General features: G+C 30.8%; 4 protein-coding genes and 1 long non-coding RNA gene across 6 annotated transcripts; 4 read left to right on the top strand and 1 right to left on the bottom strand.

The window, feature by feature from the left end:
- The first annotated feature begins 36,954 nt into the window (after nucleotides 1-36,954).
- On the top strand, nucleotides 36,955-99,138 carry LOC121116740 (high affinity cAMP-specific and IBMX-insensitive 3',5'-cyclic phosphodiesterase 8A). 2 transcript variants are annotated; one of them, XM_071887766.1, is made up of 12 exons: nucleotides 36,955-37,554; nucleotides 37,642-37,797; nucleotides 80,927-81,090; nucleotides 88,648-88,922; nucleotides 91,202-91,260; nucleotides 93,217-93,620; nucleotides 93,677-93,813; nucleotides 95,656-95,954; nucleotides 96,015-96,262; nucleotides 97,548-98,023; nucleotides 98,084-98,661; nucleotides 98,798-99,138. In XM_071887766.1, exons 2-12 carry the CDS (start codon nucleotides 37,773-37,775, stop codon nucleotides 98,983-98,985), a joined length of 2,853 nt encoding a protein of 950 aa, XP_071743867.1. In that variant the 5' UTR covers nucleotides 36,955-37,554; nucleotides 37,642-37,772; the 3' UTR covers nucleotides 98,986-99,138. The 2 variants fall into 2 exon arrangements, with proteins under 2 accessions (XP_071743867.1, XP_071743866.1); XM_071887765.1 differs by having other exon boundaries at nucleotides 37,498-37,797.
- A 10,442-nt stretch (nucleotides 99,139-109,580) lies between these two features.
- On the bottom strand, nucleotides 109,581-109,826 carry LOC121116745 (uncharacterized). Its single transcript, XR_005863933.2, has 2 exons — nucleotides 109,686-109,826; nucleotides 109,581-109,618 (listed from the first exon to the last, which is right to left on the bottom strand). It is a non-coding gene; the product is annotated as an uncharacterized lncRNA (long non-coding RNA).
- Nucleotides 109,827-110,529: 703 nt separating this feature from the next.
- LOC121116742 (kinesin-like protein KIF3B) lies at nucleotides 110,530-113,898 on the top strand. Its single transcript, XM_040711034.2, has 3 exons — nucleotides 110,530-111,138; nucleotides 111,210-112,847; nucleotides 113,108-113,898. The coding sequence occupies exons 1-3, from the start codon at nucleotides 110,784-110,786 to the stop codon at nucleotides 113,368-113,370; spliced, it is 2,256 nt and encodes a 751-aa protein (XP_040566968.1). The 5' UTR covers nucleotides 110,530-110,783; the 3' UTR covers nucleotides 113,371-113,898.
- Atg13 (Autophagy-related 13) lies at nucleotides 113,122-115,585 on the top strand. The gene has a single exon (XM_071887764.1). It carries the CDS (start codon nucleotides 113,912-113,914, stop codon nucleotides 115,232-115,234), a length of 1,323 nt encoding a protein of 440 aa, XP_071743865.1. The 5' UTR covers nucleotides 113,122-113,911; the 3' UTR covers nucleotides 115,235-115,585.
- A 2,231-nt stretch (nucleotides 115,586-117,816) lies between these two features.
- Rab5 (RAS oncogene family member Rab5) lies at nucleotides 117,817-121,039 on the top strand. Its single transcript, XM_040711036.2, has 3 exons — nucleotides 117,817-118,797; nucleotides 120,125-120,249; nucleotides 120,480-121,039. Exons 1-3 carry the CDS (start codon nucleotides 118,648-118,650, stop codon nucleotides 120,853-120,855), a joined length of 651 nt encoding a protein of 216 aa, XP_040566970.1. The 5' UTR covers nucleotides 117,817-118,647; the 3' UTR covers nucleotides 120,856-121,039.
- The last annotated feature ends 23,140 nt before the right edge of the window (nucleotides 121,040-144,179 follow it).

Genomic DNA, 144,179 nt, shown 5'->3' with positions numbered 1-144,179 from the left:
TGGCAATCTGAGCAGATTTTTTTATTTCCAAAATTATTTTCATTATTACTTCATAATTCAGAAATTAATATATTATTGTAATTATAAAATAACTATAAGTACATGTGCTCATGAATGCCGGAGCGATTTCTGTATATTATTGATATATACCTTCTACATAAATATATATAAATGCATATTTTATTCTGTAAAATCAAGAAATATAAAAATATATCAGCCCATAATTTTATGGAACAGTCGGTAGTTCTTAAAATCATATATAAGTATTGTGAGACCTTATATACAAGAATAACTCCTATTTGAAAGAACATTCAAGGAGGACATCTAATAAGGAGACCATTTTAACCAAATTCTGGTGATCTAGATAAGCACGATATACATTTTTGATAAACAAACAAAATAGGAAAGGAGGAGATTTTATCATTAATGGATGAATCATCCCCGAAGATTAAAGCCGCAATTAATAAAAAATATACTCATAAAAGTTGAGTATGAAGTGTATCAATATTTGAAATCTAACTTACCCAATACTAAGGTCAGTCCAATTGAGACTACAAAATATATAGGCTCATCAAAAATTCATATCCTACCATCCAATCATATCGAAGAATAGGTAAATTACTTAGCTTTCCTTTAATGATTAGAAACAAGGAATAGTTATGTAAAATTAACTCATTTGATGAAAAAATATCAATTTAATGAACATGTGGATCATCTGAATTCCTCATCAAAGTTCGATACACAAATACGAATAAGACTTTAAACGAAATAATAGAAAACCTAAAAGAAAAAAGACAAATTACAGCGACTTGATACAATTTTTTTTTGAAGAAAACATGGGTTTAAGGAAAAAATCCATGAATTTTACTATTGCTTCAAAATTTTAGCACAAGATCCAGAAATTTTCAAAATGAAGCCAAAATATTAGTTTGCTGATATTTAACATATGCAGAATCAATGACAACGAAGTACGACAAAATTTGTTGAAGAAGACTTCACACCTGAATTTGAAAGGTACTCTCAAAGCAAAAACGGAAGGAATAATCAAAATTTTCTAAATAATCTAGTATTAAAGGGGATGCATGCAAATACAAAGTCAAGCGGAGTCAATAAATGGTAAACTATTAATCATTTTCTAAGGCCAGTAGAAAAATTAGAACCTATACTGGTTTGCTTAGATTTAAAATTTTGGTTTATTATGAGGGATGCCTGGGTATCATACAGTTTGTTAGCTATCTCAAGGAAGTCAGCCTTTTGATCCTCAGGGATATTGCATGACTCATTGGCATATTCGAATATTTTGATGTCATCTCCATCACTTCCTTGCTGGATGGGGAGCTTCACTGGCTCCTCTTTAGTAAGCTCTTTATTTGATTCATCTTCTGACGCTACACTTGTACCTAACTCTATTTTTTTCTAAATTCTAAACAATTTTCTTAATAGACTTTATGTGTAAACTTCATATAAATATGTATAAAACAAAACAACAATCTCATGGGCTTCTTTATTACGTTATCTGAATTAACTAGTTAATGCCAAACTAGATACATAACTATGTCTTGTTGATGCATGTCATGTAGCGGTTCTATACATACATATGTACTTACAATTACACTTCTAGTAAGACTACATTTCTGTATATCGTATGTGTGTTTGACCTATTTGTACCCCAAAAGCCTTCCGGATTACGAATAAAGGAATTTCCGTTGTACGGAATTAAAACTGATATTAAAAATAAGTCAAATAATTCAATGCATGATAGTCTCTTCTGGGAAACGGAATTTCCGTTTGGGAGAATTCCGTAGTTGAGAATATTTACTGTATATTACTATAAATGAAAGGAAATAGCAGTCAATTTATGAATTTATTCAAAAATAATAACAATATATTGTACAATACAATTTGACAAACGAAATTTTATACAAGTTGAAGAGCATTATCAATATTCCTAATGAAATAAATTATCATTTTAATCCCTACCACTCAATTTTTTAATTTTTTTTACTCTTTAGTTTTCATTTTGATACAAGTTCTTTCATATTTTAAAAAAATATCATTATTTACTTCAGAAAATAGTTGGTATGTCTTACACCGAATATTTGACCAAAAAATAAAACGATCAAAAGGATTTTCTTTATCCCTTTCAAGGATAAAAATTGCCAGAAACTGTAGCTCTTCAACTACTAGTTTAAAAATGTTATAATAAGTGAAATTATTATTTTTGATATTTTTTTTTATGATATAGTTTTGTTAATATAGCCCTTCTGTACATAGTTTACAAATATATTGAATAACAAAACCTACTTTGTCTGTGGCTTCCTTTTACTCAGATTATAACTACTTATCTTCCTAAATTAAGAAAGTATGCTTATTGGATTTTGAATCTTTGTTTTTTAAACAGTAGATAAAAATGATCTTCTCACGAATAGAACCCTTACTCTAGTTATTTCATTTAAAAAGTTTTTATCCCTATATTATTATAGATATTTTGTATTAGCTAATTATTAAGTAATAATAATAAATTAAATCATTTAATATTAAAATATAGTAGGGATATAGTTGTTTCAAAATTTTACTTCTGGAAAGAGAAAGAAAAAGTCCAAGAATTAGTTAGTAGTTAACCAATTCTTCCCAAAAACATTTTTGTGGATTGTTCACAGCATAAAAAGAGATAATAATAATTAAACCAGTTAATATTTAGAGCAATGTCTAGGAGAAAACAGACGGAATATTTACAGCTTAAAACAAAATATACTATCTAATTTTTTATTGGAGAGATAACACTGTGATAACAATCTTTAGCTAAATGATGTTATTATAGAGATCAACGAGTGATGTCATAATCATCAATCAATCTTGACTATAAAGAATCCAATGTTTATTAAATTTATGAATACTTTCATTTATTAACCCTTAATTAAGAAAATTAGAAAAAAAAATTTGGATATAAAAGGCATTAAAAGTTCTATTAAAGTTGTTTAATGAGAGCATGAGCGTAGTTTACTTACATTAGTTTGTAAATAATGCGGCAGAGAGTTACGAGGTCTTGCTGCAAAATAGTACAAGTTTTTAAATGGTAATATTATTTTATATTAAATATTGGTATTTGACTCATATACAGGGCACTGTAAAAAATTAATGCAACCTACAGACTGTCACACCGCACTGCAGATAATATATATTTGCTCATGATATTGGTTAGTTCATATCATTTACTATAATATTAGGGAGAATGCTAGGTAGAAGCAAGTTTAATATAAATCCAAGGTTAGACCATCATGTAATCGGGCTTGCTAGAATTTTAAATCTGATGTATTGTACCAACTGCTGGATAAGACGTCACTATTGCTGGAATTTTCAATTTAATGTATCGTACCGACTGCCGGGTAGGAAAAACAGATTTGACAAAACACACAACCACTCATCTACTATGACGTCAATATTAATAGCGTGGTGGAAGTCAAACATCAGTCATATCCGTGTTATGGTATAACCTATTAAGCTTGGGTACGATGTGCTTTAATATTTGGGTATTTTCATGGACCAATAAAAGATTTGGGACCGATTTTAAGTCCCATTATATCCGAAATTCATTTAGGGATGCTTTTTTTATTTCATTTTGCTTATATTTCGTACATGAATTATATATAATTTAAATATAATGTTGGCTTAAATTTCGAAAAAATTGTACGATAAATTTGAAATTTACATATGATATGTTTCTTAAAGGCAGTACCAAGAAAATAAGATACAATAATTTAGAAATTTATAATGTGTATTTTTTTTTTTTTTTCATTATATAAATAGAAAATAAAGCTATTTTGTAAGAAAAATTACAAAACATTTAATACAAACGCCAACATTGCAGTGTTGAGATTTTTATTGTACTACCGATTTACATTCTGTATTTGGGCCTCTTAGCTTTTTTTGAACATTTATAAGGATAACCAAATAAGGCGTTAAATCAAAACGCATTGGATTTAAAATACTTTCCAGAGATAAATATCTTCCTGGAATTATTTTTTTTCACACTAAAGGTAATAATGAATGTACGATTGGCGAGGGATTTGTAAATGGAGATGTATCTATGTGATCTTAAACAGTCGAGAAGAATATTGCTGAATATTTTTGTAATCATAGACTGCACAGGGCTTGATTGAAGAATCTACAGGAAAGAGTGGGATAATGATTAAATTAATGGATCTCATGAAACCTAAGAAGCCTGCTTCAAACGAGGTTACATCACTTACTAGATTCGGATCCATATCTAAGAGATCTAGCTTAAAGACGGGGTTGCTTCCTTATAGTAGAGAAACTCCTTAACTAAACTAGAATATCTATTTCATACCAGCCTATTACATAGTCTAGGGATTTTTACGTGATGGGCTGTGACATTTTATAGAAAGTGTCCAATGTACACAGGAGAAGCGTCGCATATAGGTATATATATATGGAGGGTAAAAGTTTGCATGTCTGTACAAGCTAATAAGCTAAGCTGTATAAGCAAATTGTACAAATTTCAATTCTTTAGTCTTAAAATTGTTAAATTAAATACAAAATAGTCAATTTTATTATCAATTATCTATTTATACAGTTATTATGCAGTTATATGTAATATAATTGTGGGTATTTGAACTTTACAATGTGGCGGAGAATAATAATATTTTAGAATTTTTATTAAAATAGTTAAAAATGACAATTATTGGAATATCCTTATCCCAAGTACTGTAAATCCTTCTTTTTTTAAATTATTTATCTTATTTTTTGGTTGCAACTTGTACAAATTGTTTATACTATTTGTTACTTCTACACAACATAAATAATAAAATATTTCATACGAGTAATTGTATTCTGGTGTTAATAATTTTTTGGGGTAAGCTTCCAAAATAATTAAAGCTTACAATGCACCTGGAGTAAATTAATTGATAATTGTAAACACAAAATCAGATCACACAATTTTTTAACATATATTAATTTTATTTTAGCACCGTAAATATAATAATAACTATATTTACAATTTATAAAGATAAGGAACGCAGAGCGTGAACATTGTTCATTTTTCATTTTAATCTCCCGACCTGAATTATGTTAATTTTGGCAGTTACTTAAACAAGTAATAACAGAAACTTTACAAATTTTAGCTCCCAAATATCTGGTACACTCTGCAATCATAATTGCAGGAGTATTCCAACTTTTTAACAACAAAAACATTTTTAAAGCGTCAAAATTAAGGACCGATTGAAATGAACTTGTTCCAGAGGTTTACAAGGATTTAAATTTAGCTATTAACAATTCAAAAGATCCTTTAATTCAATATTTAGGATTGTAATTTGAGAAGTACGGAATACAAGTTTGTTTTATCTGGAGCGAGTACCTAATTAATGTTCAAATCGATCGCACTATCATTCCTTGGAATTTTCATTAAAAATGTTGAGAGTTTATAATGCCAAAAAAAAATATATGAGATATTAATTTTGAGCACTTCACAATTCTAGAAAAAATATTCATGTTTTCATTATAATGCAATATGATAAAAACATAAATATTTCTACTTTGTTATATAATTTACTAGCGGTAATAACTTGCATTTCTCAGACTTATTAGTTGTCGAAGAAAAATACAGAATTTGCTTTACTCATATAGAAAACTAGTAAAGGGTTACCCGGCCTTGCTCGAACAAAGAGGGAGCAGGAGATCACACACGTTTATCGTATCATGGAACTTTTCTTCCAAAAGAGAAACAGAAAAAAGGTCTAATATCATCTGGTAGTTAGCCAAATAAATAAATAATACCAACCGCTATTTATATTTTGTATACCTATGATATATATTCTTTCTTTACCATTTTTAAAATAAATTACATCTTATTAAAATCTACATAATATTTTATTCGATACTGCTTAATATTATGGCTTAGTAATATGTTTTTAAAAGAGCTGTTATTCTATTATTTCTATGAAGAAATAGCCAAAATGTATTCATAAAAATAATAAAATGGCCAATATATGAGAGTAGAATAACTTATTACTTTGTGTATTTACTAACACTGATAAATTATAAAATCGGTATAACGTAACAAGAGTAAAGAGGGAATTGACAGCTGACAAAAAATACATTGGGTATTTCTGTGTTAGTGGGGTATCGATAATTGTAAAAATAATTGAAAAATTGTTCAGAAAATAATACTATATACAAAGTTATTCTATTTTACTTATAATTAAAGTATAAATGTTTCGTTGTTGTCGAGAAAGATCCTGATAATTCCAATTTCAATTATCTTGCTATGATAATAATGATGGAGTAGGAAATCACCTTTATTTTATACAAAATAAACTAATCCATGAATTACTATGGATTGGAATGAGTTGAAATTTTAAAAGTAAAGGAAACATCAGAAGCTCTTTCGTAGGCCTACATTAATACTATGAACTATAGTTGTGCTTGAATTATTAAACAGTGAATGAGCTACAAGTCATACATTAGAATATTTTTGATTTAAAAATTAAATTAAATATTTTTTAAGAATATGTATATATCGGTCTGATTATAAATATCCTATAAATCTTTTAAATTCATTTATACTCAAAGGTATTTGGTATTAAAAAATATAAATGCATACATGCATAGTTCCATTTTATAACATTGGAAAAATGGCCAAAAAAGATGTTAAAAAGGATAAAGAAGATTCTTTTTATCGATTTTGAGTAAAAATCAAGAGCTTTTAGAAAAATAGAAATCTATTGTTTATCGATATTAGATACTTATTAATTGTATTTTGATACCTCTCTTAATTTTGTAAAAAATAGAATTACACTCAAATATAGAATCAAATTGTCCTTAAAAAGCTAAATCTACTTGGAATAAATAACATTAAAAATTCAAGAACATCAATATTTTCTTGTGCCGAAGTACAAAGGATAAAAACCATAACGAAACTTGATCAAGTGTCTGTGATTTTTTTTTGCACGATGATAATGTTTCATATTTATTTGAATTGAAGGGAAAGCTATATTTAAATTACGTTCCGAAAGGAATTCAAGTTATTTAGCTTGAAAAAGAAGCTCTATTTTTATTAATAACTAAGAAGTATGCTGGTCAATTAAAGTTTAATTTATAAAGTGTTTGATTAAATAATATTAAAAATTCAATTATAAAAAGAATAGCAATAGCAATCTAACAAAACCAACAATAAATTTCAACTATATATTTCAGCTTTTAAATTATGTATTACAACTGCATAAAAAATACTGATAATTATATTAAAAAACTAATTTGGTTAGGTTTTGCAATTTAATATCAAATAATTAGTAACTATTTAGATTTTGATTATCTACCTAAATAGTACGACCAAAATGTAATAGATGACATTTTTTAAGATGTAGAGACTGCCGAAGATTTCTGAAAATATAATAATCAGCATTCCAATAACAGAGGAGCAAAAGAAATAGTAGATGAGACAATGAGAAAGCCACAGTCCCCAATATAATTCATAGATCACAATCCAACCTATGACGGAGGAAAACAGACAAAATTTGATTCTGTTAGTATCGAACCCCCTTCTACTTCTGTGGATACTAAAAAACTTTCTCCTTACAGTATGTTTAAAAAAACCAAGGATACCAGTACCTTTCAAACGTGCTACCAAAACATGCACACCATTCCTGGATAATATTCTCAAAGCAATGCTTGTAAAGAAGTCAAAGTTCTTAGTATAAATTTTGTGTTTATTTATTTTTCAAAAAGAATATTATATATTATAAAAGCATAATATTCATCTTATATAATAAAAATATCGGTATACCAAAATAAATGCGATATTTTAAATATACTTATATAATTTGGTATGATTTATTATGTTACCAAACTATTTTAATTAAAACAAATATAATGAGCTCATTATTGAGCTCTTTAAATTTGTTATTTGTTAAGGATTATTGATTTGTACCATAGCTCTACCAAATATAAAAAAGACTCAAATACCTGTTTCATTTCCAAAATTATGTTTAAAAAAAACTCTGAGATTTCCTTATCACCTCTATTAATAAAATAAAAATTATTGAATTTATTAACAAAATTATAATTAACATTTTAAAGTTACTTGAAAATAAATAAAACTATAATTAATATCTTTAGAAATATATTTTAGGAATTTAAATTTTGAAGGCAATATATTAATCTTGTTAGTTTCCATTTAATACTAGTAAAACTTTGCCTGAATCATCACTCAATGTATTTCTAGATTGAGTTATAATTCCCCTGCGAAAAAAAAAAATCTTTCAGAAATAACAAACGATCCAGGAATCAAGGAGTATTTTTTAAAAACTTCGTAGAGCTTAGGAAGAGAGTGTTGGCTTTTAGTCATCCACCAAAACTCTTGATTAAAGCTTTCTAATATAACCTGGAGAATATATAATTTACCACTGTGGTCTTCTTTACTGAGAGACTATGACAATCTGTTATATATTCCTGGACTATGGAACACTACCGGACATACATGAGCTTTTATACGTTTTCAAAGGAAACATCGAGGGACTACGTTTGGCGTCAAAGATTATATCCAAGCTCTGGACTCTTATCTCTGCGGCACATTTCAGAGGCGTCTGCCCTTCACCAAAAATAGGGAAGTAACTCTAGGGGAGTTTGAATTGACACTAATAAAGTCGGATTTTTAATTATTTTTAGTGCAACCGGATTGGTGTGGCCGAGATTGTTGGTTTTATCTTGTATATTACTTTTTTAACACTATATAGTGATGTGTTTGTAATTATCTTCACTGCGAATAAATAGCTATCCTTTTTTTTTCTTTTCAATCCACCTTACCCACTTGTAGTTAGTTAGTTAACCACTACATACGTACGTACACGCACGCTTATACTCTTAGTTGTAATAAGCGAGTAGGAATGAGGGTCTGGATTTTATTGCTTAATTATTGTTATGTTTTTACATTAATGTTACTGATTGCCTTGGGGGTGGAGGAGAGGATCGGGGAGAGAAATGGGGATGTTACATTATTACGAGTCACTCATTAGTCATAATCAACTATGAATCATAGCTTGTTCTTTTAAATTATTTATATTTGAGTTTTATATCATCCCTAAAAATTTGTGAAGATTGATTTGGTATGGGAAAAAAAGAAGAAGAATATTAACTTATATTTTTATACTTACGGATATATAATTGTGTTTATTTAGAAAATTTAGTATTAAATCAATCAAGTGTAAAGGAGTATTTATAAATAAGGTTGTGTTGATCCAAAAAAAAATAATATTTAGTTTTTGTTTTCAGCTTCCAGTTTTGTTGGAGATTGTGCTCGAGAGACATGAATCATCGTCTTCTTCCTTTTATGAATTAGCTGTTTCACCACTTTTCATTCCTCTTTAATTTTTGGTGGCGTATTCGAAATTAATTCTGAAGAATTAAAGCAATATTTCTTAAAACTTGAATCCAATAATGGTGATACATGGAAAAATAAATATTTGCCACTGCAAATATTGAAAATCGTCCTTAAATTAAAATATGGGAAATATAACTATATTATTACTCGCTTGAATTTGTAATTAACTCATTTTTATAGCCCCTAATTTTCTTCACCTAAAGAAATAAAATTTTGTACTATTTTGTTCAAAGAGGCAGTAATCATTTGGTAGAGCAGCATATTCAAGCTAGAAGTAGAATATTTGGATATTTTTGTTACTCCATAATATGGCAATAAAAATTTGTTTAGTTCTTCCACCATTTGTCATTCGCTAGACGTCATTAACTCTATCCTGTCGTCAAAACAAAAATAACAATTTTTTGTGTCGGCTACGGTAGAGATCTGAGTATCTATTGAAATGCCATATACAGCTTGTTGTAGATAGGTCTTTACACAAAAGAATTCCAACACTCTTCTTTTCAACAAAGATAATTGGGTGAACTCATTCTGTGGATTTTGTAACATTCACAATAATTTTGCTCCTTTCAAGTGAATGCAACTCCTTTTTAATATCATCTCTCAAAGCGTATGCTATTGGCCTAGCTGATCAAATACAGTATGGTTCTATATTGTCGTTTACAACTATCTTTACATGGTCATTCTTCATTGGTTTCAGTTGTTTGACTTGTTGACTTCAAACACACCCGCAAACTCTTAATAATTATAATCAGGCATTGGATCACTCTTATAAAGACGTCTTATTTATTTGCTATGCGCAAATAATATACTAGTGACACAAATATATAGTCTTGGAAACATCAACCATTAAACCCAAACTTTGTATCTTATTTTCTAACACACATTATATAATTGTTATTTGCTCCGATTATCGAGTTTGATTAATCTTCCTCCTAATGATATTCCAATCCTAAGTTTTTAACAACATCTTCTCTATAGATAAATACTTCCCATTCAGTATCTAGGATTAGTTTAAATTCCTTGTCTTAGTCCCATCTTCAAGCTGAACATCGATCTGTAGCATAACATGAGAAGCTCTGTGTTTTGTGAAATCTACGATCTTTGACATTACATTACAACTGTTAGCCTTCCCTAGTCCTGACTTCGGTAATTTTTCTCGACTTACTACTACATGTCTGTTAAAAGTGACCTAGTCTCGCTTACAACGCTTAGTATCGCTTACATTTTTGAATAAGGTACTTGTCCTGTCATACCCTCGAAGAAGAACGGTTTGAGTTATGTCTAAATGATAAATTATTCTTTCTCACTATTGTCACCGATCTCTTTATCTTAATTACCTTTCGTTGAATGGCCTGAATTATCTTCTTCCACAGTACTGAGAGAGATATCATTAAGACTTATCCTTTTCTTTTTGAATATATTCCGCCAGGCATCTTTATTTCTCAATCCACCTACAAGCCTGAAAACCATTCTTTCACTAAAAAAAACTCTTGCATAATTCAGCCCATTCAGATAAATATTCAAATGTGGTTAAAAAATCCCGATCTAACCCCTCAGGCCTGAGAAGTTTTATTAAGTTTTCCTGAGTTGTATTTATCCGAGCAGATTCCTTTTTATTAAGTTATTTCTTTGAAGACTTCATTTCTCCTACCTTACTACGTAATTCATCTATCTTCAGCAACCATCTCAATCTTAGTATAATAAGTTGAATTTTAAATGAAAATAACCAATAACAATTATGTCCTTATACATTAAAGAGTATACTATATCCATGCTTTCATAAAAAACAAAAAGATGCAAAAAAAAAATCTACGTTCAACTTCGTCGAGGGACTTACTTATTGTGTCTGAAAAATACTATAAGTTATATTGAACGAATTGAATAGACATAGTAAATAAAAGGTGCCTCTGACTAATAATTAAGATAAGTGAAAGGGCTTGGACTTTTAAGCATGTAAAGATATAATCTATTTGTACAAGCGAATTATCAGTAAATTGTACAATTGTATCCTTGCATGCTCAAAATATTTCACATTTTCCCTTCTCTACAAATAATCAAGAAATTTGTAAAGGGAAAACAAATGTAATGAGTCGTAATCATGTAATTTTATTGTTGCAAATAGTAAAGTTGGCAAGAGCAAACCCAAAGTGGCAAATAGGCATTCAAAAAGTACTACTACATTACCAAGATCTATGAAAATTATTCATCCTCTCTGGATTATCAACTTCAACCCCTTATTAAGTTCTCAACTATTGATGAATTTGTTCTGATTAGAAATTAGATAACCTCAAAAACAAAAACAAGAAAATGTCCTGAATGTTTTAGAAATGTGAAATTATAAGTCGGCAAGAAAGGTGTTAGTATACATATTTACATAGCCTTCAAACCTAAATTGTTTAACATGCCTATATTGAAGTACTTGTACGTACGTCCGTTCACCATTTCAAATCTTTCAATAAAAGCTTTTTTTCCCTTCTCAAAAGTGTATTTGAATTAAAATGAAGAAGACAATGTAGATATGTATACTAACACCTTTCTCGCCGACTTATAATTTCACTTTTCTAAATCATTCAGGACATTTTCTTGGATACAGTATACCCATTTTTTATTCCTGAATTATCCTTTGACCTTAATAGCACCCACTTATAAGCGGCTGAAGGTACTGCACACTAAGAAAACGTACTAACTGATTATGGCCCAAAATTGACGGTTGACTGCCTACTTTATGACAAAAATATTCTTGTGATGTAGTTTGTCGGCTTTAGAGAAGATTTGCTACAAAAAAGTATAATTCAGTCGGTCCATGTCTGAAATATAGGGAGGTCACATTGTTTTTGGTCAAAAAGGTACATTATCATCAATCCAATATTAAAAAGAGTTATATATTTGTACGGAGCTTGTATTGTTTCAGGTCGTAGTTTCTATTTGGGATAATCTGCTTATATTAAGTTAAGAATTTTAATTGTGTCCCTAAATGAAGCTGAACGGAGTTTTTTTTTTTCTTTTTTATGCAATTTGTTTGTTTGTTACCTGGATAAAAGAAAAAGTTACTGACCTATTTTGGTAAAACTTTTTAGGGAGATTTTATATGGTAACAATAAAAAGCCATTAAATTTTGAAATGTCTAGATAAAGGTCACACAAAATGTTAAAAACATAAAATTTACCATAACTCAAAAAACAACATATTAATATAAGCATCTGAAAATAAATTTTGAGAAATAAAGGTAACAAAAATAATAAAAATGTAAAAGTGACCAGAGTTAGGGAAAATGATTTTTAGGGTGAGTTTGATCTCAACCAAGTACTCATTCTTGTTGGTGTTGTGTCGATATGAACAATAATTATCGACTAAATTTCAGTCTCTAATTTTGAGACTCCAATTGTGTATGATTTTCAAACTCGAAAATCAAGATATCTACTTCATATTTAATTAAGTTGGCTTTATACTTATCGCTAAACCTTATGTAATGTTTGTGTTTTGTCTGAATGTCATTAAGGTATTTTTTAGGTCATTTCAATTTCTAATGGGATGATTCTGTGGAGACATACTGAATATACATTACAGTTTTATAAAAAACTGCAAGATCTTACATATACTATAAAATATAAGATAATTAGTGGTAAAAAGCAAAAGAGAAATTCGCCGCAATAGTACCACATGAAAAGTAGGAATCAATAAACAAAGTACATGGAGGTCCAAATAAATGGCTTATTTGATAAAAATCCCTACAGTTCTGAATAGCCACATGTGTTGTTAGTAATAAAAAACTGAAAAAAATCAGTCGACAATTAGAGATGGAGCAGACCAGAAAAACTATTATATACGAATTGCGTCACACGGAATTCACTCCGTATGTGATTATCAAGCGTCTCAAATACTCCAAAAGTACATTTTACCAGATTTGTAATGAATTTGACACAAAGGGGAAGACTCACAGGAAACAACATAATGGGAAAGCTCACAAAAAAAAAATCCCCCAGGTTCCTGGCGGGGATCAATAAGTCCACCGATTTAAATCCAAATGCTTGCAAAGATTAGGAACGTGAGAGAGACGAGCATCAACAGAGCCATCAGTGCTGACTTGGATATCTCTCTAGGATCAGGGCTGTCAAACATGTCCTCACTGAGGGGAGCTAGACCACTAGGGCGATCAGAGACAACAAAATCATCAACTCAATGAAGTCAATTTTAGGATTCTTGAGATTTTTTCACACGATAAAATTTTCACGGTTGACCACTCATCCAACCACAAGAACGACAGATGGATCTGTTCAGATCCTTCTAAGGTATGTGCTGTCATGAACATGAGAAAGCCAACCGTAACCTGTGTATCATCTCCAGTGAGGGAGCCATCATGCTTCTACCCACACTTCTTCAAGAATAGTGAAGGTGGACATGTACCTGAGGTGCATCAGGAGAGGTGTTCATTCCCTTGATAAATGGAGTAGCCAAATGAATAAATAAGACTTTTAAAAAGACAGTGCACCGGCCTACAAGGCTGGAAAAGTGCAAAATGTCTCGGCCACAAAATGACCTCACATTTGAAGATCGGACGTTTGGCCAGAATACAGCTTTGACCTGAGCCCATGCGGTTTCTATCTCTGGGGAGGGTCGAGCATGAGGCCTGTGCCAAGCATCATCAGTATGTGGAGGCTCTGAAAAAGTACATTGCCTGAACAATAGCAAAGCTGAATATGCACTGTTTTTGGTAACCCGGGCCTGCTAAGCTTCCAGCCCCGTGTGGCCGAGATTATCAAGAAAGAAGGATTTCATTATAAAGAATTGAATTCCATTCAATGTAGCCTTAAAATAATAAACAAATTATGATTCTGCCTCGTCTAGTTTGTTTGTTATAAGCCTTTAATTTACCAATTTATCTGGACCACCCTGTAAATACTGAAAGTATTTTCCTTAATGAATGGACTCTACTCAAGTTACTCAAATCGAAACCAGATGAACGATAATACTTTGGCATAATTCTGAATTAATGTTTTATTAATGTATTTACCATTCTAATAAGTAATGAATCTTAATAAATATAAGATAGCGAATTTAGATTGATGATCATGTCATTTAACAAAGATTGTTTCGTGGTTTTTCTTTTGTGTACAATTTGAACTAAGAAAATTGAGCTCAAATACCCTTTCTCAACACAGTTACATGAAACCATAAGCTTAAATAAAAGTACAAAAATTTTTTTCAACAATTAATACTTAAACATCCTTCTTGAACCGTGATTTTCAAATGTTGTAGCTGTTTTTCACTGTTTCTTCATTGTAGTAATTTAAAAAAATAATACAAATCTCTGACGCAACATCAATTAGTTGTTCTTCAATACTGTTTTTTACTATAAAATATACAAGACTGAAACATGCAAATACAAATAAGACTGTCAATGTAACACTGATTTATTGAAATAAATATATCTCTCTAAATACACAAACATTAGTAATTAACTGTAATTGTAGGGGAACTATTCAATTACCACCATCAATGAACTTAAATTTGGTTGTATTGTATATATGTATAAAAAACTTAAAAGGGTCTATTTAGAAAGGGTTATGGTTTTTTAAAAGTAGTACGTTGTGTTTCAGTATTTTTAACTGACAGCTAAAACCCACCACGTTTATTATTGTTATTTAAAGCGATCAACTGCGATAGGGCTGTCTTTTAGTACCTTATTATTTAATCCCGTAATTTAAGTATAATTTCGATTTAGGGTCATATTTCAATGTGAAATAACTATATAAATGAAAGTTATTTGATAAAAACAATCCAGTATTACAGTATTAAATTATTTTCAAATAAATCAATTTTTTTAATTATTTTTTTTAACTTGACTTAATTCGATAAATAAGCAATGTAGGCTTCTATGAAAAAAATGTAACTAAATTAAATATAATTTAATCGATTATTTGACTAAATGTAATAAGTAATTAATATTTTATTATATTTTAAAGGGAAAGAGATTCACTTTAACTGAAATATGTTACATATTACATGTATTTGATTAGTAGAATTTAGTCATTTTATCAAATCTTAATTTTGGATCATTTTTTAACCGCAACCTTAGATTGATTATTCAATGAATATTCTATCAGTGAATAAAAGGTTAGACTAAAAACGCTCATTACAATCGAACTTTTTTTAGAGCAAATCTTTTGAATTGGTAATATAAGGTTTGCTATTTAGTTTGAGCAATAATAAAAAAAATAGAAAAAAATATTAGCTTCCAAATATGATCCTTCAATTTACTTGAAAAAGGGTCTCTTTATCATTCTTTTTTACTCCCATGCCAATATAAGTGAAAAATTGGCATGTTACGAATAAATACGTGTAGTATGTTTAATAAAAAAAATGAGAGAATTCCCTAGTATGTAATTCATAGTCACTCTTCATAACATGCCTCTCTTCATGATGATGATTTCTTAAATTTGTCGATTTAAATTTAGTTGATTTTCACGGCCTAAACATCTGTTTCCACTATTGACCACATTTTTTTATCACCCCAAATAACTCAAATGGTCCAAAAAATAGATAATGTCCTGTCTCTTTATTGAACTCACTCTGGATCATCATAGCCGAGATCTCTGCTTTTCCTTAATCTATGGAGTAAACAAAAAGGAGTTCAGCACTTTCCACAGTTTCAATGTTTGTTAATACAAGGCCTAGTCCTTTTGTATATATATATCCCTAGTAATATTTCCCTTCATTTCTGAATACGCTCGTATATCACGTTGGAAAAAGGAATATATCACAAAATGTTGATAACTTTATCCGGTTTTTAACTTCATTAACTTATAAAACCAATATTAATGCAAATTTATTTGTCAATGTTTAATTGCATCAATTTATTTATTTATTGAATAAATGTATAAATATGTATTCACATTTAATTACTTCAGAAACGGATAAAAAAAACATTCGACACTCATATAATTGTCCAATTTTGTTTATACTATGTATGATTAAGGCTCTATGGGAAAGTTAGGCATTAGTGAACTTTTTGTCTATGTTATATAGACCTTTCAATTATTGAGAAATACAATAAAAGCTGAATAAGTTTAAACATATCTTATCTTTTATAGATTTACAGAACTTATTTTAGAGTGTCTAAGATTTCCCCATTTTCTTTCGTCACTATGGAGTTGTAATCATTAATACTTACAAGGGAGAAATAATGAAGCTCTGTTTTGTAGGGTTCCATCAAAAGGACTCTTCAAAATAAAAGAACCAAACTTGTTCCATCTGTGCCGTCTTCCCTTCTGGAGCTATGCGTTTTCTATGATTATGGTCAATTTGCTTATTCCCAATTACTTTTTTTTTGGTACACGTTCTAGCCTTAAATATATATTTAAGGAAAACACCTAGATATTGGATGGGAATTTTGCAATGAGTGTCCCAGGTTTCTTAAAAGTTTAATTTATCAGAGTGCCTCCTGTAGATAGACCAGTTTCCACAGAATTTTCCCAAATACACAATAACGCTGAAAACAGTTTCGAGGAACTTTGTAATGAAGTTATCAGACTGGTGGCTTTTGACACCAACTACTTTAATTTTAAAAAAGATAATACTTATATTTTTCAAATCAGGCTGTTTACTTTGGATATGTTCTTGAAATTTAGCTGGTTTCATTGACTCATGAGCAAAAAATTCCAAACATAATACTTGCTGTGTTCTTTCAACACCTGCAATAACAATGTCAGTAAATCCCACTTCAACAAATCGTCATTGTTATTTCTCTTTCTACAACTCCTTTTTAAAAAGTTAAAATTACTCAAACAAGTTTCACTACAGAGTCAAGAATCAAAAACTTCTCTCGTGACTCTATAATTACGTTTCTAAGTTATTCAATCATCCACTCCCTCTTAAACCGATGGAAAATCTGCAATGTAGAAAATAATTACAAGCATTTTTTAGTAGGAACACATCGAGATTCTCTCTGTTTGGCTTGTTCACTCACACAGTGATCTGATTTGCTTATTCATGCAGGATCCACTGGGTTTGTTATTTTTCTCCTTGAAGTTGCTATCAAATTTACTTTAAATGGAAGTGATGGAAATGAAGAATGATAAGGAAAATATAATAAACAATTATTTGAGTTACATTATTAATAAAAAAATGACAGAATCAATTGAATTGAGTTAATAAAAAACTAGTAACTAAAAAAAACAACTAACTAACTACAAGTCACTGCAAGCACGAGTGCAACTATAAGTAAGTGGGTGACAATGTTCAAAATTGACTAATTTGACAACACTGGAAGGAGGAGTGACAATGGTGGCACAACCGAAACAAATAAGAAACTAAATTAATTTTATTGAATGACTTAGGGTACTGTTACATTTAGTTTCAATGTATGAATTTGTATAACTGTCTTTATTTTTATTTTTTGTTGTATTTAATCTTCCTCTTGGCTCGCATCAAATACGAAGTCAAACGATTTCGTCTTTATGTCTAAATATTTACCGATCATTATCATGCGTCTCTTAATTAGTAATTGATTTCTGATTCGAACTAAAAAGTAGCATTACCCAATAAGTGATCCTAACAACCATAACATTCATTTATTACTTTGCTTCTCTATCATTTAGTAGTTATACTTCTAAATAATAATGATAAAAAAGGATAGGAGTAAATGGCTCAGGGTCTAAAATTCGGGGAGGAGCTCTCTCAGTGGTAAAAGAAATGGGGGTTGAACTCTAAGGGGGACAATGGGTGTAGTGTTCCCTTTTCTCTGTACCTTTTCTTCTACATCCATGTTTATTAACAGCTGAAATTAAGATCAAGATGTTTCCTAACTTGTCAAAAAAAAATTCTCCAAAAAGTAAAACATACAATGTAAATACATATATTCTTTTATGTATACTCAATTGTCTCAAAAAAGATTACTTAAGTTAATATTTCTTCACTTTTCATCCAACTTGTCATAGAGAGTTTTAATGTAAATCGTTTTCTTGTTTATTTTTTCCTTATAATAAAATATATTTTCATACAATAAAAATAAATCCATAACAGAATGAGTAAATATCTTCCATGTCAAAAATACTTAACATAATTTAAAAAAGATAGTAATATAAAGTTTTTTTGTTTATTTTATACCTTTGATTAAATTTAAGAGTAGTATAGTTTTAGTGAGCCTATGTATATATATATGTGTGTATTTATTTATGAAAAACTTTACTATATGGATGATCACTACCTAGAAAACGTCTAAAACTCACTTTTTTCATTTAGTTAATCAAATGTTATTATTTATTACTATTGCGATGCTTTGGACTTCTAATAATCCCATTGATTACATGTTTATGATTGAAGAATAAAGAAGAATTTATGTCCAGATTGAAGCTTATTCAACACGAAAGAGGTGATATTTTCAACAAAATAAAAATATAAAAAATTAATAAGCGAATTCTCAATATTGATAGAAAATATGACAAATATGATGATAAAATTTTATACATAAAAGATTTCTCCTATAATTTGCATTTATTTTAGGTCTTTAAACATTATTCTAAGAAATTTATTGTATAGTTTTTTTGTGGGAATTTATGAAATATACATATTTGTTGAAACAAAATTATAATTATGAAAATTTTATTTCATTTACCATTTACTCACAGAATTCAGTTAGATACTCTAACCTTTCCAAAAAGAAAAACAAAAAAGTAATTTAAAATTGAGTGTAATCAATTAAACTATTTTTTGGCATTACAGGGGTTCTTTGGATGGATATACTGCTTCGGCAGTGGTGTTTAAGGATCCAGAGGTACCCTCAAGTACCCCGCACAACACAAGAGCTTGAAACTATTAATGATATTAGAGGGGATCCTTGGATGTATATGATGCTTAGGCGGTGGTTTTCAACAATCCCACACTACCCCCGGGACATTGGCCGATCTGAAGGCGGCCCGGAGAGTATTCAACCATATTTTAATAGCCTCTAAGCTATTAACCCCCCCCCCTTTACCAATCATCTGGCAATTTTCTCCATGGCAATCTTCCACTGGCAATTTTTCCCAGGACGGTTTTCCACGCACGGTGGTGGAGGAATTTGAGCACCTTTGACCTCAATCATACGTTCCGTACGACCCGGAACGCTTGACAACGCAATGCTTCCCATTCATCCAATCCTGTACGATTTTTGCCGTAAGTGCAAGAAAGCGTCGTGTTGAAAGCAGTATTTAGCTTTCTTTGATTTTTTTGTGATCTTACCAACCTAGGGAAGCACTTTTGAATGCAAAATCATCAAATAATCTTTGCTAGTCAATCTGTATCCAACAGGGAACCAAATTGGCTTAATTTTGTTACCTTTAGATGAAACAATGCCGAGTAGCATTACTGAGGCCGGGTGTTTGGTGGTGGAGACTTCACGGAGGTTGCAGTTGGCTTCTCCATAGCATACAACCCAATCATTTTGCCTAATATACACGGGATCCACTGTATATGTCTTCTCGTCCAAGAAGAACAAAATTCGGGTTTTATGATACCTCAGGTCACTGTAAATCTTTTTGCATCGACCAAATCTTAACTGTTGTTGTTGTTGAGTGAGCAATGCTCTTTCAATATGTTGGATATACTTGTGACAGCTTTTTCTCAAAAAGCTTCTTATTTTTTGTCGTTTCAGGCTTTAATTTGACCGGCTTTTCACTTCACCGTTCTTGACAAATCTCTGAACCTCCAAACGGAAGTTCTGTAGAGATTAAGAGTTTTTGCAATATCGGAACTGTTAAATCTGACGCGGGCTATGCAAGCCACTTCTTGCCTTTTTGCTTCATTTTTATTAATAATCTTTTTTTTTTGTTAACGGAACTTTTGAATAAAATTAAAGAAACCTCTCAAAATGCAATTTAAGTGATGTTCCAAAATCTTTTTGACACCCTGGTAAATGGAACAAATAACAATGTAATTGAGGGGAAGTAAGTGACCTCACATTACGTCCCTTGCGTTGGTCTTAAAATTGTATCGGTATCATTTTCAAAAGGGAATAAAAGGAGAGGGGGAAAAAAGGAGAGAAACAAAAAGACAGATGCATGCATGGACAGAAAGGTTGACTGTGAAAGTAAAGATCACATGATAGGAATTCTAATAAGACATCGCGATGATAACTTTTGATAATGCCTTAGCCTTACATTGATTACTATCCATTGTCTACTGACTCAAGTGTGTGTGAAAAGAACATCATATTTCGTTCATTGCTCGATTGTTTTTGTATAAAACCAGGATCATCTTGCAATCTTCCAATTCTGTTTGGAATATATATTTTAACACGACCTAACACATTCTATTCAAGAAAATGTCCGAATCAAATCAAAGCCGATTTCAGTCAAAACGACAAAAGATGCAGGGCACCAAAAAAGAGATCATTTTTGACAGTGATCAAGAAAAAAGAGGTATGGAAAACATCATCCTCAACTTGTCAAAGAAGTCAAAACACCTAATGCTGTGCTGGTCAAATCAAGGAAACGGAAGGATGACTAATGAAGAGATAGACTTCACAATTTCAATGAAAGAGTATTTGATGGAGGATAAGACCTCTTTCTATTCCTCACTTGGGCTTTCAGTCGATTATTCTAACTTTTTTAGGGAACTCATTAGTTCTTAAAGAAGTATACGATTATTCCATACAAGATATGGAGGAATTTATGTATTTTTTAGTATAGTGGCAAAGATTCACAAAGTAAAAATCACAATTATATACCTTGATGGGGAAGGGGCATCTGCACAATAAACAAACATTCCATTAAAGGAGATGAGATCCACTGAGTGAGGCACATAGAGACGAGATCCCTTGAAAAGAACATTTATAGAAGATCAAGGTGTCTGGCAAGGATATTCAAACAGAAAAATATGAACTCCATGAAAAATAGATAGATGCAGATACTAATAATTGTAATTGAGGCGAGGAGAACCTATTTAAGGCATTTGACTAATAACATTAATTATATTCAATATTGCTCTAAGGGAAGTACCAAACTATGAATTCTTTATTAATGGGACATGTTATCACTACAATGATAAAAAAATGATGAATAAAAATTGGAAGGAAGAAAGATTACATGCAACAACATTTGTTTTTCTTCTAATCGCAAAACAGTAATTTTTCGAAACTTACAGGCTTCTCAGTCATCAGTCATCTCAACATACATTTATTTTTTCTCAAAATCTTATTGTTATTCTTTCATTCTTGAAGAAAAAATACGTCATATGAATTGATTTAAGTATTATTGTATTAATTAGTTAAGTGTAATTGTGCTTCGAGAAAGGAAAGTAGCACTGAGGACTTTTTGTGGAGTTATATTCAATATTATGAAAAAAATTCTATTTAAGGCAATGTTGGGCACTACTGCTAGTGATAAAAAAAAATATATCTCTATATTAATTAACCAAGGTTTATCTGTATGTCTCAAAAAAACATCACAGGTTGCAGTTTATTTAGTTCCCTTTAGTGCTCTTGATGTATATAATGTACATATTTTTTAACTAATAAATAAGCATGTAGTCCATTTAATGAAATATTGCAGGCGTGTGCATGTAACATCAAATATGTAGCACTGTTCCTGATTGTTTTTGTAATTTTTCGTTTATATATAATCCATACGCATTTATAGTATATGTTAAGATTTAAGCAAAATATAAAGGCTTGTATGTAAAAATGAATTAACCCTTGCCAGTGTTTGTATTTAGCATAAGAGGAGCACTAGTTAAGTTATGTAAGTTGTTTAGAATGAAACTATGTATCAATGTTGACGGGTTTTTTTTACAAAATTAGAAAGTAATTGTATGTAAGTGAAGCTAAACAAGAATTACAATTTTCCATTATAACTCAGTTATAACTTAATATAGGTATACATGGATAATGATCTACAATGTTGTTCTTTTTACATTCACATGGTTGTTTTACAAAAACAAGCTTACATAGAAAGAATTATAACTCCTAATTTACGTCATAATGATTAAAACAATGAACAAAAAAATGCAGTAAAATACAATAAAGTATTTGTTTACAAATAAGCCATTAACTACAGCTACATAAATATAAATATTTCACTCATAGCCCTGGTCTACATTATCTTGCTATAAATAAATTTGCTGTTATGGTTAAGAATTGAACATAACGTTGATATTTTCCTTTTAGAATATGTTTCTATTTAATTTTAATTTCTACATAAATTTTTTATATTTTTAGATTCGGCCATTGCTGGACTACTTGAATGTTTAATCATGAAAGAGGCGGTAAAGTAAGTAATAGTAAGTAAGTCGAGATTTACAGTTGCCCAAAACTACTAAACAACATTATTTTAAAGACACTAAAGACAATCTGTTTACTGGTGCTACTATTAGCTACAACAAGGGTTCGATGAAAAATACAGTACTTTCGGATCTGATAGAAGAAGAGCTTCGTTATTATTTGCTGGGTGAGTCAAAACAGTTCATGGTCTAACTAAATCTTATCTTAAATATCTGGGTTTTTTTCAACGATATGGAATTGGTGTACAAACATCACAAGTTTGAAGTCTGGAATTTAGATGAAACAGCTATTTTCACAGCTCATCGATCATATAATGTTGTAGCTAACAAGTCCACCAAACAGTTAGGACAAATTACTTTAGAACTCTGACAATCTCTAACATGGAGGAGCTGACTGCAACTTCTTTTCCACTATCATTCACACCTAAGAACATGATTTTAGGATTATCTGTACAATGAATCTTCCTGCTCAACAAACATACAAGTATTTACAGATGAAGAATAGGCATGCAGCTCAGTGAGTAATCGTCTGAACTCCCAAATGTCATCCATATCTTCAACTATAACTACCAGTCGGACAATCTTTCCAAGCTAATTACCCCAGATAATATTTTTCCGTCAAGAAAGAAAGACAGGCAAGTGGGAGCAAAGGCGAACGACTATTCATCCACGCACTCCAAAGAAACCTTCTCCAGAAAAATGATCAAGTCTAGTCACAACTTCATCAGTGACAAGAAAGAGAAAACGGAAGGAACTGGCATATGAATTTTTTGCAATGATTTGTCAAACTTTCCACCATAGGAGGTTAAGTATTTTATAAATAATATTATACTGTTTATGCATTATCATATAATTAGTAGTCAAATAAAAACAATTATATCAATTTAGTTTCAGTCATACTAATTCAAATTTTTGTGGTGTGGTAATATCCAGAGCATGATGTATTATAGACTTTTTGCAGATGTTTAAAAATGGGTTCTAACTTCAAATATGTTTGTGTGTTATAAATAGGTATTAAACCTGTTCAATGAAAAACATAAAGGTATATCTATTATGAAAGTTTAAGCTACATGTCGGTAATATATGTAAAAGTATAGGTGATTTTGAAAAAGTAGCTCATTTTATCCCAGTTACCCCTACGATAAAAATTGTTGATATTTAACTTATACTATAAATGAATTATTTAATTTGAACTAGGTAAACTAAATGGAATTTAAGTTTTTCTATTTTATGATATAACTTTTTGATATTCATGGAGTCAAGAAAAATGAGCAAAATTTTACTTAATGTATGTCATAGTGATACCCATTTTTTAAATATATTTAGACTAATTTAGATACACAATGGTGTGATGTATAAATACACTCTTAAATAAGCACATTAACATGTGCCTTTTATCAATTTTGTATGGATCAGGTTATGAATAAGGGCAAAAAGGAGTACACTTTGAATAATTTTCTTACTATTATTTGACTACTTATTAATTATAATCTACCTTTGTTCCTTCTACATTTATAAATAACTTTTTTTTGTTTTTGCAATATAAATGCTGGAATGAGCTTATTCTACAATATTAAAATACAGCACGTATTAGTATTTGCTTATGCATTTGTTGTGTTCCAGTTAATCATAAATAGAGAAATTAATAGTTTGACGACAACAAATAAAGGATTTCTAAATAATATGTGAAAAGAGTATAATAAGACATTTAAAATCTTATTCTAATAAATCTTAATTTACCTAGGGAACCAATTCTAGTATTGTAAATTCTTTATTTTAAATTATTAATCTAATATTTTGTTTGAATATATAAAAAATTAACAAAAGTTATGCTTTCTTCCTCCAAAATCGAATAAAAAAACAACGACATTGGCTTACACTTGAGAAAAAAATATTAATTAACCTAATTATGTTTTTGTTTCTGTTGGATTGTGTGAATGTTTATAAACAAGATTATGGACAAAGCGACAGATCGATTTGGTTAAAACTTTGTAGAAAGGCTGTATATTAGATCTTTCAAATCTTACTTTTTTCATTTAACATGTGCAAACTAATGTTATTCCTATTCTCCAATTTCTAAACACACTAACTATAAAAATAACTCTGATTTTGGCTGCAATACCTATACTGTTGAAGTTGTTTTTTTTAAATACTGAGACTTTTTGAAATATGCTGCCTTCATTTTTATTGTTGTTAAACATGTTATTTTATGGAAAGTGGTACCAAAAAAAGCTAAAAAAGTTTTATTAAATATGAAAAAGTAAACAAACCAGTATATGTGAAAATTTAAAGTATTTTTAATGCACTAACATACAAATAATAGAATTTAAAAATCGACTAATCAGACAGTGTGTCAGAATATATGTATAGTCACTTGTAAATGTGGCTTTCTTGAAACTTTCAAATTTATTCCAGTTCAATTTTATAAAGCAAATTCTCTGCTCTGGCTCAGTTGTGATTGAAGTTGCAAAGTAACTCATCAGTTTCACACCACTCTCATCCACATCATTGGTCACTTTGATTTACCTTGCGAACTTCTGTTCTTTTTTGTTGCTGTAATTACCATAGGTTTGCAGAGGTAAAAAGTGGGTCACATATCCCTCCAAGAGCGTCAAACAGAAAGTTAGACTCCTAACTTATCAGGTATATGAGAAACTTAGTTGTGTTGATGACAGAAAACACTGGCTTGCCTTTTTTATAACTATCAGGTCTCTCTATTTCTGATAGCTAGACTTAGATCTTCTCCCTTCTTGCATACTTACCAATGTTTCATGCGAACTGAACAAGTTCAATGGAACCATTTTCTTGGTTGGATACCAGCGGTGGTTTTTCATTTTCTTAAGAACAGAAGTTAACAGTTCATAGTTATGCTACCTGTATTTAAAAATGTTATTTTTGAACTGGAGATGGGATGTGTGCATCAGCTTCAAATATAGTGGTCACTAAGTGACCGGTGTAATATAAGGCCCAAAACTTGTTCATCCTCTCCAGTATCCCTGTTGTACTCGATTCCATGGAAAACATGATCGTTTTAATTCAGTAAATGTTCCTGGCCATCCGAGGGTCTTGTTGAATAATACTTGGATTATTCCAAGGAACATCTTGAAGATTTTCGTCACCAAGCCAAGCAGAATCATGAACAGCTCTGTCACCTGTCTGTAATATTCACATAGACTTGTTTTTTCAAGGAATTTTTTTTTAATTACAATGGTGCTTGTCATCTTCTAGTTCAAGTCTTTTTCAACTTGGTTGTTACATTTTCACCAGTATTTATCCTATTTTTCTTACATTTGATTCAAATAGTTGAGTTTTTGATTTTCAAGACTTTTAAATTTGCCCAAAACAGCCTGCCATGCAGCTCCAGAGACAAATCCCACAAGACTTTACATTTGTTATATTTCACCAAGAAAATCCTATATAAGTTTTCCATCTAGAGCAGTGCTAATTAATCTGGCAAATTTTATTTAAAATCATTCGTGCAACATCGGTACAAGTTATGACGAATATGTATTGTTTTTTAGTGGAGGCTAATATAACAAATTCCAACTTCTCCTAATCCATCACTTATCTTTAATGACATTATACCTTATCTTGGGTCTCGGAAGCTTTTCTCAGACTAGAGTTATTCTCAATAACTTAGTCATGACTCAAGACTTATGTGTCATGCGAGTGGTCATCTATTTTTGTAGGAAATTTGTATAATAATTTATATATTCATTGATGTTTTATCATTATTCATGTGTATTAAAAGCAACATTTTTGAGATAGAATTTCATATCATATGTCACTCTTTCCATGAATAAAAATATTGATGTTTATCGATTAAAGATAGTTTAAATTATCACATATGTTGGTTTGTATATTTTCATATTCAAGAAAACGTTATAAGATTTCATTTGTAGCTCTTTCAACACAAAAGCACCAACTTTTGGTTAGCTACAATGAAAACGAAGGCAATTTTGCAACATTTAAAAAAAAGGCATAATAAAGCATTGAATAGTTGTCTAGGACAGGTATATCCAACATCAATATCATTTTTATAGTTAGTTAATTTAGACCATAGAGAATGAAAAAATATCAGTTCGCATATGTTTAATGAAAAAAGTCAAAGTAGAAGAGGTCTACTCTAAATATTAGCTAGCAGTAAGAGTCCATTTAATCTTGAGAGGTTTAGGTCAGCCAAAATGTATTTATTTTTTTCTAAAGCCAATTAACAGATAAATTTATAAATTGATTTTGGTGAAGCCTTGTAGGAAGAATATTTATTTTAACAGTAGTAGGTCATAAATTTTTGAGATATTAAATTTCAAGGTTACACAAAATATTAAAACGCTAAATTAACCATAACTTTAAACAAATGCAGATGCATAGCTCAAATTTAATTTTGAGAGGTCAAAGTCACATAAAGCGTTAAAAATGCACAATCATCCATAACTTTTGAGAAACATAAATCAAATGAATGTTAATTTTTGGGGGAAAAGATTTAAGGCAGGGGTTTCCGCAGTACCTAATGCCTATTCAAGCTATATATTTGTTGTAATCATGGTTTTTAGATGATTAATTTTAAAAGAAAAAAGAAAACCTTGAACTGAATTTCATACAATGTTCATCTAAGTCATATCAGCACATTTCAATTAAACTCTATGTTACTTTAATCAGGATATTCATATGCATGAAGGTATATATGTATGTGCCAAAAGTAAACTTAATCAATCAAACAATATGAAGAATTTACTTCACAAATTTTCCACAGAATAAAAACACAAAAAAATATTTAAATATATATTTAAAATCTTTTAAACGTATTCTAAATATATAACATATATATAATTTGGATTTTATTACCTAATTTTTTCATTTCTTTTAGATTATGATGTTTTATTATTATGTGATGTTTAAAATAAAGTATTTACGATAAAATTGAATTATTCCCCAAGTTTGAATACCAATCCTAAAATTGATCTAAATACCGGAAGTAATCAGTTGAAAAATTACCTTTTTTTTGGCAATTTGATGTGTAATTATGCTATTATAATATTATACCATTCCGTTTACAAAAGCTAAGATCGAATTTAGCTCCTTTTTACACGATATTATTTTTTCATAATGATTGTTTATGTAACATTAGATTTTATTAATTTGTTTCTGCTTATTTCTTCTAACTCAAATTGGGATATTTTGGGCACAAAAGCCTACCCCTTTCTCGCAAACTAGTAAAATATATTCAATTATTTTGTAAATTTAATTGTAGTTCTTCAAGCTTGATTAGATTTTGAATACTTTTAACTTAATATTTCTTCTACGAGTTCAGCCAATTTTTCTAAGCCACGGAACATTTTTTTATCACAAAACCTTTTTGAAAAAATACATTTATTTTTTATTCAACTTATAGAACTAATGCAATGAGAAGAACTCATTAGGCTAATGCTTGTTCGTCAATCTATGATGCTTGTCCAATATGAATAATCTATCATGTCTATTGATAATCTTAAAAGTGATTAGTACATCTTCCATTCAAAACGATGATGTGTTTGTTTATTTTTTTGTCGTAATACATATTACATTGGTGATTTATCATTATAAATGCATCTTTTCTCAACTTTTCTTTTTTTTATTTCGAAAATAGTTATTCCTGTTCTCTAGGGCCATTGGAGCCATTAGGAAAAAAACTTATTGTTTTGATTATGAATGTGTTTCTTTTCGGCAAGATCAATGCCTAGAAATGTTTGAATTTTTAACAACTGCTTTAATTCTACTTAAAGCGTTAAAAGAAAGTAGCGCATCGAGGCAGCTAGCCTGTAAAAATTCAACGTACCCGGGTTGCCATTTTTTCTTACAAGATGTCGCTTTTGAATCAACATTCTTGCAATTCCATACATCATGTATAGAATTGTGACGTAAGAGTAACATGACTTATTAATTATGATGCATGTTATTAATCTCATTAAAATATAATTTAAATTATCATCTATTCAAATCTACTTAGTTCATTCTTTAATAATTACGAGCATTTAATTTTATAAGAGTTTCATTACTTATAAGGAAGTACTTCAGTTAAGAGGGAACAAATTGACTAAGTACAATTTTACAAAATTCTGTCAATTGATTTTAAAAATTATATATAGTTATTATTAGGGGCATATTTACTTTAATTATTTTGAACTAATTTTTGATATATTTTAAAAATCCATTTAGATTGTCATCTTTTTCTCTTTATAGATTTTTTAGTTGTTGTTCAGCTTACATTCATTTTTTTCATCATGGGTGGATGCTCAGTGCTCGGATGTATGATCCAAACTTTATTAAAATACAAAAAAAAATCATAGAAACATACAGTTCTTTAGATTTCCTTTTCCAAAAAAATGTAAGAAAACTAACTGGAAGAAGACAATGGTTATCTAACCTTAAATATTCCCCTAATTGTAAAGCAGCAAAAAAAATTAAGATGGGATGTAACTCCAACGATAAACGTTCTCCTCCCACCGGATAGTAAGAATCCTCAATCCAGCAAAGTAGAATTAAACTTGTCAGCCTTTAATTTTGAAGACCATGTCCCATGTGTTCCATTGGAAATGTTCACCCCTCTAACAATATCATCAACTTTACATTCAATTCTATTTAATTTTAATAGCAAGAAGTTGAAGTTAAAAGCATATGCCATCACTGGCATCTATATACATTTAAATTATGGAAAAAAAATTGAAATTATGAGTAAAAAAATTAATTGTCTTGAAGACGAAAGTATTTCAAAACTTAATTTTTCCAATTCTGATTTGGTAAATAATTTGAAATTTAAAAATTCAATAAACACAATGACTTGTTCTTTAATGCTGGGATTGACGAAGTAACACGAACTTTTTATAGGTTAAATTCACCAAGGAGTGACAGTCAATACAAATTAATAATAACAATACATTTGGATTGAACTATAGAATTGATAACGACAAGGCTAAAGAGTTACCATAGAATAATCCTTCAAGTTCATTTACTAAATGGGTTTGAGTGAAATCAGACAGTTTTCTTCGTAGATTGTATAGACAGACTTTGAGGAGGGGGACTCAGGACTCCTAATTCTTTGAAATAAAAGAGAATTTTTTTTCTTGGTGACAGTCTTTCATTTTTTAATAAATGTTTAGGATGATTTCATTCAAGATACAATATCTATTTATATGTAATATGAGAATATAATATGCTTTACAGTCAAAACTATAGAGAATAAAGAAGCACATTATCTTTAAGATTCTAAAATGATTTTCCAGTTGTTTTTGAGTGAGAAAAGAGTCCAGCTTCTATAATTGAATATGTAGACCGTACATCACGGACTCAACCTAATAAATGGAATTAATATAAATATGAATAAGACAAGTTATTTCTGCGTGATCTATATCAAGGACACTGAATGACTCTGAAGATTGAAATAGGTTTCTTGGAGATGAAGCAATGTTGTAGGAATGGACGCACGGGTTTCAATGAAGGAGTGGAGGATGGAGGGAAATCATGAGTAAATCTCTGTTGCTGAGTCACACACAGTCTTTAATTAAGTTGGAGTGTTTTTTTTTTATAGCTTCCTGTTTCTTGTGAAGTCAATGATAATCCCGTAGGAGATCTGTAGGAAATTATGTATTCTTGAAGAAAAAGACAATGAGTCAATAGGTGAGAAGTGACACAGATGGCAGATGTTGATGTAAAGGTATCTGTCCTCTCAAGGATCCTTCTCTACATGGAGATAGTCCTTGGCCAAAAGTGTTCATGTTGTCCTTGATTCACTCCTGAGCTTTCTTGGAAGCGTGGGCGGGTGCTCCATCTTGTTGAAAACCCCAAGGAGAGTTGCCGACTATGGATTTGATCCACGGAAGGACCTTGGACGCCAGAATCTTCACATAATCCTCCGCTGTTAATCTGAGCCAGTGGGAAACCATACCGGCTTCATGGCCTTCCCTGTTGGATCTCCAAAGCTCACAACACGGTCATTTTGCCTGTTGAAAACATGATCGACTGTAAAAGTTTTATCATCTGAAAAAATGATGATGCGACCAGATGAGCTCTTGATATCATTCAAGATTTTCTTGGCACGCTCAAGTCTGACTTCTCGCTGACGTTCATTTAGCAGAGGGCGTTCATTACGCCTCAGTGACTTTCCTCCAGTCCTTTTCAATGCCCTTGAAACAGTTGATGTCGACGTCCCAACTTTCTGGGCATGTCGGCAATGGACCTGTGGGGAGTCCTCTTGAACACTGCCTTTACTTGCCTTGTTGAGACAGTGGGCTTCCTGCCAGCCCCAGGGGAATGCCTGAGATCACCCCCAACCTCCAAGCGCTTGGAAACATTGTAAATTTTCTTCAACGTGGCTCCAACCTGTTCCTTAATGTTGTTATGAGGCACTCCCGCTCGGAGGAGGGCTGCAATTTCGATCTTCTTTGTTTCCTGATTGGACATGGTCTCACGAGTGGAAGTTGTTTCGCTCTCACAGGAAGGATTTTTGTTTATTTTAACAGTAAAAATACGAAACAATCAGATTGGTTGCCACAAAACCTCTTAAAAACTATATTTACATCATCGGTAAATAATTTTGCACGGCCCGGTAAATGCGATATTTTATTTTAATGGTGCCCCTTTGTCCTATTCGTTATAATTCGATATTTATCCCAAATTAACTTAATGTAAGAAAATTTCTAAAGAAACTACGAACAAAAAATAAGAAAAGTAAACCAAGAAATAAAAGTGTCATAACCAAAAACATGGAGCAACACATAGCAGCAATTCTGGGCAATCAACACGGGAGTCAGAAAGTTTGTAGTGTATGAACACAATCTTTTTCCCCCTCGTCTTATCCTTCTTATAATTATTTAATTATATGTTAAGTACGGTTTTATTCTTATGGGATAAAAGGCTTGACTTCCCTTATGCATATAGAGTAGTTTATATTATGTACTAAGATAATATACGTTATGTATTACTATTAAATCTATCATAGTATTATTCCTTCACGCTTTCTCCTTGTTTCTCTCGGTCGTTCCTGGATTCCCTGTTATTCAGGGTTTGTGTTTTATCAACCTCGTCAAGACACAACAAAGTTTGCCTGCAAAAAAATTGTCTGAGATTTGCCTGGGATTACTCGCCCTTGGAAAAATTCATCTAGGATATTGCTCGCAAGGCGGAAGACTCGCCTTCCTTTATTGAATGTAAACCATAATATCCCTTATGTAACAACTAATGAGTTCAATCTAGAGGCAAAATAATAATACAAAAATAAATATAAGATAAAAGCAGAAAAATGGAACATGAGAAGTGACCGAATCCGCACTTCCCGCTTCCTTGAAGGCCTCTGGAAGTCCATCAAGGCTTCACCGGGGACTTCCTTGTCCATGTTGGCCAAGAACCGTGGAGTGAGCAAGCAGCTGGTATCCAAGGCTGTGAATGAGGACCTCAGGTAATACCGAATGGCCAAACAACACATCCTCACGGCATCCATGAAGGCCACCAGGCTCACCAAAGTGTAAGCGTCTCCTCTATGACCTGAAAAGCCATGGAGGAAGAATCATCTTCTTCTCCGACGAGAAGAACTGGACTGTCGATAGAAGCTACAACGACCAGAATGACAGGTGGCTTGCCAAGGAGAGAGAAGATGTCCCTGCAGTCTTCACCACAAAGTTCCCGGGCTTCATTACGAGGGACTGGAATATTGTTGATTCTGCGGAAGTCATCAGGGCATGCAAATCCTTTAGGGGCAGGATGGAGAAGATTGTGGCTGCTGAGGGAGGACATGTTGAATAAATTTATTGTTTAATATCATGTCTAACTTTTTCATATTAACAAACACACTCCAAATTCCATTTTTATCAAGCAGGTTGAATTTTAAGATAGTTCCAATTTATCTTGGACACCCTGTATACTAATCTATAAATAATTTGGGTTGAGCTACAGTCTATTATTTTCTCCAACATCTATTTTAGATTATGGCCTTACAAGTATATTGTTCACTAATGCATATATGAATGTAGCACCACATTGAGCAACTACAAAGAGAAAATAAATATTGATATTTTTAAATTGTCAATTTGTGTTAGGGTGGCTATATAACCAAAGAAGTGATAAAGGGGCAAATGCTCCATAGATCGTAATATTACTTTCCAAATTGTCATTTTTCAGGATAAATTTCTTGGATTATAAAATGTTTTAAAAATCGTGTGTTTTTATGGTGCTTAAATTACCAATTGGTTCAATATATACCTTAAAAAAGTTATTATTGTTTCATTAAAGGTTTATGGTGTTGGAAGCATTGATTTTCTGGCTAATAGAAGCCAAAAACTAATATAATATATTTATTATGTTATAAATAAAAATTTCCTAAAATACTTTGCTTTTCATAATATATGTACTTTCCTGGGTGTCTCTCAGCCCTTTAACGATCAGACTTTGCCTTAAATTGTATCCAATTTTCGCATACTTTATTCTCTGTATTTTTTTATAAAAACTTACAAGTACTCAGACTTTCTGTTTTTTTATGTTCAATATGCATTTATCAAAGAGCGACGCTAAAAATTTTATCATATGATTTCTAATTTATTGTAAGATATTTTGAATAATATAAAATATAAACCTAATATTTCAATCTCATACTAATTCATATTTTAGAAACACTATTATATGTTAGGGTCCAAATGTGACATTTAGGCATAGCATTTAAATGTAACAAATATTCTACGTCTAAAAAATATTTAAATATTTGAGTAAAATACTTTTTTTTTTTTTTTGGCTATCTATATCTATACAAAATATATATATATATTAATATCTTTATTATATCTACCTTTCTCGTTAAAGAGTTAAAGGCTTTGATTTCCATCTAATGTCAGAACATTCAAATTTGGATAAGAGCAACCCCACGATTTAAAAAAAATATTGATCCTATTTAAAATCCATCTAAAAGTCGATTTACCAAAAAATGTTTACATTAAGGAATAATTTCGTTCACTTACTTTATGATTTTAAATAGTGACGTGCCACAAGCTGAATTTGCTGCTCTAGCTTTTATCTTTTTTTTTAGTCGCTTGAACTAATAACTCTCTTTTACACTTTTTCACGCTAGCAATCTCATCTTTGAAGAAATAATATTTTGAATTTTAATATGGAACAACGTAGCTCCATGGACAACATATTCTCTTGAACTCTATCTGTGAAAGTTTGATACTTGGTCGTTTCTAGAAAAGGAAGTATATTTAGTGTATATGGACTTAAATACCAATCTTAGGTCAGTCTGAGTGGTTTTTTTTTTTTTGTTTCCTTCATACTTGAGTACCAATTGAGAAGTTTTGATCGTGGTACATCACTAATTTTAAGTATATTTATTATCTCAAATAAGTAATTTTTCTAAAGTGACTACATTAACTATTATGATGCAATTCCGAATTTGCTGTACGGTTAGCAATCACGAAATTCCATTTATGGGCATTATGGGCACACTGTGTACATAAAACCTTCTTCATCTTTCCTTGCAGACCGTTGGTGTTAGATGACATGATATTAGAAGAGTCATAAGCTTGGCCCCTAATATCCTCTTTTTTTCAGACACAGTGCATTTAGAATCTGATATATCTTATCCTGCAAATGCTAAGAGGCTGTTCTCTCCAATTATAAGAAATTCAGGAACTTTTGATCAAATTTTATTCCATCCTCTTCCTCGTACAAGTACCCGACAAAAAATCACAATATTTGTTGATTTGGATGAGGATCTGTCACAAATTATTCCAAAGAATCGTGACAGCTTCCCAATGTTAAGTAAATCTCTTGAACTAACTCTCCCATGACTTGAATCAACTCATTCTGGATCCTCCAACAAGATTAACAATTATTGATAAACTGCTTCAGGTTCTTGCCCGTTTTTGCTCACAATTCAATCCAGCCATTGGAATTTTCTTCATTCTTGTTTTCAGTAAACTCTCTGTATGATTTTTTTAAAGCAATTCTTTTCCTACCACAAAAATGGATGCTTCTCAACTGTCTATGTTTCTTTGGAGCTTATTTTCTGTGGCCTCTTGTGCTAATAGGTTCTGGTATGTTGGGCAAAAGTGTAAAAGTAGCATTCTTGTGATACTTTTCATTTTCTTGACGTTCAAGTAATCCAGTGCCTGTGTTTCCGAATGCCTTCTTGAAATTCACAAAAGGTCTCTCCACCAGATTTTCTAACTCAAAATTTTTTCTGACTCAGAAATATGTTTTCGGAGGGGAACAAGATGCATAGTAAGTAGGATCTGTCATTCAGTGAAGCTGAATTCACGAGGCAAGGGAATGGTTGTCGCCACTGGTGACTAAATCTCCGATCCAGTGTACTTATTTTGATGATGTCGGACATAAATGTAACGAAAAGTTCCCGTGTGACTGAAGGTCACGTCAAAGATAATCTGATAATGAAATGGAACAAAGAAATGAAGCTTTGGAAATTATAACGATGCTTAAATGATCTCATAAATCATACAAGTATTATTATTATTATTTACTTAGTTCTTAATAATTTACATTTTTAGGTAGCAAAAGTTATTTATTTGAGCTAGAAATATTGTACAAATGAAAAGTGTTACTAAAGTCGTAATCTTAGATTGCAAGAAGTAATTGCACAATATAATCACAATGAAAAATTTAAATTTCCGAAAGCAATATCTTATAATTTACATTATTCTTAAATATTTGTTATTATTTTACAGGTATATATCTATGTAACTAATTAATTATTAAATAAAACAAAATGTTAGTACGAATAATTTGTCTCAAATCTAAAATTAAATGTGTTGGTCAATTACATGTATTAATTGATTATTTATAAATGCATGTGACATTATACCCAAATAGTTAGAAAATAGTTATTTGAATATTATCAAAATTTATGGGAACTGTTACTAGTATCGTAGGCATAGAATTAGGACAATTAAAAATATATTAACATTAAGTGAAATATAATGTGTCTGATATGGTGAAGGGACTGGAACATTCCCAACCATACTGACCATAATTAACCATATTAGATAATTACATGAAGTGTCAAAAAAAAAAAATTAAGAGCCGTTTCAAATAGCTTGATGATGTAGCTCTTTGTCATTCTCTTTCCTTGAGTATTCACTGAAGCTTTGGGGTCTGTTATACTGCTGTGGCGACCTCAGCAGGACATGCTCTAAAAGATAGGTTCGGAGTTTTCCATCCTCATTAGTGAGCTTGATTTGTCATCCACAACAAGGATTATTATTAATACATATCCATTTACTAGCACTTACAAACACAGTAGAAAGTGTGATGATCAATTTGAGGGCTTCAAAAATATGTATGTTAGATATCTGGCACGGATCAAAATTGATTTCTCCTACATTTTGGCTTCCATCACGGGGAAAAAGCAAAAACAAGCTATCATCTATATAGTTTTATATATAATCTTAAAACTAAATATCTATACAATCTATTGATGCCTAGACAGATATTAATTGTGTTTACTATACCTCATAAAAATAATTTGAACTGTGACGCAAGTATTTTCGGCGGACAATTAAAAGGGATAAAAAAAATTATTATTCAACTTTTTTTTTTCAAAATTCATTATATTCTAGATTTATGTTTTATTAGCCCCTCACTAATCACACGTATGGTAGTACCTTTAAAAATAAACCATCCTTAATGATAAGAATTTCAAATGTGGTCACAATTCTTTAACATGAAACAAGAAGTCTACAGCCGCTCACTTTTGGAAACGGTTTCAGTTGAACAAAATTTAAATTATGCTTATATATACACAAACATAGGGGCACCACCCTAATGTCCCCTTAAATATGACTCTAATTGTGTTCTTGTAAATTTATCAAAGCAGTAGTAATTTCAATTTCCATTAATCATTGTACCAAAAAAGTCTATAACTCCCCATGAAGGAGTAACACCCTGAATATACCTTACCAGTTATATATATGTAAAAAGAATGAATACTATTTTCATATCAGACATTATTATTTCTAATATAAAAACAATAGTCATTCAATAAATGAATGAAAATGATACAAAACAATTAGATTAGTATCTGTAATTAAACGATGTTGTATTAGAAACTTCTTTCTCAAAATGAAAAAAACTTTTACTAATGAGAATGGGGGACCCGCATGACTTAGTGGCTACTATTATTAGTAATTAGTACAACATATTATGTAGAAGGAATTATGTGATATCCATTAAAACTTTCAGTGTTAATAATAATCATTAAATAATTAAAGCAATTAATTTAATAGATGGTGTTGCACTCCTATAGCATTCAGTCCCCCAGCGGATGTATGATTAGTTCTATTCCTCTTTATCAACACGTCGTATTGTATTCTGTGAGTTACAAGTTTCAGTATTACGTCTTCACTATCCTAGTAAAGTATTTTGGGTCTCACCTAAAAGATCACTATATTAATATATTATTACTTAGTTCTACAAACATTGTAAATAAATAAAAAATATTACACACAACATAGGACTTGCGGACCCTCTATATATTTCTTAAAGACGACAACAAAGGCCTTAAAACGTTAAATAGATGCACGAATCTTATTTTATTTTTCTTATTTACTCATAGGCAGTAATATGTACTTGTACTCCTAGTTCTGTAGAGCGTAGGAGACGAAGAAAAGAGACAGAGAGAGAGAGAGAGAAAAGAAGAGCAGGAGAAGGAGAGAAGAAGAAAGAAAGAGAAAACCGGATGATTTGCCTTGAATCGGCCATCTTATATTATGTCCCTCATATACGTAGTATGCAATACATGTTACTCCTAAAGAACGACTCTCGGTTTATATATATGTATATATATTAAAAAAGCTAGTAAATTTATTTTAGTTTTTAGTGGAAGATAGTTTTCCGGGTGTGCTGCTACGTTCTTGTGCCGTTCTTGAATATATGTAAATAGATTTTTCGAACTTACATATTATTATATACATTTAAATTACTAAATATCATTATATTAAAAGTACTTAATTAATATTTAGTACTCATTGTGCCACTCATTTTTGGAACGATGTAGGGTTTGAGAGGGGGGAACAACATGAATTATTCCTGGAAATTTCATTCATCCCAATTGATATAACGAAAAGCGTTATCCCCCTTCAGTGCAAGAGAAATGGGCAATCTCGTGCCTTGTGGAGGTAAGAATTATTTATTTAAATAATGGGCCACAACATTATTGTGATTATAGTTATCATATGTTTTAAAGGGATTTAAGTAGTAGCATTCTGCATAATTATCTTCGTACTCTGAGCAAATTATCGTTTGAATATGAGTTAAACTCTTTATAAATGTACAGAGATGTTCATCAATATATAATTATTTATACCTAAATAATAAATAAAAATGTAATATATCCCTCTCATAATCTCTGTAAATAGTGTTAATATATAACGACATATATGTTTTGATTTTGTAAATGAGATTTAACTTGTACTTTCTTATACTTAAATAAACCATTGGATTTTAATATCCTATAATTTGGGTTTGTTGCATAATTAGTAAAGAAACCCCCCCTTTAAGACACTTGTGTGCTTATGAATAGGATTAGTATATACATTCTAAATAATGTCTTTTAAATGAATAAACACAAACTATTAGTTTTTTTTTACTATTGGAAAAAGTTATGTCGTTCAAAAGAAAAAAAATATATAGTTATTATATCTTTAAAAAGATATTAGTATTCTCTTAAAAGTTACTTATATATATATATATGTTAAGATGTATCAAAGGGATCTATATAAATTTTCCCTTTTCAAAAGGGATTATTGTTTTTTTAAGGACTAGCTGAAGTTCAAATATAATTTAGTTACCATATGTTGTAACATCCACTATCAAAGTAAATATTTTTATGATATTTACTCTATATTGAATGGGGGGATGAATCTGAGTTTTACTCACTGTGACCTGGTTTCTGAGTTATCTGAGTACTGCATAGTCATTCGTAATTAACATCTCGAGTCATTTTTTATTCGAAGACAATATGAAAATTATAAATACAATTAAATGTATTTATTGATTTCAAAAATATTTTTTTACTATTTGCTCTTAACTTAATTTGTACTTACTTTATAGTAAAGTCAAGATAAATGACATACGTGAATCTCCTAGGAGTATCTGGAAGAATAAATATGTTAAATATTAGCTTGCTTATAAGTGTTTTATTTTATAATGAAAATATCTTCAAATTCCTTATATATTTGAACCAAATTCAAATTTGTCTTTTTTTTATTTATAAAGATCAAGTTGTATTAATCCCAAAATACGTTATTTTAAAATATATCCAATTCATTAAAGAAGTAATTTTTTTTCTGAAGGGGGAGAGGGAAGATACAAATCTCATCAATTACATTTATTTTTCATCTTATATCTTTAAGCCCATCATCAATTTATATTGTATCAATGTGTAAGTATGGGCCAAATACACATTATTTAAATGAATTAATATAATCAAATAATTATTAAAAGTGATTGATGAACAAAATCATTTTACATCATTACTTATTCAAAGCTCCTTTTTTCTAATTTAAAAAATAGTTTTTTGAATATTTTAATCCTCATTTAACAAATCAAAGCTTTTGTGATCGTTTTTAAGAAAGAAAACTATAAGTTTCTATACAAAATGAAATTTTGTAGCCTCTAGAAACGTTTTGTCAAAATTTAATATTTTGCAATAACAATTTTTGCACCAAAAATTTTATATTTTATCCTTTCTTTGAGAGGAAAGATTGTGTAGTATTATCTCACTTTGAGCGAAAGCATCATCACACGATCATAGATGTAAAATAGAATAATTAATATAATCAAATATAATTACTTTGCGAGCCTAGAGTTGTAATATTGTGTGTACCTATATAAAGTATCCTTAAAATGATGTCCTTAGGGCGTAAAAAGTAATGTTTGTTCGTTTCCACACGAAATTGTTTTTTTGCCTAAACGAATGACCTATTTATTTATGTATATATATTGTGTTCTTCTAAGTTTTGTGTGTACGATGTAGATTGTAGAAGTTGTTGCATGTGTCATTCATGCCTTTGGACATAAATCTATTCATTTTGATTGATGAATTGCTAAAAATCATAGATGAAAAGAAATTCGCTTATCTAATCGTACTTTGAGTAAAGAGTGTCGTTTCTATTTAAATTATATTTACTACTACTTTATACATACTAATTGATAATTAATTATGTAAATAATTAATATCATTGCTGTGTATAGATATACTTTTTATATATTATGAACAAGTTGCAACTTGTATAAGGGGCATTCCAAGCCAAATCAATCCCTCAAAAACAGTACCATCTTCAATTTTTTTTTTCAAATTTGGTTCACATTTTAATATTATTTAACAACTAAAAAATCCAAAATTTTACCCAACTTAATTACTACATGCTAAAAATCAAGCACATCTATTTTTCAAAGTGCGAGTCTAATATTTAATATATATAAGGAGGACAAAAAATGCTAAAATTTTGAGCTTTAACTAATATTAAAATATGTGCCAAAAGAAAAATGTCATTTTTTTGATTGATTTCACCTAAGCAAATTGTACAAATTTGCAACCAAAAAATGAGATGTCTAATTTTAAATGAAGAATTTACAGTACTTGGGATGTGTATAATGCAATAATTGAATGTTTTATGAATGATCAATATATTAATAATATAATTTTTGACAATTTTAAAAAAAGATAATCAAATTTAAGTATTCTGGGGCACATTATAAAGTTCAAATGCCTATATTACTAATAAATACATAACCATGTAATTTTAATATATCAAAATGAAATGTTAGTATTAATGTATAGTTGGATCTTAGAATGATAAATTTTGTAGTTAAATAATGCATTTTACGATGAAGAAAGCGCAATTTGTACATAACATATACATACATGTGATGAGTTAACTCAAAAATACATATGCACATATTTGGGACAATTATAGGTTTTGTTCTTAAATTTCTGGCAAAAGAATATTAATTTTAGTAAAATTCAAATTTTTGGAAAAAAAATTCATATTTTAAATATGAAATTTTTAAAGCAGTTCAAAAATCCACAGATATTGACAAAATTAAATATTTTGTAAATGAATTCCAAAAATCCACGGCTGTTCGCAAAAAATTCAAATATTAAAATTTTTGGAAATAAATTTTAAAAATCCATAGTTATACCCAAATAATTTCAAAAATTCAATGTTTTTCGTAAAATATTAAATATTTGGAATAAATTACAAAAATTAGTTTTTAAGTATTTAATTTTTTGGAACAAAATTTCAAAAATTAAATTTTAATGAAAAAAAATTGAAATTTTAAATTTTTGGGTGAAAAATTTCAAAAATCCATTGATATTCACAGAAAATTAAATTTTTTGGACAAAAATTGGAAAATTTAATTTTTGTAAACAAAATTTGAAAAGTTGAAATAAACTACAATATATAATTTTCTAGTAAATGGAAAAATTCCTTAATTTGGGAAGTAGACTACAGCCCGTTAAGCCTACTTCTTGCGGGCGCCCCTGCTCATATAGGTAATCCAGAATTAACTTTGAGTAAAATCAGTCTAGCTTGCTTGTTTTTGTGCTAAATGGGGCAACAATGCGAAAACAATTATATTTACGTCATACATAGGTATTACTTCTATTAAGTATTAGAGTATATAAGGCTTATTATTGACTAAATAACATAAATCTCAAATGTCAACGAAGCAATAAATTCACTCAAAAAAGAGAATCATTTCATAATCTATATATTTTATACCTATACGTACACCTTGAAACCTAATACTAATTCATTGAAAAGACATTTATTTTGCTTATTCCTCCTATTTTATATGTAAATATATTATAAAAAATTCAATATGTTTTGAGGCAAAGCATTATTTTAGGCAACTTTAGGCGTATACATTTAAATAGTTCAAATCTTCATTTTCTTTCATTTTAGCAGTTTTAATTGAAATGAAATACATATTTTGTAGGTTGCTAAATAATATCCTACCTATTTGCATTCAACTTATCATCTCTCCATTAAAAAAAACTTCGAATGAGTTTTTACTTTTCTTTGTAGAGGTACATCCAAGATTCATTCTTGTGTGTAAATGAAGGAGAAAAAGAGTATACTGCAAATACACACAAATTGCAAAATAAGGCTTAATTTAATAACTTTTATAAAAGTAATTATTTAAATCATCAATTGTTTAATTCTTTTATATCATTTAAACGTTATATAAAGTTATTTACTTAAAAGTTTTTGTATGTTGTAATGTTAAAGTAAATGATTACCTATGAGCAATCTATCAATAGAGGATCTTTGAAGATGTGCGACCTAAGCTTCCTTAGGTCGCACATCTTTATCAAAATTTGAAAAAGTCAAAATCCCTATATTTTTTCAAAATGATTAAAATAAAGCATTATGAATTGTTTTTTCTTATGTCATACTATGGAGCAACGAGAAGGAATAAATAAGGAAATTTTGATGATCCGCGTACTGCGCGCATCTTATATTTTTTGAAAGGAAGGATCAAAATATATTTTCAAACTTTCTTCACGCTATTCTTTCTTTTTGTTCCATAGGGTGACTTTAGAAAAAAAAAACCTTATGAATATTTTTATATGTGCATACCACATGATAACTTTTCCGCACTAGCTGTAATAAAAATGCCGTCCTAATTGACAAATTAATAGTCTTTCAAACAAACCAAATATACTACATACAAATGTATTGTTATTTTCATTTCATAACGTTGCCCTGGAGCAACACTCAAAAAAATAGTCTCTATTATCAAAAAACATGAAAAATAGGATGACTTGCAAGGGTTATTGTGTTGATATGTGTTTAAGGATAAATATTATTAGATTTCAGTATCGTAAATACCGGAGTTTACCTGTTTTACGATCTTTTCAGTTTCAATGACCTTTATATAATTTTGTCAAGGAAATTGTTAGTAAATTATTTATTACTTGAATAATAATAAAAATTGGGTTTTATGAAACGAAATTAAACAGAATAATGACTATTATAGAATGTTAAAATAAATAATTATATTTTTGTTACAATTACATTTTGTAATTTTTTTTTTCCAATGCTATGTTTTTACAGTCAAAACATTGCAAAAAAGAAATAGATTTTTTTATAAATTCACCAATTTTTAATTCATGAGAGAAAGGGTTAATAATCTGTTTAGTGAGAAGATTTATCCTGACAAAGGGTATATAGTTGTTGCTTTCATTTTTCTTGCTATTTTATATATAAAGCATTTCCTGATATTTATGATATTTGTTGTTTACAAGTTTTAATTAGTATAAGTAGATTTTACAAGTTGCAATTTCTTCATCTCAATCTCATCCCTGCTTTAGTTACAACAACAAATTTAAACGGAGGTTATGTTTTTGCCCCTATTTGGTTTGTTTGTAGTCACTAGGATTACGGCAAATGTTACAGATAGATTTTGATCCAACTTAGTACAAAGATTATATATGGTCACAGTTAGAGACCATTACATACATTTTAAGAGGTTAAGGTCAAGGTAGCACAAAACGTTTAAAATACATAATCCACAATAACTTTGGAACATACTGAGGTACATTGCTCAAATTGGTGTCTGTCATTATGTAAGGTTAATAAAGTTGCTTCATATAGCAAAGAATTCAAGGTCAAAATCACATAAAAGATGAAAAACGCATAATTGAACATCAATTTAGAATTTGTACATTTTTTACTTTAACATAGAGAAAAAAAGATGGTTTATTTAGGGGAAATGAGCATAGGCGGAGGTTGGCGCTCTATTGAGTGCCCATTCTAGTTAATATTATCAATTTCTTTTGATTTGTTAAAGTTGTTTATTTATATATTCAAGAGTCCTGGAACTGTAGACCATTGTATTGTATAATATGGCACATAATGCTTATTTGTACTTACATAGTAAATTTCTTTTTATAAAAGTAAAAAATACTACCATTATGAGGAGTATTAGTATTGCATTCTACTCATCACAATTGTACAGTCACCTTACAGAAGGTACAACTTGTACATCCATGACATATATAAAACATAATGAGAATAAATTATTTTGTACAATTTACAATTTTGAATTTCTACTCTGTGGCACATTATTAAGTTCAAGTGTTCACATGTTATAATATATTACTCATAAATACATAATAACTTAGTAATTTTAAATTAATGTCAATGTTAATAGTTGGTAATAAAAAATGACGGATGTTGTCATTAAATTAAGCATAGTGAGACTTAGAAACTGTAATCTCTACAATCTGTTTCTACAAGTTACAACTTGTACAAAACTATAAACCTATATAGGAGATTTTATTATTAGTTACTTTCAGATTATCGTAATTGGAATTAATTGTAACCTTCTCCTCTCCTTCAAGGATATTGAATCCTCATTTTCTCTTTAAAAACATAATTTGTATTTTGACCAAAGAGTATTAATCATGTAATCCTTAGTAATCTTACTTCATCCAAGTAGATGTAACTTACCCGAATCAATTTGATTTTTTCATTCTATGTGTCTCATCACAATTTGAAATTATATAACTATTATTTTCTTCCAAACAAAGTATCTTTTTTAGATCTCCTATTCCCTTATATAAATATCATACTGCACATACATACATAGGTTTATGAAAGTATACGGGGTGTAGAAAAAGTAATGAGACCTTATAAAAAGGCAGTTAATTAAATCTTAAAGTTCCGAATATTTTTGAATAGCCTGGATTACATTTTGTAAACAAAAAATTATGTAGATGTGGCGATGAAGGCAAAAAGAGCCATCATAGGCAATTTAATCCACGCAGGGACGACCACCTCGGACATTATGAAGACCTTAAACGTCAGCAAGAAATCGTTTGGCTGATGGGTATAACCTTAAGGACAAATCCAAGAGTGGAAGACTCACCAAAATGAAGCCTGAAGACATCATGGAGGCCTTTAAGGTCAACCCAACGATAAATATATCAGAGCACGCTAAGAAGAAGGTGCATCTGTCTACTGTGGGCAAGGCCATCCGAAAGGCTGGAGGAAGGTCGCTTAGAAGGTCACTCTTATCCCCATGTCAATAAGAACTCCTTTCTTCAGCGATATAAACGGCAACCGTCTAATTTTTTTCTCATATGGAAATACCTTTACCGCTGACCCCGTCTACAACAGCATCAGGACAATCATCAAGACAAAACATCCGGCCTCTGTGATGATGTTGGGGGTTGTGGTATCAACTGGAGAAAAAAAGTCTCCAATTTTGTTTCCTGTTGGATACCGGTTACCCGCGGCCGACTAGTTGATAATGTTGAAAGTAAATGTGGTCCCATAGATTACCAAGACCACGAAGAAGTCCATGAATGCTACCTACGTATTTCAGCAGGACGGGGCGCCGGCATATATAGCTAATATTGTACAAGAGTGGTTGGATAGCACCATGAATGTCTGGTCCAAGCATCTTTGGGACCCTCAAAGCCCAAATCTGAATCCACTGGATTACTCCAAATTGAGAAGAAGACCTGCGATGTCCGCCACCAGGGTATTGATGCTCTGAAGACCTCTGTTAACCAGCAGTAGAGGATCCTAAAAAAGAACTACGTTGCCAATTTGTGCCAATGTGTTGAAGTTTTTCTCTCTCTCAACTTTCCCGCATGACCTCCGTCATTCTCGATCTTAATACTTACATAATACAGCAACAACAAAACAAAAAATCTGTATACAAATAACATTCATATTGTGTTACTTATGTTGCCACACACACACAAACACACTTGGACCGTTATTTTGATTTTGTGTGTCAACCCACATATGACATGTTCATATCTTCATATTGTTGTCGTTAGTATATACAATATATGTACATATGTATGTTTCACGCATTATTTTGTTGAGTGTATCTCTGGCAGCTAGGATCCTGTTTTGTACTATGTTTTGTTTATATTATAGCATAATAAACTTGATTCAACAGAATTTAGTTTTTGTCTTTCATGTATTGCTTATATATGTATATGAGCAATATATGTGGCTACACATACTACAACCAAGTTGTCTCCAAAAAGGACTTCCGTCTTCTCTTTTGATAGGATATTAATTGATATTCATTTTTGTATCCTTGCATAATACATAGAAAGTGTGGTACTTAATCTTTTCCCCCGTGTATTACAATTAGTGATTTAAGATAGGACGCGTCCATTTTTTCTCGGATCTGGGTCGGTCCGGATCTTTAGAACTAAATATTCGGGTAAATTTATGTTACCCGAACTTTCGGATCCAGGTCTGAAACTAAAATTAGATGGATACTTGTCTCGAATTTTATAAGTACCTATTTCATGTCAAAGTTCAGACTTAAATAAAATAGGATCAGAATTAAGGTTGCATTTTTAGTGATTACTGATCCCGATAATTAATTGAATTTTATTACTATTAGAACTCACTTATTAGTTATTAGTCAAACTATTTTTATAATACTGTTGTATCTTGCAACCTCTCCTCCAAAAATAAACAGAAAGTCACTTGGTAGTTAACCAATTCCTCTAACTATGGAACTATTACTCAATAACAGTTGATAACTTTTCACAGCTTATTGATAACTAATTACCGTACAACTAATCAATGTTAAGAACACTGATTGGTGGGAAAGAAGAAGGCATTTCAATAGCTAACAACCAAATACAGTGTACATTTTATTGTTTGTGTGCATGGAGTTACCTCGCTAAGACAAACATATTTATTGTATTTAATGGTCAGCTATCGATGCATTTGTTTCTTTTCTTGTAATCAGAGTTCTGAGCATGGATAGGTTGAATCATATTTATCTTCTTTTAAACTGTGAACAATTTTGAACAATCAATGCCTCTGTAGTTGAGTAAAATCGGCCAACTACCAACTGATTTTTCCGTTTCTTTTCGTAGAAAAAGTTATGTGATACAATCAAGGTAAGGACGTGTAAGATAACGCCGCATTGAATAACCATGTGATGCAATGGTTTATGTGGATGTTGCTCCATCCATCACTAATCAAGATAAAAAGAGTCTATGTTCGATATAGACAAAATCTTTTTTATAACTAGGATTAAGTAGTAAGCTTTTTAAGATCTGGAAAAAAACCCTGGGATCTTTTTTATGATCCGTAAAAGTTTGGATACCCAAAGTCGATTGGGTATCAAAACTTTTCGTATATTACAAGATTACTAATAGTGTACCCGGTTACTTCGGATTCGGTTACAAGAGCCATCCTATCTCTAGTAGTGATGCATATCATCATTAATCACATATGCCTATGGGTGCTGGAAACGGAGGGTAAGAGCATATGAGGAGTTTGAAAGTTATTATACGAGGGGACTGATTACTTTTATTTTCTAACAAGGAATATCAACATATATCTTTATACAATAACACTTCAGGATTAGGAGGGACAAACTACGTTCTTTCTGGTAACGTCATTGATAAATGACCGAACATGGACCGAATAAGTTTGGTCTTACATAAATTATAAGTGGCTCATGCCAGTCTAGGATTATTATCAGAACGAAACTAAATTTTAGTTATAAGTAAAATACATTTCAATAACTTGATAGTCTCGTTTCGAAAATTGTACTTTTTTCTTTTCTTCTGCCTTGTTTATACATTAGAATGTGACTCAGTTGAATTCATTTAGATTAATGATATTTTACTATAGGGGTATACTTAATTTGGTAATCTATAATTTCCTATAACTGGGGTTCTTGAATTTTGTATGCTTTGGAGTCCTTGCGATAATAATTGATATGTGGAGTACAAAGTAAAAAACGATACCTTTTTTAGTGAAAAACACTTGAATAGTAATTATTTGTAGTACACTAACATTAAATAAATAATTGCATAATGTTTTTTTATTGCTGTCATTATTAACCTAAAATTTTGTATGAATACTACTGATTATCAATCATTTTGGGAAAAAAAGTGAACGTGGCGCCCCTTTGCAGAAGCCACAGCCTCAAGTCTGTTAGGCAATACATCACTTTAGACACACACGGATCCTGTTCTCCAAAATGAACCAAATTCTAAAATCCATTGTATTCAAATTCGGACTAGATAGAGGGTAAAATTTGTTGCTCAAAGGAAATGAGTCTCATACGTGAGAGAGTGGGTACAGTCCTCTTGAAAGATATAAATCTATTGCTTGAAGGGGGAATTGGCACATGATTGGAGATTTTTCTCCAAGAGAGTACCCACGTACTCAATGCTCTCACTTTTTTCTCCCTAGGGCACAAAGATAAGGTACACCACCTTACCAGAGGGAGGATTGTCACCATACTATCTCTGACTCTTGTTTTTGCACCCAATAGATAGATCCTCTTGGGGGAATCATACTTTTTATCGAAAATCAGATCATTTTGTGAGGTTGAATAGAACCTATGTAGATATAAAAATTACCATTAGTATCAATATACCAATCTAAGGAGGCGTGTTAGACTTAATCAAACTAAGGAATTTCTTGTATCTCTTTACTTTTTTTCTCTCAAATTTGAAAAATGACCCACAAACGTTTTAAGCAAACTTTGTTCACAATTAATCAATAATTTTTTGAGAATGAGATCTTTTAATTTCTATTAAATTAATTATAGGTTTAATTTTTTTTACAGTATTTAGGATCCACCCTGTTCATAAAATAAGCACAATTCCAAAAAAAAAAAACAACGCCTTAATTAAACAACATCAAGTAGCTTCTCTAAAAAAAATAATAATAATAACACCTGTAATGAATACGACTTAATGACGACAGGCTCCTCATGGAGCAATTTGAGAACCTTGGTCCTATGATATAGGATTTTAACTGTTTGTAAATTATACATAATAGCAGAATACTCGTTGCATAAAGTCATGAATAAAATGTGCTTAAACTATTATTATCAAGAACACAAAAACAACTACATTTAGAATGGGCACTCGGTAGATCGCAAAATCTCTCCCTAAAATCAAATTGAGTATCTCAATTTGTTCCAAAGATTATGCATTTTGTACATTTTGTGAAAAAACTAAGTATAGCTATTAGAAAAGAAAAAACGGTTGATTTTTGTGCTCTTTCTTCTTTTTTGTTCATTATTAAGTAAGTCGTGGCTGTGTTAATATCTCCCTCTAAAAGAAGAATTCTTGTCTATCTTTGGGGTAAATGGATTTAAAAACGTATAATTCATATATATGAATACTCACATGGAAAATCACAAAACTATAGCTGATATTACTAAGGGTCTTAATTCAGTAATATCATATGTCCCTGTCCCGTCTTCTCCTCGCACTCTGACATAAATCTCATCTCTGGACTCATGATGTATAATAAAAAAAACAATGTCATTGAATTTTAGTAGGCTCTGCGTCATGTAGTCAAATTATTGTTTTGCCCTTTTTTTTAGATAAATATTTGTCTACTAGAAGTTAAATGGTTTCAATTTTGATGTAGGATTGAGTAGGAGTAGAAAAATTAATAGATATGATGGATTTTTGTTCCTGAATTTGTATTATTACGGGTACGTACGACTTTAAAAAAAGAAGGAATTTATAGACTTTAAAGAGTTGCGAGTCATAGGAAGTAGCACTTGTGTGTGAACATGCATAGATACATTTAACATGTTGATGAAGGAGAATTCTCTCACTTTTCTTTCCTTTTTCATTCCTCTCTCCTCCATTTGGAATGTTTTGTAAGTCTTCTTCATATTTACACGTGTTTTCAAGTATATGAACGCACATATTGTATAATACATTATGGAAAAAATCAATATTTTTGTCAACTTTTTAGTGAGATATTGGATGGATAAAAACTAATTTTGATGAATAAAAGTTTTTTGTTTTTTTTTGCCAGGAACAATGTTTTTTCTAATAATGCAAAATGTTTTTTGTTTTTTTTATGTAACGTATATCATTTGAATTATTGATTTTTTTGGTATCAATTCATATCATTTTGAAATGCAAAATCAATTAAGCAGAAAAAAAAAGATCAATATCTGTTGGGGTTTTGTATAGAAATCACAGATCCTTTTAAGATCTTCATAATTTTTGTACTCATTTGATGGAAGTCGGTCTAGTTCTTAAACTTTGGGCTTGATCGGCCCGACAAAACAAATTATGTAATCAAAAGAGGGGGAATTTGCTTTCTGTTATCTTTTTTCAGTATACGATTTAAATTTCAGTCTACGGTTTGAGATTGCAGTATGGACCAAAATGTCGATCCAGATAAGTCTACAAAAAAATCAGTTAAGTCCCAAAGGAAAAAAATCACCCTTGGACCTAGTTTTAACACAAATACAGACTATATAAAGCGACAAAGTTTTTCTTGAGGAGGTTTTTGTCAAATTAAGTTGACGTACGCTGTTGTTGGTGGACTTATGCTATTTTTATATATTTTACAGTGGGATCACAATTGCTGATGTGAACTTCCTCAACATTAGCGTAATATAGCCGAAATTAAGAAGTCGTACCTAATTATCCCCCATTATCTACTGATTTTTTGACTTATAAAAACATTTCTAGCGTTTCATTATATAGGACTTGACAATTGTAAGAATGTATCTGTTTCATGAAGAAGTTGCGACAAAATAATATTTATCTTAATTTATTTTTACGAATATCAGAAAGTAAGCCACGTGGTAAACATGACTGTGTGGCTCTTGGAGGATTTGGCTCAAACATTCATCCATCTCCAAGACTGACTGGTTCGTGATCTTATCCTCTTCTAATAAAAACTTCAACAAAATCTAAGGTTAATAGAAATACAAGGTTATACCATAACGCGTTTGACTTCCAGCAGGCTTTTAATATTGACGTCATTGACTATGAGTGGTTACGTGCTTTGTCAAAATCTGCCTGTCTTGCACAGTAGTCGGTACAATATATCAGATTAAAAATTCTAGGAATCCCGATTACATGATGGTCTAACCTTGTATTTCTATTAACCTTAAATAAAATCGAACTTATCATTTGAAAAGTCCTACTTGTCCTCAGTACTCCGCACGTTAAAATAAGACCATGATTCCTAGAGGCCTCGATAAATTGGTCGGAAAATAACTTTATCTTTGGGGGGAAAAGGGAAGCTTGGTTTTGTCTACGGAGAGACTCAATGATGAGCCTACTGCATTTTCCTCCTTTCTGCTTAATTATCATGAACAAGGGAATTAACTATAAATAAGTGTATCGCTTAGGAATACCAAACTACAACCTTGGATGTATAATATACATGAATGTAACTTGATTTACGAGTTTAAATTGTTCCTATAGGGAGCTTGTAAGGCAAAGAAGTTTATCTCATACTAAATTAATCGCATTCCAAACAGCTCTCACGTTGAAATGCCAGCTTCAAACGTTCGGATTGTTCACAGTAGAGGGAAGAATTGAGCGTTAGACCATGGGGGTAGCAGCTCATAGTAGATTAGTCCCATCCAATCCCACCAAACACACAGCATCGTCTTCTTTGCAATTAATCCTGACTTGGACACTGTCTATGCCGCTTATTTTGCTTTTGACCAGGATCTCTGTTGCTTGAAATTAACGTAAGTGATCCATTTGTTATCGTCAGTCACAATATGTTTCAGGAATTGATCGATTTTTTTGTGATTCATCAGCGATTCGCAGATTGAAATTCTGTCCATAAGATTTTTGAAATAGGGGGAATTTCTTCTTTTGAGACTTCCATATATGATAATTCACGATTGAACCGATCAAGCGTAGTACTGTCCAAAAATTGCTTATAGCAAACCTTTATCAAGCCGTATTGGATGATCCGATCTAATCAATAAAAAATAAGATATATATAGTTAAAAAAAAAGGGCGGGAAATATGAAATTACATTTCCCCCAAGCTAATATAGTAATCAGTAGAATTGTACTTATGTATACATGCACAAATTATTAATATTTAAGTACTTTTAAGGTCGTTGGAACATTGAATAGTTCCTTGTGTTATGAACCCGTAGATGCATGATAGGCTCATTTTTGAAAGCAAAATTCATTAAAAAGTCTCTAAATTATTATTTGCAAAGACTTCAAATCCCATTACTTTTATTCATTTATGCATCAAAAACTGTTTTTCTCTATATGTTACCAAATAATTCTTAATAAATTTATTACCATTCATATTTAACGCTCTTCAATCATATTCATTTTCTGTGAAATCAATGATGTTTTCATATTACTGACTAAAATATTCTCCTTAATGAAACGCAATTTATAATAAGAACTATCTAAAATACCAAATATTAAATGAAAAAATCAAGTTTGATTACTTTTGGAAGAGTATGATAACTTAAAGATGAAGTTGTTGACATTAGAGATTATGAATATGTTCCTAGTGAGAACATTAATTCCATTTTCTCATCTTAAACCTGAATTCACTCTGTAGTATCCGATTCCCAAATAAGAGTAAGACAAGTTATGTATGGGAACGTTTAAGATCCCCTTCATGCACAAACAAACTGTGTATGGTATTGTCAAGCATCCACGGGCTAAACACTTTAGTATACATCACCATGCCCAACTGGTAATCAGGCAATGACATTATTTTTTACAATTTGTTTGTCTCTATTTAATTGTAGAGATAGGAAGTTTCATTCTTTAACAAGATTTGATTTGAGTACAAGGAATTAACATTCAGAACACTAAAAAAAGGCAATAAATATAGGTATATCAACATTTAACAAAAAAAAAATGTATATATGGATGTACATTTGTATAATATTTTTATGATGATTGAATAATTTTGTTGACATATTTCGAGATGCGGTTAACGAAATAGTTAAGTGAGTCCTTTATTTGGAGAAAAAATATTATCTACAAATCTATATAAATATAATTATTTATTTAGGACTTAAATTTTGGTCCTACAATGGTATGTATGCAAGGATACCGCCAGGCCGTCAGAAAGTCTTGGAATATAATGAATGTTGAATAATTAATTATACCTAGCGGCTTTAAATGAAATTCTTGACATTTTTCTTTTAAATTGGAACTTGTTTATTAATTATTAGAGAACATTATTTATTAATTTAAGTCCCTTGACCTCAATCGCACCCGGAACGCTTTGAAGACGTTGGCAACGTAGTGCTTCGACACTGATCGTCACTCTTTCTCAATCGATTGTTTTAGAGACTCAATACTTAATCCTTATGATGAAACAATGCCGAGCATCATTACTGAGGCTAGATATTTAGTGGTGGACACTTCACTTCAATTGCGGTTGTCTTTTCTAAAAACATGCGACCCGCTCATTTTGTCTATTGTACACAGGATCCACTGTAAATGAATTTTCGTGCGAGAAGAACAAAATTCGATTTCTGTGATACCTCAGGTCATTGTAAAGCCTTTTACAACGATCAAATCGCAATTCTTGTTGTTGTTAAGTGAGCAAGGATCGTTCAGTATGTCGGAAAGACTTGCCACCAGTTTTTACAACATTGGAAACCATGGAATCGACTGCTTCTTCGTCAATTCCGTCATCGTCGTCTTCGGATTTTTCAAAAAAGCTTTTTTTTTGCAGTTGTTCTTTTTTGTGATTTTTTTTTTTTTTTTTTTTTTGCATAAAACTAATCAACGCCTCTCAAAATGTAATTAAAGTCATGCTCCAAAACTTTTTGACGGGCCGGTACTTTTTCAAATATAAATAAATTTGAATTCATTTCTTTGCATGAATGTGTGAGAAAATTTTAAACTGTTGATAAATTTTCTACTTCATCCGATCCGATTTAAAGTGTCGATTCATCTATTGAAAAACATATCAAACTAGAGTTATGGTCGAATATTCATTTTAAACGTTTTGTATTACCTTAACTTTGCTCTCTCAAAATTTAAGGACCGCTTACTTTGACCATATTTTATTGTTTTCGTACCAATTTTGATCAAAATAGATTTTGTTTAACTTTTAGAATAAAATCTTACTGACAAAAAAAAGTAAGAAAAAGAAGAAAAAACGGAACCTCCTTTCAGCTTCTTTGGCAGAGATAATAATAGAAAAAGACAACAAAACACAAAATTTCCATGAATAAGAATATAAATTCTATAGAATTTTTCAATGTTAAATGTCTTCAATTTTATGAGCAAAAAGTGGACTGTTCATTAATGCTTATTTTTTTTATACCTATGGAAAGTTTTAGTGATTACTTCTTGATATTCTGTTTCCCCCGTCCTTTTTTACAGAAACAAACTATACTCATTATTTAGTCATTTCATCATCATGAGCGAGCACCAAGTAAAATGGCAGCACATTTCAGATCTCCTAGATGCTGGAGTTGATACTATGAAGATTACGAAAATGATCAAGTGTTATAGGAGCCTAGTTTTTAAGTTGGCCGAAATGAAAATAAATGGAGATGTCAAGAAGTGAAGGGCATAATTTAAAGAGGGAACCGAAGTTCTTGTTAAGTTCGGAGAAGTACATAAAGGAGGATCCCACTAAGTCGATGAATCGCCTCTCCAACGACTTCTGTGGTTTCTAGGACTATTAGGAGGTCTATAAAGCACAATTTGGGATTACTTTCTTTCACCAGGATCCTACATCACCTTATGACTGAGGTTGTGAAAGCTAGGAGGCTCGTGAGGTGCAAGAAAATCCTCACATGAATGAAGGCAAATGAGTCAATTCGGAAAATTTTCTTGGACAAGAAGATTTTAACAGTTGATCAATTCTACAACCGCCGGAACAATTGCTGGCTTGCGGAAAGAAAATAAGTGGTTCAATGGGCTTATCACACCAAATATCCGGCCCAAACAATAGTTCTAGGTTTTGTGGCCTCTCATGGAAAGAATATGCCTCCGTTCTTTTTCAAGGCTGGAGAGAAAATCCGTCAAAAAGGTGCTTAGGTACATCAAATTTTAGTGGCTGAAGACCAACTGCCGGAGTGTAACTACGTGAGGACTCACTGAAGTCCTCCATAGTTTCTGCGTTGGAAAACTTGTTAGAGGAGTTGATCATCAACTCCCTCATTGCCTTTAGGAGATGTGTAAAGACTGGTATTGATAATGAAGGTGGCCAAATTCAGTGAAAATGCTTTTCAAAATCCTTGTCCACATGTTTTGTTAACATTACTTTTTTGCCTATTATTGAAAATTTAAAATTATTGATGTATTTCTAAATTCATCTCTCGAGTCCACGTTTTCCTACCCTACCCATGGTTGTTGGATTTTCCTTATAAATCGTTGCCAAGTGGAGGGGGCTTAGTTGATATTTTTTAACAAACAAACAATCAGAAAGATTTATAATCAAGTGGTGCTTAAAAAAGTTTGAATACTTTATCAGTTTTATATTTGTTTCTTCTAATGGGCAAAGTTATTCCTTATCAGTTTGTTAGTATTATTCAAGTCCTTAAAATGCCAAAAATCTAGTTTTATTGCAATTATAATATATTAACCTTGTTTATTATGTCTACTAACATATTCATTTCAATTCATTCAAATTGAAATGAATTACATCTGACTATAGAACCTAATTGAAACGTACTGACAATAACTGGCACATTTAAAAGAAAATTATTTCGAATCAACATTGAATTTGCTAATTATTTTTTTTAGTTCATGTCCATGCAACTATCATTTTATTCTAGTTGTCATATGCAAATAGTTTATGTAGTTACATGTACAATTGCTCTTGGAACTATCTCTTCTCTAACAAAAATCAGCCAAATTTCCTTGTGTATTAGTTTAAAAAATCATGAAGAGCCGAAATCGGAACGAAGGTATTTCAGGATATTTCTTTAAAAAATGGATACACAGGGGCATCGAATCCTATTAAGAAGTATGTAGGAGGGGTTAGTTTTGTAAAATTGGCATCACGTATTGATTCCTCATCTATTAATCAATTCGTCACATTTTGTCTTCATCTCGTCGTGTTTCCTCGCACTTTTTCTCATCCTTTATAGTATTTAAAATTAATTCAACCTAAGATTCGGGAAAAAGTAATGTCGTACTTTTTGCTTTATTTCATTGCTTTATGAGAAGAGTTACAATCATACAATTTAAGCCTAGTATACTCTGGCTTATGGTTGATAACTTGTTACCAACGAGAATCGAACTTCAGAGTGCCCTTTTTTCGTAGAATCCCTTGTCCCTATTGGACAACCAATTTTCACAGGCCTTAATTGAGGCTAAATTTGTACTCCCTATGGTATTGGTCATAGATAGGATCAGGTGGTAGTTAATTGGTGGCAGGCCCAGACTGTAGGGTGGATGATTAAGAACTTTGCATCCAAGCATTACAAATTTTCTTTATCTCTTTCGATGCATTTTTCCCTTTCAAATGTTAAATATGGAGAAGTACTTCCATTAAGACCTCCATATTCGATGAACAATAATTCACGACTGAATCGGCCAAGCGCAATACTGCCCAAAAATCGTTTGTAGTATACACTCAAAGCTTTATCATACGATCCGATGTAACTTGTGTTGGATCCGTCAAAGGAGTGATGACCTTATAAGTCTTTTTTTCTCGCGATTTCAGTCCTTTCTTTATCATTCCGATCTTTCTTAATATTTAAAGGGTCTTAAGGACGGGCTCATCGGTCTTTCAGTCCTATGGTCCTAACTATCTTTTTATTATCTTCACTCATTGCTAGGATTAAAGAATATCAGAGAATAATGAATGAAAGCGAGAGCATACAATAAAACGTTCTAGTCAGACATCCCACCCATATGGCTATCTTGTCTCTTTATAAGACGTAATGAATTATTATGTAACTTCAGAGAATGAAAGGATTTAGTTACTACTAACTACGTCATATCAGTTGTTGTACTTAATACAAATGAGCGATTAGGACCGTTCCTACGACCTACAATTTTTATTAGAACCGGAATGAAAATATTGTATTCCTTTTAGACCGATCCAAAACTAGATGTGACCAATGATGAAATAGATATACTCGGTAAAAAAAAAAGGATGGGAAATACGTAATTACTTTTCCCCCTACTTAAAAGTATATAAAAGACACATTTTGTTAATTGTTTCAATGTTAATTTCGTCAGCAGTTTCTTAGTTTCCCTTTTTTCGTCAATTTTCGTAAAGAAGGAAAAGTTTCATTTGAAGTAAGAGGAAAGGGTCAAATAAATTATTTAGTAATTTTCATTGTCCAGCAAAAAAAAATTGTTGGTAAATATCTATCGTCAAGTCTTGGGGAACGAAAATATTATGTATATATATATATATATATATATAATATTATCTTATAATCCATAGAACTTTAGATTGTTATTGGTTTTCGTGTAGTCTAGGATCCTCTGCTTCACCATATCTACAGAATTCTTAGAAAGATAAACATTCTTATTCTCATTTCTTTTCCATGACTGAGAAAGAAGGAATTTATATAATATTTGATAAAAGAGTCATAATACAATATATTTCTAATCACACATACCAAAAACTAGGCCGAATAATTCTCTGTGTTCTTCCGTATTGCAAGACATTCTTTGTGTCTAAAAATCATTCTTTTTCTTTTAAATTCATGTCCCAGTTTGGAACCAAGGCTACAACCGCCACTACTAACTATATGTATAGAGCTGCTAAAAGTTTATCCAAGGTTATTCACAAAAAAAATAATTTTTTATAAAAATTTCAAAAATCCACTGTTTTATATACAAAATTTCAAACATTAATTTTTTTTGGAAAAAAACTTAAAACTCCCAGCTCTATTCAAAAATTAATTTTAAATGTTAAATTTTCTAGTAAAAAGCAAAAATTACTTAATTTGGGGAGGGATACATCTCCTCCAACCCACCTCCTGCAGACGCACCTGATTGTATATATTTAATTGTAGAACTTGATGGATTCATAGGTAGGTAATGAAGGATAAAAGAGTTACAAGGTCTTAAAACACTCCTTTATTGGTGTATGTATAACTAAAATAAATAGTAATAAGTGAATCCATTTAAAAGTAACTTCAAAATACCGTTACTGGGTGTAGAAAAAGTAATGTGACGTTCTAAAAATACAATTAGGAATAGGTGTTGTTGATTAAATCTTAAAATTCCGATTATTTTTCAATAGCTTCTAAGCCTATTCTAAGCCTGCGATTGATGTACATGTTGTAAACAAAAATGTATGTGTATGTCGCAATGGAGGCAATTTGAGCTATCATAGGCAATTTAATCCGCACACCAAGGGCCACCTCAGACATCATGAATGTCTTAAGCGTCAGTAAGGCGACAGTCTGTCGGGTCAGAAATCGTTTGGCTATGGGGACAACCTTAAGGACAAACCAAGAGTAGAAGACTCACCAAAGTGAAGCCCATAGACTTCATGGAGTTCTTTAAAGATAACCCAAAGATGAAAATGTCAGAATACGCCTAGAAAAAGAAGTTACACCACTGTGGGTAAGGCCATCCGAAAGACTGGTGGTGGAAGGTTCCTTAGAAGAATTGAGAAGCCACTCCTATCCCAATGTCAAAAAGAAGTCCGTCTTCAACGATGTCAACAACTCTTGAATGACCTGAAGCACATCAGCAACCGTTTTTTTTCTCTCTGATGAATACTGTTAACCACGTCTACAACAAGCAAAATGATCGGGTGGTATGCTTTGGCAAGGCTGGCAACAGCTTCAGGAGAATCACCAAGACCAAACAACCGGCCTCTGTGATGATGTTGGAGGTTGTGGTATCAACTGGATAAAAAAATGCCTCCAATTTGGTTTCCTGTTGATACGGATTAGCTGCAGCCGACTACTTGATAGTGATGAAGAAAAATGTGGCCCCATAGATCACCAAGTCCATGAAGAAGTCTAACAATGTCACATACGTATTTCAACAGGCCCATACTGTTAATATTGTACTAGAGTAGTTGGGTAGCAACATGACCTTCTGCTCCAAGAACCTTTGGCCCCCCTCGAAGCCCAGATCTAAACCCATTGGATTACTCCATTTTGTGGCAAATTGAGAAGAAGGCCCACAAAGTCTGCCACCCTAGTATTGATGCCCTGAAGACCTCAGTTAACCAGCAGTGGAGGATCCTGAAAAATGACTACGTTGCCAAAAGGGATTCCAGAGGCGGTTGGAGGCTTTCATTGTGGCTGATAGTTGCCAGATTCATAATAAATGTATATTGTTATAGTAAAAAATATCATAAATAAAATTTTTAAATACAACATCATCATTATGAGTATTTAAATGACTACTTATAGGGAGGTCTCAGTACTTTTTCTACACCCGGTATATGAAAAATCATAATAACCAGTTCTTCATTTATTTTTGAAATCGTAGATATTGAAACATATTATAGTTCTAGAAGTCAGTCGTATTTTATTCCTTTTGTAGGTAAATAGATACATGTACATATTTAAAACGGTTCTTTTTTATTTTTCATGAAGATCTGAATGAAAAGATGAAGGACTTTTTGTTATTATAAATGAATGCTTCATCCACAGTGCCACATACCGGGTGTGGCGAAAATATATTTACACTTCAATCTAGAACTTTATCAAGATGTATTTCAGGATCCAGTTGTAATAGGGTATGTTAATAAGATAAAATAACTAATACGATGTCTTGGCTACCCTAATCATCGATGTAACCCTCTTGGCAGCAATGATGGCTTCCAGGTGGCCACCAAATGCATATGTATTCCTCAGAAATTGCATACAAGTGCTCGTTGATGGTGTCCTTGAGATTGATGCTATTTTGGTGACGGACGGTGCAGGCCTTGAACTCAACATGTATCCAAAAAGTGAAGTCCAATGGGTTGGCATCTAATTAGTAGGGGCCCATATTTTCTTTGGCCAGAAAGGCAAGTTCGTATCAACCCAATTCTGGGCTTTTTTTGGACGTATGTACAGGCGCGCCATTCTGCTGGAACACCACGTTTATGTACGGGTAGTTGGTCTAGACCCATGGTTACAACTTCTGAACCAAGGCTTGCACGTAGTCGGCCCCTGTGAGCCTGTAACCGACTGGAAACCAGATAAGGGGAATAGCCTTACCATCTGTGGCGACAAAGCCTTGGAACATGACAGACTTTCCGCCCTCATAAGGCTCTTGCCCCCAGCCTTTTTGATGGTCATGCTGACAGTTCAGTCCGAAACGCCGAAGTCCTTAGTGTGCTCCCGCATCGACTTCAAAGGGTTGGGTTGGGCATCTTCTTTGACTTCTTTCCGATACAATTTTATTTTTCTACCCGACCCAAGCTGCCTGTCCACCGTCTCCGACTTCATAACGACATAGACAGTTGGGCTGGAGATCTCCAACTGCTTTACTATATCTGTAGGTTTCTTGCCAGCGTCCAAAAGTTTACCAATTTCCCAAAAACTTTGATTTTATAGCAAAAACAAAGTGTAAAGATTTTTTATCCTCACCCCGTATATGTATAATATGCACATGGTGCACAAGTTATCAATGCTGCCACTTTGGCACTCTTTCGTAGGCAAACTCAGGCACTTAGGCAGCTGATTTTTTTTTTTTAAATAACTTCTTTAAAATTGCACCAAATGAAAAAGATACGGAGCACTCCTTCGAATCTGCACTGGGAGCGATAATCTGGACGTGTAAGAGACAAAGGTGAAGCCCTGGATCTACATGGTCGCTAATGGGAGGCCTTACATGTAGCATAGGATTACCACTCTTTAAAAAAAGTACCAAATGGGTCGAAGACAATTTTGACGACTTTATCTCGCCGGACCTTCGGCCTCCAAACTCGTCTGATCTGAATCAATTGATTTTTTTGTTGTGTGGGGGCGATCGAATGACAAACCAATTGAATCCCCTTGCAACACCAAAGACGAACTTATAAGCCGGATCAAGATGGAATTCCAGGATTAAAGAATCTCATGGCGAAGGACTGCTCGTACTTTCGACCTCCCATAGAAACTGTAATTGAGTCGGGAGTTAATTTTACTAAATAAAATTAATCAGAATCCAGCAAGTTTTCAGAATCTTGTCTTATTTTTGTAATCTGATAACTGGTTGGAGAGAAAATTGCGTCATTTTCGTTTCATAGATAAGTGCCGATGTAGTTTTAACAAGAAGAACTATTTAGACTTAACTTTATTTTCATTGCTATATGTGATTTGTTCTTCTTTTTTTCCCTTTTTGTTGTTTAACTCATAAATTATGTTCATTTAATTTTTTATTTCATCTCATTGTGTCCTATCATATTGCACCTCTTCCAATCTCGCAGTCTTTCCTTCTAAAAGAAATTAAAAAAAAAAAAAACCACAAAAAAAAAACCAGTCAATGTTTAAAAATACCAATGAGAGAAAAAAAAACATAAAAATCTACAGCTGACAACAAAATGCAGTATAAATGTTTATATTTAGTAAGATAACGCCATGATAACGATCTTTATTGTGTCTCTCAACCTTTCTTCTTTGAATAAGCGAAAGAAAAGAGGCTCAAAATCATGTCTTTGCATTAATTCATAGACTCTTTTTGCCTGTTCTACAGTTTGAGTATGCGTTTCTGTTACGCTTTGCGTATGTGCTTTACACATGGACGAGAGTTATAAGCAGGAAATGATAGCTGTTAATTTGTTGAATAAAGGAGAATCCAATGATTCTACAATAATAACATGCAGAATCCAATGATTATACAATAATAACATATCAAAAACAACATAGTGTGCATGAATTGAGAGCACCTGTCCGTTTGGACAGCATATATACTGTATTAACTAGTTTGGCACAATTGCTAATGTAAAGCCCTGGGAATTAAATGGTGGTTGTTCACCACTTCCCCTACTCTGGGATTATTCCATATTTATTTAACTAATAGTGGGTATTAAATCATTCTTGTTGTTTTAGGGTTTATCATTCTGTTAAATGTTTTTATACAGTGTTAACTTGCTTAGTGCCGATTTGGCCAAATTAGAGGAATGTTTTTATTTTATGACCCTTTTAGTATTCACCATTTATAAATGAAAAGTCGATAATGTTAGTTTCTAGGACACTGTCTGGTTTCGCAAAGTCCGGTATATGTGTAGAACCAATTATCTGGACTGTTTGGTGTATTTCACATTTATCGATTTGTGATAGTGTTTGATCGGTCCTAGAACTGATTTCCTAATCAGTCAGTCTCCCCAACCCCTCCAGTCTTTTTATTTTATTTTATCCAATCTTTTTTATCATTCATGGGAGCATAAGGACCAATTATTTGGTTTGGTTCTAGACTGATCCAACACTAATTTGAAAATTTCAATTGACTAAAAATATCATTCCGTTAATTATTTCCATACCCATTATCTTAAAAACAAAAACAAAAAAAAACAATTTGCTCCTTCCCTCGTCTCAGCAGCCAAACTTCCTAGAACCTCAAATTATGATTATTATACAAGATATTTATAGCAATGTTATTGTTCTTTTGTGTTTCGCTTATCTGATGTGACATTTACATTTTTTTAAAGAACGTCAATACCTCCGCTATACTTTGCATATTGATGCGGATCTCTAGTTATTTGTAAATTAGACTCAGAATAGAAACAAAACATTTTTCATTCTTTAAAAAAAAAAATAATAATAATAATGTTTGGAAGTTAAATGATTCATAAATTTGATTGCTGTGAGAGAACCTTAGATCTTGTAAGAGTCACGTTCTTCGTAATAAACCAACAAAGTCTAGAAAAAAACATGAATAAAGAGCATTGTAGTTTTTGCATCAGAGTTATGGTGACCTCTATCAATGATACATTTGCGCTACTACTTTAATGTTTGTAAGTACATACATTCATTCATACAATGGAATGTGCAAAAAGGAAAAAACAAAAAAAAAACCTACTAAACAAATGGATCCATTATTTGAATTATATTTTCTTTTTCTTTGGCATAAAGGATATTGTTTTAAGCTTACTTATGAACTCGATGTAAATTCATTTCTTCTAAACTCTTTTTTTTTTTCATTCAATCAAGAAAGTCGCTCAAATATTGGTGTTCTTTTCTTCTGTTACTATTTTTGAGAAGGATTTCCGCAATTCATATTATACAGAAAAAATATATATACATTTTTTTTTAGAGGCTTTCTCTTTAAATATATAATTTCTTTCTCTTTAAATATAATTGGTTATTGAGTCATGAAAGCTTATTCAATCTTTTTGAGAATGAATGAAATTGTATGTACTAAATAATTAAAAATTAGTCATAAACATATGAGGCTAGTTAAGTAATCCAGGAACCTTGGATTTATAGACTTACATGTTTTATTTTTGATATTTGTATGACCTTAATGGCTTCTAATCCATTTTTCTTTTTATGAATGATATTTAACACCACATAGGTAAAAAGATATTGAGTTCCATTCATAGATGGGTAAAATGTATCCGTAGAAAGTAGCTACTTTCTAAACTATGAGATAATTAAAATATTAAAAACCTTGGCGAATAACATTTGCAATTGCTTCACAAGATATTTTTTCAAATTTGGTCCTCACATGCTATTGGGTATTTTCAGGCTTAATAAAATGTACCTTTGATAGCAAAATTATTACTGTCTAATTATTCTGTATAATCTCTGTCCCAATTTTTCCCACGCATTGGGGTTTCTAAAAAACATTAGATATTAGCATATGACTTCTGGTAAACTATTTGGCTAGGAAAATGATTTCAATCTATGTCTAAATTAGGTTTTAAAGTGTATTTATAGGCCAAATATATGTACATCGGTCTATAAGTTGTTGAAAAAGTGTTGACATGCATTGTTCATGAATAAAAAAATGTTATGTTATTTAACATTTAAGAGTCAACTGAATCATTACTTTCTGCATTAACGAAATTTAATAAAAAGTTATAAATATTTTGTATTTTGTAATTTTTATTTAAGTTAATTTATCAATGGATTTAAAAAAAATTGAATAATGAGATACTTTTTTTGGATATACCTACTTATGAAGTACGAGTTTCCTTTTTTAGTCCCAGTGGCTACCATTTCCTTTAAATTATGACTCATATATAAAATTTGACCGAAACATAGGATACTAAAGTATTTTTTCCTCTGACAAATATATTCAATTTATTGGCTGAAATGCAAAATTATATTTAACAGATTGCCCATACCCCTTTTCACTTGCATTTTAACATACTCCATGATAAAATTACTTTTTAAATTCTTTTGTTTTAGCGTGATGTTACGTTGTTTTTAAAAGCACCTTCTCTAATTTATTTAAAACATATATGATGGACATCGGAGTAATTGGAACCTATATGTCCTTGCTATATATGGAGTGGGATATTTGTTTATTTCCCTCTTCTCAAGGCTGCTTCCAGCTGATCTAATAAAAAATCATGACAGCTCTTCTCAAACGTTATTCAAATTGTCAGGATTACCACGTTTATTTTCGGTTTCTTTTATTTTTACATAGCGGCAGGACATATTTCATGCATCAATCACATTATTATTAAAAAAAATTTTAATCGATGAAATTACTCATTCATTCTTGAGGAGGGAACATGAAGATGTGCAAAAATGATATTATAATGTCTTTTTCTAATTGCTACCTGAATATATGTTTTTGTTTTTAAAGTTCTTATCATTATTCTTATATTTTTAAAGAGGAAACAGATAACTTATAAGTATAGAGTAATCACTAGCGCATAAAAGACGAAAAGTAACACTGATTATTTGTTGTGGGTTATAAGTATGAGTCCTTGTTGGACTCGGCGTAGAATTGAGGATCGACATGAGATGAATTTCTGCCTATATCATTGATATATGAATTCAATATCTGTGAAATAGACGATTCGACCCGGGTTAAATGTCAACCCGCGCATAACTAATACCTACCTATAATACAATACAATATACTTCATATATTTCTTTTAGGTACAATTACCTTAGTAAATTGAATATGTACGTGTTTCCAATATGAAGCATACTTTCCATTAAACTGAGAAAATAATATACAATATTTACATAGTATAAATTTTATTATATAATTTTTCTTTGCTTCATATGTTGTATGTATTGAATATGATATGCATTGTAAAATGTTCCGTAGTAGGTAAAACATAATATAGTATTTGTAAATATGTTTTTTTGCAAAGTAAATATGGAAATTGGGGTGGGAACTATTGTATCTAATTCCTGAAAAATATTCGACACAGTTTTAACTTATTTACATACTAGAAAAAGTAGCCGATATTTCACGGAGTTATTATGGGTTTGTATCGTCCAACAGACAAACTTTGCCTAAAAAATATAGAAGTTAACTACTGCAGAAATTCTCCGTATTATGAAGTTATGGTCTATGAGCCAGGGAATACTTTAGTTTCTAGCTACAAACACTCGATGCTACATGCAACATATCTGTAAAATTTCATTAACATTGTTATTTCATGGATTGAAAATATGTATGAATGTGATATATATGAGGGATAACTATATACAGTGCACCCTGTACACACGCTTAATGTTTTATAAATATATATTTATATTCCGAATTCAAATTTTTAATATTAAATTAATAGAAATTAGTTAAAAACCCCTATACTACCTAGTGGTCCATTCAAATCTGAACACTTTGAATTTTAAACTTCAACCAGATATAATTAATCTTAATTTCTATAATTTCTCTTAATCATTAATGTAGCAGATCTTAGCAGCAATAATGGCTTCCCGGCGGTGGCAAAAGGCCTGACACCCGCTGCGAATGTAGTCATTTGTCATGGCGTCCCAGCGCTGTCGACAGTCACTTTGAGAGCGCTTTATACTTACACGTTCCCTTCTCAAGGATGAAAAAATAATGATAACAGCTTTGAAATGTAAAAAAACCCTGTTCAGGAAGCTGTAACTACAAAAAAGTATCGTACTCGTGCTATTCCTATTGAATACATATTTTTTGTTCAAGTTTTTCTATTATCGTTCTTTATTTGAGGGGCGCGTTACAGAGATGGAAGTGTCGCTGGGAGAAGTGTCTAGAGTTACACGGTGACTATGTTGAAAAATGAAATTAAAAATTCAGATTTTTGATTTCATTTTTTGACAAAAACATTCAACCAAACGACTGTTACATTACCGCCTATTTTCAAAATGGCCTATTTGGTAGAGTAACTAACAACGGATGCTATATAGATGTTTACGAGTGCTTTCATCTTGACGTTTAGTTTGGAAACTTTTCAGACCCCCTCGTACTCATACCTACTACATAAATATGTACATCAAAATAATAAACTCACTCAACTACGAAAAAAAAAACGGTTGCTAGGAATACCTACATTAAAAAAAAAAAAACATGTAAAAGCAATTTACTGTCATCAAAGGTACTTCATCATTCATCCATAACATTTAGCATTGTGTGTATGCATGTAATACGATATGTTTTGCCTGCCAAAAAAGAAGAAAAAATGCTTGGAGGTTGAATTGATGTACCTAAATAAGAATCAAATTATCATATTTGGTTACTATATGTATGCAATATGTGGTCTCTCAACAACAAAAAAACAAAACAATTTTTAATTAAACTGAGAAATTCTTAATTAATTTACATTATTTTGATTAATTATATATACATTTTGAAATTATGTGATAATTGGAATTTACCTACTAAGGAGTATTCGTTCTATAGTTTAAAGTAGCGCTTCTCAAACTTATTATATCAGGATGTGTTCTTAGTATATCAAGCCTACTGAAGTAGGTTTGCCTGGAGGTGCCCGGGCCATTAAGAAATTAATATTAATGCAGAACTATTCTGCTTCATCTAAAACAAAAATAAAGACCCTAAAATTTTAAGAATTATTCTCGCTACACGTTTTTATGTATCTTTGTATACCTTTTTTATAGGAGATTATTATAAGGTTTAGAGAAGAGGAAATATTCAAGTTCAACTGTCGTTCGCTCAACTTTCATATTATTGTCAAAAATCCTTTGTTTTATTCTCTCTTCTCTAAATCTTATAACCTCCTTTTTAAAAAGTGTGCAAAAATACATAGCAACATGCAGCATGAACAATGCTTAAAATTTTACGTTCTTTATTTTTGTTTTATATTCAGCATTGGTATGTTAGTCAAAAAAATCCGTTTTTAGAAAAATGCTATTTTAAGACAGCCATAGCCTAAAAGGCCCAAAAAAATTACCCAAACCGTCTCTGAATACCTGAGAGGGTTAACGAAAAAGTTCACCCAAATCTAGATATTGTTTTGACTGTGATTCCTGGACACACACATATACATTTAATATATAGATAGGGCGCATTATTCAATGTTATTTTGAGTTGTATTTTCTTACTGAATCATTTTGCGATATATCTGGTTATTTTCCATTTGGTCTTGGAGTTTGAGTTACATGGTTTTAGTGACTTTACTTGATTTTTTTGCCTCTGATAGTATTACTTTTCAATTAGAATTTCTCAATAGATGAGATTTTCACACGATGTCATCATTCTGGAAGAGGACTAAGCAACCTTTTTTTATGTGAAAGAAACAAAAACCACTTTCTCCTATTTAATTAAAGAAAATGGTGAATTATTGCAAAGAACATAACAAAAAATCTTTATTATTCTAGTATATAACTCATACCTAATATTTATTTGATTTTATTCAAGTATCATCTTTTTTTTTAAATATCAATTTGGATATGTAAAAGTATAGTTTTTCTCATTTCTAAAGTAGGCTTAAAGATGAAGTCCTAAAAGGGTCATTGGAACATACAAGTTCAATTTCAAACAAATGTGGATATTTGTGAAAATAAATGGTCGAAGGAAAATTTTACAATTGGAGTTGCAGCGTAATATTCCATATGTTTTCGCCATACATGTAAATCTGGTGTCTTTTTAGCTGGCCCGTTAATTTGTAATTGGTAGTATAAAGAATGAATTTTATTTTCCTTGGCATTTGTCTTTATTATTTAATTCCTGGGTATCCTTTCTGAAATAGATTCAATTATATTCAAAACTATTTTGAACATCCCTGTGTGCTCATAAAAGACGGAACGTAAACCTGAGGATTTGTTGTGGAGTTGTTGTCCTGGTTGGACTCGAGTAGAATTGGGGATCGACATCGGAGTAATTCTAGCAAATGTCCTTGTTTATACCTTTTTCCCCGTCCTCTCTTGTGACAGCTGATTGTAGCTGATCTAATGAAACGTCAATAGCATTGTTCTTTCTCTTCTCCAATACATTCTTCAAATTGTTAGGGTTACCATGTTGATTTCCGGTTTCTTTTTTTTAACATGCCCATTCCAAACTGGATTTTCACCTTTGATTACACTGCTCACTCAATCATTTAAAAAAAAACAGGCTTACATAGCGTCTTGCATCATTGTTTACATTGCAAAGAAGAGCGGTAAAGCTCAGGTGCATCTTATCCCACTAATTTGTATAATTACTTGACTTAAACATCACGTGGTGTTTTATTTAACTCTTCCATTTTGGGGTAGCATTTTAAATCCACAAAAATTGTTTTTGTGGCGAAACGATTGACTTCCTCCACGTTCACAGCCCAAAACTAAAATAGATTAGTTGGTTAAAAGGTTTTCTAATGTATAGTAAATCGTCAAAAAATAATTGAACGAATTATTTTAACTTATAAATTTTCCCTTCAAACATAAAATATCCCATTCAGTTCGTGTTTGTACAAGATTATCAATAGTATCAATTTCATTCAAATGATATTATTATATTTATTTAATAGATATTAATCGTGTAATAATGAAATAATTCATTCATTATGGTAAACAAGTGTGTTTATATTGGGTCTCGAACTGGAGCCGAACAACTAAAAATTCTATAGCATGTGAAAAAATTATTCCTGTTGTTAGGGAAATAACTTTAAACCCAACACAATAGACGTCACATTTGATGATCTTATTTTTAATTTATTATGTTATTTTGTCTCAAAAATGAAGGTCTACATGAAATTTCATACGTTAGATTAAAATTCGGAATCTAACTTTTAATTTATTTTTTCAGGGAAATAAATTATCAGAAGATGTTGTTTTATTTTTATGGCGTGAAGGATTTTTTTTACAGTTCTAAAAATAAAGCATTTCCTTGGCGCTCACAATTTGGGTGTGTCATCTCAATCCAAAGCCATTAATAGAATAAATCAAATGATGAGTGAATTAGAAGAAGAAATGTCTGATTACCTTGCAATTAAAATGAATTTTATAAAAGAAAAATCCTTTCTTTTATTTCAATACGCAATTGTATGTGTTGATCATCTATTAGCAAATTGGTACACATATGTTCCAATTCAATAAAAAGTAAATTATTTTTTTTACTTTTTGTTTGTTTTTTAACCCAACTATATTATAAATGACCCATATTAATGCTAAAAACAGCATTAAAAAAATTAAAATTTGCCAGAAAATAAATTGGTCCTTATAGAGTTAAAACTTTTGAAAGACATTTGAAACTTTGGCTGAATAACAATTTCTTCACCACGGAATAGCTTTTATAAAATTATGCAATCTGTAACGTGAATCAAAACATGATCATTTTTTTTTCTTTAATTGTCATCGCAAATTTTGAAAAAAATATAAAAAATCAATTTGCGGCGCTTTTCAAAGAAAGATACATCAGAATAATTTATGAATGAAACTGGAAGCTAACATTTAATCGATTCAAACAAAATACTATGATATCCAGACTCATTTTGGAGAAAAATAATATCAACTGGCTTTAAAGTTGGCGAACTAGATATTTATCATTGTTGTGGATGATAATTTCACCCACATACCTCATAGCTCAATTGACATTTTCTCCTAATTTAGGTATTTGAACCTTTGCCAAGTATCTATGCACACATATTATTCTGTAAATACCGTTGTTGCTTAATTTGTGTGTGTGGTGACTTTGAGGTTGCTATCTCCTCAATTATCTTGAGGAGAAAAACAAAAATTAATCATTAAACATTGTAGGACTTGTTGAGTAGCATTTTGAAGGATATTTACTCATTAACCTTTTGGTGTTTTTTGTGCATAAATATGCCTTATCATTATTTTGTAAATTTTTTATTTACTTATTAATTAATTACTCCAATGATGACAAATAACTTCAAGATTCTTAATATATCAATTTAGAAGAATTTCTATCTATTATTTAGTGTCCAGTATTTATATATATTAAAATAACCCCCTCTTTTATACAATTTAAATGAAAAACTATGATATTATTTTACATATATAGGCAGTTGCTATACAAAAACTTTTTGAATAGTTCATGCTTCAGGTTAATATTTTAGGGAAAATATAATTCATTAATTTATGTATATATAATAATAGCGTTTTCAGGTGACATCATTATTGTAGGTATGTAGAATTATGTTATCTTGGAAGTATTATCAATGCTCGCTTTTTGAAATACCAAAGATACGTTATTTTCCTTTCAGCTGGGTTTGTTAATTTTCATAAGTTGATTCTTGGATGATTTCAAGCAGCTGACTACGTAATATAAACTCAAGAATTGTATAGTATACAATTCGTGTTATTTCATACTCTGCCTGTGAAAAAAATTATCAATTCAATATTCTCTTTTTCACAGTCGAGGTTTAGAGCGGATGAAAAATCTAGGGTTGTATAAATAACGAAATTATACGATTCTTCCATCAAAAATCTATATTTTGTTATCAATTCTTGTATAGGCCTTAAGTTTTTTCCCCATTAGATGAAATTTTCTAAAGATTTCTTTAAAAAAAATGGTCCGTTTTATTTGATACATACATAAAACATTTGATGTCTTAAAAGTAGAGTTGTATAAAATATAACTAAGAACGCGAGCGATAACTGAACATTATTTTTTAAAGCTGTTAGCAATATTTTTTTAAATTTTTGAATAAAGAGCCTCCATGTATAAAGTCTAATCACGAGTGCGCGTGTTCATGAAGGACAAAACAACACTGACGATTAATTATGTAGTTATTGTGTAAGTCCTAGTTGGACACTGAGTGGAATTGAGGATCGAGAACGGAGTCATTCCTGTCTAAATACGGATTATTTATTTTTTCTCGTAGCTACTACCATCTAATTTAATGAAACGTCCCAACAGCTAAGATGATCTTCTGCAAAGCATTCTTCCAATGATTACCTGGATTACCGGGTTAATTTTCGGTTGCTTTATCTTTAGCTTAGCGGTATGTCATATTACTTATCTGATTAAGGTTTGTGTTGCGCAGATAATTATTTTTGACTGGAGACTGCAGTCGAGTTCAGTCTCGGTCCGGTCCAGATCAGTCCTAAAAACTTTGATGACGTCACTATGCTTTATTTCTTCCTTGTTTAATCAATTCTAGTACTGTCAGTCCGAAGGACTGACAGCCTTGAGGCCCTGTTCCAAGGACTAAAGGACCGGTCCTAAGACTGGACTGAACCAAATAAATAAAACTCTCACAACACTAATAGTAAGTACATTTTACGTAAGTATTTCAAGAATCAAAGAAAATGCATCAGTTGCAACACGTAAACTTTACATTGAGGAAAAATAACGACCAATAAGTGAGCAAACTATTTCCAACTTACCAAACCTTAATTGAAAATTGCAAAATATACAAAATATTCTTGAAAATATGCTAACAACATAATGACATAAATAATAATAATTGGATATTTAGGGAGCTTACTAAAAAGTGCTAAAGAAAAATGTTGTTTAATGGAAATAGAAAAAGTATCAAAAAGGTTTTCACAAACAATATATTTATACACATTATTTTTAAGTATATGAAACGTTACATTGAATTAAGGGATTATGAAAAATCATAAAAATAAGTTTTTGTTATTTTTTTTGTATAAGGTTAAAAAGTAGTGATTAAAATAAATGAAACATGTTGTAAATATTCTTCTTTGTTTGATTAGTTTTATTACTCATAGTCCTAAGGGCCGGTCTTAAGACTGGACTGAACTTGACCAAATAAATAAGAACCGACACGACGTTAATTGAAATAGAAAATGTCTACTTAATAACATAAACGTAAAATTGCACTTACTATTTTTAATAAAAACTGAGCACAGTGACAACGATATATATATATATATATATATTTCAATGTCTACCACTTGTAATGATTACTTTGGTTTTAATACGTCTCTTATGTATATAATATAGGTATTATATTTAGGATGTAAATCATTTTTATATATCTTTGTAAATTTAAATTGGTTTTTTTTTCTCCCAGTGTGATTGAACATGACTCAAATCCAACAAGACTTCATCTCATATATTGTATCGGCTTATTTTACCCGTGTACGTCACACATTCAGATGAATGTGTTTTCAGCTCAAATAAGATTATCTTAGTATGTTTATATGCATACATATTTTATTAATAAGACTTTTTTCAATATTAAATTATTGTTGTTTTTTTTTAAATGATGGTATTTCAAGATACAGGGGAGACGGCTCATAGAATTCTTAATTTATTGTTTATCGATAAGATCGAGATATAAAATAATATATAATATATTAAAATATGAGAATGTCCTTACATCCTATTACATATCTATTTTGCGGAGATAAAAAATAATTATTCATAATGAAAGAATGGAGTTTCCAAGCTTCATTTTCTAAAGTAAATATTTGAGTTATGACAATTTACCACTCACTCCTTGTTCTTTAAGAAGTGTGGTTTGTGTTAATTTCCTTCCTCTCATAGCTGATTGCAGTGGATCTAACACAACGACATGACAGCTAAGCTACTCTCCTCACAAACATTCTTCAGATTGTCAGGATTAACAAGTGTCATTATTGGTTTCTTTTATTTTATATACCGGCAGTGGAAGTTGACTGAACATAATCAAAACCATAAGGCTTTTTAAGATAAAAATATTATTTAAAAATGTGTCATCTTTATTTAACCTCATGGATTTACTTCATTTCCCCGTATAGGTCACAGTCTCCGCAATTAGAGAATAATAAATGGACTTGCCATCTAATAAGACTAACTACAGCAACTTAATTTCAATTCCTATCACTCACTCACTCAATACATTATCTAAATTAAAAACGGACACTCCGTGTTCTATTTATTTGCAATTCGAGGGCTCTCTGTAATCATATTCTTGCTATGAATAAGCTTATAAGACATTACTCAATCTCTGTCATAAAGTTCTTTTAAAGTTTTATTTTCTTATATGAAATATTTTTAAAGTAAATAGATATAATCTTTTACTTGCGGATTTTCTTCAAGTGATTGCATCATGAAGTATGAAGGGAGAGAGAGGGGGGGACTATTTCCCTAATATTACGTTCAGCCTTTTTTATCCTTATACCAATGTTCATACTATGTAGTATTGGGTTTACGTTTGGAAATTATGGTGAATTGAACTTTAATTTGGTTATTTGAAGAAGATCAGTCTTAGACAAATTTGGTCTTTATCGGGAACAAAGAAAAATTTGTCTAGATCGAACTCATTTAAAATTCAGTCTACCGCGCTTTTGGACATGAATTGATGATGATGTCATTTACCCTTTTAGTATTTCTTATGTGATGCATACAATATGTTCTGCCCTTATGTAAAAATGAAAGAAACAGAAAATGAAAGTGATCACTCTAACAATTTGAAGAATGAATGGTTGGAAGGAAAGCAACATAGCTATCCTGAAATTTTATTAAATCAGCTCCAAGCATCCGTGAGAGGGAGGAAATGAATACAAATCCCACTCCGTAAATAGCAATGAGATAAAGGCTGGAATTACTCGGATGTGGGTCCTCAATTCTACTCGAACTCCAAAAAGGACTTACTCCTACCACTCCCTAGCAAAACTTGGAAAATAGAAAAAACCGTCTTCATATTGCCAACTAGGAAAAACCACCAAGTGACGAATATACGAGGAATTATTATTGTATTATTATCAAATATACTTTCAGAGTTCATTTATTGCCAAATATTCAACCTACATATTATATGTCTTTATCATTTTGTGCTACGAAAATTGTCATAAATTCTTATACAATTGTTGTCAAAAAACGGGATTTAAGTAGTAAAAATGAAGGACGAAAAAGGAGAGAAAATATCTGCGCGCAATATGAGGTAAAGAAAGAGAAATTTACTTCTGAAGTTTTGAAATCTACTGATGCATATCTAATTACTAAGAAATATGTATAAGGAGCTTAGATCTTCCTCAAACATGGAAAGGAGGATTATGCACTCTTTGAAAGGTATCAACGATGGCCGGAAGTTAACCTCCCAATTTCAGATATCGACAAGTTTAATAAATTTTTTGACTATATTGGAAAGACTGTGGACAAATATATAACGCTATGGAATACGCTTTTGTTTGCTGTCTGGTTCTGAAAATTATAACAGATTATATGTAAATTATTTCCAAATATATTGTAGATTTTGAGACAAGATATTGGGAAGCGTTTGTGCTATTTGGTATTCTGTCTAATAGGAAACAGAGTTAAGATAAGTAATAAGTGTAGCTATCAATAACTGTAAAGCGTTTATTGCTCAACAGCTAACAGAAGATATGAGGATTTACGGAAGAAAAATGAGTATTATCTTGATATTGGCTGTAGCTGAATCAGAGGCAACCACAGGGCAGGGGCTGTACCCCCCACCTCAAAAAAAAAGAAAAAAAAATAGAAAGGAATTTTTCCTTTTTACTTGAAAATTTAATATTTGATTTTTTTTTTTTTTCAAAAATTTAATGTTTTACATTTTTTTTCCAAAAAAATTAATTTTCTTTGAATAGCTATGGATTTTTGAAATTTATCCCGAAAAAATGTAATATTTGAAATTTTTTTGTAAAAAATTAATTTTCTATCAACAAGTCTGGGTTTGATTAAAGTTTTTTTTCAAAAAATTCCAAAAAAAAGCCCCTGCCCCCCGATATATTTATATATAATCCTGCGGACACTTCTAGATACACCCCTTGAACCATGAGGATTCTCAAAACTCATTGTGGAATTATGCCTTAATTTAATATTTTCTATTGGTATTCGCATTTCTTCATTATTCAATTTAAAGTATTATAAGGCTGATTGTTTGGTGATTTAAGAAGTATAATAAAGAAGTTACGAATTGAGTTGTCTTTTTCTTTATAATTTATTAATGTTGTTTTAAAAATGTTATATTATGTATGTGTGAATATATGAAGCTTTTTATTTATTAGTTACTGATAGTTTGATTGTTTTTGATTTTTAGGTTTTTTGAAGGAAATTAATTTGTAACTATAATGTTGAATGATGTTTCTATACAAATGCAATTTTCCTTATTTATTCTTATAAACATATATATAAATAAAGCCTAGCTGTTGAGAAAAAAAAAATCATTTAGCTCCATGATTCTAAAGGAACAAGGGGAAAAAATCCTTTTACAGATTTTCAAATAAAAACGCGTCCATGGAGGACTTTTTCTGTCGATTGAGGGTTATGTTTTGCTTAGATGAATAAAATATAATATATCCTGCCATACCAAATACCAACTTTTGTTATTATGGTACACTCTGATATATTAATTGTACAGTATCCAGTGGTGGAGGCACAAAGTCTATGCAAAGGCCCCCTTTGATGTATATTTTATTATTGGAGAGGGGGGCAAAAGTTGTGATAAGTTGTGATAGTAAACAAAAATTTAAATATAATAATTAAAAAAAATATACATTTTCTAAAGAAAAATCTTTTGTGAATAGAGGTATAAAAATACAAGGTTAGACATCATATAATTGGGCTTACTAGAATTTTTAATTTGATGTACCTTAGCGAGTGATATGCAAGACAGACAGATTTTGACGTTATAGAGTATAATGAAGGTATATTAGTAGCATATAATACTTGAAATTATATTATTAATAGAAAAAGTATGTATATACACTCTTTCATTAAAAAGCGTGGTGGAAGTCCAACATGGGTCGTAAAAACATTATGATACAACCTTGAAAATAATAAAGTTATCATGGAACGACGTAGCTCAATGGGCAACACGCTTGCGAAAAATTATTCTTTTGAACTTCTAGAAACGTTGGTTTGTGTCGTTTCTAGAGAAACTTTGTGTATATGTACTTCAAAGAAGATTCCTAGGTCAGATGAAGTAATTGTTTACTCATACTTAATCATTCCAACTCCATCTGATCTATTCAAGGAACATTAAAATTGTTACTTTAAGTTTTTTTTACTGAAACTTTGCATGGGTGCCTCTTTTGAACCTGGTCAGGCTATGAAAGGTTCCCAATTTTCCTAGAGGGTATCATATAAGGAGGCCTTATTCTATACCCAAAACACTAAAGTTGTTTTTTGGAGCTCAAGGAAACTAAATAGAGGGTTGAGTTATAAATCAAAAAAGTGACTGGCATCTTAAAAAACAACTATACGAATAAGAAAGTTATTGGCAAAATAAGAAATTGTTGAAAATTGCACTTTCGATTATTTTTAAGGTGCAAAAAAATGATATTGGATTTGTACCTAAAATAAAGTTTGTAGAAATTTGTCTAGAAATTCATTGTATAATTTGACACATAAAAATTGATGTTTAAATGAAATATTTGCCATTTTCTGAATAATTTTTTCAATTTTTTTTTTGTTTTTTTTTTCATCAAACGTCAATTTTAAAAAAAATTCAGAAGAAATGCGACAAAATGATGCATTTTGTACATAAAATTTTAGTTTAAAAAGAGCTAAGATATATATTATTTTCATTCTCCGGAAAATTTTATAAGATAATTTTTGCAATGTTTGCAAAAATGAACCGGTAATGGAGGGTTATTTTTTGGCACATTATTTACTATAACTTTATTAATTTTGTAAGTACGAAAAAAATATTACTAGGCTTGTGTTCCTCTTTACAATGCCAATAAATTATCTTCACTACTTCTTTTCTTTATTTTTTTTTTTGCAAAATTATTGCAAAACAGTTTTTTGAAATTTTCTTCGTGAATTCCGATTTGACAATTTTTTGACAAAGATTAAATATAAACATTTCATGTAAACATAAATGTTTGTATGTTATTTGAATTTTATAACACAATTTTTTTTTATTCATAATAAAGACGTTATATTATAATTCTCGCCACACCCAAGGGTTCTAATCATTAAAAAGAAATAACATTAACCATTTTCAATATAATTTCCTTCTCCCTTCTTGTCCCGAACTACACCAGGTAACTCTTTGCTAGTATGACTTTACAATCTTATTTCGATATTGTAGATAAAAATTAACTTATTAGAATGGAAAGAAGATATTTTTCTAAAATTTATCAACAAAAAAAAAAGTATAAATCCAGCTAATTTAAGGGGTTTTTCTTAGATATTACTTTGTTTTAATTCAAATATCAGTGTATATCAAATGTGTATTCAGTTTAGATGTTTTATTTTTATTTCTTATTCTTAAAAGTTTTTTGTTGGAGTTTAATCAAGATTCATTGGAAATTTTATGTTGTAAAAATTTCAACTTTGGCGACTCCTTTAATTGTTAAGGCAATTGATGATGCTAGTAGAAATACTTTATACCTAGATAGATACATATAATTATTAATATATTCGCTCCTTCATTTTTTGAAAATAAAACACAGGACTGTATTGAGTGGTATGTATCGATATCTTACTTACGACTATGAACATAATTTATGTACGCAGTCAATTGCGCAACATCCCTTAAAAGCATTGATTCCCACTCAAAGTTGTTTCATTCATTTTTGACAGGTTATTACCTCATTTTTGACCCTTTTGTTGCAATGATAAAACTTACAGAAATGTAAACTTACCTTAATAGGTAATATACACGACTTATTAGTAGAGTCATACAATGCTTGGGTAATTTTTTATTTGGATCTTTCGATCATAAAGGGTGTGAAATGTATATGTATGACTAAATATTAAAATAAGGTTACTTTTCTTGCATTTTTTATTCAAGTCTTGGCCAATTGCCAGGATTCATTGATTTTAAAGTAAAATATAGTATATGCCGCCTTGATTTCTATCACAACGTAAGCCCACTTACATAAGAATGTAGGTACAATCTATTCATTAGTCAGCTGTCGTTAATCCTTCACTCAATTTCCTCTATTTAGAGTCCGGGATTCAAATTATATACTATCCCTTTATGATCTTACTAAGGTGTGAATCTCCCAACACCAAGTTATCAAATAAAAAAAGAGATTGATTAATGGAACTTGAATTAGCTCTTGTTAAAATTTCCTCACTCTCAAATTGAGAATAGTAGAGAATAATAGATAAGCGGATGTTGGGCCTTTTTGAATGAAAACTAATAATTTTTATTGTTGTGAAGAATGGGCTTAGTATTACACTCACTCCCCCTTATTCATGTCTAGTGATGTAAATCGTTTTTATTTTTTAGATGGACCGTTGTTTGGAATTGGTAGTCCGATGAAGGAATTATCATTTCCTTGGGTAACTCCTGAGTAGTGAAATTATTTTCTTGCTACATTCAATTATATTCGAAATTTTTTAACACGCCCAAAATACACAAGATTTTCATCATGGTTCACGTCTTATTGCCTAACTATATCTAGTGTTGCCCATTTTTGTTTTCTGTTTGAGTGATATGTTGAGATATAATTATTAAGATATCTTCTTGTGCATCAAGAGAATTTATAAAAAAGATTTATTAAGGTTATTTCTTACCCATAATAGCAACTAAAACAAAACTAAGCAAAAAAAAACTTGCTTTACCATGTTATTCTGTATTTATTTATATTTATTAGGGTTTTTGTATCCTTCAACTCATTTTATATTTATTTTGTGTGTGTGATGTGAATGAATTGTTTACATTAGCGCAATATTGATGATAATTTTTACTAGAGCAGAAACTTGGACTCTGAATGATTTTTGATCCATCCAACACGGACTTCTTAATAATAATAATTATCAAATGATTTATGGAAGAAATTGATTGTTTGAAAAGGATCAAAAATATATTCGTAAGACTTTAAACATGCCCTTATATGAATGTATGTATTTCTTTCCATGCATACGTATATTCTTCAAATCGTGCTTGCAGACTATCCTGTTGACTTTATATGGCAGTGATAATCTAAGAATTCAATAAATAAAGAACAAAAAGTTTCATGCATCAGTGTCAATATATCACATAGGCCTAAAATCATGCATTAATTGATATTGGTGTATTTTCAGACTTTATTGGAGCTAAGTTGTTTTTGTATTCTTAATATCTTCCTACTCCTTAAATGATTGTTAGGAACCCTCATTTTATTAGGGGCAAACACATTTTGGGGCATAAGGAAGTATTCGATAAAATGAAACGTGTCATAGGTATGCACGAGTTGTCCGCGATGAATTCCTTTTAGTCATAAGTAATATCAAATATCTATATTCATATACATAGTGTTGTAAATCATAAGCATTTTGGGTTTTTAAGGAAAAAAAGAAATTAACTTCAATCAAGTCCAACTCCGTATTTAGCAAGGAAATAAGCAGGAATCAGGGGCGTCCGCAGGGGGTGGCCGTAAAGGCTGTGCCCTACCCCCAAATTTAGGATTTTTTTTATATTAGAAAATTTAATTTTTCAAAAGAAAAAATAACTTTCTGTGAACAGTAAAAGATTTTTATAATTTTTCTCCAAAAAATTTAATATTTGAAAAAAAAATAATATTTTCAGTCTTTGTTCCAAAAAATTTATCATCTGAAATTTAATTTTTTGATATTTTTGGGGGAAAAAATCAAAAACTCAAGCCCCCCAAAATAGAATCCTGTGGACGCCCCTCTGAATAACACTGTTTTTAATCCTGAATTCTACTGTGAGTCTAACTAAGACTTTTACTTATAACTAGTGATGAAAATCCAGTGTATTTTTTAGCTCGCCCGTTTTTTTGTTTTTTAATTGGTAATATGAAGAATGAATTTTCATTTCATTAGGTAACTCCTGAGTAGTGAACTTCCTTTCCTTCTACATTCAATACCTGATTGAAAATTCGTGTGTGCTCATATAAGACGGAGAGAAAACCTTTAGGATTTGTCGCAGAGTAGAATTGAGGATTGACATCGGAGAAATTCTGGCATATGTCCTTGTCTATTTCCTTATCCTCCCTTATCATAGCTGATTAATGCTGATCTAATGAAACTTCATGACAGCAAAGCTTCTACCCATTACATCATTCTTCAAATTGTCAGTATAACCATGTTGACTTTTGGTTTCTACTTTTTTAAGATGCCCCAAATTCACACAATTTTTATATGTAACTCCCCCACAAATCCTCACCGTTACTCTCCCTCAATCAAGAGTTACAAATACGTGGTTTCACTTTATACTTTGATGCTCTCTCAAATAAAAATGAAAAAATAATGATAACAGTCTTAGAAAATAAAAACACTGTTTAGGTTTATAGAAAAATAAAGCGCTTTGCGAAAAAATGTTTAGGATTTAAAATTGTATAATGTACATATACATGTTATTGTTTGCGAAGGAGTAGGTAGGCTCGGCAAATACTTTTTTATGGCCTGCCACAAAGCATCTATCAAGTGTTATAAATTATCCTTTTCAAGCGAAATATTAATACATTTGGAATATATTTTTGTATAAATCAATAAAATATTTAGTAGACCTAATTGTATCTCTCAACCTTTATTTCAAAATGGGAAATAAATAAATTTACTAGTAGTTAGTCAATCCTTCCCTCATAAGAATAACATAATGTCCATAGAATTATATTAAAAATCTGCAGCTGTTCACAAAAATATCATAAATTTGCACCTGTGCACGAAAAATTAAATTTTTTGGAAAAACATTTCAAAAATCCATAGTTCACAAATAATTAAATTTTTTGGAAAATAATTCAAATATTAAATTTTATAGTAGAAAGCAAGAATTCCTTAATTTGGAATGGGAGCTACAATCCCTCCAGTCAGCTACCTGCAGATTCCCCTGAATAAAGTAATTCTTCATCCAATTACTTGTAATTGTTCATAAAATTTTAAACTAGCTCATTCGAGTTTAATCAATCCATGTTCAGATTACTAATAATTAGAGCCTTAGAAAATCTACAGCTTATTAAAAAATATGTAGGAGTGTTTTGTGGATACCATTATTAGAGTTAATTCTTAATTGGATGTATCAACCCTTCCTCCAAAAAAAGATGAAATAATCCCAAAACTAGTAGTTTGTTCATCCTTCATTTAATAGTAGTATAACTTCAGTTGGTTCGAGTTCAACCAATCAACGTTCAGAACTCTTGTAAGAAGGGTAAAAAATAGTGTGTATACAAAAAAAAAAAAAAAAGAGTTTTGGACGATAGGGAGATATCATTGTGAAAGATCTATTTAATTTTTCTAACAAATATATGTATATAATACATTTTGAAATAATAGCTAGGTAAGATGTAGTTTTCTGAATGTGACCCTTTAAAAATAACAATGTCCTAAATGTAGCTCTTTGAGTTATTCGAACAAATTGATAAGAAATTTTATTAATCTACAAATTATATATTCAATCTCTTTAATTCAGATGTTTCCTTGTATGTATTACAGGCACTCCATCTAATGGACGAAATGGCTCATCACGTCGTTGCTCTGGATCTGGACGGCTATTATCAGCTAATATCTCTGGCTTTTCGAATCGATCTTCAGGTGATGCCAAAGCTGGAGAATCCCTCATTCCTCCAGCTTCCTCTATTCAAGGGAACTCTTCTTCTGTAAGTATTTTTTTATACACAAATACATTTATGTCTATCCATAATTATTTAAACATTTATGGAGATTAAAAATTAAATAGAATGAAAAACTACTAAAATCACATTATTATTCATCCTTGTTGAGTAAATCTTTTGTGTTTGCGTTCTATTGATGTATGAGTATGTATATTTCTATCACATTAACTTTATTGAATTGCACAACCTTCTTCAGAAAAAGAAACAGAAATAAAGTCCCAAAATCAATTCTTTCCGACTATGGAATTATTATTCAATCATTCTTGGAAATTGTTCACCTCTTTTTATAATTACGAGGGTTAACCCAAGAAGAATGGCAACTACCAAAAAAAAAAAATTAGGCAAAAAGAGATAATACAAAAAGTTCACTATATCATTATTTTTCTGAATTAGTTTAACACTGCCTTCGTTGCCTTCTGGACCTTTATTTCAGTCATTTACGTGACTCCTGCTAATCGTTTCTTGAGCTCAGGAAGTAGATAAAAGTCGGATCGGGTTAAATCTGGGCTGTAAGTTGACTCTTATTTGATTTAAAGCAGCTGACTCTACTTATTATGAACTCAAAAAAGATATTATATATATAGGAATTTGATTTTTATATTTATTTATATCAATTGTTTTCTCCTCTAAACCTTAGATAATAACATGCAGCGAGAATTATTCTTTCTTTTTCTTTTACAGGGGCGTCCTCAGGATTTTATTTATAAATTCCAAAATCCAGAGCTTTTCACAAAAAATTACATTTTGTGAGAGAAAAAAAATCTAAAATCCATAGATATTCACAGAAAATTAAATTTTTTGGAAATCTTTTTCAAAGATTAAATTAAATTTTCTAGTAAAAAGCAAACATTCCTTAATTTAGGGGGGCTACAGCTCCTCCTGCCCACCCTTGCGGACGCCCTTGTTTTACATGAAGAAGAAGAGTTCATAATTAAATTTCAATTTCTTAATATCCGGGCAATGCCGGACAAGCCTACTCTAGTATAATATTATTAATAGCTATTCTCTAAATAATAATTAGAAGTTGGCAAGAAGATAAATACAGAAGGCCATAGGTTTTTTTAAATATTTCCTTTCCCTTTTCACAGTCAAGATTGAGAGTGTACAAAAACGCTATTCGTTGAGTGTGTAAGACTGAACTTCTTTTAGCACCAAATTAGTTCTGTCCACTAAACGCCATAACGATCTCAGCGCGTTATAGGATTTTCAGATAGAAATCCAACACTACTACCTATCTTCAATGTGATTCCTTACTTAATATCTGCTCTTTTTAGAGCCGTTGAGATAAATACAAAGTTTTGTTATCTTTTGGGGGAAATTGTATATCATTTATAAATATCCACTTCATAAATATATAGAAACAAACAACTAATAATGTGAAAAGAATAGATTTTTGTTCTTTTTTTCAAGACTTGATTGATTGAAGAGTTGTACTAACCATATGGGAGAATAAGTATTTAGATAAATGTATTATTTTTTTCCAAGAATTATCTTAAGCTGTACATTCTTTTTTTTACTCATAAATTCATGCGAAAATGAGGAGGGGGGGGGGGGGGAACATTTAATGTGAACCCCTTTCATTTTTCTTCTTTAAGAAATAATGTGCATTTCTTCATTGCTAAGAATAGATATAAATTACTTCTATACATATTACTCAAATTGGACATGAGGAATCCAAATTAATGAATTCATTTCTTTACTGTGAAGACAACTACGTAATAGAGCATGAATGTTGTTCACTTATATTAGTTCGTAAACAAGTCGACAGTGAGTAGCGCCGTATTGCGGAAAAAGAATAATTCTCCCTGCATAATAATTGTGATTATACGGTTAAGGACCACAAGCTAGAGCAGGACGATTTTCAGTAATATGTTGACAAAAGTTCTTTAATTTCATTGCTCACTATTGCTTGAGACTATATGACAGTCAAAATTAAAAGGTGATAAATAAATTAAAGTATTCCTTGAAATAAAGAAGTTCTTCCCAAAAGAGGAGATGGACAACCCAAGAAGTTAATTTCAAGAGTCTACTCTTTTGAAGAAATAAGAAAAATATATAGTCCTTCTCGATAGTACTTCTTGAATTACGATTTGGATCTAAATCCATTAAAACGAATTCATCTACTCGTTTTCCAAGTTTCATCGGAAAGAATTTCTAGATGAGTATGGACTGCCTCTCCTCATCCTCATTTAGATGCTAATGTCATAAAAGCTCAATCTATTTCGTTAGTGATCAAGGACTGATTCACCAAGAACGAAGAAAGTATCGCCATGAAGTATCAGGATCTTTAACGATAATACGAATATAGTCCATTCATAAATTAATCAATCAAACTTATTTGATAAAAGTGGCCATAATTTCGGGTCACATAATATATTGTTTATAAGTAATATGATGTCAACACTCCGTTATATTAAATTGCAAGTTGTTAAATAATTAAAATGATGCATGAGATTGGTTAAATATGGAGCAGTGGTTCTTAACCTGGGTTCGTTCGAAACCCAGGGGTTCAGTGAGACACTCTCAGGGGTTCGGCAAGACCCCTGGATCTACTGACGCGACTGGAGCGACCTGCTTTCAATGCAAGTGTACTACAACAGAGTTGCATCGCTCAGAGCAGGGGAATACCTACATGAAAAAACAATGGACCCGCTGTGAGGTTCCAAAAAATTTTATTCTCTGTGTTAGTTTACAAATATTTAGTTGCTTAGTAAAAATGTGTTACACAAAATAAATAGGACCCATTCTTGCTATTTATGACGTTACACTCTGCTTGTCCATCACTGGTTGCAGGTGATCAGACCACATTACTAAGCTTTGATATCCGTGCTGTAGGAAACTTGGTGTGAAAACGATATGAGAGTTGTACTTGACAAGGTGAAGCCGCGCATTTTTGAACTTGTGTTTGAAAGGGAACAACAAAAGACATATTGATTTGCAGCAAATATTCATTGAGCTATTTTTTGGGTGAAAATCATTTTTTGTTCTTTGAACACAATGGTTTTTGGTTGCAAATGATGCATGGTTCATTTTGTGCACTAATAAAATATCCACCCATGTTCTGAAAAAATCATATTTTATTTTTCCGATAACGAAGGGGTTCTTTATTTGGTACGTGATTACGGGTTTCTTTGTAGGGGAGTCGCCTCTGGTAAAAATTTTATTGTCAAATTTATAAATTATTACTGTAAACGACAGCGATTTTTGTCAAAAAGGATTTTTATTTTTTAATATTTCGTCAAAATTAGATACATTTTTTTTAAATAAGTGAAATTAATTTGTCAAATTTAAATTTGATTTAAAAAAGAAGCTTGTCTTAAAAAAAAACATCATCCCAAAAATAAAATTAAACGATGCATTGGTAAAATCAGAGTCAGGCTTCAGGGCCTTATCCTAATAATAATAAAATGCACTTTATTTTTTTCATTAGCTGTTGATTTTTCAACTACCCAACCTTGTTTGCTAATAATTTGTTAACTAGTAACTACCAACGGATTTTGGGCTTCTTTAAACTCTTCTTTTTTTTTAAGTTGAACTAAACTCATTCAGTTTAAAATAAAATCCCATTGTGTGATCAATAATAAAATGAAGATTTTATTGTGTGATTCAAAGTTTTTACTGTTCTTTATTCATTCTATTAAATAAACGTCATTTCATTGATAAAATTATTATTATTTAATAGTTATAAGATTGCATCATTCTGTTATGCTCAAATTATTTCTCTTTTGTATGTATTTTAAATATTATATGCATCCAATAGTTAGTTGATATTGAATTTGATTCAATTGTTATTATTATTATTTTTTTTGAAAAAATAAAGAAGTTGATAAACTATATTTAATAGATTTTGTACAGTGTTCTCTGTTTCGTTGTTAGATTAGAATGGAAAAGTAAGTTGTATTTTAGTGATTCCAAAAAATAAAATAAATCCCAATGCCGATACGATTCTAGTAAAAAATTACCAATTCCGATTCTTCAATATTTTAAATAATATTTAAAAATACAATTTTGCCATCAAAAGCATCCACAGGATTATATTTTAGGGGAGGGGGGCTTGGTTTTTTTTGTTTGTTTTTTTTGCAAAAAAATATGAAAAATTCAATTTTTTGAAAAGAAATTTGAAATATACAATTTGATATTTAATTTTTTTTTCAAAATCTACAAATATATACTATACCGAGGGTTGATTCAATAATTGTGGTAGCTTAAAAATTACACATATGAGTGCTATGGCCTGTATTTCATTATGGAAGTCTAATTTAAAAAAAAAAAGAACGTAGTAATCCTGAAAATTTGGAGAATGTTTTGGAGGAGAGCAGCTTAGTACGTTTTATTAAATTATCTACAAGCAGTAGCTTGTAGATAGTTAATTAATTATTACCATGTATTTAGATGCCATTATATGTTAGACAAAGAGAAGGACTTAAAACATTTATCGTGTTCTGAATATCTATAATAATTTATTATCGCAAAACCATCTATTAGTTTGATTTTCAAAAATCTAATCTATCCTAAACAAAATTTATTGTTAAAATTAGTTTTTTTTTAAAATTATTCAAGTCATCAGCAGTATAAAAAATTGGGATAAAAAAGACGGGATAGTTAAAAATTCAAAATAAGTGACTTTTAAATAATAATGACATGGATCCCATGTTGATGACTTCAAAAATTTAAAAAGACTAAAGTTGTACAATCAATTTTGTTCTGCATGGATTACATGATTTTATTTCACCTACATATAAATGTACACTGTATTTTTTTTTTTTACCGGCTCTCGATTTTTCTGTTTCTTTTTCCCCAATTAGTGTTCTGTACGTAAGTTAGTTAAATTCAAATTAGCTAGTGCGAAGATGAGAAAAAAAATTCCCAGCACTTACTGAATAATAATTCAATATACACACATATATGACTTGGTTTAAGATTCGAACCCGGTTTCACTGCCAAAATTGGGAAATATCAAGTATCGAATTCTTATAAGTGAAACATGATTCTAAACCAAAATATAGAATGGGTTTTTTGATATACTCATTTTTGTAAAGGTTTATCTAATCTGACGGAAATAGAAATATATCTTCAGCACTTTCAAGTTCTACAAGTAAATCAGTTAGTCAAATACCTTTTGGTTTTGAGAACCTGTAGTTGTTTTGTCACAAACTGGACCTTGATTTAGTCAATATTAAGTAGCTACTGGTCATATGATTGTGCAATATCACGCGTTCCAAAAAATGGATATTTTACACAAAAATTGAGTTTATTTTACTTCGTAAAAAAAAAAAAAAATCAGATATATTAAGTAAATTAGGCATCATTTTCATAGAAAAGTATATCTTGGGCATAATTAATTAACTTTTCAAGAATGTCGCTCATTCCGTATTTTTGTTGCAATCTCTCGTAATGCAGAATTTCTCGTAAATCGTAAAAAAAATTCTGAAATATTGCAGCTGGTAGGAGAAAATTAAATGTATCAGCCTAAGATGTATTATTTCAGGTACAAACGATCAAATTTTCAAGTATATAGCTCCAAAAAATTAATAAAGAAACAACTGAACAAACAGTTTTGTTTTAAAGTCTTGGCCACTATCCATCATTTGAAGATAAATATATATATTTCAATATACATTGTAGATTCTATAGGTCTACAAAATTGGGATTTTTGTCACGCAAAAACTGTCTTTTTTGAGGAAAATTGGTCAAGAATTCAATTTTCTTGGCTAAACGATACAAAACACAGGATTAAAACTTAAAATATCATACTTTATTTTTCCTATTGTTCCATCAATAATTCAACATTTTCATAATTAAAGCAATGTGTGGGTTTTTATTCTTATGAAATTTGGTCAATGATCCCTTCAAAATGACTGACTTTAAAATTCTGATGTCACGCTTTATATGAAATTATATATTTACATTAAATTGTCGACTGTATAATCCTATAAGTTGTCAATCACTGGAGATGGAGAGCTCATTGACAATCAAACGTCATTGAAAATCAATTGCAACAATATCCTTGAGTTGCTAGCAACTCACTCCGTTTTTCTCACTCAATTTATTAAATTAATTTCTTTCAATTTGGAAGATCTTATTATTATTTAATAAAAAAAAGAAATTTATCCTGGGTTTTCAAAAAGTCTTGTAATGTTATTAAAATGAAAATTCAAGTACTTTTGCAGGTTTTTTTTTTTTTTACACCCGGTTTGAACATGTTGTTGCAATAGTTTTAGAAATGAGATCAGCTGTTTATTTATGATTAAATACTCTTAAGTGGTCAGACCAACATCATAAACATTCTCTGATTGAGCAACCAGATGCTCAGGAATGGAGTTTCTCTCTCGGGATCTCGTTTGCTACGGATTTATCAATAGTTTAAAATCTACCATTTGCCAATTTATAAAAGGATCAACAGTGAAGGTTTTTTCCTCACTGAATAAAATGGCCCTGTTTTCATGATGTTTAAGATAATTCTGGAATAATTTTTTTGTACTTGACTAAGTAAAAGTAGTTTCTGTAACTTTAAGGACAATCAATTTTACGGCTTTTGACCTAGCAATGCCTTTTTTCTTGGCAAGCTCGAGTCAATTTCATTCTTGGTTTGGCTTCAAATGCCTCTTGGGTAGCTTGTTGAGTTAGTGAGGTTGGTCAATCACTTTAATGTGTGTCTTTTCATTTTATTTCCAGCTCCAAGTCGTTTCTTGACTCTGCAGACTGTCTGGTTACAGACTGAGAGCATGTTGATGTGACCGCCGTGGACTAGAAGGGCAACCTCCTTTCTTTTGACTACTATTTTGCACTTAAGAGTATTTAATTATATCTAAATACCTGACCTCAACTTCTAAAACTATCGCACCAAAAAGTTCGAACCGGATGTTTACAAAAAGAAAAGAAAAAGCCTACGAAACTTTTTAAATTTCATCATAATAATATTTCAAAACTTTTCGTACACCTTGTAGATACATATATATCAGCTTGTACATTAAGTTATATCTATTTATATAGGTATATAATATATATAAAGGAATTATTTATATATTTTTTCTGTAAATTTGCCTATTTACAGAAGGATCTTCTTGCATATGTACAACATAATAAATGCATATGTTCTTGTTTTTCGGAGTGTTTTTTTGTTTCAATTTTTTCCATTAGTAACAATTTGACCTATTCTAAATTATATTTATTATTAGCTACTTCATCATCTATGTATGCACGTGGATACTTGAAAGATCTCAACATATGTATCTATATACTTTGTAAACAAACAAAGGCTAAGAGTTTGAGGGGAGTAGAATATGAAATCTATGTACAATATTGAATATTGAACTAGGCTTAATTTTAATATATTATGTACATGTTGTTCTCCATCCATTCAAAAATCATGTCATTAATCCTTCTTCATACATCTCTCTCCTTCTTCAACATACATAAATCATCGCAATCCCTTTGATGAATTTTAATTTGACAGTCTCTTCAAGTCCTACTTGAGAAATTGAATAAATCAAATATATACATACTAAATAAGTTTTTCAATAAAGTTTTTTTTCTTTTCAGGCTCTAGGAACAATTTGGCGTCAGTCTGAATGTATCAACTACCGCAATTTCCGACTTCGAAGGCCGAAAATAAGAGCTATTGTTGCACTGCCGAAACACAGTCCACAATACAATGCCGCTAAATGGGCTTTAGAGAGACTTGGAGTGGAGTCTGTTCTGACTTTTAGTACAGAAACAGCCATTCAGGCTCTCAATAACGGTCTATCCTCTACACCTCATCTCGTTCTATTAGATTCAAGACATCCTAGAAACATTGATGCTGAAGCATTGGCAAAGTAAGAGAATTTATTATAAATTACATATGGACTTATCTTTAAAAGGAAGTCTCATTAATAAAAGGAATCTGTATAGCTCATAATTCATTTTTAAATATTCATAAAATTAGTGGTGCTTTTTATTTTAAAAGTCCAACAATTTTAACTAATTCCGTCCAACTTCGGCCTAGAAAAAAGTCACTTAAGACTGAATTGAAAAAAATATATATATATATATTCATCGGTCTTGGACCTATTCTCAATACTAATAAAATTCATATATGCAGGCTGCCGAATCAAAGGGTGTTTAGTGGAACGCACATTCAATTAATGGAACGCTAAAAATCGGATTTTGGTATTCCGTTTTAATCATTTTCTCTGTGTGTACTCTTAAAATTGAACTCTCTTACACGATCAATGTTGAATAAAAAAAATAGTCTCTTTCAAGGATGTCTTCATAACTTCTTTTGAAATTTCCTATAAAATTAAGGGTGGGCATTTTATATTTTAAAATGTATGTGATCAATTTATAGAATTTTATAGTTATTATGTTCTCTTATATGAAATCATACAATATTTAAATCAGTTTAAAATTAAAATTGAATTCAAAGATCATCATATAGCAGTATGATTTAGTTCATGCTTTCAAACACCCAAACATGAGATAATAGAGGCTCGTGACATTAAAAGGGGTTGTATATAGCTTTAAATCTGTTATAACATATTTATTGGTACTGTTTTTAAGTATAGTTAAGTTGACTTTTAAAAACTAGCAGTGAAATCATGAAATTTATACCCAAAAAAATGTATCTCTTCCTCAGTTTTTTTAATGAAATAAGTTTGATTAGGTATGCTAAAAAAGAAAAGATACTTTTGAAATATTGAACCCATTATTACGTGATTTGAATGAAGTTATTAAACATTTTAAAAATCCGATTTGGAGTCGATAAAATATTATCCGACTTTACATTTTTGAAAGCAAGACTATGTCGGGTCCATTTATAGTGTGATATCTGCAAAGTAGTTGAACGTTAAAGTACAACGAATGCATTGATGTGGCGTTAAACATTTTATTTGATGGAGTTTAGCTAGGACCAAATGCGTATATATTGTTACATATGAAATTTGACTATGTTAAAATTATTCATTATCAATCTACCTTACAAATAGAAGCATGATTCCTTGCTCTTAACACCCTATTTGAACCAAATGAAGCAAAACTAATTTATTAGTTCACTTGATAAGATTTTAGCAACATGAATTTGTTGTATAGTTTATAATTCGTTCCAAACTATGATTACTCTTAAAATAAAAACTTTTATCAGCTGTATAATTTTATTTCAGTAAGCTTTTATTGGAAAGTATACCTCAACTTACCAATACAGCCTTACATGTGACTTGTAAGCCCAATTTATTTTTTATAATTTATGAATGGAACGCTAAAAACGGATAAACATTAAAGAAATAAATTGAACTGCTAATATGTATGTAACCGACGCAGTCTCGTAAACAAACCCTTATTCTATTACTATTATTTTTCTTTACCGATTGACTAGCCTAAGATGAATTTTTATTTCTTGAAATTTTTTAAATATCTTAATATAAAAGTCCGAAATTTGAAATTAAAGTATAGTTTTACAATATATTTAACATTTAAATTAGTATTAAACCTCTCAGTAATCACAGGTCATAGAAAGGGAACATTTAAAAATAAGCACAATAATTTAGAATGTAGTCCAAATTCTACAGTTTTAGTAGAATTCAGTTTAAATTGTAATTCAGTTGAGGGAGACACAAGCATCGTTTTGGCCTAATGCCCCGTAGTTATGGCATTAACCCCATGAGTCTCTCTAGTGTAGTACATAATAGGAAGCAATATGATTTGTATTAAATCCTTTCCTTGAATAACGAAGAAGTATATGTCTGAATATATTTATACAATCATGAAACAACTATTAATGGAGTATGATGTGTGTAGTAAGTAGTAGGACTTTAAAATAATCATGGCACTTTTTATTATGACTGAGTGTGCCATGCTATGGGGAGAACTATTTTCACTTTGCAACAAAAGGAACAAAAAAAACAACAAGATAGTTTATTATTATTTAAACAGGTTTTTTGCCTCTGCCTCCCTATATAATATATCCACACTCAAGGAATTTATTGAAGAATCTTGGGGTTATTCTTCTATTTCGTCGTCTTTTTATTCATTTTACACACTATATTTATTATACCAGTTGCTCAATGTAGATAGAAGTTGAATGTTGATAAACTATACTATGTTTTTGTTCTTATTGCAGGCATGTTCGTCAGAGTCCTTATGGAAATAATATTGTTGTAGTTGGCGTAGTTAAAAAAAAGGTAAGCAAGCAATAATGTATTACATTAGTCACGTAGAATACACATAAATAATCTGTTTAAAATTACAAAGTCCTTGACGTATGGTATTTAAATATCTCATATCAATTTAAAACTTGCTAAAAAGGATTCCAAAGCTTTTTAATCCGTATGGGGATTATTTATTATGACTGGATTGGTTACATTATAACAATATACTGCAATATGCTTATAGTGTACCTAAGCAAATCGTACCATCAAGAACCACATGTATATAATATCTGGAGTTGTTGGTTTTGTTTTTGTTTTTTTAAATAATTTTACCTTATAATATAACAATTATTTCTCAAAATGCGATCCTTCTGCGGCCACCATGACCTCTAGTCTGGGTCTGAAGGCCTTGTACAAGTTGATAACGTAGTCATTGGGCATATCAACCCACTCTTTCTCAACGGAGGTCTTCAGTGAATCAAAAATGAGGGGAGGGGACTTTGCAGACTCTCCACGAAGCCTCATATTGTGTAGTTGAGTGGCGAGCAGTTCGATGATGAGGGCAACCACAAGTTTGGAAGACAGAAATTGGTGAAGTTTTCCTTGCACCAAGCTCGAGTTGTTGTCTTGTTGCCAACAGCAATCCCTTTTCGATAGTTGGTATTCAACCAAGGTTTCACAGCCTCTTCATTACCTCTTGGTTGGCGAGGCTGCAATTTCAAATGCCACATCGGTCAAGAAGTCTTCAGTGACAATATCGTTGTGTTCTCCACTTCATGTCTTCCTAGAGAGGCTATAGACACTATTAATGAGCCTTTTGACCCTATGGAGAAGCTCAAAAGAGCAATTCGTAATGTTTACGACCTCCTTTACTTCAATCCGTTGCCTTTTTGCATCCATTTTCGTTGTTTGTTGACGCATTGTAACCAACAATACAGCAATCATTTCTTTTCAATAATTTAATGTGGATTGCAAGTAATAATAAGTTTATGGTGCTCTAATTGGCGTGGTACGATTTGTTTATGCACACTGTATGTTAATTTTAAATAAATGAAATAATATAAGAATATATTAATAATTGATGAGTGTTTAGTTAAGCGCAATATAGTCCAATAAGTTTCAATTGGGAATTTTAAATAAAGGTTAATAATTATGGATCATTCTAATTATTGAACACATTAGTCTGATGACTTATGTACAAATAACTTAAGGTATGATGATGACCATTACCCAAGTTACCCATTAAGCAAGTTTTTGAACTGCAATTCTGGTCTGATAATAATAGTAATATGTGAGTATCTAAAGACTCCCATTTTCTTAAACTAATTCCGCAATGACAATATTCACCAATAAATCTCCTGTCTCCTGGATTAGTCTATATAAAAAATAATAAAACACTCTAGATATACCGGATAAATCTTTGGTTGTCGAACGTACGGAAATTTACCTTATTTAAAATGCAGATTCATTTACGTGTATACTAGATGTGTTTTTGCATACGATATAAGATCACAATCCCGTCTCAATAATCTAAAAAACATTACAAATAAAAAAATTTATTCTTTTTTTGTACATATATATATAGAAAAGATACAATTTTAATCTTGTTTTTACTTTTTCTTTTTTTTGATTTCTTATCATTTTTAAAACCTGGCCTGGCGTTATCTTACTAGAATAAAAATTTAAACTGCGTTTTTGTAAGCTGTTGCCTTTTCCTCATAATCAGTGTTCTTAACATATATTAGTTGCATTCGAATTATCTCTTGTTAAGCTGTGAACAATTCCCAACAATTAGTGAGTAATAACTCCATAATTGGGAAGAATGAGCCTTTTTTATGTTTCTTTTTGGAAGAAAGGCTTAGAAATACTTCATAAAGGTCCGATATATTTTGATTTGTAAAATTTCATGCAAATAGATATTTTTAGTACATATTCGTAGCATCCTTATGCCCATTTTTTATATTAATATATCTAAAAATGAATTGCAGTTTTATTGAACATGAAGAAGTAATTGTCGCTTCACATCTTCGTGCTGGATTCGATCGAGTTCTCATTGATAGTGGAAGTCGAGGTTATTGGATGAATGAACTTGTTCTCCTCCTACATAATGATGTAGACACAAACATAAAACTCAACTGTTCTGAGAGTGTTCTCACAGCTCTTGAATCATGCCAAGACATTGTTCAAATAACAGATAAACAAAATCGGCTTATCTATGGAAATCCTACTGCCCAGAAAGTGCTTGGATTTTCACAAGAGGAACTAAATAACAAATGCATATGGGACTATCAATCCACGAAACAAAATTCAAATCCCATTTCCTGTGATTCTTCTTCATCTTCCTCAAATAACCTCTTACCAACAAAATCAACTTTAGAACCTCCTCTATCTGTAAGTCCACAAATGCTCTAAATGCATCATTTGAAATTCTATGTGAATTTTTTTAGGATGACGCCGATGATGTGATTAAACAAAAGTTGGACACTGGGAAAGTATGGGAAGGGCCTCTAAATTGCCGAAGAAAATCTGGTGATTACCTCGCTTTAGACACAAAAATCATTCCCATTTCATTTTCTTCACGAAGGTAATTTTCCTTTTATTGTGTATTCAGGAGAATTATATTGATGACTGCATTAGGCACTATATTGTCAGGAGGGCCAAAAGAGTATCAAACTTGACCTGGCTCTGATTATTGAATCCACTTAAAATTATATATCAACAACCAAGTATATAGAGGGAAAAGGGTTTCTTGCATCAATAAGATTAATTTAAAAAGTTAGCTGAACTCATTTCCAATTGAGTTTTATATTATTTTTTGGGGAAATTAATGTCAATATATTACTTTATCTAAGAGCTATTTAAACTAGCTACTGACTGAAGTAAATCAACTTGATTCTTTTATTTAAACTCCCACCAAACAATATATACAACTAATGTTTTAGATATATACACTTAAAAACTAATTAAAATACAATTTATTATTTTATCCATCATTTGTCAGTATTGACCTGACGCATACTTCCTTCTTTTTTTTTTTTGCATGGGTCAATAACGATAAAAAAAAGATGTCTACAATATTATATTTTGGGAGGGGTAGGGTTTTTAGATTTTAAAATAATCCAAAAATTATTTTTTTTGAAAAAAAAATTCAAAAATCCACAGTTCATAAAAAGTTAATTTTTTTGGAGATAAATTTCAAAAATCCATATTTGTTAACAATAAAATTATAACTTTTTTGGAAAAAAATTAATTTTTTAATATTAAATTGCCTGAAATTTTTTTTCAAATATTAAATTTTGCAGTAAAAAACAAACATTCCTTAATTGAGGGGGGGGACTACAGCCCCTACAGGCCACCCTCTCCGGACATCTCTGGTTGTCTATTGTAATAGCCTTATATTTACTTTTTTATTTGTATTTAGTAATTAAAAAACTAATATAAAATACGAAATAGTTAATTTTATTTTGGTAAAGCTCTTAATCCAATTTAAAATAACATGTCTCTTGTTGTGTTTTTTTTTTTTTTTTTTTTTTTTTTGAACAATATAACTATATGTATACAATGTATATTTTTACATTTTGTACTGAGTAAACTCTTCTTCTTTTTCAAACTAAATAGTTTGATTTCCTTTTTGACATCAATCAGACTTCAAACAGAGCCTATTATAGCTTTAGTGGGAACTGAGGCAAGGAAAAATGTCTTGTTTCTTACTTTCCTTTTTTTTGTATATATATTTACATTTAAAAATATATGTATCCAGCTCGGGGTCCCAATCAGAGCCTGGGGGAAATGCCCCCTAAAACCCTCCCTGACTTCAAGGCATGTACTAATTTTATGAAAATAGATGATAATAGGTTGATAAAAATTATTCCCAGACTTATGTCACTGAAGGATTCCACAGAAAGAGGGTTGTAGTACCCTTTTCCGGCAGACGTCTCTGGTCACAAATCATAGACTTTAGGAATCAATTTATCAATCAAAACAATTCCTACCAACCTATGAATATGGTTTTTAGAATGAGCAAAATATACAATTCAAAGTATATAAAATAGTACAAATTTAACTTTCAACTGAGTACAAATTGTTGAATATTTAAACCGATTTTCACTGTTTGATTTTGGGGTTTTTTTTTGCAATATATAAAACCTATATCAAAATGGCTATTAATAATTGATTGCAAACATTATAATGTCTACATTTTTATGAGGTTAATTATATAACTATACACCTAAGATGTTTCAACAGTGTTACAATGGTGTTTGTATATTTCTATTACTGGTCTGTTATTCAAAAAGATAAATTGAGAAGATCATATTTTGTCTTTACCTCCTTCGAGGACGGTTGGTCACACTTATATACATAAATGTATTTGCAAATACGTACGTAACTACATAATTATATATGCATAAATCATTGTTCTTTTTAGAAACTCTGATCACGTGATATATGTAAGAAAAACCCCTAATCTCTCTGTGCCGCCAATCCCTTCATCCTCGTCGGCTATTGTCAACAACTATAACACTATGAACAATACAAAAAGCAGCTCTTGTAGCAATAATACCAATAACAATCATAGTAACTCGTCCTCTTGTCAAATATCGCAACACCACCTGAAGCATTTAAGTAGTACTGCCCATTCATCGAAAGCTTTGAAACAGCAACTGCATGAAAATCATTGCACTGAAGTAGTTTCCACCAGCATGGCGAGTGGTAATTATCATTCAGGTATTGTTAATCTACAAGACTTTAAAAATATATATGGACATATGATATTTTTATTCATAGGACGACGACAGAGTGGTTCCATTTTACCTGGAATGTCAATTGAAGCTCCTATAACTAAAATAATCAACATTATCCTCTCAGTACAGGAAAAATCTCCGGCTTCCATTGTTAGTGAACTTGATAAAGTAATAGAAATTCTGCAAGCCACAACTGGAACTACAGATCTCTTTTCTCCAGAACTTTCTAAAGATGGAATCAAAAAGAGGCCTGATCCTGTTGCAACAGATCTTCTTGGAGCTCTTTTATCTGTAAGTTAGACGTGCATTCTGCATATAAATTACATACATACATATTTAGTTATTTCATACTTTTTACGACACGGTATTGTTTATATTTGTAGCAAGGGCCAAAACCTATTACAGTTTTGGCTCGTAGTAGCTCCATCGTTTACAGACAGAGTATAAAGGTCAGGTCTACTTCGGTCAGGGGGAAGAGTAAGTTTGTTTTATTTGTGTCATGCAATCATTGTATTGAGTGTAAATTCCTTCCTCCTATTTAAATCATCTTTCAAATTAATTTAACAATTAGTGACTTTTATTTATAAATAAAAATAAGTTGGTGGGTTTTTTTTTTTGGTTTTTTTTGCTTTTAAAAACAAAAACAATCACGGAATTGTATTGTTTTCCTTTAAAAAACAGGCTAATGCATAAAATCCCATATAATAGTGACCTTTTATTCCTTTCATCATTGACTAGACTGATAGCAAATCCATACTGTGGACAAGTTGCATCTTGTATGAACAAACTGTACAAGTTGCAACCCAAAAATGAGATGAATAGTTTTAAATGAAGGATTTAGAATACTTGGGATGAGGATCATGCAATAATTGAACATTCCATCATGGATGATGGATATATTGATGGGGTGTAATTAGTGACTATTTTAATACAAATTTTATTTTAATAATTAATTAAATAATCCATTTTAAGACGAAGAAAATGTTTATACAACAAATTCCAAACTAGGTTCCTAATTCGTATATAAATGAACTTTCCATCCATAAATTTGCTTTGATAGGAAAGACATTTAAATTGAATGCTGAATGATATTTTCTTAAACCTCTTCAGGAATTATACACGCAGTATTTGAGGAAATATTATATCCTCATGGGACATCAATATTTCTTCTTTAAAATGATTCATTTCATAGTGTGTTTTGTTTCTGATGATTGCTTTTATGTTTTACACATATTCAAATATGCATGCATTTTTAAACTTTTACATCCAATTTATCTATTGAATCTTAAAGTTTCTACGTTTTTTATAATCCTTTTTGTTTGGCCTTTACAGTTGAGTAATTGGGTTGATTCATTAATGTTATGCATATAATATGATAACATTTTTATATCGGTAGCTTAACATGATTCAACCGAATTATTTTATAATTATATATCTCCTTTAAAAAAAGGTTCTATAATATACTCATGTCATTGTTATGAATTATTCTCATTTTTTTAATATGCATGGAGCATGTTATAATCATGAATTAATCATTTGATACTTTAGTACAATCCATATGTATTTATTCCTGTAGAATTCAACAAGAGATGCTCTTACACAAAGAAGAGGATCAACAGATCCTGTGGCAGTTTCCAATACAAAAAATACCTCTATTCATCGAACAAGTCTTCCTAATTTCGATAATTCCCCTGTGGCAACTCGCCATCTCCTTGAAAATAGCTCAAAGTGGGAATTTAATATTTTAGAACTAGAGAAGTTAACAAATAAGAGATGTCTTGTTTGGCTTGGCATGACTGTTTTTCTTCGATTTCAAATTCACAAAACTCTCAATTGCTCAGAGTCCACGCTTCAAAATTGGCTTACTCTTATTGAAGCAAATTACAATGCAGATATTTCCTATCACAACTCTACTCACGCTGCCGATGTACTTCATGCAGTTGCCTATTTCCTTGAGTCTCCTAGAGTCAAAGAGTATTGTGACGGTGTAGATGAAGCCATTTGTCTCATTGCAGCTGTCATTCATGATGTAGATCATCCTGGAAGAAATAGGCAAGTTCATTTTTTAAACAAAATATTATGTACCTAATAGTAATTTATTTCATTTTCCAGTGCTTTTCTGTGCAATTCTGGTAATGGACTGGCAAATTTATACAACGACATCACGGTTCTTGAAAACCATCACGCCTCTTTAGGTTTCAAACTCACTCAATCAGATAAGAGGGTTAATATTTTTCAAAATCTGGATAAAGATTCCTATAAATTAATTCGACAAGGAGTTATTGATTTAGTTTTGGCAACTGATATGTCCAAACATTTTGTTCACGTCAACAAATTTGCATCTGTGTTTAACACTATTGAAAGTGGTGAATGCTCTGTTTCTGATGTGGTTGCCACTGATGGAAGTGATGCTGTTCTTAGTGGAGTTCCAAATACACCTGAAAACGTAGCTATTCTTAAACGCATGCTTATTAAATGTGCTGATGTTGCAAATCCAGCTCGTCCCCTCCATATATGCAAAGTATGGGCCTTCCGCATTGCAGAAGAATATTTTAGTCAAACAGACGACGAAAAAAGATTGGGTCTCACTGTTGTTATGCCCCAATTTGATCGTGCCACTTGTTCTATTACAAAATCACAAATTGGATTTTATGATTTTTTCATTAATGATATGTTTGATTGTTTAAACAGTTAAGTGTTTTTTTTAACAAATATTATTATTATATGTTTCTTTAAGTTGGTATTTTACATTCACTTTGTATTACCACGCATATCTCAATTATATAAACTTATTCGTTAAGTCTAATAATTGTGGTTCTTTTACAGATTTTGATGACTTTCATAAACTAGTGGACATAATTCAGTTTAATTATAATTATTGGAAACAAGAGGCGGAAGAAGAGGAAAATGCCAAGGACTTGCAATCCGAAGAAGAAGTTAAAAGTTCTAATCGTTCCAAGTCTGCATCAGAAAAAGAGGATATTAGGGAAGAAGATGAAGACATACCTACATAATTTAAGTCACAACTTATAAACATTTTGCGTGTCTATGTGTGAGCTTCCTGGTGCCTAATCGTTGTTGTTGTTTTTTTGTCATGAATTTAACGCATTTACATTGCACAATTCTTAGTTGTTAATTTTAAAATAAAAATACGTTTTCTCTTGAAACGTGCCTAACTTAATTTTAGTAATGGGTTCGCTTTTTTGAGTGAAAAATACATAAATGATAGTTTTAAAACAGACACAATGAAAATATAAATCACATTTGCTTATTATACATATGTAAATCATATAAAAACTTTAAGGGACCATTGTCTTCAATAAAAAAAATTTTTAATTCTAAAGTTATATTTAAAAAAACGTACGAAGAAAACAGATACAATCTGACATCATGTTATGTACTAAGGCTGACTTTTTTTTTTTTTTTTATTGTCCCAGAATTATATATATATATATATTAATTGTTTCTTTTGTAAATTAAGTTAATCTCTTATTACTATTATTTAATTTTTTTAATATAAGATTTTGTTATAAAACATATTAATAGTTATCAAATGTTCTAACAAATTGCTGGCCTAACTAAGATCAAATATTATAATTAACAATATAAATTTAAACATAACTAAAGAAATATTTTATATGGTTATATGTATGTTATACCTCAATTGATCTATAAATATATGTATGTGGACTTATTATATATCGAATTTTGAGGGGTTTTTTTAAAATTATTTAGTAACGGAATTTAATAAATAGATTCATTGGTGGTCAGAGTGATGCATTTGTAATGTTAAGCCTTTATATTGTGATTTAGGGACAAATAGTCAATAATTATCCTTTTATTTATTTACTTGTGTATTTTGCTTACATTGTAGTGATGTAAATCGTGTGTATTTTTTAGCTGGCCCGCTTTTTGGGAATTGCTAATAATTCCATTTTCCTAAGCTATTGTCATTATCATTCAACTCCAGAGTAGTTAACTTCTTTTCTTACTACATAATATTACATATTGTTGTGTCTTGACGAGGTTGATAAGACACAAACTATTAATACAGGGAATCCAGGAATGAACATCAATTTTTATGACAAGTTCCTGTTGGTAAGCTCGTATGATCTTTGTCTAATTATAAAAGTAATATAAGTAATATTTTGTCGTTGTTGTAGTTTTTTAACAATATGACGTGGTGTATTATTTCGCTCTTCCATTTTGGGTTAGCATTTTAAATCCCCAAAAAATGTTTTTGAGGTGAAAATGATGGACTCACTTCACGTTCACAGCTCCAAATCAAAGTAGATATTTTTTAAAAGGTTTTCTAAAGTAAATCGTCAAAAAATGATTGAACTAATTATTTAAACGGATAAAATTTGCCCTTAAAAAATAAAGTATCAACTTCAGTTCTTGTTTGTACAAGATTATATAGTATCAGTTTCATTCAAATGATATTATTTTCATTTAAAAGACATTAATCTTGTAATAATAAAATAATTCATTCATTATGGTAAACAAGTGTGTTTATGTTCGGTGTCGAACTAGACCCGATAGTACACAACCTTCTGTAGATAGACTACATAGATTTCCCAAATTTTTAATTCGTAGGTATAAATGGATCAACATGACCCGTCACGAATCCTCATAGATACCTTGATACAAATGATAGATAGTGGCCAAGACTTTAAAATAAAACTGTTTGTTCAGTTGTTTCTTCTATAACTTATGCGCAATGGCCGTTTAAAAAATATGTATCATGTGATAAACTGAATAGAAAATTCACACTTTTTGATAAATTCCTTGCTTCAGATAGCAATATTTATTGATAGAAAAGGACTACAGGCTTCATTTGAATATATTTTTATTTGAAATTTAAGAAGCTTTAAATTGATACCTAATTTATACTATTTCTTATACCAAAATATTAAAAAATAAATTTAAAAAAATATTACGTCTACTCCCTAATTTTATTGACATGTGAAAAAAATACCGTCCGTCATTAAAATGAATGAATGGTACATAAAAATGTTTGGAGCAATATACTTCAAATTTGATCGTTTGTACCTGACATGGTATATTTTAGGCTGATTAGTTTAATTTTCTCCTACCAGCTGTAATATTCCAGATATTTTTTTTATTTTTATGATTTATGCATTTAAAGTTTTATACGAAGTTTCGCATTACGATAGGCGCAACAAAAATACGGAAAGAGCGATATTCTTGAAAAGTCAATCGGTTATGCTCAGGATATACTTTCCTATGAAAGTGATGCCCAATTTGAGTCAAACTACTTAATACTTCTGAAATTTTTTTACGAAGCAACAGAAACTCAATTTTTGAGTAAGATATCCATATTTCAGAACGCGTGACATTGCGCAATCATATGACAAGTAGCTACTTGATATCGACTAAATCAAGGTCAAATTTGTCAGAAAACAACTCTAGGTACTGAACGTGTGTGCTTATAAAAGATGGAGCGTAACCCTGACGATTTGTTTTAGAGTTATAATTGTAAGTCCTTGTTGGACTCAGAGTAGAATTGGGGATCGACATCCGAGTTGATTGTAGATGATCTAATGAAGAGAGATTGAAATCACACAACCTCGCTTTTGCTGAGGGTAAACCTTCAATAAATAAACCTTTGATATTTGGCATGATATGGAGATAGGTCAAGGAACAAAGTGAAGTATCTTGATATACATAGAGATTATATTCTTAGAACAAGTATAGGGTTTTAATAAGACAACATCTATGATTTAGAAAATAATTTATTGGTTTATTATATAAACCAATAAAAACGTATAATAATACATTCAAGACTCCAGTTTAAATAAGAATATGTATTTGATTTTTTAAATACCATCACAAAAAAAAAATTAGTGCAGTATAAATAATATTTCAGCCTGAATACAGAAATGAAATGCACATTTTCTTGCAACAATATTATAGATAACCCTATAATATTAAATACAACATTTTTTGGATTTAGACACACACAATGAATTTAAGATACATTAAGATGCATTTACGAACCTATTTTTATTATATCAATAAATCTTCTTTTTCTGCACATTTACAAAGGGAAATTAGCTTTTTACTACGAAATTATACCTTGCTAAGCTCAATTTAAAAATCATCATATAACTTTACTACGTATATAGCACTTATAAACGAGGCCTATTGTATGTATTAGTCTACTTTCATCCTTATTGAGAATCGACACTCCGAATCTTTGGAGGCTATGGATTAAAGATATCTGTAGAAAGGATTGAGATCTACTAGAATCCACGTATGGACGCTTTATTATTTTTTTGAAGAAAGACTTTGAAGACGACCTATAGGATAACAAATCCTCCTGTTCTACATGTCATGGCCTATTAAAAAGAAGAAACTGAAAAAGATATAGTTCACTCAATCTTTGTGCCCGAAACACACTCCATAATCTTGTGATAGATAAATTAGAATTCTTCTGAAACAAGACTCAGTAAATAAGTGGAATTATTAAATAAACAAATAGACGTGTTTCAATCCTCCAATCAACTCAACAGTTTGTCAGACATTAAATTAAGGTTGTTTTTAGAGCAAGAGCTTAGTTTTTATTCTTATCAAAATCATAAGCTTATTGTGAGTTCAAATAAAGTTTAGATTGTTGATGAAATTCATATCGTCATAGCTTATTTGAAAGTTATTCCTTGGTGGAAAGACTATAATGTGGAAACAAACGAGATTCTTACGAAAATATTGAAATGGAATACTTCTAATGTCTTGTATAAGTATAGAAGACGGAGAGTAGAATTAAGGATCGACACCTAAGTAATTCTTGCCAATGTCTTTCTTTATTTCCTTCTTCCCCCTCCCCTCCTCCCATGTCACAGCTGCTTGTAGCTGATCTAATGCTGGGATATAATGAAGAGCTTTATTAGGTATCAGTCTAATGTAACTGCATGACAGCCCTTTATGACTCATAAGGTGCTCTTCTCGAAAGGTGTCCGGTAAAATGATTTTGCTAAAAGGGTTGCGGTCAAAAACGTTGGGGAATTATCGTTGCGTGGTAATATCCTTGTGTACATTATCATTGTGAGACAAAAACGTTGTGAGTATTATCATCGTAAAGCAATATGATTGTGGGCAATATGGTAGTGAGTAATTTCATTGCAAAACAATAACATCCATCATGTGCAATTTCCTTGCAATTGATATTATATTCGGAAGATAAAACTATTGAATGATGAAGAAACATCCCAGGATAGAACTCTTCTAATATCCATAAATGCACACTGGCTCCAGGTTATACAGGTGAAGTGCTGGGCTCCAGGTCAGTTTAAACTCCACCGCCAGCACTTCACTTACACAACCTGTGGGCCGGGGTATATTATTGTATGTACGAAGGGTTCTATCCTGGGATGTTTCTTCATCATTCAGTAGTTTTTTCTTCCAAATATAATATAAATTGCAACGAAATTGCACATGATGTTACTGTTTTGCAATGAAATTACTTACTATCATATTGCTTCACAATGATATTACTCACAACGTTTGTCTCAAAATGATAATGTACACAACGATATTACCCCAACGTTTTTGTCTGCAACCTTTTTACCACAATTATTTTACAGTTAACCTTCTCCAAAGTATTCTTCAAATTGCTAGGGTTGCCCTGTTGATTTTCTTTTTTTTTTTAACATGTCCAAAATATACACGATTTATTACATTGTTTCAACAACTGAGTCACATTATAAATACTTTTAAAAGTACAATATGTCTTCGAAAATTTATAGCATTCTTTTTATGGTCCGTGAGTGTGTGTGTGTTTTCTTAAATTTTAAATCTAGAACAAATTAACCACCTGCACTAGGGATCTATACTATCATGAATTTATGTTTGATTTAGTATCCATAACGTGTATATTAAATATATTTTAGTATGCACGTGCCAGACGCAGTATTTTTGGAATGATGTAGCAAATCCAATCCCGATATATGTGTCTTATTGTTTCCTTGATCCAAATTTGAAATGATCTTCTACCAAGTCCATGAATGTTCATTCAACATAATTTAATTTTGAAGATATGTGTATTTACAATCTATTTTTATTCAATAAACAAATCTTTTTCTGCACATAATAAGATCTTTCTATGTAGAATTAATTAATTTTATACTCAAACAACAATGCACAGATCATTATTTGAATATGATGGAGTATCTACACAAAGTATTACAGATAAAGTTTATCAAATCAATTTTTGAGAAAGTTGAATTCGTCATAACAGATCAGACAGCTCATAACTTCAATGTGGATGAATTATTAGCTAATTGTTTAATGAACACAACCCTGGCCACCTTTTTTGCAATGTTTGCCCGACTATTATGCTCAATTGTGTTATCACAAGGCAATGGTCTGAAGTAGAAAGAACACTTGGTAGATGGTAAATATATTCTTATTTATTTTTTCAATCTAACAACATCAAGGGTCAAGGCTATTTTTCTGTATCATATAGATGATGTTGCATCTTTTCTTCATAAGTAAGAAGGTGTATCTAATCAGCTAGCTTGTATATTAAGATTCTTTATCGAGCCTTTCCTTTCTTTGACTACTTTGACTGAGCAGAAATGTTCCAGCGTTTCCAAACTTACACAAGGAGTTATTAGATATAGATTTTTGATTTTTACTGCAAAAAATTTATGTATATATATGATAATAAGCCCCCCAACCTAAAAACAAGGGGAAAGAGCCAATGCTATGGTTAGTATCATCTCATATATCTTAAGTAAATAGGGCCAAACTTCAACGGATAAGTAGAGGGGTTAGTCTTGGTTGATATAACAATTTTTAGTATTTTTTTTATTCAGATGGACTATCCATATTTTGGAAGGGGCCTCAAACGAAATTGGAATTAAAGGCCCGCCCTCCCCATAATATAACATTGAGAAACAATCGCTAAAATATGTAAACACCGAGAAAGCTTGAATAAATATTTAAATTTAATAATCCTTTTCGAAAATCAATTAAAAAAGTCTTATTAATTCAAATTTTATCCCTTCCAAATAAATTTGACTCAAAATATTTTCAAAAAAGTTTTTTGCATCTTCTAAAATAAGTTATTCAACTTTCTGAAAAAGTAAAAGCCCCCCTCCCCCAAAAAAAAAAAAATCCATCAAATAGCATGCAGACGCTTCTGATGATGTCACCGTTGCATTGGAGTAAATCATGGTCGGTCCATCGACAGTTATAAGTTATTATAGCAACTAATCAATATATTTGACCTCTATGTATAGATATAATAATTTACATACATGTATACAAAAAAAAAAAAAAAAATGAAGATTTAAAACCGGACCTGCCCAAAACCACTGAATAACTAACCAATTTATTTATGCAACATAATAAAAAAATTTGCTTATTTTCAATTTACACCGAAAAAGTGCTATAAATGAAGGAAGAACAGGTATTGTAAAGTATATCTGTCTGGGTTAAACGAATACACTGTCCGGCATAAAATGAACTTATTAATGGAATACCGTAATTATTGTTTTTTTGTATTGCTGGCATGTTTGGAGTAACTATGGATGCCTCACCTTGAATAAACCGATAACTGATAAGTACTACTCCATTAAAAACTTATAAGGGATACAGGAATACTTTTAATTACGGCCCTGTAATATATAGCTCATTATAAAGTTATCGATTAGATTGTTCGAAAATGTTCGAAATGAATTAAACTATCCTAAACATGTATTCTCAAAATAATTTTGCATTTTGCTACTTATAATTAACTGTTTTAGTATCTTACTAATTATTTATATATTATTGTATTAATTCATAACATATATGAGAACATTTAATAATTATCATCATTAAATGAACTTAATTTAATTCCTTTAAAATATTCAACTCGATTGCCTTCAGTAATGAGGTTACAATGATAATAATTGATATCCCTAGACGGGAACCAACGATTGGTGTGTCTTGACGAGATTGATAAATACAAACTAATTAATTAGAGGAATCCAGGACGACTAAGAGAAACGAAAAAGAACGTGGAGGAATAAAACTAAGAACACGAATATTATATTTAGATACATACTCTACATAATATATGAAAGGTGTCGGGTTATTTATTCTATCACTCAGATAAAAGGTACTTTATATACATATACTATATATACATACATAGAACAGATTATATGAACATGATAATACAGGGGAATTCTATAGAGACTCCCTGGATAATATAACTAATAAGAAAAGGAAGAGAGAAGGTAAGAAGATCCTATGATCCTTATTACATACACAACAGTGATAAAATAATTATGAACGCCTAATGAATTATGATGTGTTCCTTTCATCCTAACACAATGATCATGGACGGGCTCCTTTCAAAATTCCTTGGAAATATTTAATTTAATATGACAAAACAAGTGGTATTTTTTAAATAAATTGTGTTAAAATTCGTCAAGTGATTCAATAAAAAATAATAGGCAGAGTAATTCCAAATTTGAATATTTTCTCTTAACTTTGAACCCTTTTAATTATTAATTACAAAATGATATGCACAATGATATATTTCCGTGTTTTCACGTGACGACTGACAGCCATTTTGGGGGGCCTCAACAACCAAGTTTCACAACATTGAAAACCCTTTTTTCATTAATATTAAGGAAAGAAGTGTAATTTTTGCCTCTATTGCCTAGTTACTTCCCACCAATGACGTTGAACGGAGGTTATGTTATTGCTCTGTTTATTTGTCTATTGGTCGCTTGGGTTACTCAAGCAATAGTTACAGATCGATTTTAATGTTCTAACTTGGTACACATATTATATATACCTAGGGTTGTTGGAATTGTTGTAAAAGAGCTAATTTGATTGGTTGAAAGAGATTATATAAAAAAGGAATAAAAAACGTTGGTACCCTTGCATCTTCTAAACAACTTTTTTATGAAAAAACACCGGTCTATATAGTACTAAGCACTTTACTTTGTTAAACCATCATTGTCAATATTAAAACCGTGGTGGAAGTCAAACATCAGTCGTAAACGCGTTACCTTGTATTTCTATTAACCTTGGATCTAAGAAGTAACTAATACACTCCCTGTTATGATGGGTTTGATCTAATCTAATTAACTAACAATATATTTTGACTTGCATAAAATTACAGAATATAATATACATTTATATATAAACGGAAATTATATATTATTTATATAAAAGACGTCCCTTAGGATGAACTCTATTCTAAGGGCTCACGCACTACTATTGCGTCATTGTATAATATGATACTCAACTTTTTCCTCCCGAAGTACAAGTATTTCGACCAAATTTAAGACTATTTCTCCCTTAGGCTTAGATTGTCGTGACAGATTTGTCTTTATCTAAATGGTTTTACGTCCCCATGAAAGGAATAAACATCTACAGCCTCATGCAAAAATTATTATAGTTAGCATTTAATTTACTCACATGCTATTTACGATTTGTTATATCCACCTTGTATATTGATATTCGTAACCTAATTTTTATATTATACCAATTAATAAAATAAATTAGAACTAAGACATTTTCTTAATAATTTTATTTTGATTGAATAGTACCAAGTTACAGCTATATTTTGGTGAAGGAAAGCTTCTATCTGTAGTAAATTTTCAGATTAATTATAATGTTAAAAAAATTATAATTGAGATACCTTATTAGTATGTTCGAAATTACCCATCGGCCATCAAGTATGATTTATGAGTAAATGTCATATGAGTTTACCAACAGGAATTTGTCATATAAATTGATATTTGTACCACGCAACCTTTCCTTAAAAAAAAAGGCCCGTAATCATATGGTAGTTAGCCAAATAAGTCAATCATACCAACTGCTATATATCTCTTATTACTCCCAAACTATCACTGTCATATTATTTCTTCAATATTAAAAAAATTAATTACATATTATGAAAATCTACATAGTATTTCATTCGATACTTTATTATAATATTGCTTAGTAATATTTGATTAAAAGAGTAGTTATGATAAGTTATAATATTATTTTTATAAAGAAATAGCCAAAATTTCCTCAGATAAATAATAAAATGGCCAATATATATATATATATAATATAAACGACGAGGTATCAACAAGAAATTGTATTCCTGTTCCTTTGAAAACGGAGCATATATATAGAATAACTTATTACTTTGTATATTAATGAAAAATAAAAAATCATGAAACAGCCATGACGCATCAGGAGAAGAGGGAATCGTCAACTGACAACAAAATACATGGTGTATTTTTGTGTTATCGAGATAACGCCGTGGTTTATGTCCGAAAGAAAACAGTGGAACCTGTTATGTATTTAATATGTCCTTTCTGGTTTTTATCTTCCTGTATATTCTTTTATGTATTTAAGTACTGAGTTTTATGTATTATAAATAGTGTCGTCTTATGTAAATATATTTAGAGTATAATTAGAACACACATGATCTAGTGTAGTATCATTCCTCCACGTCCTTCTTCCTCTCATCTCTCCCGGTCATCCTGGATCTCTCCTATTATAAATAAGCTTGCGTCTCTCCCTCGTCAAGACGCAACAGAACCAGATAGTTGAAGTCTATTTGCGGGTGCACTTATCCAAAACACGATTCGTATAACACCCACAGAAAGAGGGCAATACATTTTGAGAATTCAAGGTCAAAGTTCAAGGTAGCACAAAGCGTTAAAAATAAATATTCGACAATAATTTTGCAACACATTAAGATAAAGAGCTCAAAATGGTGTCATTATGTAGGTTTAATAAAGATGCTTCATATAGCAAAAAATTCAAGGTCAAAATTAAACGTCAAAGACACGCAAAAGGTTAAAAATGCATTTTCGGTCATCACTTTTGAACAAATTGAGATAAAAAGCTGACATATCATCGTGGGATACAATACATATATTAAAGTATTAATGCAATAGATATTAAATTCATCATGTTCAATATCGCATATTTTTTACTTTAACATAGAGAAGAAATGATATTTCAATTATAAAAAATGATCATAGGCGGAGGTTTGGGCTCTGCGGAGTGCCATTCTAGTTTTATTATATCTATGGCCCTATAAATCTAATTTAATCTTTCGTAGGGATAAGTTATATTACTGAAGAAAAATAATTCCCTAAAACTAGGGCTTGTATAAATTATAACATATATATAGAATATAAATTTGCATATAAGCAGCATTTTTGTAATGGACAGTTTTTAAGTTAATTTTAATACAACCCGTTAAGTTATACTTATACTATTTTGCAAGGAGTAAAATAATTAATAGATGTAAATAATAATCAATAAACGTGTGATAATTCTTCTTCCATAATGTATTTACTCTCATATTCACTACCAGGCTATAGATAAGTTATATTTACAGAAACATAGAAAATTAACGTAAATTGGATTCTATTAATTTGATCGAGTAGTCTTGGAATGATTTTCTTTCGTCTAGTAGAGGGGAAACCTTTTGATCCACGAGCTGGTCATATCAAAATTTACATTTAAGTATTTCATTGCAATTATTTTTCTTCTATGATGTATATAAATGTATTAGCAGTAAAAAGTTATTGGCGCATACTTCGAAATTCTTATATTACAGGACGAACAACATATCTTTCTTAACATTAACAGTGATTTTTATTTCAATTAGTACTAGGTAAAATTATAACAGTTAGTAAAATGTAAGAAAGTCTCAGTTATATTTTTAAATGAACTTTACTTGGAAGCGTTTTCGACAATGTGTGCAGAAATCTTTGAAATCAATGACACAATCCTTATGAATGAAAGCTTGAGTTATGCTTCATTTTCACTTGATGTCCTAGCAGACATAGTTGCTTTGGAAGTGGTTCTTTGACATTTTCATTTCTGAACGGAGAGAGATTTCGAAATATGTGAATAGCAAAAGGCGGAAAATAACTTTTTTGAAGTTTATTCTCCTTCAGGCATTATCATGTAACTAGTATTTTCGAAATTCCCTTCGTTTGTCAATAATATCGGAGACGAAGTCACCATACTAAAAGTGGGGTGAAAAAAATCTTGAATATTCAGAAGGTCCTTTGTCTAAGAATAACAGAGTATTCGTTCTGAGAGAAAGAATGAGGCGACATGGAGATATTCGTTGATTCAGTTTCATAACCAGAATAAAAATTAGGAATAAAACATTTTTGGCATGATGAGAAACGAACTTAACAGAAATCATATTGAAGAAAAAAGTCTCCTCACTCGATCCTCTCAATTCAAAATTCAAACTAAAATTAATAATTACAATGTGGAACTTGAACTAGGTGTTTTTGAAATATTTTAGCCCTTTTTTTTAACGTCATAGAAAAACAAATACATTTATTTTTGTGGTGATTTTAATTCCGAGGGAATTGAAATGTAGGAAATTTTCCTGGGAGCCCTGCCTAACTATGTATAACACTAAATAAAAATTTAGCTTGATCTTCAAAGAGCTTTGATGTTGATTTGATTTAAGAGAAGGATATTAATGAAATAATTACTATGATATTATTTATTAAATTATTACACCTGAGCTAAAAAAGAAGGAAGAAAGGGATTCGTTTGAGGAGGTTGCGTGTTTCCCTGGATTCCATTTCTTAATTATTGAGCTAGAAAAGTGAGATTCTTTTCTTTCTTCTCCTCCTTCAGTTATTGCAGCTTTGAGAAGTTGTCATATTATTTATGAAATGTGTAACGATTCACTAATGGACTCCAAGCTCGTCGTGAATGAATGGAATCAATGAATATTGTCTATTGATCTAGAGAAGACAAGTAGTGAAAGCGCAGAATCGAGTGCCTTGACCCTTGAAGACAGAGTATGGAGAGTGTTCGTGTTCTCGTTCGTTGCCGACCTCTAAGTCAAAAAGAAGTTTCGGATGGACATAAAAGAGTAGTCAATGTTGATTCTCCCAAGGGCCGAATCGATGTACGACGAACTCCTAATAATCCGAGTGAGGCTGTGAGATCCTTTAGTTTTGATTCTGTGTATGACTCTGGATCCACTCAGGAGGAAGTTTATGAAGAGTCTTTCCGACCTCTTGTGGACTCTGTTCTCAAAGGATTCAATGGAACGATCTTTGCATATGGGCAAACTGGAACAGGAAAGACCTGGACAGTTGAAGGAACAGAAGATACTCCTGGTCTTATTCCTAGAGCATTTACACATATTTTTGGTATTTTGGTGTTTACATTTATTCTCATGATAAACTCAGAGACTTTATGTATATTTTTTTTTGTATTTCAGACCGAATCAATTCCGCGGATGTGGACTCTCAGTTTCTTGTACGAGCCTCCTATTTGGAAATATATCAAGAGGAAATCCATGATCTTCTTTCAAAAGACCCTACCTCAAAGTGTGAGCTTAAAGAGCGTCCAGATACTGGTGTTTATGTTAAGGATCTGAGCTCATTTGTTTGTAAGTCAATTAGTGAAATTCAACATGTTTTAAATGCTGGAAAGGCGAATCGAACAATTGGTGCAACAAATATGAATGAAAATTCTTCTCGTTCACATGCTATATTTCTAATTACCATTGAATGTTCCAATAATGAGCACATACGTGTTGGAAAATTGAATTTAGTTGACTTGGCTGGTTCTGAGAGACAAGCCAAAACGGGAGCCACGGGCAATCGGCTCAAAGAAGCTACTAAAATAAATTTATCTCTATCTGCTTTAGGAAATGTAATATCTGCGTTAGTGGATGGTCAGAGTACTTACATACCTTATAGAGACAGTAAATTGACACGCTTGTTACAAGATTCATTAGGAGGAAATGCTAAAACTGTCATGGTTGCTAATATTGGTCCTGCGGATTATAATTATGATGAAACTCTAACCACACTTAGGTATGCTAATCGTGCTAAAAATATTAAAAACAAACCTACAATAAATGAAGATCCAAAAGATGCTCTACTTAGAGAGTTTCAAGAAGAGATCGCACGACTCAAATCTCGTTTGTATGGCAAACATAAACATGTTGGCTCAGCCAAGAAGAGAAGAACAGTTCATAACTCTAGCTCTTCCCCTCCTCCCTCTCAAGATGAACATGGTGAGGATGATGATAAACTTATGGGAGCCCAAAACAAATTAGCAGTTGAAAGAGAGCTTCTTGAGGGTGATACGTCACTTTTAGCTGAAGAAAAAAAACATCTTCTTCACAAATTAGAAAATAAAGAGAATGAATTAAAAAAGCAAGTTTCTGAAAGGGAAAAAATGGTCAATAAAATTAAGGCAATGGAGAGCAAATTGATCAAAGGAGATGGAAGCTGCAACATGATTGAAAAGACTAATCAACAGCAGCGAGTATTAGAACAACAAAAAACAGATTTGTATGAGCGAAAAAGGCTAGAGCGACTCACTGCTCAGGAACTTGAGGCCACTGAAGAACAAGGAGAGGTTTTGGAAAACTCCTACTCTTCTCTGCAAAATGAGGTTGAGTCCAAAACTAGGAAATTAAAAAAGATGTTTCTTCGCTTACAGACTCTAAAACAAGACATAGTAGATGTGACTGAAGAATATAATAGAGATAGGCGAGATTTGGAACAGAATCAACAAGAACTACTAAAAGAGTTAAAGCTGAAACATTTAATGATTGAAAATTTTATTTCTGGAGACGAAAAGCGTAAAATTCTCTCTCGGGCTCAGTTTGATGATGAGGAAAATACATGGTTCTTAGTTTGTGGGAACGGAGGAACACTTTCTTCCTCAACAACATCAGATTGTTCAAATATTTCCCTTGTATCATCCACTTGTTCTTCAGTAATTACTAAACGTCCTGTTTCCTCACATCAGTCACGCCGTCCAGTCTCTGAGTATGCAAGAAAATGCCAATTTGAAAACAACAATGTGTGGAGATATAGGGGAGAAAACATCATGCGATTAGGTATACATTTAAAAAAAATTAAGCTTCAAATTTGCATCTCAAATGATAACTATTAGAAATTAAAATATTGATTTCGTTTTTTGTTTTTTTTAATCAAATAATTTTAAATATCCACTTATGGTTTATACTATTGCAGATGCTTAAATGTAGAACACCCATAAGGAAAACAAATACACTAAAGTTATAGTCAATTATGTAATTTTTCTTATCATTACGATTATTAATTATTATTTTGGCAATTTTCATTCGATATATTTTAGAATTAGATGGTTTCCGACGAACAACTCGTGATTATGAAGGACCTCAAGTTGCTCCCCGCGTGCAAGCTGTACTCGATGCTGCAATGTTGAATGTTGAACCAGACATTGAACTGGACGTTGGTCGATTAAACAACACACACTCAGTTCGAGGAAGCATTAAACAACGATTTAACGGCAATACTAATAACATTGGGAAAAATGCAGGATGTTCCATGAATCCTGCTAAAAATTATCCGTCCTCAAGAGGACTCGTTCCTAAATGAAACATTTCGGCTCCAGTCAATGAAGACGATGATGTCAACAACGATCCCTTTACCTTAAGCACATACATGCATCATATGATTGGTGCATTAATTATTTCTCTATTGCTTCGATCTCTAGTTAATTACTTTCTTTGATCTGGAGCCACTAAAAAAAGATACTTTTTTATATAATATCATTTTCATCAATTATTTCTACTGTGCTGTTTGTGACTTACAAACCTAGCACTCTACTTATTTTTAATTTGGATACCTCTTTATTACTATAATAATTGCATTCGTTACTGATCATGTTGAAAGTATTTAAAAAATCAAATCTCAATGCATTTTTCTAGCTGTTAGGATCTTTAATTTATTTATAGTCATTTTGTCCTATTAAAAGCACAAATCTACTGCACTTTACTTAAAAAGTACAATTTTACTTAACTCTATATTTAAACTAGTCATATAGAAATAATCAATAAATAATGTCACTTTCATTATATTAAGTTAATTATTATACATTTATTTTTATTCACTGTTTCATTTCAGTCAAGGAGTAATTATGGCTGTGGCGTGTTCGCCTTCGCCGAGCCCGACGCCGGCGTTGCTTCCTTCAGATCAGCGGGATCATGAAAAATTTGCTAGACATTTCTTCTTCAAGTCCGCACAAATCATCGTTCAAAGTCGCTTGGGAGAAAAGGCATCTTGCTTGAGTCAGCCGTCTCCTTCATCCTCAAGTGCTTGGTTCAATTTAGCGATAAAAGACATTCCTGAGATTGCATTAGAGTCTAAAAAGGTTTATAGTGTTAAAAGTCCTGGTAGTCACACCATCGAAATATCTCTCAAGACTACTGAAGGTGACTCTATGATATTAGAGACTTGGTGTGTTGCCATGAACAACGAAAATCGAAATACCAAATTGAATAATGTTGCTTATAACCACTTGGGTTTATTGCTTAAATCTGTATTATGTGTTTCTAGAGTAACACCTGCATACAAGTTTAGTAGAAGACAAGGACCAGATTCATTTGTGGTATGCTACCGGATTCATGCTGGAGACCCTGTATCACCATCATTATTAGGCCAAGGATATCAAAGCTGTTTTATAGGACAAGTTTCAAACCCTGTAGGCTCCGTCTCAATCAAAGTAGATTATAGAACAAACATGACTATAACACCATCGAATGCCTCTTCCATTTCTTCAAATCTAATGTTTGTTAAAAGTGACCATTTTGATTTGGCCACAAATACTACAAAAAAATCCAAGAGTTCTGATGATTCTTCAGCAATCACTTCTGACGAATCTCAAGAAGCATTTCGTTTATTTTCATCAGATAGTCCTCATTGTCAACAACAGCCTCCTACATCTACAAGCAACACTGAGGAAAATTGTAATGATGAAAGTTATAAAAGGTCAAAATTTAAATGTGGTGCCTTTGCAAGGAGTCCAAAAGCTTTTCAAGATTTTGAAGAGGATGAAAATGATCCTCTTTTCAACTTTCTTCCACAAGAAACAGATGGAGTAAAACCTCATGAAACTTTGGCTTCATCATCTGTTGACCCTGAACAAGATCCTCCTTCCCCAAAATCGTCATATGGTGATAAAAAACGACCAGAGCAAGTATTCGAGGTATTTGATCATGTATTTGATGATACAAAGAGTGATATTTTAGAAGGTCATCCTGCTACAGCAGTTCCCTCGAAGTCCGAATTTGGTATATTTTTCAAGGATAGACCAGATATTGCATTAGGTTTGGATCCAGAAGAAAAACCATTAGATAACATTGAAGGTCAAATATTAACTTTTGAAAAAAGCCTTGAAAAATACGACGAAATGATAAAAGCTCTTGATTGCTTAACGAGTGAATCAGAACAAGAAAGTTAATTACTGTATTCTATTTTGAAGTTCTGAACGCGTAATGTTAAGTTGTCTAAAACGTTTGGACAAGATTTATTTGGAATATTTCTTTCTTCAACCTCTTTTTTTTTTAATGGAACAATTAAAGACAATACCAGTCAATGTACTAGGAAATTTTTTATACTTTAATTTTTATATGCACACGTATATATATAATTTACATACATTTTGATCATTCAACACAATATGTATTAATTTAAAACGCCGCTTTGCAATTTTGATAATACTACCATAATAAATATAAGTACAGTTTTATTACATTATTTATGCTAAATAAAAGAGTATGATATTGTTCATACTATTAATTTTGAGATCTAATAATATTATGTAGTTCCTTTACTCTAATGACCAGTTAACTTCTATATAACACATTAAAACAAATTCATTTACTTAAGCATAATTTTGACACTGGTAGACTGAATCTTACGATATATGTTTTATAGAAATGTAAGACGAAATGATATGATTCTATTCAAGACGAATAATGTTCCCATAGTCCGTTACTAAACAAAATATACTTGGGTAAGTCACGGGGGTGTAAATAATCTTATATATATATATATTTTAACCCTTAAATACAAATTTTTGCAAAGAAAATATGTTTATTTATGGTTTTTATAAAAATATCAAGTATACGCTTTCTAAAAAAGATGATCTTTCAATAAGATATTCCTTTTATAAAAAAATAAAAAACTTATTTAAAATTTTAAATAACAAAAATAGTTTTAATAACGGAATAATGCATGGACTACAATCAAGTAATTCATAAATAGTTAAACTTTAAGCAAGTAGTAGGCAATGTAAAAATATTGAGAACTACTGCACAATATGTACTACATTCAACTAATTTATGCATTTAAAAAAATATCAGATGAATCCAATTATTATCCTTTAATGCTTGAAACGTTCAATGTACGTTTTTTTTTTAAATATTTAGTAATGTTTTAGTTAAAAATGTCATTGATCTCTAGCTGAAGAGTAATCGGTAGGCGATTTACTTTAAAAAAAACTTGGTGCACTTTTTAAGATACCTTTTTACTTCTTTTGTCACTTTGCTTGGTAAAACTCAGCTGAAAATCTAGGTTCATAGGTACGTTAGAATGAGTCATTATTAATTTTGATATCTTTAGAATCAATGAAACTATTGGAGTATATTTTATGTACGTTTATAACCCTCTCGAGTAATAATTTCATAAATATGATTATCCATAAATGGACATTATTAAATATGTGTCATTAAAATATTGAACAATTTTCTTACACCTATATTGATTCTCCATACCCCCAACTTTTCTCATCGTACGCAAAATCACTATTCCAGAATCTGCATTAAAAAATCTGCTCATAAGGAAATGATAATTACTTTCTAATTAAAAAATAGGTTGAGATAATTGTTTTGATATTCAAATGCATGTTGAGTCAAATATTTTAAGTGGTTTTTATTCATTGATAGGAAGACATAGTTATTCGATCATAAATTAATAAAATAAGTATGAACAATGAAGATGTAAATTTTAAAGACTTACAGGCAGTCTCGTGTGGTGGAACTGTGACCAACACTAGGTTCAAAAATGGGATTATTTCTTGCCTGGGAAAAACTATTGAAAGGCCTCTTCATTGGGGGATATGTCTTTTACATCAAAATGAGCTCCTGCTAAGGCACCTCGTTAGAAACTTCAGGACCCATAGGTCTAAGTGGAGAAAATAGGGGAATAGCTTGCACAAGTTCAAAATTGTACAATACAAGCCCATCAATTCTAACTTTTTTAATAACTCCCCTAATATTAATGGGAAGAAAATGTTACAGAACCGCCAATGATAATGCACATGACAAACAAATATATACAAGAATAATTATATCAAAAGGAATATATGAAAACATTTGTGATATACCATCCACACCCAGGCGGTAGAGCGTATAATAAAATTAGTTACAAAATCATTGGAAAGCGTATATGGAGAAAATAATGTTGAAACCACTTTTTAGGTTTTTGAAGATATGATGATAAAAATTCATATTTATATGAAATTTATTACATACTAGGTGCAAGTCATTATATAGATATTTACCAAAATTATCTATTTTGCTATCTTTCTATTCAAATTTCACGAGTTATGGTGAGGAAGTTAACTTTTTAATGAATTACTATTTAAATTATTCATTGAAATTCATTATAACAGGTGCGCGTTATACGCGAGGCATAAAAAAATGATAGGAATTTTTCCTTTTTGCGGGATAAACTATCATTTTATGAAAAAGTTTAGGAAATACTATATGTAGACTATACTAACATCTAACAATTGTATATTTAAACAAAATGTGTCACTTGAAGATGAAATTGTGTACACCTTATCTTCATTCTCCAAGGCAACTTTTTTGCCCTATTTGTAATTGGAAAAAGTTGGAATTCAAACCGGTCTAATGAACATCATGTTGAATGGATGACGTTATGTTGAAGAATTAGAAGAAGCGCCCTCTCTATGGATTGGCGATACCATTCCTTCTCATTTTTCGCTCAATCATAAAATATATTGTTTTAATATAAATAAATCAGCTAGCTCTCTTTTATAATTTAACTTCGGTTTTGTGCAAGTCCCTCTCTCTTATTCTCCTTCTCTTGTTTCTTTCTATGCATGTAATTGACTTAATTGACTCTGTGTGAATTGAATTCTTCAAAGTCATCGGCACTCATAATGAATCCATATGGATATACTCGCGACTTGTTGTGGATATATTTTATTGAAAGGAGCCTTTGGAAGTGGATCATTATGATTAGTAATTCCTAGTTTATAGTGAGAAAACGAAAAGGAGAGGGAGGTAAAAGAGTTGGACTAAAAAAGGAGGAGGAAAGTAGAATTGAGCTCTAGCTAAGTTATCGGAAGAGTAGGTTTTGAATTCAAGGGGGAGTCTTCATTCTCTTCTTTTCATTTTTTCTCTTCTCTTCTTTTTCTTTTCTCTCTCTCTCACGTCGTTACCTTTATTGTATCACACAACCTTTCAAACAAAAAGAAACAGAAAAAAGGCCCAAAATCAGTTGGTAGTTGGCCAATACTTCCCAACTGTGGAAGTATTATTCAATAATTGTTGGGAATTGTTCGCAGCTAACAAATGGTTTATTATAATTCAACTAATCAACGTTCAGAACACTGATTAGGAGAAAAGGAGTAGAAAAATCGACAGCTAACAACGAAATACCCCGTATATTTCTGTGTGGTTGAGGTAACGCAGTGCTCGGTGCTCTCTCTCTCTCTCTCTTTCTCTTCTTCTAATTCTTCTCTTTTTCTTTCCTCAATTCTTCCTTCTTCATTCCTTAAATCAATTCAGACTTTTGACAACTTTTTCCCCTTTTTACACATTTTCATTTTGTGAATTCATCAAGATGTCATCAACGGGTCGTCCTGGAGGCGGAGGTGCCTCAAGCGGAGGAGGGCGCATCTGTCAATTTAAATTAGTCCTCCTGGGGGAATCTGCAGTTGGGAAGTCCTCACTCGTCCTACGGTTCGTCAAAGGACAATTCCACGAATTCCAGGTTTGATTCCATTTCACTTGTTGTTCTTTTCTTGTGTTAGTGCCATAACTGCGTCTCCTCACTTCCCACTCCCTCTTACGATGATCGTAGAGTCACGGCGCCACAAGAACTCCCTCTGGAGAAAGTGGAGTTTGAACTCGTACTCTGTTCCTTTGTCCAATGCCATAGTATTGCAATACCTAGGAATGTTCTTCAAATTTCATATACTTAATCTCTATGGCCTTTGGAGGAGGGACCGAGCATCCAACCTATGCAATGAGTTCTCCACAGTGCATTATCCATTGAGCTTAGTCACCTCAAGATTCAATCAGAGCTTACAACTTGTATGTTCTTAATAGCCAGGGATGTGAAAAGGGTCAATGTTACATGTAGACAACACGTCTACTCACAAATATCACTATCAAACCCGTAATAGTGCTCCTTGCTCCCCAATACGCTTGAACTTGCAAAATAAAGAGTAATAATGAATGCTAGCATTAATAACTTGTAGGTTTCCAATATATACTTTTTTACAAATATATGCTCACGAAGATTTAGAGGATTTTCACATTCCTATTAATAGCTGTTTGTGGACTCTAGGCCGTCATAAACTTGCAAAGAGCTCAATATATTTACAATTAGTATTCAATGACAAATGGTTATACTAATTCATTTCTGATAAAAATGTTAATTGTGTATAATAATTAAGTCTTATTATTTTGTTAATTGAGTTCTTACCGTAAAAAGATTGATGTGGAAGAGTTTAAAACCTTATTTGTGATTGTATTCAGTAATTTTATTAATTTTCATAATGCTGATTGACTCTTAAGATCTTTTAAAAGATATTAAGTCATTTTTGGATAATTATTTAGTTAAATCAAGTTCTTTTTATAACTTAGCGAAAAATTACTACTTAAGGCCTTTAATATTTTATTCTTGAATAAATAATTATCTACGTTTAGATTGTTCATATCATATAATGAAATATAAATTAGGGTTTACTTCATCTTCCATAATATTTCTTTTAAATTTTATTATATACTAAGAAAAAAAAATATTTTATTTTAATGAGTATAGTGAAGATTTATTTTTATTTTTATGATGAACTACATACATATTTCGTGCAATTTTCATTCCAATTTTAATTTCAATGTTGTACCTCTATTTTTCTAATTTTTCTTATGTATCCACTTGAAGTGGGCATAATTTTTGTACTAAAATTAAAGTCTCGTTAAATAAATAACATGTAGTTTTGTATAGCTTATATCTAAGACACATAACTTATCTTTAGTCCTCTTATATTTAAATTAATATTACTTAAAATTAAAACATTTTTTATTTATTTTAGGAATCTACAATCGGAGCGGCATTTTTAACGCAAACCATTTGTTTAGATGACACGACTGTTAAATTTGAAATTTGGGATACAGCGGGTCAAGAGCGTTATCATTCACTGGCCCCTATGTATTATAGGTTAGTTTATATTTTCAAAGATTTATATTGAGAAACGAATTTAATTAATTCACCTTTAATTTAAAGGGGAGTTAGTGAGCAGTTGATGAATATACTCTTATCATATTTTTATTTTATTTTTTTGGGAATATGATTGTTAAGTGTGAAATTTATATGTGTAAGCGAGACAGTCATTATATTTCAAATGAAGACATAATTTATATTTGAATTATTTTATGCATTTTTTTTAGAGGAGCTCAGGCAGCAATAGTCGTATACGATGTGACAAATCAAGACTCATTTATTCGAGCTAAGAACTGGGTAAAAGAACTTCAACGACAGGCCAGTCCAAACATAGTAATCGCACTAGCTGGTAACAAAGCTGATTTGAATACGAAACGACTCGTAATATACGAAGAGGCTCAAACCTATGCCGAAGAAAATGGATTACTCTTTATGGAAACTTCCGCTAAAACCGCTTTGAATGTCAACGACGTATTTTTGGAAATTGCTAAAAAGTTACCCAAGGATGGTGATTCCAGTAATGTCCAATCTGGAGGACAAAGATTGACCAATGGACAAAGTACAGATGGAAGAAATTCCATGCCATGTTGCAAGTCTCTATGAAAAGGTCCCTAATTTATCTTTGAATGTTTGTTTTTATTTTTAATTGGGTCGTATACCGTCATTAAAAAGAATAGCCTTTCTTGTCGTACACATTAATTTTATAATTTAATCATTATGTATATCTCTATTGTCCTATTAAAAATAGCATTTTTTGTTATATAATCTACATCTTTTTTAACATTAATATTGTGAAATTGAGAGTATTATTTATAGAATTATTGACGTTATGTTTTTTTTTGTTTCTAAGTTGGGGCTTTATGGAATATATCTATTGCCTGATCTGTCATAATTTATCGGAATTTTCTTTGCTGGATGCTATATGAACCGGCCTTAGTATAAATATATAAATATTATCAACGGAGGACGATATTTTACTGATTCCATTAATGTATTAATTGTCTGACGAACATGCAATATTAATCAGTTAAATATGTAGATAGCCTTTCACAAATAAAAAATATTAATTGAATTATTCAATGTATAAAGTCCTATATGTTAGAGAATTGGTGTTTCCATTGAGTTTCCGAATTAATATGATAGATCTTATTTGTACTAATTTCATGTAAGGATGGTTATTGATGAACTTGTATTAAAACAACCATAACTACCAATGTATTGCTGCTTTTATTTAAACTTCCTTTTCATGAAATTTTATTCCTTAACATAGACTAACTACCGATTAAGCAAATTTGCGCACACAAATATTGCCAACCACTGTGTTCTATATGTTTTGATATAATATATCATTATTTAAATTCAACATTTAAGTCATGACAGGCATAAATGAAGTCATACTTGCATGTTCTATATCTTTATACAGTACACGATCAATATATTATTTACTATCCTCGCTTCAGTTCCAATACTTTTTTAATTCACCATCAAGTCTTTTTTTCTACTACATAGTTCCCAAGACATTGACTAAAAAAAAAATTTAATCTTCAGATCGATCAATTGTATACGTGCGTCTTAAAATATTACTTAATATTTCATTTCAAACGCTTCATTTACAAATGCGAATTAGATATATATTTAGATAATACAAAAGAAAAATTGAGTTTAGGGCGAAAAACTAATGTCAAACTACAATTTTATTCTATTTTCCGGAGATAAGATATATTGTATTTCCGTTTTGGAGTATTTCCTTTATTTTTCTTTTTTATATAGTTATCTTAGATGGTTATTAACCTTTTTTTTGGGGGGGTAGGGGTATAATTATAACATTTTGAACGTTTAATCGTACCATTGAACATGGTGGATCCAATAAAATAGAGACATACAACTATTAATACGTTATAAATGTTTACATGCACCAGATATAATTATTAATTTATTAGAAATAAAATTTGAAGAACTCGTTTGTAACATTGAATTACATTATATTATTTGTAAAATATCATTTTTTGTCAAAATATTTAATAATTAACATATATCAAACTAATATTACATTTGTACAAAAATACATCCAATTTCTTGCTTTTTAAAATATGCAGCTATCATTTTTTTTTAAATAATAGCAATATGTGATTTTATCAATATATATTGTTATGTACACGCTCAACTCAACTTGAAAGAATAATCGTTCATATCGTGTTTATACATATGGCAATTGAACTATTTATGTATAGACATGCCTGAGATCCTAATGTTTTAAATATATGAACTTGTTTAAGTATTGGTAGCAAAGTACTTAATTATTTCAAGATTATCCCTGAATAGTTAGTGATATTAAAAATCCTGTTTACTCATATTCGGAAAAATCGTTTTTTTCTTCGGATTTTTTAAATTCAAAAGTGATTGATTTCCTTGATGAGTTATTTTTACACTTGTCAAAACTGTGGTTTAGGTTATAAAGATAATTTCTTTCATTTAATATGAGGATAGTTATACAATAATTGGCATTGAAATTAACATACATATAAATACATATTTATATACCGAAGAATAAATAATCACCCCCCTCATAATTGCAATTTTTTTTATCGTTAATGTTATATATAGTTAATAATTATCGTCTTGTCTAAAGGGAGGAGTGCTAATTTTTGAGAAGGAGAAAATTTAATTTTAGCTTAATTTTCTAACAACTAGTATTAGTATTTCTATTATTAGCATTTTAGATACAAAAGAATAAGAAATCCGGCGTCAACCCGCCCCCCTAAAATAACTTTTCAGCCTTTAATGTGTGGTGTCTTCAGTCTATTTCCAAAGTAATAAGAACAAACTCGCGAATGGGGTGATTATTGAAGCCTTTTTATAGTTAAAACAATAGTCTTATAATATTTTAAATTAATAGAGTACCTATAGTTTAATATCATGTCAATTTTTTCTCATTTTTATGGTGACTAGTTGATTTTTTTGTACACAAGTACAACTACACTAGCAATTTACGTTTCCTGCTAACAGGCAATCCTAAACAATTTTTAAAAAACACTATACAGTGGAATATAGAACTACATTAAGATAAAGACCACACTCAAAAAATTGAGAACGGATCATCAAAATAAAGACCATACTCAAAAAAAAAAAAAAAAAAAAAAAAAAAAACCATCCAAATAAAGACCATACTCAAAAAATAAAACATCCTTAAAATAATAGTCGTTTATGTTTGTATTCGTTGGTGTGAAACTGGCTTCTATTTGTATTGAAGCTCAATTACTTTTAAGTTTATAAAAAATTGATGAATTTTTTGGTACTAAAAATGTTAATTTTATCTTGATTGAGACCTATTTGAGTATAAAAAATGTCTGGGATGTAAAATAACCCCCTACGTATAGAAAACCATGAGATATATCTTATTTCTTGTACTTTCACATTCTGACAAAAATGAACAAGTGTCTCTAAACAGACGTTATAGTAAAAACAATGTCCATGTTTTAGGCTTTTTCCATAAATACTTCCCGTTATAAGCGTGTTAATTACAATTCCATATTTAAAAAAATAAACGAAATAGTCAAATTTTCCATTCGATAGACTTTTAAGGATTTTGTGAGTTAGTGTTTCTTCCTCTTTGATCGAGTCTCTGTTGCAATTAATCTGTGAAAATATATTGAGTTTGATCGGTTTGTCGATTTGTGGAAAGCAAACGGAACGATTTTTAATCCTTTTTATCAAGTTGAAAAATGTGTTTCTGGGACCTGTTTCACGTCTGTGAAACTTAATATTCTTATAATTCTTCGCCTTTCCAATTTTTGAATTTGAGATCTTTAATAATCTCACTATTAAAGATCTAACCAACGTACTCTAGCTTTCCTTTCATGGACGTTCAGGAAAGTAAATAAACCTTCAATTTCTTTGCACAGGTTCTTGCCTTTTCATAAGTGGGAGGAATTTGGAAGATATCACATTGCTTATCATTGTATCAGAACAGATTTATCATCTTCAGCGTTACAATAATTACATCACGACCTTTTCCTCTCATTGAATCAGTTTAACTTTCGTTTTTTTTATTCAGGTTATGTTCCATTAGCCTTTCCAAAAGGTGCTCCCGTCAAAAAGACTCCTCATTCACGAAAATACCAATGATTTCCAAAAGTATTTTAGCGGAAGCTGTACTAATCCTTCATACTTTCTCGGACAACTAATTCTCTTGCAGTTTATCATTCTATCGTTCCCTCCCATTCTAAGAAATTTGAGACATATTTCTTCTATTTTGTAAGCGAACCCACCATTGAATCGTTTGACTTTCAACAAAAGAACGGTCTAGGGAAGAACAAAATAATTTCATACATGTTTGCAGCCCGATAGGTTCGTCCCTATCAGGTATGGATATCTGGTTAATTTTTTTCTAATTGTTTCCTCTATTTCTTTCCGACAATTAGACGTACTGTCATCCTGATAGATATACTGGTCCCCAATATTTTTCAATCCTGGAACTACTTGAATCTTTTCTTCATACTCTTTACCGGACAGGTTGGTAAGAAATTCATCTCCAGTTCTGATTAATTTTCGACAGACTCAAGTATTTTCAGTGTCACTTCCGTAGATTTATGGATTTAATTTGCCATATCATTAGCAACTGCTTCTAAACATAATTTTAAATTTCCTGTAATGATACTTTTGATATATTCATTGCTGTCAATTTCTCTAATTAAATCGTCGGCCGCCACAATGAAAAGGCTGGGAGATATTGGATTTCCTTGACGGCAGCCTCCTTTACCACCCATGTATCTTGTATGTAGGTTACTCATTCCAACAGCAACCATTCTAATAAATTTTTCTCCAAAACCACGAGTTTTTAAACATTTGATGACATACTTATGAAAAATGCTGTCAAATGCTTTTTTGAAGTTGATTGACATTTTACTGCCTTTTTTTATCCCAGACGATATCGAGTCCGTGAGTTTTTGAGTTATATCCCCCATGCATAATCCACGTATAAACCCCTTTTGTGAATTATTAATAATAGCGGGTAATATTTTCTGGATCCTCTAATTTAATATTCCGCTGTATATTTTGAAAGCAGTGTTTCACATTGTTAGCGGTCTCAAATTTTCAATATGTCTGGAGTCTTTGGGGATTAAAATTAGACTTCCCATTCTACAGTTATCATCAAAACTCCCTTTTGAAAATGCTTCCCTGTAAACCTGCTCTAACAATAGGCTAATATTGAGCAATACTTGTGATAAAGTTCAATTGAAAATCCGTCAAAGCCTGGGGATTTTTTTTATTGAAGTAACTAATGTACAACTTAATTTCATTCATAGTTGTTCTCTCTTCTAATGACAGCTTTAAAGTATTTGACAGCTTTGGAGATAATGAGGTTTTATCTTTTACTATTTCGTCATCAAAATCTGCCACACAACGTCTGTATTTGCAACAGCTAAACTCTTTCCCATTACATCAGTCTTCACATTGATACAGATCTTGATAGAGAAGTCCGTCATTTCTTGGTGAATAACCATAAGATTTTTTTTAACCATTCCATCTTTATCGTATAGCATACTCGTTCCTTTATTTCTTATTTGACTATTTTCAAATGACTTTTTTAGGACATTCTTTATTCTAAATGGATCTGTTTATGAAGTAAGAGATTAAATCAAAAAAAAAAAAAAAATCTTAAAAAAATGATTCAATATTGCAAAATGTATCAAACTTCCATAAAAATATCATAATAAGCATTTTAAGATTATTAATGCATAGTTCAGATGTTTTTTTAGGATTGATGTAGCTTTACATAAATTCATTGCCCAGATGTAATCCAGATTAGTTATGAGTGAAGGTGTAAATAGTCGTAATAAGGTTAGAAATACCCTTCCATAGTGTAATACTATGAATTATGACTTATTTTGTCTATACTTTCCTCTTAAAAAAACCATATTTAGCATTTGAAGTAAACTGCTCAATGTTAACAATTTCATAAAATATTGAACTGTGGGAATTATTTAGAATTATTGATTGGTTCTAGTTGATTTATATTAAGCTTTCAATGTCTAGAAGAAATATAGTATCAAACAAAAGTTGTCATTTCATTATAGATTCGACTTTGTATAACATCACCATCAAGGACCTTTGAAATAGTACTACATTTTGGTCCCGTTGCTTTGGGTAAGAAATCACTTAGTAGTTTTTAATTTCTATAAAATTATATAAACATGATAGCAAATCTATATTAAAATAATAAAATATGTATGCATGTGCACATTTATTGGTGCTTTTTTTATGTCACATTTCTGTCTTTCCTTTCCTCTCTGTCTGAAAATGAATGTTATCCCATTGGCCATTACTGCCCATACAGAAATTTGATTCTTTTGCCCACTGTTTTCAACTTTTGAATCGTTTCAATATAATAAACCTGGTTGAGAGGTAATCCGCAATATGCGGTTACTTGTTCAGTTAATCTTGCCTGGTCGCGTAATACAGGTTTGACTGTATTTCTTATAATACCTTTTTCTAAAAATTGCTTTAAGGGACCATTACTATCCATTTATATACCTTGTAGTTTGTTCTGGTATATAATACTAAAGCAGTTTAAAGATCACCTATTTGAAGACGATGATAAGTATCACTAGTACCCGTCAATTAAATTTCTTTGGAAAAAAATTTCAAAAATTAAAGTTCAGATATTTAATTTTTGGCTGGAGTTATCAGGTGTCGACAAACAGACGCACCTTACTTTAATAATAAAGAAGATATCACCCCAACAAATCTTGAATATTACTCTCCCGTTTTTATGAGCACGCTCACACGTAGTTATTCAATACTTAGATCTTATCTCCACCTGAATGAAATAATAATGAAAAAAGAATATTATTCAAGGTGTTAATAACCGAAAAACTCGCACACTTAATTTTACTGCTTAAGATTTACAACTAAATATGTACCGGGTCCAGCAAAGAATCTTTACACTTTCAATCTAGAAATTTATCAAGATGTATTTTAGCATCCAGTTGTAAAAGCATATGTCAATAACATGAAAATAATCAATATGATGTCATGGCTACCCTAATCATCGATGTATCCCCACCTTGGTAGCAATGATGCCTTCCAGGCGGCCACGGAAGGCCTTGCACCATTTGCAGATGGAGTCCTCGGACATGGCATACTAGTACTAGTTGACAGTGTCCTTGAGGTTGTTTATAGTTTGGTGACGGACGTTGCATGCCATGGACTCAAAATGTACCCAAAAAGTGAAGTCCAATAGGTTGGCATCTGATGAGTAGGGGCACCACATTTTCTTTGGCCAGAAAGGCAAGTGGCTCTCCAACCACTTCTGGGCCTTTTTGGACGTGTGTGCAGGAGCAACATCACGCTAGAACACCAATTACATGTCCGGGTAGTTGATTTGGACCCATGGTAACAACTTCTCCTCCAAGGCCTCCACATAGTCTGCCCCTGTGAGCCTGTACCCGATCGGGAACCAGGTGAAGAGAATGGCCTTGTCATTTGAGGCCACAAAGCCTAAGGACATGACAGATGTAGGGTGTTTTGTGGTAGTAAGAGTCCGTAGAGACTCCTCAGCCTCCCTAAGGGACACATACTTGTTATTTTGGCGGTTTCGCACTCAAAAAGTCCCAAAGTGCACGGACCAAAATTCGTTGGTCACGATCTGATTGCATTTCCTTGGCTTCTAAAACACTTAAGAAGATCCAAGTTTAATAGAAATACAAGACTATACTATAACACGTGTACAACTGATGTTTGACTTCCACCCACGCTTTTAATATTGACGTTATAGTAGATGAGTAGTTGCGTGTTTTGTCAAATTCTGTTTTTTTTGCCCAACAGTCGGCACCATACATTAAATTGAAAATTATAGCAATAGTGATGTCATAGACTATGAGTGGTTGCGTTTTTTGTCAATATCTACTTGTCTTGCCCAGTAGTAGTTAATATGAAGAAAGTGCTGCTCTAGTTCGAATCATGAGACCAAGCTTCAATGTCATAGAATAATCATTAACGTTCTTGATTTAAAAAAGATTGTAATGATATTATTATGAAATTTTTTAAGAGTAATGTTTAAATTATCATTGCAATTATATTAATTGAAAATACTAGCAAAGTTAACATACTAGAAGATACTCAATTAAAAGTTATAGAAAATTATGTACTAAAGTTACGATGTAGAGTATTCACTTTGGTACCTATTTTATTTCACTGTCATACGATAATAAAATTTGCTTGACATGTTCTAGGTACATACAGATAGCTATAAAGACCTTAATATACAAAATGTACTTATAATATACTTATTCTTTGTTTGTATAGTTAGTATTTCTTTGTTTGTAAACGACAAAACTTCCAAAGGAAAAAAAGTCTTGCATCACGTAGCACTTCTAATGTGACATGAAAGGTGTTTACTTATACGAGTATATAGTTTGTAAACTAATCGGCAGAAAGTTGCAACGTCTAGCGGCAAAATAACACAATTCTTTCAATTATATATTATCAATATAACATATAGGTATATGTTATTCACATATATTTATAGAGGTCGCTATGAAAAATCTTCTCTGTAGCTTGTAGTTTGATAAAAAGACTGCCTTAATTTTTGATTTATCATCGTCACAGGTCACAGTGCTCATCACATATATTTTTTATTTTGCCCATGCCCCATAAATATTATATACTTTCTGGTCACTTCCTCTGTAAATTAGTTTTTTAGGAAGTCTTATTTTTTCTTCTTCTTCAAGTCACTAACAATTAAAGCTAATTTTACTTTAAAATGAAATAAATATATGATTTTTGATGCATGACTTTGACATATATTATTTGACTTCAAAGTTGAAACGTCTGTTCCAAAAGTTGCTTATTTTCCTTTTACCAGTATTTCAGACTCTAATTAGATGTTGTTAAAATACTAATGAATAAAGAATAACCTTATAACAAATAGGCTAACTGTCAAATGGTCCAAGGCCTACTTTTATTTTATTTCTAGAGGAAGGGTTGAGTAGAGATATACGATATAGTTAAAATATTTACTAGCAATAGGTTACCTGTCGTTGCTCGTGCCAAGGATGGAGTGATAAATCACATTGAGTGAGGGTTAGGGTATTCTTACAGGCATTATAATATAGAGGTTGTATATGAAATGAAATATATTACTAATTAATTAAAAATAGTATTATGAATTTTGTTTAAAATGTATTATAAACTTCAAATAATATACCAACATTTAATAATGACAAAATTGGTCTATATTTTATTTTTGTTAAAAAATTACCAAAATCAAATTCGCAAAAAAAATTTAAAAAAACTGTTTTGTTGTAATTTGAAATCCATGCAATTTTCACCAATTTCTTTTTTCGCCCATAACTTTTTTGATTTTGAATAAATTTTAAAAACGTCTCTATTCACATAGTTTTTTTTTTAGATAGCAGACACTTTTTAATACATAATTCAACCCCCTATGTTAAGTTCTAAAAAACAATTCTTGTGATTGGGGTATTGAATAAGCCCTCTTCATATGAACCCCCAAAAAAAAAAAAAAAAAAAAAAATGATAATATTCCCCGCCTTAACCTGACCAAGTTCATTAGAGGAACCCATGCAAAGATTTACCCTCCTAAGCCAACGTTGTAACCCATAAAAGATACGCACAAACTCTATTGTATATACATATAATTTTAATGCAAATAAATATGATAAATATAATGATAAAGAGTATATTATATTTGAGTTTTCATGTTTCGATTCCCCCCTCATCAAAATAATCAATATTAGAATTTATATCACAGCAGCAAATAAACTTGTAACTTTTGTACAAAATTGGTATCGAAAATTGCAAGTTTTGAACGAACTTTGCATCAAAAAACTAAATTTTAATATGACTTCTATAAGTGTTTTTTTTTTTTTTTTTTTTGTAACTAACCAAATCTTTTTAAGCTGTGATATATGGTTTAGTTTTTTGTTTTAGCAATAGTATAAAGCAATTTATAAAAATATTAGCTTCCAAATATAATTTTTCATTTTATTCTATTTTTATATGATTAGACACATTTTGTATGAACTGTATTCAAGATACATAACTTAATAAATATTTTATTTTTATAATGCTGGAATGTTTTTATCGACGGTCATACATTTCAGCGTGATTCTTTTCAGCAGGGTTCATTTTACAGCATAGCCTCTTTTTAGCATGCTTCTTTTCCGCATCGTTCTTTTCAGCGCCATCTAAATTTTCCATATTTATGTTGATTTTCATGCCTAAATGAATACATTAATACAATATTAATAACCTAAACTATAGTTATATCTATTTCACGTTACTTAATTTCAAAAAATCTTGTCAAAATATTGCATATTTTGTTCCAATTCTGACTGGAAAATGTCAATATAATCCGTTTGAATTTATCAAAATTGCCGTTGTATCCCTAACATTGAAAGAAAAAATAAAGAAAGGAAGTTAGATGTAAGATTGATTTTTCCTACGAAGCATTCGTTTATACTGGACTTCCACTCACCCATCATTTGCACTCCTAACAATAATACTATTCTTTTTGGATATCTTAGTCATATACCTTCTGATCCTTGCTTTAACTTCATGTTCTGTCCCAGGAATCTCGTTTCTTTTAATGGAGGGATCGTTCATTGTCCCTTCACATCAAGATCTTTGATAGTGACTTCTGATCTTACGAATCATCGCCTCTATACTCAAGAATACATCAATTCCTCCAGATCTTGTAAAGAATCATCTTATACTTCTATAAGAACTAAGAAGTTTCATAAAAAGACAGAATAATCGACTGAAAGACCTAGTGAGGAATATGCACATATTTATCATCCTCTATTCACAGCTCCTTCAAAGAAATTATTGAGTCAATTCCTCCTTAAGTCAACTCTGATTCGTCTCCTACTCTAAGAAAAAAATCATTAATAAGAAGTCCTTCAGTGTCCTGATCAATCACATTGATATAATTTCATTTATAGGATGGAGTTTGTGATATGCGATCTATATGAATAAACCTGCACCATTCAAGCTCATCCTTGATTTCTTTATTACTTATGAGTCTATTTTGTCATTGGAAAAAAGTGAAACATAATTATATACTCTTAAAGATAATATCTTTTCTCGAACGTTTAGTTTGCAAAGTATATTATGTTATGTTATTACATATAAGTTGTTATTAAGAACTTTTAAGTGATTATGCGTTTAAAAAAATATAAGTAACCTATTAGCTTACACATACTTTAATTGGAATATCTGAAGGTGTTTCCAATTCCTAAACATATCGAGTTGGGAATCTTTTTCTAAGCAGCTTTTCACCCTATTGAAATATTAATCTAGAAAATATCTAGTATCTCTTCACTAATAAAGTAATTATAGATAATAACTAAATGTTTTCCATAATAGCTAATATTATGTGTTTTATTGAATATTATAGTTAAAATATAACAAAATAATAATACCATTTGGTTGGACAAATAAATTAAATCATACAAGATATTCCTCAAAATTTTATTCCCTATTTATAAGTTATCTGTTATTTTATTTTTGTATTTTATTGATTCCTTCAACTTTACTTCGACTGAGAAATGCACTCGCATTATTGTGATTGTAGTCATGCGAGTTATCAAAATTCTTATTGTTATCAGTTGTAGAACTATTATTGGTCTGTGTTACAAACTGTTCAAGCAATATGAATATAGGGATGCTTTAGAAAATTTTATATCCTGAGTAACATTTAAATATTTGCAAAAATATATATCACTAAAGAAATAATAGTCAAAATCACAAGACTTACTTAAAACATCATATTCAATTATGTTAGCAAGATCATTATATTGAGTTCTATATTTATCATATACAGGATAAATGAAAAATTAAGATCTTATTATTAGTTTGTGTTTCACATGATCATTTCATGATTATTACACATAATATCTGATTATTATATTACTTATTTCTTCACTCTTTTGATCTCTTTTCTTTGTGAAAAATATATCTAGTATTTACAAAATAATGTTTATTCCTAACTAAAGAAAATAATTGAACATATTCATAAATGACTTGGATGCAGTCAATCAAAGTTACATTGTAACTAAAAGTAGACTACCATATGAATAAACGTTTTTGCAGAATAATCACTTTATACACAATTTGATCTAATGAAACGTCATATCAGCATAACTACTCTCCTTTATGGCATTGATCAACATTGTCAGGGATACCATGTTGATTTTTGGTTTCTTTCTCCCAATTAGGATCACTGGTCAATAGGATGCGAAAAATAGAAGCCAGTAGAAAAAAATATAACTCAATAATAATAAAAAAAACTTCACTCCAAACGTGGGACATTTTAGTGCATATTTATTTATATTTTCATATCTAACAGCTGTACTATTAAGAAAATGTTAATTTATCATAAAGTTCGAAGTACTTTGTAAGTGAAATAAATATATTATCAAAGCAAAGGCTCAAAAGCTACAAACCTTTTCTGGGTCATCATCAACTCTTTTTATAAACCTTATTGTCCATTTTGTTCCAATCTGTGAACAAAAAAAGAAGGCATATTATAATTTATGTATACAAAAATTGATTTATATACATATTATAATTTTTAGAGAAATTTTCTTATTTTAGGTATAATGTTCATTTCTAAATTTCTATTCCTCCCCTCATAGCAATACTTTCTTATCTTTCTCTTGTCCCAAGTTTCTTAGGTATATACAAAAACAAATGGGGATATCGGAGGAAAATATGAGTTATGATATAAAAATGTTCATATATGTCTACGGCTACAGAATATCTACATATTATAAAATATTACCTTAAGGACAAAGACAAATTTCTTCACATGTTATTTTATTTTTCTAAATCAACCAGCTAACCTTTTTTTTCATCTATTTCTTTTCTCTATTTTGAATACAAGTTTTTTTTAACGGAAGTGTTACAAAATGTCTTGGAAAAGATAAAATAGACCTGATTAGAAAATGAAGCAAAAAATCCAGGTCTATTTGGAACTTTTTTGGAATTTCTGCTTTCTTAAAATTCCCCTCATGTTTGAATAAAAAATATATTTACATATACAATCTTTTCATTATATTCATTCAAGAAAAAAAGAAGTTTCTATGTTAACTGAGGCTAGCTGTATATACGAGCTATAGTTTCATCTAATCTCTGGTCGTTTAATAAAGGGATGCGATAAACATGTGCGTGCACTAAAAATAGTTTTGGGTTTGGAAATCTTAAAACGGTCTCAGTTATAATTCGTACTACTTTGCTCCAACTTCAGTTCAGACTTATCTTTTAGTAAATTCTACAAAAATAGTTGGTTTTGATCCTGTCCCAGGCATTTTTTTAGTTTTAAAATAAATTTTAAGAAATAAAAAATCATGTTTTACTTTTGTAATATACATTTTTTTCATGTGCGACTAAACCCCCCTTAAAAAAAACCTGGGTCTTGAACTGTGTCTTAATATTAATGAAAGTTATTATAAACATGCTTGTGTTTAAAATAATAATTTGATACTATAGTAAACTCATTTTTAAAATTCTATGTAATAGAAAAATATGTTATGTAAAAAAAAAATTAAAAGTTAGTAGAAATATATATGGGTAAATTATGGGATTTATCTAAATTAATACATGCCTAATACTTGGTGTTGGATCCGTCTAAAAAAACTACAAAAGACCGATTAGGAAATTAGTTGTAGGACCGATCCATCCCAGTTCTTATAATACATAAAAAGTTTATCGAGTTCTTTTTGACACACAAAACTGAAAAATCAAATCAGTATTGGTGTGGAATAAAACTTTCTATAATCTAAATACAATTTTCTAAAAAATAAAATAAAGATTGATTGTTTGCCCTTTAAATGAATTAAACAGATTAAAAAACGGGGAAATATGTAGGCTTTTTGAACTCTCTAAATATATTTGTAGTTGTATGCTTTAAATTTACAGACTTTGCAACTATCATTAATTGATAGAATTGGAAAAATTAATGAAAGCATACACATTTTATCCATATTGGAATTACCTTAACTAAAAAATAATTTTATAATAGAAGATAATATTATCACTATTTTGAGACAATAACATTAATGGTCTTAAATAACCAGTAGCAACAATAAATGTCGACATGTTGAACCATAAGTACGGAGTCTTCAGATAAAGAACATTCTATTTATTCCCTTCATCCACGTATGTGTCCCATTACCCCAAAGCAACGCAATGGGGGTTTTTCAACGAAAATTATATTTTAAAAAATCGAAACGATCAATAATTAATTGGAACAAAATATTTGAACTAGATTTTGGAAATGATGTATATTAAAATGAATAAGGCTAAGTTAATCAAAATTTTATTAATGTATTCATTTATGTCTAAAAATTAAGAGAAATTAGGGAAATTTTGATCGTGTTGAAAAGAGCCAGGCGGAGAAAAGGGAGCTGAAAAGAATTTGTGCTCAAAAAACTGTACCGAAGAAGACACTCTTGAAAAAAATCAAGCAGGAATGAATATTAATGCTGCTGAAGGGTTTTGATGTACAGATTTTTGTCCTAAAAATCCTTAACTTATTTGTATTTGGCAATTTACTTTTTATTGTATGCAGAGTGAGGACACAAAATTGAAGTAACATGACTAAAGTACAAAAAATGTAATTTTCTCGGAAGCAAGAAAAAATTTATCAAAGCAATTTTTGATGTGTTTAATTACTATCTTTAGCTATATTATTTATTCAATATCTCCTTCTCCAAACGAAATGGCATGAGAGGTGCAGCAGATATTGTAAAGCCCAGGGATAAAGGTCGGGCTAGAGGAGTCCCACATGAACACAGGACAGAAGTCACCCAAATTGATGCTCCAGAAGTTTTGGTTCTTCTGGGCTGTACAGGGCTGTAATGGACTTCCTTCCTGATGTTTTGGGCAGTCTGGATGGAGTTGCCAACAGTCTCCAGAGCCTTTTCAGAACTGACACTGACATAAAGGAGAGAAGATCGCAATATTGTTGCGATTTTATTGTTGCTCCGACATTTTTACACATAGAGACAGGGAATATAAACGAAATCTGCTTATTTGAGTTTCAACTGTCATATGGCTCTTAAAAAAAAGTGTCAAAATTAAACATAAAAGGGAGAAAATCGTAATTAAATGATACGGCTAGTTTTGAGTCCTCGCTCTGTAGACCTCCATAATGCGAAACAAAATTAGTATATTAGTCAATAAATAAAATAATTAATCATCAAAAAATTTTATAGTATGAAATATTCACAAAATGAACAATACAAAATTTGAATTTCGGAAAAAAAACAACAACCTCAAAAATGATTTTATAATCTTCCTTTGTACATATATACTAGTAAAAAGTTTGTAATTATAATGTTTCAACACACAAAATTATTCAATGAGAAACAAACTCAAGAATATAAGAAACAATGATAAGATCAACCATCTGAAAAAGGACTAAAAATAAAAAATAGATAATATTTACTTGTGCTTTACTTGAAAATAATAAATAACCCTTTGAATTTAGAAATATATTGATTTTGTTTTTCCCCGATGTTGTTTGTATTTATTTTATATTTACTCAAATAATTTTTTAGAAGATATATTTTAATAATAATATATATTACCAAGTGTTTCCCATATTATTAAGAAACACTGGAATACATTAGTGAGGGATCCTAAAATGAAACAAATCTTCCAATTTCCACTAATGGTTACATGTAAACAACCATAAAATCTCTATGATATGTAAGGCCAAAGTTTCGTAACTTTCAAGTGAGAGACCGACCAGGTTGAATGTGGTGCTCAAACAATGCAAAAAGACAAATGCAATTGCTGCCCATTTCTGCATATTAATAAAGAAGTATGTGCTACTCAATCAAAAACTGTTGTACATTTTTGAGTGCCTGTTGAGTCCAAGGCCTGTACCGTCCGTCACCCAACCTCAACACACCGTCAACCAGCACTGGTATGCCATGTCCGAGGACTACATCTGCAATTGGTGCAAGGCCTTCCGTGGCCGCCTGGAAGCCATCATTGCTACCAAGGTGGGGATACATCGATGATTAGGGTAGCCATGACATCATATTGATTATTTTCATCTTATTGACATATGCTTTTACAACTGGATGCTGAAATTCATTTTGTTAAAGTTCTAGATTGAAAGTTTAAATATTTTTTAACCGCACCTGGTAGGAGAATTGTCGGTTGCCTTACTCCAAAATTAATCTTCAATATATATTGTAGTATGAAATTTAATTTAATTTTGTCCACTAAATTTTCTCATCCACTATTTTTTACTTATATGGACATTGTACAATATACATCAATTTAAAGTTATGTTCAACAAAATGAAGAAATAAAACATTTTTTTTATATTTTGACATTTGGATTTTTTGTACATAGAAAATCTCAACTTCATCTAAGAAAACTTTAAAGAAAATGAAGGAATAATGTAAGCAGATACTCTATATATTCCCAAGTGTTGAAAATGCATTTTCAACACTTATGTTCCAGTGGGTTTATTTTTTCTTCATATAATTTATTTTAAAAAGTTTACATCAACTTGTTATAGCTAAGTAAGTTTTGATTAAATGTATTTATTTAAAAAGTTATTTGGATGTTTGAATTTCAAATATTTTTAGGATTTGTTTTCCAATGTTTCCCATCAATTTTCTAGTCTTGTGACCCCTTAGAAATTCTTTAAAATTATAAGTACAGGGACGATAACAGAAATCTGGATAATTTTAAACAGGTATTTAAACAACATGTATAGAAAATAGTGGGAACCTAATTTATGAGTAACGACTTTATAGTCCTAAAATCATACAATTATTTAATTTGATTACCTTTTGCATACAATCATTCACTCGATAGTAACGCAAGGTCTGTAAAGTCTCGGGCTTAACAAAGAAAACACGTTTTTTTTTTCTCGTTCAAAATAGGGTTCTATAAAATGATTTTTATTTTATTCACTTTGTGTAGAGTAGTTTTAAACACAAAAAGGTTTTGATCCATTGTTTTGAAATAACAAAAGCTGCGTCACACTTAGCATAAATAACTCACAAGCTAAAGAACAAAACTGAAAATGAGGTGAATGAAATAAACAGCTTCATCTATGTGTTAATTCCGGGACTTTTCGTCCCATTTTTCAAAAAGTCTTAAAGGGATTTACCATATCTGTGGAAAATATGACATCCCAATATCACTGCTCCAGGGGACAACCAGGGTCACGAAGAAGGCGGAAAAATTTGTTTAGAATATGTGATAATATATTTTGAAAATAAGTTGATTAACATATCCAAATATATTTATCTTTCTGATTTTTTACAGCACTAATTCCAACACACGATTTGACATGAACTAGAAAGTTAAGCCCTAATACTTTACTGATTTTTTTTCTCAAGATGAGATAACTAAATTCCTGCTAATATTAAAATGGAACGGACTCCAAAATATTACACCAAACTTCCTATGTAATAAAAGGTAACAGTATGTGTTTTGATTCATATTATTTGTTTCGAGCTACATATATATACATTATTCACGGCATTTTAAACTCATGGAAGACTCTAAATTGACTTTAAGCTACGGAAGGACCGCAGGCTCCAAAACATATGAAATGTCACCAGTTTTCATACGGAGGCCCACCGGAATAAAAACCGAAGGAATCTTATCTCCTTTACTTGAAATCCCTGCCCAAACCAAAAGGGATCGACTATTAACTCATTTCGCAATTGTTCTTTGGTCTACAGATACATTTTTGATTATGTGAGCAAGATTTTGTCATTTTGACGGTTGAATTTTTTATCCAGGTCCCATTTCTTCTCATCCGAAATGACAATATTTCCTCTCCGCGTAAAAAGCTCAAATAACGTTTTACTTCTTTGAATCTGTCTCATCCGTTCATCTTCCGTGAGATTCTAGCTGTAACGAAACTTCAGAAAAAACTATCCTTAAGTCCTTATAGATGATTGATTCATCGAAGTCCTTGACATGTTGATCTTCTTACCCATATTTGCCATTGATCTGTTGGGATTTCCTTATGATTTTCAATTTAACTTTCCGGATGTTATTCAGGTTCTGAGCGGACCTTGGGCGTCCACTTCTTGATTTATCATCAACATCAAAGATCTTTGGATCTCTTTCCTCTGAGTGGAGGGTGAGCTTCATTTAAAAAAAAAAACAAGCTCCAACCTAATGTGAGAGTCTTCAATCCAGCTACCCAATATACATAATAAATATGTAATTTTGAAAGATGGAAATGAGATTATAGAATTAATTAATAGTTGATATTTAGAAGGGGCATTGATGTAATTATATAATTCATTGTAAAAGAAAGAAATTGAAACTTGTACAATTTGTTTGAAAGTTGAATCTTGTTCAAAACCTCATCATGTACACAACATATATACACACATATTAGTTTCTACTTAAAAGCTACAAATCTATTTTTACTCACAATCAGAAGTGATTTTAATATTTTTAATATTCGTAAGAAGTGGGAGTGTAAACCAGTTTCAAACGTTTCTATCCGAGGTCCTGCGCACCGTTTTTCTAAGTGAGCAACAATGGAATCATTGTAATAAAAATACATATACATAATATACATATATGCTCCAAAACCCTATATGATACGGAAAAAAATAATTACCGACTATGTTTAATGAGTCAAGTTCTACTAGAATGAAATGTACGAGTATATTGAATAGCAATCATAATCATAACACCATATATGTACTTTCATTTCTCAATAAATTAATGATAAGTTTTTTCATTGTGTAAATATCCAATACTTTATGTTGTTTCTATTACATAAATTGCGGTTGAAAAGGTTAGCAATGTTGGTTTCATTATTACGTGTCAAGGTGCTAGAAAAATACTTGGCTCACTCAAAAACAAATTATGAGGAAAAACATGTTTCTTATGTATTTCTTTCTGTCAAAGTACCTACGTAATGAAACCAGTTGTTCAAATAATTGGTTTCGTATGAAATCATCAAGTAGAATTTTGGAATAATGTATATTTCATATTTATTTTGTAAAACTGTAAGAAAATTGAAATTTGTTATGTATTTCATATTTACTTTCTTGTTCTTATTTTCTTGTATGTTCTTTAGTGTATTAAAGTACTGTGTTTTACGTATTATAAATAGTCTCTTATTTTGTAAATAAATTACGAGTAGGATTTCGTCGTATAAAGAATACATATGATCTTATAAACAGTGTAGTCTTATTCCTCCACGCCATTTCTTCTTCTCATTTGTCTCTCGGTCATCCTGGATCTCTCCACCTTATAAATAAATTTGTGTCTCTACCTCGTCAAGACGCAACAAAACTTTAATTAAAAAAAGTGATATAAGGCATATATTTTTTCAATCCTGGGAAGGTTATTCTTAAAAATTAATTTACTATTATTATTTGTCTAATTGTTTTCTATAATAACTCCAAAAATCATTATTATAACAAAGATATTCTTTGTATACCCACTATGTTGTTTTTGAAATAAATATTTATAAGAATGAAGTTATTGAAATTGATGCCTATTAGTGTTGATCGGTATATTAGTAATATAGGGGTACTGGGATACTTGAATCAGTACTTACGTTTAGCGTCATATGTCAAACAAATATTTAAAAAAAAAAACAGTCTTCTCTAAAATAAAATAGTTCAGATCAAATCGTGGATGCATGCACCCGCAATTTTGTTATGTTGCAGCTACTTGATGGTGTCTCTTTTTTTCATGGCAGAAACGATGTTGTATCAACAAACTTTAGTGAAGCTATGGGGTTCATGGTGACAGCTGGTCTGGTCTGAAATTACAGAGGAGGAACAGCGTCACACCGTGACAATAATTTATGTCCTCAACAACATGGAGATTTCAAATTGGTAGGTCACCATTCTGGCCGTGCAACAAGATTCAGCAACTTGTCATGTCTCAGACCGTTCAGACAGGCTAAGTAAGCAATTCAATGACTTTATTGGGAAGGAAATATGGGCCCCCCAGTAGTTCATATCTTAATCTAATGGATTATTTTGCCTGGGGCTACGTTGAATCTAAAATAAATCGAACCTCTCACGCCACCAAGGACTTTCTGATGGCCTCTATCAAGAAGACAATGACCAACATACCAACGCTTGCTCCTCCTTACAGGTCCGGATACAGGGTGTGATTTATAATCGAGGCGGATGCACCAAATGAGCTCTTTTTTAATATTGAATGTACTGTTCAACCCAATTTTTAAGTAAATATCCCCAAAAAATGTGGCCTCAGTGACAACTTAAATTTTTATGAAAAATGGCACAATTTTATCTTTATACCTTGTATGTCTTTAATTGATTAACACTTTTAAAAAAAATATTTCTCTTAATATTTAAAAACTATTACAATTTTTTGGCCCCAAGGGTATTCATTGGAAAAAACTTGTTTTTTTCTATTAAAACAATAATTATTAATAACAATTGTGATTATCTTTTTTGCTGACAAAAAAAAAAAATAATAACAAAAAACAAACAAACTATTGAAATGTCAAATCTAGTTTTGATTAAAGAAGAATATTATAATACCAATAAATTAATCATAGATTTTCTTTTGATCTTAAACAAAATTGTTTACATTAAAAGGATTTATATATCTGACTTGATACTTATTTGGTATGAATCAATATTTGGACTTCGTGACCAATCCAAACAGAAAATGAAATTTTTAACATTATTTATTTCATTTCTGATCGATGAAAAGAATATCTTGCCAAATAAAGAAAAATATCCGAGAGAAAATGTCCGGTAAGTCTTTAAAAGAAGTTAGGTTTTCTCTTAGGAAAACAGATATTAACGGTTTTTTAAACTAAATAGATTCTGCCAAAAAATAGGTACTTGTTTGATTAAAAGTTTTACACAATTTGTTGAATATCTTATAGAAGTGAAAATATGACATGAGAAAGATAAAGAATGATATACAAATTGATGTGTATGATATAGAAAAAATAATATAACCGCAAGTTCGCCGTTATGATAATAAACCGCTTAGTTTAAATCAGGGTTTCCCTAACTTTTTCAAGCTGGTTCCCCCTTGGCTACAATATATACCTCTAGCGCCCCTCCCCCTAAACACATATAAGTTTTTCTTACAAAATGAAAATAATAGGATGGGCATATTTAGTGTAGGGATAGTAAAATTAGTTCCTCTATATCAGGTTTAAACTTACTAAAAAGAAGACGTCTATAATTTTAAGCTTGTTTATTTGATTGGAAAAAAAGCTCTGATCTTCCGACGGGTATAGCACATACTTTTTCAGAGTCAAATTCCCAATGCTCCAAGTCCGATGTGAAATGTAAAATGAAGAGAGCAAACCCTTGAATATGTAGTGCAACAGCCTTGATCCAGACATCTCTTGTTAGCTTATTCTGGGTGGGGGGAATGTAATAAAGGTTTACGTTCATCGTCCCCAAGTAGAACAGATCCTTTACTAAGAGGTATCGGACTTTTGCAGCCAACAGCAGAGCAATAGTTTACCAATGTATCCTATAAATAATTAATCAAATAAGAACGACGAAATTACAGACATCAATTTTATTGAATATATTATGCAAACTGAAACTCTCTCCTTTATGTATAAACATATTTACATACATGTAAATCTGGTGTGTTTTTTAGCTGGACCGTTAATCTGTAATTGTTCGTATAAAGAATGAATTTTATTTTCCTTAGCAGTTGTGACTATTATTTACTTCCTGAGTAGTGAACCTCCTTTTCTAAATAGATTCAATTATATTCAAAACCTGTTTGAACGTTCGTGTGTGCTCATAAAGATGGAACGTACCCCTGAAGATTTGTTGTGGAGTGAAAATTTCTAAGTCCTTGTTGGACTCAGAGTAGAATTGGGGATCAACATATGAGTAAATCTAGCAAATGTCCGTGTATATATACTTTTTTTCTTTCCTCTCTTGTCACAGCTGATTATAGCTGATCTAATGAAACGTCATGAGCATTATTCTTTCTCTACTCCATAACATTCTTCAAATTGTTAGGGTCACCTAAAGCTTTAATCCATGTAGCGAAACCCGCGTGATCAATAGCTGAAAAATATATTGGTGCACATAAACTTTTTTTCTTCACTAGAGGTACTGTTTAGTTATAGCTTAGAGATATAATCAGGAGTTATGAGGCTATCTAATATATTTTACTTTTAGGAGATGCTCATTTGAAGTCCGGAAGACACAATTAGCTTAACTAGAGAAGATTTTAATAATATGGAGTTTTGTTAACCCAAAAATTTGTTTATTCTAGTTCAAAGATTATGATGTTTATTCTGCGTTATTTTTTTATATATAATTAATGTAAAAAAATATATTTTATATTAAACTCCTACTCTGGAACTTGAATCTAAATGGGAGAGGGTTGTTTCAAGACAGAAAGTAGATATCAAAGTGAATTTAAAAATATAGACAATTACTAAGAATGTGTGAAGCTTCCATTTCACGAAATCGAATTATATTAACCATTCCTTAGACCAGGGCACTGGTCGTCAAATTAATCGTCAACTGGAACTAAGGTAGGGCTCTCAGCAGCACAAGCTTCTAGCTTAGAATAAATAGCAAGTTATTTAAAAATTAAAAAATAGAACTAATTTAAGGATTGATATATGTACTTTATTGAATTACTTAACTTTTCAAGAGACTGAAAAAAAATGCTGTGCCTTCAGTGTGGCTAAGCCTTCCGAACTACCTATCTTCTCCTCCATCTCTTCCTAGACCCACCTGAGCATCCATTAGGGGCTTAGACTCCATCTCGAAAACGAGTGTTAGGAAGCCTTGGAGCTCAAAATGTTTGAACAAGAAGAGGTGCTAACAGTTAACAAGCTGCTTGGTAAGTTGTTACTTGAAACATTACCGTCGGAATTTATACTATTTAAATCCCCCAAATTGGCCCTTGCTAAGCTGAAAGCTACTGAAAGAAGAACTTACCTTTCAAATTTTTCATGCGCATCATACGCTTAGCAATAGTTCAGTCTTACCACTGATGACATCAAATCAGTAAATGAAGTAAACAACATTGCTACGTATTTAGGATCAAAAGAGTTCTTGAATAATTAAGATACTTATGAAATCATCATGGGCTTATTGAACAAACTACTTGCATCTCCAGACTTGGAGCCAATTCATTCTTCATAAAAACTTTGAACAAAATAAACTACGTTTTTTAACGATTTTTTCATTATCTTTCTTGGAAATGTAGTAGCCACATGTAGATCCCTTTGTATCTGGAACGTCGATGATTTTTAATATACTGTCAAATGGTATCAAACATACATCATCAATGAAATTGTTTTGAGGTATCTTTAGTGTGTAAAAACTTGACGTCAATCTCCATGTCTTCGTCTTTTCTCTTTATAATCAAGCAAACCCACCAGTACTTGTACATAACTGCAGCATACGAGCCAACTGTGATCTCTCATCCAAGCAGAATGCAACTTTAAAAGCGTGAATACAGGCAAACTCTTCATCATCACTACACCGTTTTGTCCCAATTTTATCAATACTTATTCGAATGAACTGATAGTAAGATCTGATTCCAGGAACAGCATAATCCATTCCGTCGTAACGATCTGCATGCAGAATTCGCCATACTTCCATTTCAAACTTAGGTACATTCTAAAACATAATACTGGAAATTCTATCTTCACAAAATTCAACCGTCTTTGGTATTTCTCATGGGAAATCCCCATGCAATGGGTTAGGCGGTACTTTCAAACACCTTACTACTGAAGAAAAATTTAATCAGTCCATACACCAAGCAGATACGATTTTATTGGTGTATGGACTGGTTAAATTTTTCTTCAGTAGTAAGGTGTTTGAAAGTACCGCCCAACCCATTGCATAGGGATTTCCCATGAGAAATACCAAAGAAATTCCATTGAGCTTCGATACCAAACTCCC

This window comes from Lepeophtheirus salmonis, chromosome 4 (assembly GCF_016086655.4).
Source record: "Lepeophtheirus salmonis chromosome 4, UVic_Lsal_1.4, whole genome shotgun sequence".
NCBI classification, from domain to species: domain Eukaryota; kingdom Metazoa; phylum Arthropoda; class Copepoda; order Siphonostomatoida; family Caligidae; genus Lepeophtheirus; species Lepeophtheirus salmonis.
This window is presented reverse-complemented; position numbering and strand designations above follow the sequence as displayed.

What these genes read in the sequence shown, in the direction of transcription:
- LOC121116740 (XM_071887766.1), top strand. Translation starts at nt 37,773, where the DNA reads ATGGGCAATCTCGTGCCTTGTGGAG. An exon ending in CTTTAGAACCTCCTCTATCT is followed by an intron (nt 93,621 to 93,676) that starts GTAAGTCCACAA and finishes GAATTTTTTTAG; the next exon opens with GATGACGCCGATGATGTGAT. An exon ending in GATCATCCTGGAAGAAATAG is followed by an intron (nt 98,024 to 98,083) that starts GCAAGTTCATTT and finishes TTCATTTTCCAG; the next exon opens with TGCTTTTCTGTGCAATTCTG.
- LOC121116742 (XM_040711034.2), top strand. Translation starts at nt 110,784, where the DNA reads ATGGAGAGTGTTCGTGTTCTCGTTCGTTGCCGACCTCTAAGTCAAAAA. An exon ending in AGCATTTACACATATTTTTG is followed by an intron (nt 111,139 to 111,209) that starts GTATTTTGGTGT and finishes TTTGTATTTCAG; the next exon opens with ACCGAATCAATTCCGCGGAT. An exon ending in AGAAAACATCATGCGATTAG is followed by an intron (nt 112,848 to 113,107) that starts GTATACATTTAA and finishes GATATATTTTAG; the next exon opens with AATTAGATGGTTTCCGACGA.
- Atg13 (XM_071887764.1), top strand. Translation starts at nt 113,912, where the DNA reads ATGGCTGTGGCGTGTTCGCCTTCGCCGAGCCCGACGCCGGCGTTGCTT.
- Rab5 (XM_040711036.2), top strand. Translation starts at nt 118,648, where the DNA reads ATGTCATCAACGGGTCGTCCTGGAGGCGGAGGTGCCTCAAGCGGAGGA. An exon ending in GACAATTCCACGAATTCCAG is followed by an intron (nt 118,798 to 120,124) that starts GTTTGATTCCAT and finishes TATTTATTTTAG; the next exon opens with GAATCTACAATCGGAGCGGC. An exon ending in CTGGCCCCTATGTATTATAG is followed by an intron (nt 120,250 to 120,479) that starts GTTAGTTTATAT and finishes CATTTTTTTTAG; the next exon opens with AGGAGCTCAGGCAGCAATAG.